The 135,869-nt window shown below is 50.0% G+C and overlaps 1 protein-coding gene and 1 long non-coding RNA gene across 10 annotated transcripts; one reads left to right on the forward strand and one right to left on the reverse strand.

The window, feature by feature from the left end:
* Positions 1–269: 269 nt before the first annotated feature.
* SIRPA (signal regulatory protein alpha) lies at positions 270–46,430 on the reverse strand. 9 transcript variants are annotated; one of them, XM_015149397.3, is made up of 9 exons: positions 46,040–46,430; positions 44,981–45,068; positions 24,965–25,318; positions 18,383–18,700; positions 17,454–17,786; positions 15,263–15,376; positions 12,240–12,264; positions 5,266–5,305; positions 270–2,712 (listed from the first exon to the last, which is right to left on the reverse strand). In XM_015149397.3, the coding sequence occupies exons 2-9, from the start codon at positions 45,057–45,059 to the stop codon at positions 2,464–2,466; spliced, it is 1,512 nt and encodes a 503-aa protein (XP_015004883.3). In that variant the 5' UTR covers positions 45,060–45,068; positions 46,040–46,430; the 3' UTR covers positions 270–2,463. The 9 variants fall into 9 exon arrangements, with proteins under 9 accessions (XP_015004883.3, XP_015004882.3, XP_077807513.1 ...); XM_015149396.3 differs by having other exon boundaries at positions 5,254–5,305; XM_077951387.1 differs by having other exon boundaries at positions 5,254–5,305; positions 45,961–46,143.
* LOC144332055 (uncharacterized) lies at positions 46,040–52,064 on the forward strand. Its single transcript, XR_013399772.1, has 2 exons — positions 46,040–46,436; positions 48,904–52,064. It is a non-coding gene; the product is annotated as an uncharacterized LOC144332055 (long non-coding RNA).
* The last annotated feature ends 83,805 nt before the right edge of the window (positions 52,065–135,869 follow it).

Here is a 135,869-nt window from a genome sequence, read left to right on the forward strand (position 1 = left end):
TTCCCACAGCTACAAAGCAGCAGAGCCGAGATCCAAACTCAGTTGTCTGTATGGAATTTTATCTCAACCTTACACTGGCTCCTTCTGAGCCAGGGGAAACCAAAATCGTATGTCTCTAAAACCTAAGTGAGAAGCTCAAATGCTGTAGGTTGTTTCCAAACCCTGGGGTCCATTCAATCCTCTTCCAGGCCTTGGCAGGAGGGCGGGCAGCCCCTGACGCGGTCCCGGGACACGCTCACAAAGACAAGAATACTGAACACCGGAAGGACTCATTATTACCCAGAAATCTTTATTACAAAAATATTTTGCAAGCCAAAAAGTTTAAGTTGCAACTATATACAAAATGGGGCCTGTTTCCTTCCCAGCAGTCTTAAAATAAACTCCTGAAACCATGCTCCTTCCGCAGGGTCAGTTCGACCTCTTCCTTTTCCTGGGGTTCAATACACAAGGTATGTGGAATCTCCAGGTTGCCAGGCTAAAGCTAAAGCTATACATCTTCCTTGGCCTTATTCCCTTATTTCCCCCTCCAAGAATTAAAATAAAATAAAATGAAAATGGCACCAAGAAAACATTCTTTTAAAATACTGAATGTGTGTGTGTGCATGCATGTGCACACGTATGTGCTATCTCTGGGTAGAAGAGAGGGAGATGAAGGTTTACAAGCCAATCTTTTGGAATTTGGAACTAGCCCGAGCCAGGTGGCTGGGCCACTGTGGCTCCCAGATGCCACATGGGAGCTCTGGCCAAAGCTGTCCACATGGTCTATTGGCTCAGCTAATTCCTGGATGCCATCATTGAAATCACCAAGTGACCAGGCCCCAGAGAGCTGGGTCTGTGCTGAGCTCCTGCAGTTCCACCTGTAGGACCTTCAGGAATGGGCAGGATGGCTCAGCTTCTCACTTTTACAGCCTGAGCCAGAAATCCCTTGGGCATCCCAAGGCCAGGAGTCATGAACATTAGCGTCTCAACTCTTAAGAGTTATAGTGAAGACTGAATACTGGGTCACCCCTCTGGCCAACCTTCTGGGACAGAGTGGGAAATCAGCCCGAGCTTCACAGCTGTACCACCCCCCTGGCTGTCTTCAATTTATTCCAGTTTGATCCCAGTAGGGTTTGAGCACAGAAATGGAAGATTTCTTCTTCAAGGATCAGCTCGGAAAGCCGGGATGGGGGTGGACACTAAAGGGGTAGGACACACAGCCAGAGCCACTCTCCCTACCCTTTACTATGTGTTCCTAAAGTGCTTATGAGAGGTGGTGGGGAGGGGTGTCATCCTCACTATCCCCACTTTACGGATGAGCAGACTGAGGCGTTAGGTCTCGACAAGACTGCACTGTCAAGAGGCAGCCCTCAGCAGGCTGGACTTACCACGGCGGGTCACAGAAGGCTGCAGTACCAGCCGCGTGGCTCGGCTGAGAACTTGGCCAAGTCAGTCCCAGTCAGAAGGCTAAGTGTCTCCAGGGAGCAGCTGACCTGATCCTTCTTGCCCGTTCTTGGGGTTCTGGGACTTGGAGGAACTCAGTCTTTGCTGTAAGAAAATCCCTCCAGGACAACAAACTGTTAAACCTCAGACTTCACAAGACCCAACCATGGACTTCAACACATGACAGAGAGCCAAGATCACGTTGCTGTTGTTTTAAGAAAAAAACAAAACAAAACACCACAGATCAAGTTTTCTAACACCTCAGTTTCAAGATTGCACGTTTCACATTTCTCAGTAATTTACAGGCGTCCACAGCGAGATGTTGCTTAGTGCTAGCTGGAGGGGCAAGCTCAGGTCTAGAAGGGAGAGATGGGTCTGGGTGGAGCAACGCAGTTGGGCCCCAGGGAGTCTTGGAGAGACCCAAGGAAGCGGAGGGTTTTGTCTCCAGTCCTTTGGGAGGGGTCCTCTCCTCCTCCAGGACTCATGGCTCTTTAGCCTAGGGATGGGGGAGGCCAGGACTGTTGGCAGCAACCTCACCAAGTCTGGATATGGGTTCCAGAGATTTTTTTCCAGCTTTTCCATGGAAGGGGCAGTTTGATCTAAAGGGGAAATCTTCCCCCCTTAAGCCCCAGTTGGGTGGGGGGTGGTGGTGGTGGTGGTCAGGGGACCACCCTGGAAGCTCAGGCTTCGGAGCATCGGGGAGGCAGTCAAGGGTCTTCGAGACCCACGTGGTGATGGACGGAGGCACAAGAGTTCTTGGACCCCAGGCAGTTCTGGCCACTTCCCAGGTCGGTTCCCTGGCTGGTTTGGCACCATCAGCCTCCAGGTGTGTGGCAATGTGGGGGGAGGGGGCCGTGGCTGCCCAGGAAGTGCTGGAGAGCCAAGAAGGGGTGGGGAGAGAAGAGCCACCCTGGCCCCTGGGTCCCAGAGCCTGCACCGCCCCAGCCCTCCGGGAACTGGGTTGGCTGTGCTCATCACGGCGGCTCCCTGTGGGACAAGAAAGCACGTGGAGATGGGTGCTAGAGCAAACCACGGTCCCATTCACTTCCTCGGGACCTGGACGCTGGCATACTCTGAGAAGGATGGCTCGGGCTTGGGGGCCGGCTGCTTGGGGGTTCGGTTGAGGTGGACCATGTCCAGGTCAGCGTAGGTGAGGGTGTCCTCCGATGCGGGCTGCGGGCTGGTCTGAATGCTGGCATACTCTGTGTGGTTGTTGGGCTCCGCGGCCCGGGGAGCGGGCTTCTTCCCCTTGGGCAGGTTCAGGTCTGCATATGTGATATCATTTGTGTCCTGGATTTAAAATACCCAAAGAGAAAGTCATGAGAAGGTCATTCTAGAGGCCCTGGCCCACTCACTCAAACTAAATACCAAGTCTGGATGCTTCTGTGTCCTCTCGGCCCATACTGGCTCAGCCGTAAGTCCTGTTCCCCTCATCTCTTGCCAACGTTACTTGCCTCCAGCCTTGCCCCTTCCCATCCACCCTCCTCCTCACCCTGCCTGAAGGGTCTTTCTGACTCACACAGTGTGGTTCCCTCACAGCCCCGCCTCAGTGTCACCTCCTCCCGCTCCTGCCTCCTCCCAGCCTGAACCACCTGCAGTCTTCGCCCATTTCTCATGTTCCTCCCTCTGCCAAGGGTGTCTGTCCTGCTTCTCCTTGTAACAAATCCCCATCCACCCTGTAAATTTCAGATGAAGCACGGCTCATCCTAAGACCCTTCCTGGCCCTCCCCTCTCCTGGCAGGGTCCAGGTTCCTTCTTTGTGCTTCCTCAGCCCATGTTTGTTTTCCATCGCAGGACCCACCACCCAGGACCGTGTCTGTTTGGGGGCCTGAGTAGGTGCTGATGGTGATGTGTGTGGGGACATTCATTAATGTACGCATTTATTCCACAAATATTCACTGGGCATTTGTTATGATTCAGAAACCAAGGCTGGCACAGAAGAAGTCTGATTCATACTGAATAAATAGGATGGCAATAATTTCAGCTTCACTCAGGGCAAAGCTGGAGACAGGGAGACAGAGAACAGGGGCAGTATAAGAATGAGATCGCCAGTTGGCAAAGCGGGAAACATTCTGGAATCAGAAAGTCTGGGTTTGAATCCTGGTTCTAGCTCAGGGATTTTGAGCAACTCACTTAACCTCTCTGGGTCTCAGTTTCTTCATCTGTAAAGAGGGGATGATAATAGTGTCTACTGCCAGGGTTGCTGTGAGAATGGAATGAGATTATCCAGGTAAAGCGTTTAGAAAAGAGCCTGGTACATATTGAGCATCTGTCTTCAATAAATGTTCGCAATCATTAACCACTTAGCAAACCTGGATACCTCCCATGTGCTAATCCTATCAACCTGCCACTGCCACCTCAAAATCGCCCATCATGAATGATAAACTTTGCTTCCTCTGTGACTGGCCCCTGCGTGATAGAACAGAATAAAGCTACCACCAACCGGCACACCTCCTAGCTGGTGCACGGTAATGGCCCATTTCAGTTCTCAGGGCTTACAAGCAGCACACAACCACACAGATCACCCATTCACTCTTACCACAACCTACTTGGGAAGGATTATCTATTCCACTTTACAGCTGAAGACACTGAGACCAAGGGAGGTTAAATAAAGTGGACAAAGTTGTCCAGCTGGCAAAGAACCAAAGTGTGTTGGACTCTGCGGCTGTGCTCTTAGCACACAGCTCCTGTCCTGAGCCCTGTGTGCTCTCATTTACTTCTGTCTGGGAAATCCACGTTGATAGCATGCAACTCCCTCCCTGGCCAGGGCTAGCGCCTGGCACTGGAATCGCAGGCACTCTGCCAGCTGGGCCGTGACTGTCTGGCTGTCCAGTGCGTGGCACATAGTGGGTGCCCGGTAAGTCTCTGCTGATGTGAATTTCGTGCAGGTGTCCATGACCCGTTTTTCCACCATCATTTTTTTCCCCCACAAGATTCCAGGAGGAAGTCCAGAAGTAGAATGACATGGGAGAAGGTCTCCCTCTCTCATGACTGGAAACGGTTTTGTTTTTCCTAATTACTACCTGAGCTCATGTCCGGGGCTGCCGGGGTACCCCATGGGTCACAAGGGCAGGGCCAAGGCATTTTGGTCTACAAATGCTGTGCCTTTCACCAGCCCGACAACAGATTACATCTAAAAAGATGACAACTGCCTTGGAAATGTCAAGGACAGCTGGCGCACTCTCGTTCCGGGTTCAGAGCAGGACCTGTCTTGTTACAAGATGCTGAGGAGCCCTCTGCCTTCAAGGTCTGACAGCGTCAGCCGGTGATAAGCAGGGCTAGGTTTCTCAGAAACGACGTTGCCTGCAAAATCATCTCAGCAATGTTGACCAGAAACCTCCAGCTTGAGCGAGTGTGCCCTTGTGTGAGGTAATTAATGACATGGGGTCTTTCCATCAGCAAAGGCGGGAGAGGCCCTGGCAGGCTGGCTGTGCAGTTACAGCATAGAAAAGCCTGGCTGTGAGGAGGAGTGGGCAGTGAGCTGGGAGTGGCGCTCCTGGTAGAGGGATGGGTCTGGGCAAATGCACAGAGGTGGGAAGGCACAATCCACACTAAGGGAGCTGCAGCCTGACTCCAGGGCACCATTTTATAGGACGGATTGTGAATGGTGCCCCTGGGGAGTTGTGCAATGGGTAGCACTGAGTCAGGAGGCTGCAACAGCCACTGTTGGCTGCAGCAGAGAGAAGGAATATGCACAGGACATGGGGAAAGCTAGGAATGTAAGATCCTCCACCCTGCACCCCACAGGGAGTCTTAATTTAGAACCAGATCTGCAATTCCGGTTGATGTGAAGCAACCACGCCATGGAGTTTCCCAGGAAGGGCATCTCACCAAGGATTGTACCTGGGTTATTTCTCTGGCATTCTTCTCAGGCTCATGCAACCTAAAAAGGAAAGAGACACACAGATAAAAATACCCTCACTATCTAAAGTGCTCATGCAAATTGATAAGAATAACATTTAGGCTCCACTTTCTATATGGGTTGAGGACATGGATGAAGGACTCATAATAGAAACACAACTGCACATCAAATGTTTGGACAAAGGGGTCAATCTCACTAAAAAGGAATTGTACACAATGCACTATCATTTTTTTTTAACCTACTCTATTGGCAAGGATCTTTAAAAATTATAATACTTGGTGTTGGGGAAGCTATGGTGAAATGAACTGGAGCTTGCATACGTCGCTGGTGGGAGAGGCAAACCAGTACAATCCTTTTGGGAAGCAGCTGGCAAAATCAAGAGCTTGGAAGATGTCCTCATCCTTTTGACTCATAATTGCACTTTTTTTGGGGGAATTCAAAATATAGAAAAAGCTTTCAACACAAAGGCATTTGTCAAGGGCGGGATGGGGGAGGTTTATATCTTAGGGTTCTGCCAATTGGGACTGGTTAGGGAAATTAGGATAAATCCACAGATAAAGATTTAAAAGGTTTATGAGGAGGTTTTTTTTTTAAGTTACAAATGCTTACATTAAAATGATAAGTGAAAAAGGAAAATTCTCTGTGGGATTATCTCAATTATGAAAAATGTGTGGATAACACTGGAAGGAAACATAGCAAAATGCAAACTGCAGTGGTCTTTGCATGGTATTTTTTTTCTCCTTTTTAGTTTCCCATATTCTCCAAATGTTCTGTATTATAAACATCTATGTATCATCATTAAAGAAAGAAAAGAAAAAGACCAAGATGTCCAAGTTAATCAAAGAAGTTGTTCGTGCACTTGCTTCTGTAATTGGAGGCCACGGCTTGACTCACTGGAGGGTCACAGTCAAGGTGATGAGCATATCAGAGCCACTGGCTTGGCAGAAGTTGTGTAAATTCTCAAGCCGGCAACCCCAGGGATGTTAGCATGGATAATGTCAGAAATGAGCAGTGGGGCTTGGCAGCAGGGTTATTAATGGATTTGGCATGAGTGCTTGGCTCCGAAAGCAGTTCTGAGACATGACAAGCCCCACGTGGCCACAGAAAGAACCCTCCAGGAGCAGGGCCACGTCCGCTGGGGAAGATCACACAGATCTGTCCCCACCCTACTGGCCTCCAGCCTTCCTGGAGCTCCCCACTGGCTGGCTGGTTCAAGTCCAACTCATCGCCCTGCTCCGTGTCCCACGTGGCCTGGCGTGCTGCCTCCAGGCTAATTCACTGCCCTGTCCTCATGTACCCACTCATCTACCCACCAAATATTTCGGGGGGGTACATTTGATGTTATGTACTTCATGCTTCAATAGCAGCATGAAGGACCCCCTTGATCATTTTTCTTCTTGGCTAACTTTCGTGTCTCCTTCAAGACTCAACTATGGTGTCACCTTGTGATGGCTCTGCCGACGGTGCTGGGCTGGCTGGGCTGCCCCTCCGTGACAATCTCAGATCTCCTGTCTATCTGCATATCTGGTTTCTATTGCTGTCTGCCTGCCTGCCATGCTTCCTCACCACATGTGCTCAAAAACAGTGACTTGGAATGAATGCCAGTCAGGCTGCCCCAGGGCCTTTGCATGCTTTGGGCTGCTGCCTCTTCATCTGCTTCAATCCTTTTCTTCCTTCAGATGCTATTTTAAACAGTCTCGTCTTGGAGAAATCTTAACTGAACCCCCAAACTCCATTCTCAAAACACTGTGTTCTTCTCTTTCAAAGCAATTTCAGACTACAACCAATTACCCATTTCCCCATATTTGTCTCTCCCCTGGATTTTCCTATTTCAGTGAATAGCTCTACCATTGCTCATCTTGTGCTCAGGCTGGAGAAGTAGGAGTCAGCCCTGATTCTTCTCTTCCTTTACAGCTCTCGTCTAATCCAACCTAGGGCTGGTCGGCTCCACCTCCAAATTATCCATCAAAGCCAGCCACCCCATCCTCTCCACCATCCTAACTCCCCTGATTCCTGAAGAACCTCCTCCTTGATCTCCCCACCTCTATTCCTGCTTCCCTGCCCTCCATTCTCCCTATCTCAAATGCATAAATGATGTCATGCTACTTTTCTGCTTCACAATGCTCAAGCCCTCTATAACCACTCCAAGGTGGTCAAGTGACACCAGCTCCAAGGCTCAGCCCGGCCGACTGCTCTAGGCTCCATCCCTCTCCTGCCTCTGCTCCGCTCCAGCTCCTCTGGCCTCCTCTGCGCTCTGTGCATGCATCTGACTGCTCCTGTCTCAGGGTCTTGGCACTGGCTGTTCCCTCTGATTGGTGTAGTCTTGTCCCAGATATTCCCATGGCTGGAGACTCCTCATCCTTCTAAATGTCACCTTGCAGATAAGCCCTCCCTGCTCACCCAAGACCTTACCTCCTTGATCTGCTCTGTCCCTTACCTGGCTTCATTGTATTTAGTCAGCAGCTGCACCACATCCTTTATTAACTTTCCAGCTTGTCTGGTAACCTGTCTCCTCAGCGGACCATCAGTTTCACACAGGGAGGAACTGGGCCAGTCTCATTCACTGCTGAAGCCCCAGCACCAAGAACCGGGCCAGTCTCATTCACTTCTGAAGCCCCAGCACTAAGAACTGGGCTGGCGCATCATTAGCAGTCCATATGTATTTGTTGAATGAATGAATGAATGAGTGAGTGAATGAATGAATGAATCTTTCTCACTGGCTCTTAAGTGCCATGAGACCAGGGGTGGGCCTTTTCTCCTCCCCTTTGCAACTCCCAGCTCAAGGCCTGGCACTGAGTTAGGCTCAGTCCAGATGAATAAATGAAAGACTCAGGGAAGCCCTAAATATTCCAAGAATAAATGCAGTGAATGTCTGACAAGTGAATAAATGGCTGATTGAATGAACCCTAGTGCCCAATTAAGGGAGCAGAGAGACACGTTTTTCTCTCGTCTGAGCTGGGGAAGATTACAGACAATGTTCTGTCTGTACATTCCTAACCCAGGGAGTTAGAGAGAGCCAATCCCTCCACCAGCCCTGCAACCTGAAGAACCCTTTGAGCTCAAAGTGGCAGCCTCCCGGCTTGCAGCCTCCCTGAGGTGCTCGGCTGTTACTCACACCAACGTCCTCTGGAAAGTGTCTGATCCCAGCAAGCCAAAGCCGAAGCCGGCTGAGGCATGGGAAACCACCATTAGCACTCACTAGCTATTGCTTTGGTTTAGAGAGATGAAAGGGAGCAAGTGATCTCATGGCTCCCTTGGTAGGCTCATGCTGGAAAAATAAAAAAACAGGCAGAAAACGGTTGGTTTCTCTGGGGAAGAAGAAATAGACAGCAAGAAGCATGGGAACAGTCATGAAGGCACCAGCTTTCGTGCAAGAGATGTCAAGGCTGAAGTCATCATTCTGGTGCTTCCTAGCCTCAGGACCTTGGGAATGTCATGACTTCTCTGGGCCTCAGTTTCCTCAACCATAGGATAGGGAACAATAAGAACCTGATAGAACAGCGGTTCTCAAAGTGTGGCTTGGGAAGAACAGCATCAGCACCACCTGAGAACTTGTGGAAACAGAGATTCTCCATCAGGGACTTTGAGGGTAGGGCCCAGTAAGCCGTGTTTTAACAAGTCTTTGGGGATTCCGTAACACACTCAAGTTTGAAAACCACTGTTCTATAAAATTGGGATAGTGATAAATCATAGGGTTTCTGCAAGAATTAAAGTCACAATTGGGCTAATATACATAAAGGCATAGACAGTGCCAGGAGCACAATAAGTACTCAATAAATGGTAGCTGCTAATGATGCCATTATTATTGACAATGTCCTATTCTTCCAGAAACTCATTGTCTAATCAGGGAGGTAAGACAAGTAAAAAATAATGACAACAGGGCGGGGCGCAGGGGCTCATGCCTGTAATTCCAGCACTTTGGAAGGCCGAGGTGGGTGGATCACCTGAGGTCGGGAGTTCAAGACCAGTCTGACCAACAAGGAGAAATCCCGTCTCTATTAAAAATACAAAATTAGCTGGGTGTGGTGGTGCATGCCTATAATCCCAGCTACTCAGGAGGCTGAGGCAGGAGAATCATCTGAACCCAGGAAGCAGAGGTTGCAGTGAGCCGAGATTGTACCATTGCACTCCAGCCTGGGCAACAAGAGCAAAACTCTGTCTCAAAAAAAAAATAAAAATAAAATAAAATAATAATAACAACAAAAACAAAAAAGAGAGATCCTTCTAGATGGGGCTGTGTAGTCACTAGGAAGCAGTATTTTAGGGATTCAGAGAAGGCAGAGTGGGAAGTGCTACAGTGGTTTAGGATGGCATTCATTCACTCATTCATTCATCCACTCACTCATTCACCCATTCATTCATTCACTCACTCATCCATTCATTCACTCATTCATTCATTCACTCATTCATTCATTCATTTGTTCATTTGTTCATTCAATAAACCTTTACTAAGCACCTATCCCATTCCAGGCATGGTGCCAAGTTTAGCAGCTATTTGCAGTGAACCTTAGGGACATGGGCCCTGGCTTCAAGGAGTGGGTTATGAAATGGGACAGGTGCAGAGACACCTTGAACACACCAGGTGTCCATGCTGGGGCACCAGGAAGGTTCACAGGAAGCCCCCCATCTCTGGAGGATGTCATGCCCTTGCTGACCTCAGGAGGAGCAGGAGGTGACCAGGTGACAGGAGGGGTCCCACTCTAGCTACCATATTGCATAACTCCAGGGGGTGCCATTCACAGAGCCCAGTGTGCCTGCCACCCCTGGAGCTGGGGGACCCTGGGTAGTGCATGAGCAGGGGCAGGGAGCATACCTCAGCAGACAGGGCAGTGTGCAAGGGGGAGGAGGAGAGTGAGGGCCCAGCCTGTGGGGGAGGGGAGGAGCACAGTGTGGTTGAGCCGTGAAATGTGAGGACAGGGGGTAGAAGGAAGTGAAACTGTTCAAGGCAACTGGACCACAAGGGGCCCAGAAGCCTCAGGGAGGCATGTGGACTTTATCTGGAGGGACAGGGAGAGCCACTGAAGGTTTTTTGGGCAAATGACAGAAATGAGTCTTGCCCTTGGAAGAGTGTCCTAGGTGTGGGAGTGTGACAGGCACAAGCATGACAATAGGAAAACACACGTGCCCGGAAGGCAGTGAAGAGCCTAGTTTTGCTGGAGAGGTGGCTCTGCTTGTTCGGGGGAGGAGAAGGCCAGAAGGTTGGGCAGGGCTGAGACCAGGAGGGCCCCTGTGGAGATCAGAGCAAGAAGCAAGGCTTTATCCCAAGAGTACCTTGGACTCACACTGCTGGGCAGGAGCAGGGCACCCGATGCTTCCCAGAGCCTTCTCTGGCAGAAGAGCTGCTCCTGCTATATGCAACTGCTTTGCCTGGTATTTGCCCCATCACTCCACCCATCACCTGCACCCCCCAACTCAGGATACAGCACTCTATTGCCCCCAACCTTGAGGTGGTCCTTAACCCTACAGTCAATCTATCAGCAAGTCCTCTTGGGTCTACCTTCAAAATATATCTAGAATCTGAGCATTTCTCAGCCTATCCCACCACTTTGGTCCAGTTCACCATCTTTTCCTGCCTGGACCGGGACCGCTACGGTCACCTATACACCCTCACCTCCTGTAGCATGGGCTCCACATGTAGCCAGGTTGACGCTTTTAAAACAAAAGTCAGATCATGTCCATCCTGTGGTTCTTCATCCCACTGGAGATAAAATCCCGAGTCCTTCTAACACCCACAGGCCCCACTCCAGATCATCATTTCCTATTCTGTAATTCTGGAACCCAGAAAGCTCTAAACAATCGAAAGACTGGCACTATGCAGTTGCTGGCAAAACCTGGTCTGAACCAACACAAAGCTATTTATAGCTTTATTTATCACCCTTAGCACGGATGTCTACATGGTTCTATGCAGATAGGTTCACACGGCAGATTACAGTGTGCTGCCTCTGCTCTGCTGGGGATGAAGATCAGAGGCCTTCCAAAAAGCCGATAAAGGCTTTTCACAAAATGGTTCATAATAGCTCTTGCTACAGGGGCATCTGCGAAGGACAACAAGATGCCGAGGACCTGCGTCTTCCTGACCTCATCTTCTTCCTCTCCTTCCCTCTGGCCTAGCACACAGCCCTCCTCTCTGGCCCAGCATGCTCCTCTCCATCGTAGCTCACTAGTTTCAGGCACCTGCTTGCATCCCCTTTTCAGAGGCAGTCCCTTCCTCTGCCTAAGACAGCCCCCCACCATTCACCTCCATCCCCTTGCAGGGTAGGAGTTGTCGCCACCTGATATGACACCACGAATCACTTTATTTCTGCGTTTATGCCTGTTTCTCTCGCCGGCGTCTGAGCCCCATGAAAGCCTGGGCTGATTCTTGTTTACTGCTGTATCACCAGCTGGTCCTAAGCAGGGCTGGCACACAGTAGGGACTCAAGTCACTAAAAATGTGAATCAACAAACTGAAGTGCCATCGGTGACGTAACGTCACCGCCTGAGCCTCTGACCAGGCTGTGAGCTTGCAGAGGGCACAGATTCTATCCAACTCATCCCAGCATTCCAGGGCCACAGCACGCCAAGGTACTCAATAAATATTTACTAAACAAAGGAAAGAGTAAAGTATACAACTTGGATCTGGGAGGATGCATCCGGTGGCGTGTGCAGGATGTCTGTGAGGACAGAAAGCCCGGGAGGTCTCTGCCCCAGTCCACGTGGAATTAGACAAGGGTCTCGTTGTCTGGGGAGAGCAGGCAAGAAATCAGCGCCTCTGTGCACCAAAATAAAACCCCTCATTTGGGACAATAATTAAAAACAGCATGACCCAGTGCAAGGAGATTACAGAGGAGAGAAAGAGACATGTTGACCAACACATCGGTGAGGTCAGTGGACTTGGATTATGCTTTATAGTCTGGGGGGCTGTGAAACAACCAAATAATAACTTCAAGAGGATCTGGACCAATGATACACTTACCTTGTAGAGGAAGTGGAGCCCTGGGCTGAAAGACAAAAGAAACAAAAGCCTGTTGTTTAACTAGAAGCACACTTTTCTTATGTAACTATTTTCTGGCGAAAGGTTTGCCTCCAGGGACATGGAGAGGAAATACTGTAATCACATCCTTGGAACCACAGGAGACCCCCGTGCCCACCCAGTGGGCATCCTCTTCCACCAAGGAAGCCTGTGACGGAGTAAGCTAGATGGTCCTGCTTTTCCACTTGCGGAAGCTGCCAGGGGTCCAAAAGCAGTCTTCAGCCTGGGAGGGGACAACCGCCCCACCTCTGTCTGGGTCTCACCTCCGTTCAACCACAAACCTCAGTGGAGACCCTCCAGTAACCTAGTCCCATTCAGTGCTCTTCGTGGCTTGAAAACAGATTCTAGCAGGGCTGCAAATCGGGGATCAAGTGTGAACCCCAGGTCTGCTACCCATTCACTCACTGTGTGACCCTGGGTGGGTCACTTCCTCTCTCTGAGCTTCTATAACTTGCAGGGTTGGGCTGAGCATCCATTTATTTACATGCCACCACTTTCCAAAAAAAGGATCTTGGAAGGAAAGAAAGTGTCCATCTGGTTTAGAGGTTTTAAACCTGTGATACGGGGTAACCCACAGAGAAGCCTCCAGGGTTCAGCAGCCATTTGACTCCCATTTTGCTGTAAAATTGTAATTAAAAGCAACATGCACACCCAAATGCACTCTGCACCGCACTTTAATAGGCTGGAGGCTGCCACAGCGCAAGAATTCTTGCTGCCGGGTTAACGCTTGGTGCCTGGGCAGGTCCTGGATCTTCAGGTGAGGAGTACCTCAGTTGGAAGCTCTGCTCAGCACCGAACGTCTGAGTGGAGGCTGACAGGTTGCAAAGTGCTGGACACAAGTCATCTCTGGGAATCCAGTGACAGGACACCAGTCACCCCCCTTTTACACCAGAGACTAGGTGACTCCTCAGGGTCACACAGCTGGGTAGTGGTTGAGTTGAAATCAGGACATTTCACTATGGGCATTGAGAGGCTGGGCAGACCCCACCAGGGCCTAATGAGGGAGAAGGGGGATCTAGTTATGGCAGAGGGAGGTAGCGTGCAGGGTGGTCCTAGACGTGGTCCTTGGGTTTAAATTCTGGCCCCACCACCTCCTGGCTGTGAGGCCCTGAACAAGTTTTATAACTTTCCCACGCCTCAGTCTCCTCATCTGTAAAGTGGGGTTAGTAATGTCACCTATGAGGTCTGTGGTGAAGACTGACTGTTACTACAGGGAAAACCCTGTGAGCAGTTCCTGGCACATTGGAATTGCCGGGGGATACTAGCCGTCCCTGTCACTGGAGCCTGTGTTTGAGAGCTAGGCTCTGCACACAGACCCGCCAATTGGGCTGGGTGCCCTTTACCAGAGCTGCAGCTCTGCAAACTCCATTCCTCCTCTGCAACACCTAAGCCCACAGTAATGAGCTCACACGTGTCAGGAGCCTGGCAAGCTGCCTGGGGCTGAGACTCAGAAAGGATGGCCAGGATTTCACTATCGGCCGCTACGAATGCTTCATCCCATGGGATGGGTTGTCACCTTTGGTGGGGAAGGGACCTGCTTCCCCACCCAAGGAGGAGTCCTCCCTGTGTGGGGCTCTCCAGGAACTTTAGGGAACCCATTGGGTAGGCGTCTTGGTGGAACATCTTGCAGATTCTGGAGAAGCAGGGCCTGACTCCAACCCTCCCAGACAGGAGCATGAGGCTTGGCCAGTATCTCAGAGCCAGCCCAGGAGGGAAGGAAACCTGGGAGGTAGAGGTGAAAGAGCTACCGAAGGGATGCGTGATTAGTGTACAGTTTGCCCATCCAAGCTCAGCTGTGCCAGGCCACAGAAAGGCAGCTCGGGACAGCACTTGTCCCTTTGGAGGTGGTGGGTCACAACCAGCATTTTAAACAGAAAAAAGAATATGACAAAAAAGAAAGTATCAGTTTTAATTTTATATACAAAGGGTGTGTGTATGTGTTGGGTTGAGATGTGAAATGTATTTCTATCTCGTAATAAAAAAAGGTTGCAGAAATACCAGCTTAAAATTGTCATCTACAAAAGTGGGAAAAAGAACATGTATTTATGGCGATTCTAGAATGTGTCAGACCCGTTATTTCACATGGGCTTATTTGGATCTTGTAACTTCTCCAAGACAGGCGTTGCTAAACCCATTTTACAGATGGGGAAACTGAGGCTTCTAGCAGCCAAATTGCTTAGAGGATACAACCAGGGTCTGGAGCCCTGGTTTGTCTGACTTCCAAGTCAGAGGCCCTGCCACAGCACCAACCAACCCTCCCAACAACCAACACACACACACAGACACAAGACACACATAACACATGCACACGAACAAGGGGAAGCTGTGCCCTGGGTTTGACCCTGTGCCCTCCTGCTGTGCAGTCAAAGACTATGCACCTTGCCCTGTGAGGGGGCTTTCCAGGGAGGTGGCTCATAGTTCCGGGCTCACATACAATATGGGTAATACTCAGGGCTAACATTTATTGAGCACTTGTGTGCCAGGTTACTTCCCTAACAGTTTCCATGCAATCACTTGTTAAGTCCTCCCAATCAAATGGTGGCGCTATTATCTCCATTCTCTCTGGCCTCCTGTCCAGGGGCTGGTCATGTAACCTAGATTTGTACCAGGAAAGCAGGAGTCTGCCGGGAGGCTCCTGGGAAAGACAATGTCCTCCCTGAGACAGGTAAGAAGAGTCCCTGCCTCCCCTCTTCCCAGGTTGGCAGCTCCCTTGCTCAGTAGTGGCCTCTTGAGGACATGGGGCCTGGGGCAGTGATAAGCATCTTGTAATCATGAGGAAGAAGCCACGGAGTGACTCACCCAGACTCTAATGTGGTGAGGCCACTGCCCCAGCCCCAGCACCACTACCTCTGGACTTCTTGCTACTGGCAGAAGATGATGTCCTTAACCCAAAACACCTAATGGCGTCTCCCTCTGAGGACAGTCCAGGGACAAACCCTTAGGGAGGAAGAGGGGAATGCACCCACCTTTCTTCTGTCTGATTCGGACGAGGTAGAGGGCTGCCATCAGTAGGGCCACCAGCAAGGTGCACACCACGCCCACCACAATATAGATGTTCCGTTCATTAGTTCCAGTATTCTCTAGGGACCACATGGAATAGAGGCTTCACGTATGCAGATTAAAAACAGAGAAAACCAAACCCACCACAGCATTTCACCACTAAGCAGGCATCATTAGCTGAGAACATCTGGCTGGGCCTTCTCAGATGTCTCGAGTCACATGGGCACACTCACGGGTCTGTACACACTTGCCCACGAGGCTCATCCATGAACAGCACAAAAACCATGCTGAGGTGCCAGGGGGGAATATATTTGCCGCTGACAGCTACAGAGGAACCCCTGCTGCAGGATACAGGCAGAAATCTCACTCCTGAGGAACAGAAATGTTCCTTCTCATCTGGAGTGAACCACAGAGCGGTCACGAGGGTATCCCAGATCCACTGGAAACTGAATCAGCAGCTGGAAGAAGGGGCAGTGTGGCTACTAGGGTCTGCACAGCTCAGGGGCTCACCACTGATCTGTGCCCAGCACCTGGGCCATCACATTGGGCTCAGGAGTTAGCACAGGGGCTCTGAAGCAGGACTCCTGAAATGACAATGGAGGCTTGGCTGCCCAGGGCACAGGTAAGGGGGTCGTAGACTAGAACACAGTGGCTCATCAGGAGCAGGGCTCTAAGCCACAGAAAAGTGCTTTCAAATCAATGCCACTAAGTAGCTGTGTGACCCCGGGCAAGTCAGTTAAACCGCCCTCCAAACCCTGGCTGCTGCTTCTGTTATTGGGGCCAACGGTCATCTCTACCTCATTGGCTAAGTAAGGATTATATAACCAACCAACCAACCAACCAACCAACCAACCAACCAACCAGCTAACCAACTAACTCTTTCATCCTGTTTCACTCAAAAAGCATTTATTGAGTGCCTACTGTGGCCAGGCCCTGAAGCTACAATGCTGAGCAAGATAATTATGGCCCCTACCACCTGAGACTCAGAGCTGAGAGGTCATGAAGCTCATCCCCTTCAGCACAGCTACGAGCAAGTGGAGGCCCAAAGAGGCACTGACTTGTCCAAGGTCACACAGCAAGTCTGCGACACAGCTGGCATGGGAAGCCACACATCTTGTCTCCCGATGCCCTATACATCCTAGGAAAACCTGGCACTGGCCGATGCCCTACACGTCCCATGAAAACCCAGCCTTGGCTGATGCCCTACATGTCCTACGAAAACCCGGCATTGGCCGATGCTCTACACGTCCTATGAAAACCCGGCATTGGCCGATGTCCTACACGTCCTATGAAAACCCGGCACTGGTGAAACCAAACGGTCACTTTGACACAGCCCCAAGGCTCTCTTTTAGAGCTTCCCTGAAGGGTGCATGAAGGACATAAATGGCTTCTATTACTAATCCATGCAAGGGTTCTACTGTGTACAGGGCATCAGCCACATTGATAACAGGTGATGAAATATTCCATGGCTGCATTGAAATGCCAACCAGGTGCCACCATTTGCAAACAGAAGAGATGTACACCAACACCACGTTGCAGGGGCTGAGAAAATGATACCTTGACACCCTCACACTCTCTCAGGGGAGTGACAGCATTATCTCCTCCTTACATGAGTATGCCCTTTGGCCTAAAGTGTTCCTTGGGCAATCACACAGAAATAATCACATGTGGGATGGAACATGTACAAGGATGTTCACTGAAGCACTGACTGTACGTGAGACAAGCTGCAAACACCCTGAATGACTCCACCCCGGCTTCCAGTGGGGCAGGCTCCCCGTAGCAGCCAGGCAGATGAGGCAGAGGCTAGAAAGAGTAGGGAAGAGGGGCTGGGCCAGTGAGGAATGGGGAGCGTGACAACTATCAGGTGAAGAAGGCAAGATGCAGGACGCCATGAACAGATGGGCCCCCTCTCTCCCTCTTTCCTCCTGTGATATAAATCTATGTCAAAAGATCTATCAAGATGTGTGTCAAACCCTTACCAGTGGTGACTCTTGGAGTGTGGGATTTGGGGAAATGGAGCTGACATTAAAATTCTACTTTATATTTATAGACTTCTAGATTATTCTATAATAAGCAGGAATTACTACTTTTAACATTTAAAAAACCCACAAAACTAAAAGTTTAAAAGAGCTGGGTCAGCTGAAATAGAGGCCTCACCAGCGGCGGTATTTGAGCCCTGCTCCTTCGGGTGGGCTGAGACCTTCACGGAAAAGCTTTTGTTCACCGCTGGCTGCCCATCATGCTCCACCTGGCAGGTGAGCTTCACATCATCCCTATGGGCAGACACATTCACCAGGAGCCAGCTCGTCCAGTTATAGGTGCCATCCTTGTTCTCTGGAAGGGCTGAGGCCATTTCTGTCCGGGACACGTTTCCGTTCTCCAACCAGGTCAGCTGTAGTCTCTGGGGGTAGAACTTCGTCACCTGGCAGGTGACATTCACCTGGTTGTCTGCCCTCATGGACTGTTGAGTAACCTCCAAGAAGGGTGGAACTGAAACAGCACAGGGCAGAAGCTGTGACCTTGTGGCACAGACAGATCACAGGGAGGGCTCCATAACGTAGCTCCCACCACCACGGTGAGGGCGTCACCAGGACAGTGCTAGGCAGGCAGCACGTGCTCAGACATTGAGGGTGCTCTTTGCATATGAATGAAATTACTAAGTACAATGCCCAGCACACAGTAGGTGCTCAAGGACTGGTAGCTCCTACTAGGCTAAGAATGGGTGAAATCTATAAGCACCACCCCTGGCATGCAGTTGGAATGTTACAACTGTAGCAAAATAAAGAAAACCACCAAGTACATAGAGGCTTAGCTCATAGTAGGTGCTCATTAATTGTAGTTGCTATTGGTGAAATAAATGAAACTGCGAGCGCAGTCCTTGGCACCCGGTGGGTGGTCACCTAGCCACTGCCATTAAAATGTTAGTAAGTGACCGGCACATCTAGGGGCATGGGAGGTGGGCAGTTAGGAATTTAGGTTCCAGGCATTTCAAGCCCTGGAGCGAAAGTAGAGTTGGATGGGTGGAGGGTGGTGGGGAACGGGCTTGGCAGCCAGGTGTGGGCTTGGGCTGGGTAAAGGTCTTCTACCTCGGATGGCCTCAGACAAGTTGGCAGTCCCACGAAGAGGGTCCCCCTGCAAGGTGACGTGGGCCACCTCGCAGATGACTTGAGAGTGAACATCTCTGCGGGTCAGCAACACCCTGGCTGTGCTGCGGATGCTGTAGGACACGCTCTTTCCTGCGGGGTCCACGTTGGTCTGGACGTCTGAGAGCTCGTTCCCATTTTTGAACCATTTCAGGGTGATGTCTCTGGGAGAGAAGCCGTGGGACTCGCAGGTGAAGCTCACTGTGTGCTCAGCTGTGGCCCTCACTGCGGGGCCCGATACCACAGGGGCAGAGGGTTTGGCTACAAAAGGAGCATCGATAAACAGGAGACATGACTGAGATGACCATCACTAACGATAAGCGTGTGACACGTTAAGAACCTTCCGAGACATTATTTTTTATCCTTCCAATAATGTGGAAGGATTAATGAGGGTGGTGTCCCTATTCTCATTTTACAGAGCAGGATGCAAAGGTTGGGAGAGGTGAGGTCAGACAGTGTAGGGGCAGGGCCCAGAGGGAAGTCCAGGCCTGAGTTCAAACTTCTCCACTCCACACAGGGTGATTTCCACCAATTTGGGCACAGGATCAAAATTAACGATCCATCTCATCCTTGGTATTAACTCTTTCTACCCTGCCCCCCCGGAAACAGTGCCAACCCCAGAGAGAGCATTTATAGAGGTCAGTACAGGGAGTAAGCAGCAAAGTGGCACCACCCTGACAGCTGGAACCAGGCCGCTCAGCCCATGAGAGGGGCAGCCCGGCACACCCAGCTCCTTGTCTGTAAAACGGGACAGCAGCATTTCTCCTTCCTGGGATGCAGCGAGGATTAAATGAGGCAACAGAAGCAGTTTTGCTTTGGATAAACAGAAGATGCTTCACAAAAATAAGCAAAAACAGATCTAACTTTAACCCAGACTTTATTCATATCCAAAGCTCTCTCTTCAGGTATTTATGAATTTACTTCATATTTTTCATTTTCTCCACAAATATTCTAGCAGGGGCCAATCTGTGCCAAGCGCTACATTTGGAAGGAAGGAATACTTTTCTGAATCTGGGGTCTTCTTTGGGGTCAGCTTTGGATAGATATTAAAGATCACCAAGTGTGGAGAAAGCCAAAGGGGTTAATTTCTTAATTATCAATAATTGCACAGACACAGGGCGCCCAAGCAGGCAGAAGCACTTCCTGGGTCCTGAAAGCACACAAATGGCTGAACCAGAACATGGGCTGTTTCTCCCTGCAGATGGGCCCTAAACGTGTCTTCAAATTGCTAATTATTACCTTGTGCCTCCTAGCGCAGTCACCAGGAAGCACATATCACACATACTCGCATTTGTAAATATTAACTTGCTCCCTAACACCCGTCAAACATTTTGACGGCACAGTAAGGAGGGTGTCATTTGAAGAAGTCAAGTCATCGAGGCCAGCAGCCTGGATGTCCCCACAGGGCTGAGGGGCTGCAATCAGTTCCCATTTATCCAGGGCTTCTCTGGAGCTGGACACTGGCTGCTCCCTCCATGCTCCTCAGCTCGTTAATCCTCGTTCCATCTCTGTGAGGGGATCCTCGTGTGAGCCCCTTTTAGGACGAAGCTCAGAGAGGCCCAGGGCCAAAAGTGGATACAAACCCCACCCTGGCAAGATGAAGGAGGTTGAATGCAAGCACAGAGCCTGGTATGTAGCAGGTGCTTAATAAATGACCCCTGTGCCTGTTATCAGGAGGTCTGGTCATTACTGCTTCTGAATCTACACATTTATCCTTTAGGCAGCAGAACAAAGCAGAGCGGAAACACCAAGAAAAGGCTCAAACCCTGCTCCCTGCAGCTCATGACAAACCCAAATGATAAAAGGAGCAGAAACCACCAAGTGAGGATTCTCTCCCCTTTTCTAAACAAGCCCCTCAGGAAACAAGTTTGGCGAATTGGCTTTCAAAACACAAACAAGATCACAGGCGCCTCCCTCCGGAGGAGCCATTTACGGAAGCTGGAAGCATTTTAAAGGAGGAGGGAACAGATTCCTCCGTGACAGCTTGGTGTGTCGAGGCAGGGTGGTTCTGGGGCCGAACTGGAAGGATTTGCTGGGATTCCGGCGGTTGTTTAGACACAAACATTTTCAAGATAGAAGGTTCCCCCGCCCTGAGGTTGGATCTGAGCAGGGCTTTGTCTGGGGCCCCTACCTTGGCCCCTGTAGGCCCGTATTATAAGAGGGGGTCTGGCCAGGCCACTGGGGCCTCCAAAGAGCTGTCCCGGGTACATGTTGTTCAGAAGCATCCACAGCCTGAAAAGCTGTTCTCCCATCTGGCACCACAGAAGACCGTCTTTTCCAACTTGTCCTCTGTGACCTCCGGGTGTCTATCCCAGGGGTTCTTAGTCCTGGCTCTGTACTAGAATCTTCTGGATTAATTAAAAACTTTAGATGCCTAGGCCCATGTCAGGCCAATTGAAGAGGCATGTCTGTGGTAGAGCCTGGGATTGATTTCAAAGTTTCCCAGATGATCCTAAAGAGCAGCCAAGATTGAAAGCTACCTGAGCACACCCTAAGCACCGTTTCTACTTGAGGGCTGGAGGAGCACTGACCCATCTGAGGTTGCATGGCTTTGGCATTACAGAGCTCACATCTGTTGAACACTGACTGCAGGCCAAGTGCTGCCCTAAGCACTCTACAGGATTTAACTCATTCGGCCCCAACTCCTGGTCTGTGAGGCTGGTGTTATCACATACAAGTGAAGACACTGAGGCCCATGGTGGTGGAGTGCCTTCTCCCAGGTCACAGAGCCAGGAGGTGGCAGAGCTGGGATGTGGCCCAGGCAGCTGGACTCTGGCCACGCTCTCCTAACCACAGTTCTGCAGGAGTTCAGGGACAACCTGAACACCGCCACCATTCGAGGCTCTGTGTACAACCTCTCCAATCCTCACAGAACCCTTGAGGGTTGGCAATCATCATCACCATTTCACAGACAGGGAAGCTGAGGACTCAAGGGAAGCCAGGATTCGCCCAAGATCACATGATCTTGGGAAAACCCCATTGCTTACTAAGGTCTATCGTCTCCTCAGGCTCACTGCATCCTCATAACATCCTGGAAAGGTTGGTACCATTATCGACATTCTACACATGGGGAAACTGAGGCTCAGCAAGGGGAACTGGGTTGCCCAAGGTAACACATCTTAAAATAACACCTTGATGGCAGGGCGCAGTAGCTCACACTGTAATCCTAGCACTTTGTGAGGCCAAGGTGGGTGGATCACCTGAGTTCAGGAGTTCAGGACTAGCCTGGCCAACATGATGAAACACTGTCTCTATTAAAAATACCAAAAAAAAAAAAATGCTGGTTGTGGTGGTGGGTGCTACTCGGGAAGCTGAAGCAGAATCACTTGAACCCAGGAGGTGGAGGTTGCAGCGAGCCAAGATGGCGCCATTGCACCCCAGCGTAGGCAACAAGAGAACAAGAGTGAAACTTCATCCCATAAAAAATAAAATAACACCTTGATTTGGGGGTGTCTACTCTGCACTGGGTGATTTATACACAGGAACTCAAATCCTTTCCATTCTCCCAAAGGAGTCCCTGATTATCACCAAGGGCAGCAGGGCCAGATCCTCATCCTGGCACTCTCTCCTTTTATAACAAGTACTAGGAAGGAAGAGCCATTTCTTGACCCTTTTACAGATAAGGACTCTGAGGCTCAGAGAGGATACCTGTGTGGTGAGCAAGTCGGGGAGCCAAGGTTTGATCCCCACCAGCCTGACTCACAGCCCCTGTCTCTGTAACACTCAGTTATGCGTGTCAAAGTGTGGAGAAATGCTCCACTCTTCTCATTCCGAACTCTTGCAGTTCTATAGCAATAAGCATAGGCTGAGGAACGAGAATTGCTCGAACCCAGGAGATGCAGATTACAGTGAGCCGAGATCGCGCCACTGCACTCCAGTCTGATTCTACAGATGAGGAAACCGAGGCTGAGAAAAGCAAAGGCACTGTCTCCTCATCCAAGTACCCAACGGGCATTTCCAGCGTTCCCCAAGCTCTCGTGTCTATCAGTTGAGCAAGTGCCTGAACTTCATGAACCCTGACACTGACCACCACCTTCCCTTTTTCCCTTTGAGATCCTTGACTTCATGCAATTCTAGGGAGAAGCCTCCTGCCAGGGCACCCAGATCTGGTTACCCTATAGCCATAAACTGAAGTCAGTGGGCTCCTTACAGCCTGAGGGGAGAATATAAACTCTTGCTCCAGTGAGCCCCAAGCACCCACCAGGAAATGACTCATCTCCTTATCCTTAGTCCTCAGCACCATGAGTAGATGAGCATGTGGTCTGCTGGGCTGCAGGAGGCCCAACTCTGCTCCATGGATGCTGCTCAGTGATGTGCAGAGCCCTGTCTTTCAGGAACAGGTTCCCATATCATGAGACATCTGCAGGACCTTTCTGATGGGGGCCAGTCCCTCCTACTCCCATAGGATTTGTTGTTTTGTTTTTTCTTTCTTTTTTTGAGACAGAATCTTGTTCTGTCATCCAGGCTGGAGTACAGTGGCACAATCTCAGCTCACTGTAATCTCCACCTCCTGGGTTCGAGCAATTCTCCTGCCTCAGCCTATGCTTATTGCTATAGAACTGCAAGAGTTCGGAATGAGAAGGGTGGAGCATTTCTCCACACTTTGACAAGCACAGCTGAGTGTTACAGAGACAGGGGCTGTGAGTCAGGCTGGTGGGGACCAAACTTTGGCTCCCCCACTTGCTCACCACACAGGTCTCCTCTCTGAGCCTCAGAGTCCTTATCTGTAAAAGGGGCAAGAAATGGCTTTTCCTTCATAGTACTTGTTATAAAAGGAGAAAGTGCCAGGATGAGGATCTGGCCCAGTTGCTGCTCCATGGCCTCCTCCCACCTCCCTCCTTTCTCATCCAGGGCATCATTTAGGCTGACAGCATGGCAAAGAGGAGTGAGCACTCTACTAGGAGTCAGCAGATGTGGGTCACACCTAGGTCACTTACTTGCTGTGACTGTCTAGGCACGGGATGCATCATCTGGGAACTTCAATGTCTCTTCCTGTAATATCTGCACAATCAGGATAAAGCCACTCTCCCTGCCTATGTCCAGGGGTTGTGGGGAGACTTGATTGTTATAATGTCGAGGAGGGAAATTAGGCCATCTCCACACACATTAAAACACACACCCCCTCTGATCCAGCAATGGCACTTCCAGTGGGCGTCTCCCACCTGAGTAAGGTCACACATGTATAAGGTCATCCACTGCAGGACTGTTTTAATAGCTCAAGGTTGGGGACAACTTACGTATCCATCAATGGAAGACTGCAAAATAAATCTGACATTTCCATAAGCTGGAGTATTCTGTAGCTATTACACAATGCAGCAGGTCTCCATCCTGATATGAAATCTCATTGAACGCTAAGGCTTACATTTGGGAGAGGTTTTCCAATCACCAATGGGTCTAACGGTCTGAATGTGAGTATTCTGAACCTTTAGGAAACTGATGAAAAGGAGAAGTGCTGGCTCCCTGCTTAGCGGTTCTGTTCAAGGAGCTTTCAGTCAGCACCTGTGATGCACCAGGCTCTTCTGTGGAAACAATGTCTAACACGGGCAGGAACAAGCCTTCCCGGAATCAGATGTGGGCTCTAGTCCAGATCCTGTCACCAACTGGTCCTGTGACTGTGGGCAAGGCCCCTGTCATCTCCTGACTTCAAGTTTCCACCTGTAACTGGGGGTTGGGCTGCATGGTCTGAGGGTCCTTCCTGCACTAATGTCCCAGGATCCGGAGTTTGAACGAGGATTCTGGTGCTCTGGCAGTAAATACAAAATGAACATCTTTGCTGCCTTAACTGAGGAACCCAAAGTCACCTAGAAGGGAGACCTCCTCCCTGGGGTGAGGGACATTCTATGATGACCCAGCTTTGTTCAGAGCCTTTAGTGACTGCATGAATCAGTCCCTAAACGATACAAGGGTTTTTCTAAAAGACCCACAGAAAATGCCCAAACCTCTGGCTTCTCCTCTTCACCAGGGCATTCAGATCAAACAGTAAATCTGTGCCTTTTAGGAATCTTCTTAGTTGATGTTTGGTGATGAAATAAAGGAAAGCACACCCCCGCTGCTCCCTGCCCTGGGTGGATTCTTATTGGAAGGGATGAGAACACAAGCTTGGTGGAGCCTGGCACACAGTAGGTTCTCAGGGAGTGCCTGTCGCATAGAGGAGACTCGGCCACACTGAGGGGGAAGTGCTCTCTGGAGGCAGCAGGTGAGCTCTGGCCCTGTGCCTGGGCAAGTCACTCTGTCAGTTCCCTCATCTGTGGAACCAAAGGGCTGGGCCCGATTTGAAGAGGCCAGGGCTACAGAGCCAGGCAGATGAAGGATGCAGATGTTCCCACCCTTTACCAGCCGTGGAGCCTTGAGCAAATAGCATGACATCTCCAGGCCTCAACTTCCCTTATCTGTAAAAGGGGGAGACATTAATTCATGAAAAGGAGCACCCACCACCACACCTGATTGTTGCTCTAAGAATGGAGGGTGTTATTATTGAGTTATTGTCACACACCAGGGGACGAAGGAGGCCCGCACTGTACTCACCACGCACAGACAGCTCAGTGCCTGCTCCAGACTTCACCTCCACGTCGGGGCTCCCTTTCCGGAACTTCACACAGTAGTAGGTGCCGGCATCTGCTGGGGTGATGTTACTGATGTGGATGGAAAAGTCCATGTTGTTTCTCTTTGTAGACTCTGAAACAGATGTTACCCGGGGAAAGTGGCCTTCCTTTTGATGGTAGATCAATTCCCGGCCTGGTCCAGCTCCTCTGAACCACTGGATGGGCCCCACAGGGATCAGGGAGGTCACAGTGCAGTTCAGAGTGGCCGAGTCTCCAGCTGCGACGGACACGGACTTCTCAGGCTGAATCACCTGCAACTCCTCCTCACCCAACACTCCTGGAAAGGAGCACAAAGCCGTCATTTTTTTTTCCATCCTTACATGATCCTCTGTGTTGCCTCAAGTGTTTATCAATGACTTTCATCGACAGGGTGCACACCAGGAGCAGGCTGTGAGGTCAGTATACTGCGTGTATTATCTCATTTAACCCTCACAACAAACCTGCAACATGAGCCTATATTCTAAGTGGGGACACTGAGGCACAGAAAGCTAAGTGACATGGCAGAGAGTGGGTTTGAATGCTTGGAACCTCTCTGGAAGAGTCACATCTGAGCTGGGCTCTCTAATTCTAATCTGAATGAGCCAGAAGGGAGCCTGGTGTTCCAGAGAGAGGCAACAGGCTGGGCAAAGTCTCAGCGAAGGGGGCCTGGCATGTGTGGGGGCTCTACAAGGCGTTAGATTCTGTTTCCGACCTGGTCCAGGATGCAGGCCCCGAGAAGGGAGGCTGTACTCAGCGGTTTGGACAGTAGGAGAATGTGGTTTGAGTTCTGGATCAGTGGCCTATAGCTGTGTCCTTGGGCCACCACTCAGGTGACTAAGAATATCCAATGTAGACTCATGCCAGTGTGTTTGAGTCCCCGCCTGGAGCCCAGGACTGAGCCTGGCTAGCAAAGTGCCACACAAATGCAAGAGCTGCCCTTAGTTTGCCCTTACTGCTCTCAGCATTGGTTTCTTCGTCTATAAAATAGTTACTATGACCCCACCTCGATGGATCTCTGGGAGGATAAAACAAGCCAAGGCTGGGGACAGTGTCCAAACGCAGCATCTGGTTTTTAGAGTCATCAGACCTGGTTTAAAACCTGGCTCGCCCTTTGTTCTTGTGGGACCTTAGTTTATCCATTGCTTTTGAGTCTCAGTTTTCTTATCTACAGGATGGGTAGAACACCCCCGAGGCCTCTGCTTTGTTCTGAAAAGAAAACAAGATCACACATAGAAGTCACTTAGCCGGGAGCCGGGCACTGAGGAAGATGTTGTTAACATACACTGAATAAACGAGGCGGCGGCTGCAGCTCAAACTTCACTCTCACCAATACCTGCTGATGCCCTGTGACCCAGGCCTCAATGTGATGGGGACACACTGGAGCTGGACCCAGTCCAGGCCTCAAGGGCTCCCAAATGGGTAGCGGGAAGGAATTGTACAGGTCGGCTGCAGGAGCCTGAGCTCCAATCAGAGACACTGGGGCACACAAGACAGGGACCCTGGGTGGAGAGACTGGGGTGCAGGGGAGAGAGCCCAGATAGGAAGAGGAAGGCAGGATGAGGTTGTCATGAGATGCGTTGAAGATGCTTAGGGACCGAGTGAGAACAGTTCAGAGCAAGGCACAGCCTGGGCCTTGATTCTGAACAAGGTGAGGTATAAGAAACAAAAAAAAGAAAGGCCGGGCGCGGTGGCTCACGCCTGTAATCCCAGCACTTTGGGAGGCTGAGGTAGGCAGATCACGAGGCCAAGAGATTGAGACTATCCTGGCTAACACGGTGAAACCCCATCTCTACTAAAAACACAAAATAAATTAGCCGGGCATGGTGGCGGGCGCCTGTAGTCCCAGCTACTCGGGAGGCTAAGGCAGAAGAATGGCATGAACCCGGGAGGCGGAGCTGGCAGTGAGCTGAGACCGCGCCACTGCACTCCAGTCTGGGTGACAGAGTGAGACTCTGTCTCAAAAAAAAGAGACAGATCATGATCATAAAGACCTCAGAGAAACACATGCCTAAGAGCTAGAATGGGGGAGAAGGAGAGAATGAGGTAGACAGAGGAGTGGCAGCTACCTGGTATGCAGGTGACAGGTGACTTGGGGCCCCAGTTGGACTCTCCACTGACCTTGTCCTGCCCTGACCTGGGCCACCTTTGCCTTGTACATCAGACAAGGCTGAGGCAGATGTCCAGAGCAGCCCCTCTGGCTCTGGCTGGGCAGGAGAGAGACCCTGTGAATTTGCCCAGCAACCCATGGCCTGGCACCACCCCACTGGCAGGGGCAGGGCAGCCAGGGAAAGAGGCTTACAGACCCCTGTCTGCCCTCACTGCAGCAAGCCCAGGGCTATCTGCCCATTGTCCTGCCTCTTTCTCCCATTCCCAGCCTCACCCAGTCTTGACTGCAAGGGATCACCCTTGGGGTCCAGTTCTCATGGCAGGTGAGTGGAGTCTCAGAGTACCTAAGACCACTTCACCTGCTCTGGGTGTAAATATGACCATTTCGACTTTATTTTCCTGACCAATCACTTAAGACTTCAACTGCTTTTATTGTCAGGAAGTCCAGCTTCTCATTTCATTTCCATTTGAAGTTGAACATGGCAAGATCTTCATGGCACAGGAGAAAAAAACAGAACCCACAGTGGACAGAGGCCTAGCCAGCATCAGACAGCCTGAGAGGGGTGAGGCTGGTGGCCAGATGTGTGGGAGGCCCGTCCAGGCGGGGACATCAGAGGCAGCACCAGCAGCTGCCAGCAGCACTGAGCTAGAAACTTTCCCAGTAGGTCTGTATTTCAGCCTCGAGACTGGACCAACTGGAAAGGCTGCCTTGAGGAAGCACATCTGCTGGGGCCAGCAGGCCTGGGCAACAGCATGGCTCCCGCCTTAGCCACCTCTGTACCCACCTTCCCTGGACCCCCATTCCATCATCCACAAAGTGGGGTTCTGGCATCCACCCCAGCACAGTCATGAGGACCCCAACACGGTGGTAAGACTGCTGCATAGGTGCTGGGTAAGTTTTAATTCTCATTCCCGTTATCATCACATAGCTGTATTATTCATATATTTGATTTTCTCTGGATTGTCACATTCCCAATAGTAGGATGTAGGATCCACAAGAGACTGTTTCCAACCTCCTGCCTAAAACAGTGTCATCGATAAAAATATGCAGAATGAATACCGTAACGAATGAAGGAAGGATTTCGTCGGCTCCATGACCCTGGGCAAATCTCCTCTCTCTTCCTGTGTTAAATGGAGTTGATACTGGCATATCTAGGAGAGGGTGCAGGCCTGGAGCCCGGGACTGAGCCTGGCTTGCAGTTATTATTATCCTTATCAATAACACCACACGGGGCTGTGAGTCAGCAGTTGGTGAGGGAGCAGGAGGCGCAGGAGAGGCTGCGGAGTCAGGCGTGCAGCATGTTGGAGCAGGGCTATTCTTGTGGTGCAGCCGGAGGCCTGTAATCACACCCCAGGCAGGCGACAATAAAATCTGGAGTTGTGTAGGGTTGGCTCCCCCATTTTTTTTTTTTAGCTCCTCTCAAGCTCTCTCCACCAACTGCAGCCAGATTTAGGCGGCTTAATTAATTAGCTAGTGTTTATAAAGCGTTTGAAGAATTTTAAAAGTGCGACGTAAGTGCCAAATATTATTTTAATCTGTGTATGTGTGTGTTTTTTTCCAGTAGAGAGGTTTTTTATTTTTTTTTTTTCCTTGCTTGCTTTCTTTTTCTCTGCAGGTTCTGTTCTGAGAAATCAGGCTTGTTAAAAATCACTCCTGGTTCTGGGTCTGGGGTCACTTGCTGGCCAAATTATTTCCTGCTCTCTCTTGCCCGCCTGGCAGAGGACGCAACTGTCCAGGGGCCTGAACCGTCTCAGGGAGAGGAGGGCGGCTGGGCAGGCATTCCCACGCACTGCCGGTGGGAGTGGAAATTGGAACATCCTTTCGGGAAAGCAGCTTGGCAGGATGAACTAAAGGTGTGAAATCTGTTCACCAGCCTTTGCTGGGCTGCTCCCTGAGGACGTGACCCCAGATATGGAGTAGGTTTCCTGTATAACGATCTTAAAGAGTTGGAAAAAGCCCAGACGGTCAATGATAGGGGATGGTTAAGTGAATTACGGCCTATCCCCTATGTGGAATTACAGGCAGCCGTAACAAGCCATTACCATGAAAACGGCGGTTATACAGAAATTTTCATGGCATCATTTTAAATAATATTGTGTTTATGCAAATAAAACCTGTTCATTGCAAGGCATTTAGAGAAAATAAAGAAGTATGAAAACAAAGTAATAATCTCACATCACACCACCAAAGATAACTGCAATCAACATTTTGATGTAGTGAAAATACAAGTGAAGAAAAACAATCTAACATCATACCTTTAGGTAACTAAGAATATGTGCAGACCTTTTGCTTTGCATTCACTTAAGTGTTTGCATGAAAATAAAAAATTGAAAATATCCTAATATCCCAGGAAAGGAGACTGGCTGATCCCATTACAGTGAATCCACTTTCACAGCTATAGGCCAAGTCTATAGCCATGAAAATGATGGTACAGAATTACAACAGAAATGTGTTACAAGATCAGAGTCTGTTACCAAGTGGTAGATCCGGTGTGATCCCAAGCTCCCAGTTTTGGGGAAAAAAATGATATTAAAGAGTAGCCATGATTATTTTGAGTGGTAGATTTACATGGAATTTTGCTCTTGTTTACGTTTTCTGTTTGCACTTCTTTCGTAAGAAAAAAAAGATGACGAAAATCTATACTCTCTGTATGATCATGACTTTGTAAAATAAAACTATATATAAACAACTGGAGGGTATTAAACAAAGCTATAAAAATGTAACTCTCTTTGGATCATGAATCTAAACCTCACGAGGTTTTTCTCTTTTTTCCCCTCCTACTTTGGGCATTTTTCAGCTTCTCTAAATTGGATGAACACAAAAGAATATTTATAGCATCTCATTTAGTTTTTTAAAAAACTGTACATGTAATGATGTATGTTACCATATGTGTACTGTTTGAATGAACCTCTCCTCCAGGGATTTAGTCTGTTTTGTTCCCTGCTGTTTCCCCAGCTCCTGCTACTGTGGTTGGCACAGTGTAGATGCTCAATAAATATTTGTTGATTGGTCAATCGCATGTCTAGAGAAAAAGGTTTGCAAGGACGATAGGTTAAACATGGCACTATTGTGGTGTGTTACATCTGGGAAATGGGACTGAGGTAGCATGGGGGTTGGCATGTTTTCTTATCACTTTATAATAAATCATATATTGTATTTTTTTTTTGCAGTGAACATTTATTGGTTTTGGAAAAAAGTTAAAGTAATGAAACAAAACACATGAACACGTTTTCTAAGGGGAGAAGTCAGCACAGTGGGTGGTCACCATGTTTGTTGTAAGAGCAACTCAGTGTCCACAGGAAGGGCAGTCAGTGCTGCATTCTGGATCCTTCCGTGTGCCAGGCCCTGAGCTAAGAGCTGTGAAATGGCTGTGTCCCTGGCCTCATGGAGCTTCCACCCTCGAGGCAAAGATGGATTTCAAAGAAATCACTCAAATGATCACATCCGGAATATACCTAACACCCTTAGGCAAGAGGCTCCTGCTGGCATCTTAGATCCCATCTCCTGACCCCTTGCTGTGACCTGCTTCTCCCGCCACATCTCCTTTCTCTTCTTTGAACTGGCCAAGGATGGTGCGACCACCTGCATCGAATGCCACTGAGAGATGTAGTAAGATGAGGGCTGAGAACTGATCACTGGGACTTAGAAAATATATTTGATTTCTTAAAAAACAATGTTCGTGTGTGACTTTTCAGATTAAAAGACGAAAATAATTTTCATAAAGAGTAAAAAAACTATGCATAGTCACTTTTCTTTTTCTTTTCTTTTCTTTTTTTTTTTTTTGAGACCAAGTCTCACTCTTGTCACCCAGGCTGGAGTGCAGTGGCACGATCTCAGCTCGCTGCAACCTCCACCTCCCGGGTTCAAGTGATTCTCCTGCCTCAGCCTCCCGAGTAGCTGGGGTTACAGGCACCTGCCACCTCGCCCAGCTAATTTTTGTATTTTTAGTAGAGATGGGGTTTCACCATGTTGGCCAGGCTGGTCTCAAACTCCTGACCTCAGGCGATCGCCCGCCTCAGCCTCCCAAAGTGCTGGGATTACAGGCATGAGCCACTGCACCCGGCCCACATAGATGCTTTTCCTAATAGAAAAAATATCAACTTAGAACTGAAGATTGAGGTGGGGGTGGGGAGGGCTGCCTTGCCCGGGGGTGTGAGTCTTCCAGAAGCCTGTCTCATGGGGCAGGGATAATGAAGCTAACAAACACATTTCCCAAGAGCCAGCCTTGCCCAGGTGCTCACTGCCATTGCATGGGAGCTTGCCCATCCCCTGGAAGCAGTGGGCCACCACAGCAGGAGTCACAGGGACAGGCTGGAGGCCACCTGTTTGGATTCTTTGTAGATTGTTTGTTTGTACTCAAGGATGGCCAGGGCCTGGGAGGCTATGGCTGGAGCTCTGGCAGTGCACAGCGCTCAACATTCTAGAGTGGCTGCAGTGATACCCGGCTCCTTTCTTCCCTCACCATTATTGTTATTCAGCATCCTCAGAAGGCTGCGATTTTCCGCCCCACACTTATAGCAGCTCCTCATCAGGGGATGTAATACAGGACCTTGCAATAGCACATGTGAACATAAATGTGCATTAAAACAGATGCATACAGGATGTAATAAAGGGCTATGCAGAGAACATGTGAACATTAAGTGTGCATTAAAGCGGATGTACACAGGATGTAGTACAGGGCTTGCAATAGAACATGTGAATATGAGTATGCTGAGTGTGCATAAGAGTATGCACATGAGAACACATGTGTACATAGACGTATGAGTGTACAGAGCATAAGCATCTGCACACACATGTACACATGGGTGGGCACAAGGAGGAGTGTGAAAGAGACGGTGCCTGTGTGCCGGAATATGTCAGAGTGCAGCACAGGAGTGTGTCTGAATGGGGGGCTAGGGATCATGGGTGTGGGCATGTGAATTGTGTGCAGGAGAGTGTCTGAATCACAGTGGCCTGGGCATGTGTGGGAGGGTGTGCGTGTGTGGGAGGGTGATGCAGGAGCGGCATGCACGTGAGTGTGGTGTGTATGTGTGTGTAGAGGGTGTGCGTGTGGGGGTGGCACGTGTGTGACAGAGTGGTGAATGCGTAAATGTGATTGTGAGGGTATGCGCACTGACAAGCAGGGAGGTATGCACATGCCACTATTTGTGTGCACCCCAGGTGTCCGTGCGCCCGTGTTTGGGAATGTGTCCAGCTGGGAATGTGCCTGGCATAGATGAAGTTGCTGTGTAAGTTTCCACAAGCACAAGGGTGATGGAGGATGTGAGAAGACACACTTCCCTCAAGTCTGCCACGGGCTCCTGGTGGTCAACACCCTGTGTGGTATCTGTCTAGGGTCCTGCCCTTGATAGGAGGTGCTAACCTTTCTAGAGCACCTACTTACTATGTGCTGGCCACAGGGCACAGCAGTGAACAGGCCAGCCCAGAACCATCTGCTGGAGCCCATGACCCCATGCAGGGAGGTGAAAGGTAGCTGGGGCTGCATTCATGGTCGGGGCTGCACCAGTGGATGGCTGCATGGATGCCGCAGTTCCCAAGAAGAGACCTTGGGGATCCAACAGCCATGACTACACAGCGATTTCCTCTGGAGTCAGAATGATTCATTGATGCCCTCTCAAACTTCACTCTGCTGCCAGACCCTGTCCTAGATACCATAGAAAACAGAGCTAAATAAGACAGGCCCTTGCCCTTGAGAATATCTTAGCATGTGGGGCCGTCCTGGACATGAGCAATGACCACGCACATGGCGATCAGTGTTGCAAGAGGAGGTCTGGGGATGGGGTTCTGGAAGAGTGAAACCCAGGAAGACTTCCTGGAGCTGGTGGCCCCTGAGCTAGGTCTTAAAGGCTGAGAGAGGCTGGGGTGAAGGAAGGCATTCCAAGAGGAGGTAACCACATGAGCAAAGATGCAGAGGTGACAGGACTCAGGGTAGAGTCCATGGAACATGCTCACTGGCTATAAGGAAGCTGAGATAGGGAGGACCTGGGACTGGGCTGACCTAGCGCCCTGAAGGATGGTTTCGGTTGCCCATCTGAAGAACAGGCCAGCACTGGGAGCATTCTGCCGGCACCACTGGATACACCCGTTGGGCAGGGACAAAGCAGGTGCTGCGGTAGAAACTGCTACCTGCATTGAAGCCACCAAAAATGGGGATGCATGTGGCCTGGTAAATGAGCTGAGGGCTGGCCCAGGGGCTCAGGGTCCCCACTCCTTCACCCTTGCCCCGGGTAGCTCTGAGAACTCAGTGCTGTGCCATATCCCTGCAAGGAAGGGGCAGACTCTGGTGGCCCCTTCCATGCAGTAGATAAACTAAGGTGGTAAGACCGTCCGGAGCTCGGGCTCTGGGACCGGATGACCTTTATGTCTTGTCTCTAGCAGGGTGATTGGCAAAGTCGCTTTTCTCTAAGCCTCTGTTTCCTCACCTGTAAACAGGAAATGCAGCTCCCTCCCTCCCCAGGTCAGATGCTCTGTGGTTAGAAGTGCTGGACTGAAAATGAGGCATTTCCTTGACTCCCTTTCATCTGCGTCCCACAACCCATCTGTTAGTAGATCCTGCTGGCTCAACTTCTAATACATGGCCAGACCCTGACCTCTTCTTACCACCCTGACTGAACCTCCACGCTGACCTCCCTGCCTCTGCCTCACCTCTCTACCAGCCACGTTCCCCCAGCAGCCAGAGGAGCCTCTAAAACCTAAGTCAAGTGACATTCCTCCTTTGTGCAAAACCCTCCCGCAGTCCCCACTGCACTCAAGTGTGAAATCCAGAATTTTTACAGCGGACCCAGGGGCCTACAGCCTTTTTCTTCCCAATTGTGCCGGATTCTCCACTCACCACATGGCCTTTGCACTCACCATTGCCTCTGCCTGGCACTCTCATCCCTAGATATCTACGTGTCTGGCTCCCTCCCCTCCCTCAGGCCTATCTGAGAGGCCTTCCTTGGCCATTCTGTCTAAAATATTATCCACTTCAATGTCCCTGGCTCTGCTTAATTGTTCTGTATATCATCCCCACTCAAAAAACTACGCGTTTCCTTGTTAATTTTTTTAAAAGTGCTCATCTCCCTATCATAGACTCTTATAAGTCCTTTGAGAGCAGGAACTGAGTTTTCTTCCCTAGGGTTGGAGCAGTGCCTGGCACTGGTTGAAAGTATGTTTTGATTTGGATTCCAACTCTGCTACCCATGAGACTCCGGGAAATGTCTCACCCCCTCTGGACCTCTGGCTCTTTATCTGCAGAATGGGTCTCATGATGATGATGACGATGATGATGATGATGATGATGATGATGATACTAAGGTTGTTCTGAGAATGAAACGGGCTAGCGTGCCTGGCACAGAGTAAGTACTCAATGTAGAGCAGCTGTCACCATGCAGATGGGTGTCTAAAGATGATGGGGGCGACAGATGACCACGTCCTTAAGCCTGAGAGGCTCAGGATCCTCTCCGAGGGAGAGGCAGCTCTGCCTCAACGCATGCATGAGGTGAGCAGGCTGAGCACACTGCTGGCAAGGAGTCAGGGGGGACAGGCAGTGCTGGGAGCCCTATGGAGCATTTGCCGGGTTCAGAAGGAACCTGGAGGTGATGAAGCGATGCTTGCAGTGTGACCGTGTTTGCAAAGTGGCAGGAAAAGAACTGCAAATCTGTGTAAATATCCTTTAGACTTAACAGGCTTCTGGGGGACCAGCAGAGGCTGGAAGAGCAGGTAGAGGACATTGACATCTACTAGGCTTGGTGCCTTGACAACCTAAGGACCTTCTTTCCTTCTCCCTGTTTTGCAGAGGAAGAAACCAAGGTCTGGAGAGGCTGAGAGCTTGGGAGGTTCTCCCAACCTCCAGGCCCCAACCATTGCCCTGAGACAGGCCCTGCTGCTGCACGGCTATACTTTCATGGGGGCAATGCATAGGCTAGGCCAGATAACCAGAAGCCTTCATTTAGCCCTCAGGACATTCCAGCCCAGAGTGGCAGGTGCTATTGTCACTATCCCCTCCTACAGATGAGGAAGCAGAGCCTGGAGAGGCAGGTAAGTGGCAGAGGTGGGATTCCAACACTGGAGCCTGGAGCCACCCCATGCAATCGCTTCTCCCTGCGACAGGTTCCCTCCAGTTCGGGCTTCTGGATTCTCAGGTTGCCAAGGATGCGCACACATTTTCCCAGCCGAGATAAAGGCCCCCTTAAAAGCGACACGCATTTATTAAATGACATTTGCCAGGGTTTCAGCACACTGCCGGCAGCAGTCAGTCTCCGGACTGACGGGATTCTTCCCCAAGCTGACACTATTCACTGATTCCTTTTATAGAGCATTTTGCAGCTTGCAAAAGCACTTTCCACGGCTCTTAATTCCTTAACCCTCAATAGTCACCCATTTGGGAGGAAATAACGTTAGCAGTTCCATTTTGCAGATGGGGAAACGGAGGTTCAGAGCTGGGAAGACACCTGCCCCAGAGTACACAGCCAGTAAGCGGCACATGCTGGACTCCAATTCAGGAATGTGCCCCAAAGCAGAAGCCCCTCCATGGCCTCTCCTGCCAGAGGAGTCTGTGGAGTCACCAGGACAAAGGGCCAGGAGGACATGCAGGCTAGAGCATCAGGGCTGGAAGGGACCTGCAAGAGAGGAGCCGAGCCGAGCCCCCTGGTCACAGAAGGAGAAACTGAGGCTGAGGGGGGCAGAAGAGTGGGTTTCAGGTCTCCCTGCTGGCAAAAGATGGAGCGGGGACTCCACCAGCTTTCAAAATTCCCAAACCATAAAATGATGACAATCACATAACAGCAGTAACAATAGCTAATAAGCGCCAACGCTGCCCAGAGCAAGACAGGCCTCATGGAACCTCTGCAGGAACCCAGTAAGACAGGGCTGTTACCACCTCCATTTCACAGAGGACCAGATGTGAAGCTTTGGGAGGTACAACCATTTGGCCAAGGTCACAGGGCTGCCAAGCAGTCTGATTCCACCTCCCTCTGTCCTAACCCCTACCCCGCACCAGATTGCCTCATGCAGTGACCCTCTAGGGGAAGCTAACCTCAAGGTGGGGCCTCCAAGCCAACCCCCAGCCTAGAGTGCAGCACTAATTACGTCACGTTTCATGGTTTGCAGCACCTGATCATTCATCATGGTATCTAAAGGGGGGCAAGCAGTTTGTATATCCAGAATTTTAAGTACGAATTCTGGGGTTTCTTGCCTGCCTCCTCCTATCCCTCCTGGCATTGATATCTTTGTGCTTCCTGATATCTTAGGGTTCTTTATGACAGCTTGATGGGCAGGGAATTGTGGTATGATCCTGGCCCTGGCCGCAGAGGTGGGACTGTGTGGTAGTTAGGGAATAAGCTTTGCTTGTACAACCTCATAACTCCAAGCCTGCTCTTTAAAAGGGGGCTTTTAGTACCCACCTTGTTCTTTCATTCAATCAGTATCTTTTAACCCACCTACTCTGTGTCAGGCCTGGTACTGAGGTCCTGGGAGGCCCAACGGTGAGTAAGAGACACAGCCCATCTCTCATGCAACTTATATCCTAGTGGGGGAGACAGGGCTGAAATAATGTAATGAATTAATATAGAAATGGCTAGGAGCGCTAGGCAACAGGCAGATTTGGCCCAGTGATAGAAAATCACAAGCGAGAACCTCTTTTGGAATGGGATGGTTGGGAAAGCATCCGAGGAAGGGAGGTGGCACCTGAGACCCAAAGGAAGCGAAGACCAGGGAAGATGTTCCTGTAGAAGAGACAGCCGGTGCAAAGGTCCTGGGGTGGGAAAGAACCTGGTGAAGGGTCAGAAAGGAGGCTGCCAAGGCTGAAGCCCAGGGAGGAAGGAGAGTGGTAAGAGGTAAGGATGAAGAGACAGACATGGTCCAGAAATGCCATGCAGTAAGGACTTTGATTTTCTACTAAGGGTGGTGGGAACCACCGAAAAAGGTTTCAGCAGAACCAAAGATGACTTGATTCACTCCAGCTGCTATGGGTGAAGAGCCTGAAGGGTGTAAGGGTGGCCGTCGAAAGCAGCCAATGGGGATGCTGCAGCATTCAGGGGCCTAAATCCTAGCTCTGCACATAAAAGCTGTGTGACCTTGGGCAAGTCACTTTACCTCTCTGAGTCTTAGTTTCTTCATCTGTCCAATAGGTTAATGGTATTTCCTATCTTACAGAACTGTGGTGAGAATTAAATGAGAGAATGCATAATGATCCTGTCACAAGCCAGACATGCTCCATGTCAGGTGCTCAATGAGCCACATCCTGCTGGTCTGGCCCTGACCCCTGCTCATTCCCCCACCTCTTCTCCTTTCACTCCAGCCCCACTGGCCTCTTTGCAACTCCTGGAACATACAAGCTCCTTCCTGCCTCAGGGCCTTTGCACCTGCCATTCCTCCCACATGGAGGGCTCTTTTCCTGCTATCCCCGTGGCTACTGGCTACTCCTCCATTTTCTTTTCTTTTCTTTTCTTTTCTTTTTTAGACAGAGTCTTGCTCTGTCACCCAGGCTGGAGTGCAATCTCGGCTCACTGCAACCTCTGCCTCCTGGGGTCAAGCAATTCACCTGTCATAGCCTCCAGAGTAGCTGGGATTACAGGCACACGCCACCATGCCCGGCTAATTTTTGTATTTTTAGTGGAGATAGGGTTTCGCCATGTTGGCCTGGCTGGTCTCAAACTCCTGACCTCAGGTGATCTGCCCAGCTCAGCCTCCCAAAGTGCTGGGATTATAGGTGTGAGCCACCGTGCCTGGCCTTACTTCTCCATTTTCTTGAGGCCTGTGCTCTTTAGAGCAGCCCTCTCTCTGTCCTAACCTTCTCTCTTCCCTCCTCCTGCTTTTCTCCCCAGCTACCTGGCATCATTTGTTTACCTGGGTGTGTTTTTTTCTTCCTCACTAGAATGTCCGCTGCACGAGAGCAGGTGTTTTTGTCTGTCTTGTTCACATTTGTATCCTCCAAGCACCTAGAGCCCCCCTGGCACATAGTAGATGCTCAAAAATATTTGTTGAATGAATATTTACAATTAAAATGACCCTAATAATGACTGCAAAGTGGTTAAGGGTAAAGTGAGGAGTGGAGCCTGGCTTTACCTCTCACTGGCTGTGTGGCCTAAGGATGAGCCCCACTTGGCCTTGGGAAGCCTCAGTTTCCTTATCTGTAAAGTGGGGATGAAGGACCATACTGTTTGGCTCGTGGTGAGGGTCAGACAACAGCTCACAGGAAGGGATGTGGAGAGAGTATGGGTGGGTGAAATGACACCCCATGTCTAGCACTCGCTTTATGATACTCCCCGATTCTCCTCTCCCCAGCAAAAATAGGGGCAGGGGACAAGCACGGTAGAGAGTTGATCAGTGTCAAAGCTGAGGCTCATTACATCATTCCTTCTCATTTTGCATATGTTTGAAATTTTCCAAAATAAAAAGATAAGGAAGAGCTAACACATGTTCAAGGCTCAGCCTGTGCCGAGCACATCGTGTACCGAGTATTTCCTTCCACCACGGGCTTCCATTTCTGGAGAACACCGATGGTCGGCCTGAAGAATGGAACTGTAGAAACGGCGCTGGTATCACCGCCCACCTGCTCCAGCCGTCCCTCCTGGCTAGGAGGCCCATCGCTCACTCCCAGCTTCCAATCTCCCTCCTGATCCGAGCACCTGATCTCCTTGGGCTCTTGGCGCTAATCTGCAGCCATCTAACACCCTGCGCCCCCGAATGAATGTGCCAGGAAATCTTACAGACACAAAGAACCAATTCTGCAGCGTTTCCGACTTCCACCTCAGCTGTTTTGCATCTCTCTGGACCGAGGGCCTGGCAAGACACCTGGCAGGGAAAATCTATCTCATGGAGGGCTTCATCAGAATAACCACCCCAGGAACACCCAAAGTTAACAGGAAAGCAGATTCAGCTGTGAAAATAGATGCTTCCTTCTCTAGTACGGTAACAGGGACACACCTTGGGGACACACACTGCCCCCACCTCATAGGAAGGTGCACTGATAGAAATACGAGAGGAGGCCGGGTGCGGTGGCTCATGCCTGTAATCGCAGCAGTTTGGGAGGCCGAGGTGGGTGGATCACTTGAGGTCAGGAGTTCAAGACCAGCCTGACCAATATGGTGAAACCCAGTCTCTACTAAAAATACAAAAATTAGCCGGGCGTGGTGGTGTGTGTCTGTAGTCCTAGCTCCTGGGGAGGCTGAGATAGGAGAATTGCTTGGACCCAGGAGGCAGAGGCTGTAGTGAGCCTAGATTGCACCACTGCACTCCAGCCTGGGCGACGAAGTGACTCCATCTCAGAAAAAAAAAAAACAAAAGACAAAAAACAAACCAAAAAAACAAAACAAAAACAAAACGAGAGGAGCACTAAGGGAGCAAGGTGCCATCACACCTGGGCCTCAGTTTCCCTACCTGTCAAGCAAGCCTCAGTGACGGCTAAGGAATGGCACAACAGTTAACCACATAGGCTCTGTGATGAGGCTGTCGGTGGTTATCCAAATCCGGTGCTTACTGTGTGGCCTTGGGCAAGCTGCTTCACGGTTCAGAGCCTCAGTTTCCTCGCCGATTGAATGGGTCCGAAGATACCGATGCATATCACCAGGTGGCTGTGAGCACCACCAGGGTCGCACACACCAAGTGCTGAGCCCAGGAAGCAGAGAACCCAGATGGTTCCTATAAGTATTACTGTAGCGTTTTCCCACGGAATTCGGGATCCTGTCAGATTTCTGGCTGAAACAGTGGAAAGTTCCAGCACAGCCCAGTTTTTAAAAGCCTTGGCCTGGACCACAGGAGGCTTGGCATTCCAGCCAGGCCTTGCCATGGATCTCCTGCGTGGGCCCAGCCAGTTTTTTTCTCTCTGTTCTTTTGGCCACACAGTAAGGCACTGGATGAAAGCACAGAGGGCTCTCTCAGGCCCCCTAGGGCTTTGCAGGTACGGGAATCCACAACTGCAGACCTGTGGATCCAGACAGAGACACCTAGAGGCAGGCTGTGCCCACAGCGCTCAGTCCCTAGTAACAGGCAATTAAATCACTCTAGCCTGGGTTTCTACTCAACTTGTCCATCCCCCAACAGCATAAAAGCTGGGCAGTGCGGTGGCTCACGCCTGTAATCCCAGCACTTTGGGAGGCAGATCACCTGGGGTCGGGAGTTCGAGACCAGCCTGACCAACATGAAGAAACCTCATCTCTACTAAAAATACAAAATTAGCCAGGCGTGGTGGTGCATCCCTGTAATCCCAGCTACTCGGGAGGCTGAGGCAGGAGAATCGCTTGAACCCGGGAGGCAGAGGTTGCGGTTGAGCTGAGATTGCACCATTGCACCCCAGCCTGGGCAACAACAGCAAAACTCCGTCCAAAAAAAGGAAAAAGCTACAAGGAAGATATCAAGCTGAAGGACATTTGTGCACAGAACAGCCTTTGCTGTTTTTTAAGTACCCCCTATGTGTAAGCAACTGTGCTAGATGCTTTATGAAAATCCATCCCAATGTTATAAATGAGGAATCAAAACAGAATAAAGCCATGCTAATTACAACACTGGTTAATATGTACTGAGTGCTTACTACATACAAGGCATGGCTTCCAGCATTATACATGCATTAATTAACTTAATCTTTGCAATAGAGTGGCTAATACCATTCCTCTTTTACAGATGAGCAAAATAAAACACAGATTTCTGCAAACTGTCCAAGTCAGTAGCAAGGTTCAGATCAATACCCAGGGGTCTTAGCACTACACTAGGTTTTGTGTCTGCGAGGAGAGGCTCCTCTGACCTCCCCGCAGGAGGCACATTAAGTTGAACCTCTAAGGATGAGTAGGATTCGGACATAGGAAGACAAGGAGGTACAGGAAGGGCATTTCTGACGGCAGGAACAGCACGGGCCGAGGCCCAGAGCTGAGAGTTCAGCTGAGGGCATGGATCCGTACAAAAGCATTTACCAAACGGAGTGAGGCCGCATGCTAATGGCTGTTCTACAAATCAAATGCCTCTTGTTCGTATGTTTAGGGAACACTGGAGTAAATGTGACCCAGCTCGAGATTCTACAATGCAGGGCTTCTCAGGGTCTTCGGGGTGCTCGCATGGCTGAGTAGCCAGCAAAGCTCCGGTCTGCAGGGAGGAAGCCTTGTTATCCTGCAGCATCTCAACAGGTCAGCTTGTTGGAAAACATGTGGCTGGAAATCAGGCCTGGCAGGGAGGAAGCCCAGGCCTCACGGCAGCTTTGTGGGTTTTTTTTAAGAAAACTTGGACCCACTCAACAGTTTTGAGCTGGGGAGTGACATGATCTGAGCTGTGTTGACAGGCCAGAAATCTGAGCACATTTAAAAAGAGAGAGAGAGGGGGGAAACCTTCCGTCAGTCCAAGACTACAAATAAGAAAATAACCTGTCGCACGGAGCCATTGGAAGCAGCAAGCGAGCGCGTGTGGGATCCGTACAACACTTTTAGACTCCCTTCCTCTCGCACACCCCCTCTCCATCTGTCGCAAAGGGCACCAGGAAGATGCAAGGAGGAATATTCCAGCTCTGGGGGCTCCAGAGCTCAGCAGCCCAGATGGGGGGCGCTTACGGGAGCCACATCACCCCTCATGTGTTGTTACTGGTGAGGACCAAGGGACTGTCAGTATTTCCACCCTCAGCAGGCTTTCAGAGAAATGCTTGTGACTTCATCGAAACCTCTGCCCAGAGAAAGAACTCTTCCACAATCCTCCGCCCAAGCCCAGAGAGGGGCCTCTCTCACTCCCTCTCCAGCTTGGACTAAATCATCCTGATTAAGTCACTGAACTTATTCCTTAGAAGCCACCCAGCAGGAAGGCCAGTATCCAAAATCCTGGCTCCTCTCTATCACTTGTAAGTTACTTCCCCAGTTTGGGACTCAATTTTCCACATCTGCAAAATGGGGATAAGAGCCAATTCATGTTTTGTGGATGAGATGATGCAGGTGCAGCATCTAGCTTGGAATGCCGTTAACTGTTTAATGAACGTTGGTTCTCCTCCCTTCTCTCAACACATGGTTCACACCAGCACTTCATAGGTGCTGCATGACTGCAAGTACAGACATGAATTATGGTGAGTTCCCGAGGGGTTGGTAAAGGCCAGAAAGTACTCAGAGAAAACTATAGCTTTAAAGGAGCTTCCAACGGCCTGAGCGTGTCGAGCCAAAGCACTCCCGCCCCGTTGTCTCTTCTTATGAAAGAGGAAGTGAGATTAACTTTACCATTTAGGAAAGTACAGAGGAGTCCCCGAGTGTCACCCTCTACCAAAGAGTCAGAGGTTCACTGGGGGGCTCTGCTTCTCCCCAGAACCTGAACTGCAACTTGGCTTGGCCTCCTCCAGGCCAGAGAGAAGAAATGAATGGGAGTTTATCTGAGGTCGGCCTGGGGAGTGACTTAGAGGTCTCAGGGCCTCGCTAGGGCCAAGCAGGCATCCTGTGGGTTCAGCGTCAGGCCCTGCTGACACAAAATCAGGTGCCAGGTGTCCCCAGGCCCCAGTCCCTTGCCCTTCTCCCAGCCTCAGAATCTCCCTCAGTGCAGTTGTTTTAGGAAACAGGCCTCACATTGGGTCCAAAAACATAGGTTGGTGACTTCACTGGGATCTTTTTAGAATTTCCCTTTGGCAGCGTTTGTGCTAAAAGCAATCTTTAGAAACTTCTTCCCTTGCCTCCCCCAACCAAGATAATTCACATGATTGGCCCCACCCCCCCCCAAAACAGTGATCATGTGAAGACACAGCAATCATGTGACACCTCCCAGGCTGACAGTTCTGCCTGAGACACTAGTAGTCATTCAATCCAAAGCTGCCTTCCTAAACCTGACATTTCAGTTTCTCACTCGAACAAATCCATTTTCTTAGAAAATTGGACAACTGCCTCCTTGTACCTTCCTACCCTCATATCCTGTCTACTTCTTTGTTGTAAATTCCATGTCTGGAGCAACAGGAGGAGGGGCCTGAGGCCCCATCCTTCAGCCAAACCAGGTGACTTCCCTACCCAGGCCCATGGTGTGACCAGGACCCCGAAGAACAGAGACTGAAGGATGCTGGGAGGCTTGAGCTATGACGGTCGCACCCCATCCCTTCCCCACCACCCTCGACCAAGAAATTCATTCTTACCTCCTAAGATTTATTTATTTCAGAGCTAATCTTGGCCCCTCTGCTGCTCCCACTTTTTCAGGCTATTGATGCTGAATGGATTGGAACGGAAGTTTTATGGCCCAATCTTTACCATTTTATAGATTGTTTTTATAGGCAAAAGGGGGAGATGTGCTCACAAGAAAGGTGTTGGTGTTCCCAGCCAGTGCCCCAGGAAAGGCAGGCTGCCCATCTGAACACTTGCTAATCAGCGTCACTGCTCATTTGCCAGGGACTGAACCACAGGCTCCTGGTCGGAGAAGGGTCTGGAATAGACATTTAGAAATTAACTGGGGCCCAATTCCCTTCTTCAGGAAAATTAAGCACTTGTGATTGACACTTGTGCATTTCCAGGCCAGGAAGGATGGCAGGGCAGGAACTCAGACTTTTGCAGGGTACAAATGGCCGGCTCAGGCAGGAAGGAGCAGATAGGAGATGCCACTCACTGGAGAGACGTGAACTGTATCAGTGCTCCCTTCCACCCAGCAAGGACCCAACTATAACTGAAAACAACTGGGGGTGGGGTTGGGGGGGAGTGGGGTGGGGTGATACCTATGTGAATTCCTGGGTTTCAGGGGAAACTGCAGGGCAGGGAGAAGCAGCTGTCCACCCCCCACTTCTTCTTCCACCCACTCTTTGCTAGTTCTCCCTTTCTCCCTGCTATCAGATGGTTACCATCTCTAGGCAAATGCAAAAGGGGGTGTTGGACACTGAGCTCATCTTTACTTCCCTCCTCAAGGGTGGGAGGTACAGAGAGACCCCTCTGCCTACAACACAGCTTCAAGAGAACAAAAAACAGGATCCCCATTCTCTCCCTCCCAACTCCCTTAACGCCATTTCTCTGCTCCCCCCGCCCCCAAGCCAGTGCCCTCCCAGGAGACCCATGGTTTTGCAAAACCCATTTAAGAAGAAGGACTCCTGAATGGTGACCTCACCCTTTGGTGAACATACACAGTAGCCTTCAGAGCCCGCCTGCCGGCGACAGCCAGGTGTTTGATGTAGGCCAACAGAAAGACATGCTCAGAGCCACAGGTAACATCCCCGCGGAGCACCTGAACTGCAGGGAGCTGCCTGGAAGCTCGGGGAAGGCAGGAGGAAGTGGGAGCTGGGAGCGCCTCGAGGAGCAAGACCACCAGGGAGAGGCTTTGGCAACCACAGGGACAATTCACCGTGTTTTTACATAAGGATCTGTTGCTTGCAGCAGCTCGCTGTGGGGTTACCGTGGCCTCCCGGTTCCCTCTCTCCCAGGCACACACTAACACTGGTTTACTTGGCGCACCAGAGGGAGGGCTCACTCTTCCCTAATTGCAACAGCTTGTCTCTGTTCCATTCCAGGCAGCATTGGGGGAACCTCTGCCCTCACCTCCTCCCCTCACACCCTGAAGTCAAACGTGGAAAGCCGTATGTCCATGGGGAGAGATTCTGGGGAAGGAGGACCGCCCTACTCTGAAAGCCACTGTCAGTCAGCCTTCCCCATTGGACTGGGCAGGGGCTGAGTGAAGCAACTCAGCTCTTTTGTCTCAGTGCCCAGCACAGTGCACACAGTCAGAGTCCACAGAGACAAACTCTCAGAGAAGAGACTTGGATTCTACCCTTGGCTGTGTGACCTTGGACATGTCGCTGGCCCTCTCTGGGCCTCAGTTTCCGCATCTATAACGCTGGTTACAGGCGTCTCTCTCCCTATTACTGCTCAGCATTAGCCGAATGGGTCCCAGTGCTAGTCTGAGAGGCCTGAGCCCGCAGTTTGGGGAGGGCAGCGGTGGGGAGCGGGGGGTGCTTACCTGACCAGGCGCAGGACGCGGTGAGCAGCAGGCAGAGCAGCGGCCCGAGGCGGCCGGGGGCCGGGCCGGCGGGCTCCATGGGCCGCGGCTGCGGAGCGAGGAGGGAGAGCGGCCGTGAGTGCGCGCTCGGGCGGGAGCAGGCTGGAGCGGGGAAATGACTAAGACTCCCCCCCTTCCCCCCTCCCGGCTGGGCCTCCCCCCGACTCCGGAACGGGCGCCTGGAGCGGCTCAGGAGCCGCCGTCGCCGCCGCGGTTTTTGGAGACCCCCCTCCCCGCCCCCCAGGAGAAATCGAGAGACGGAGACGGGGAGAGACCCCAAGCGCGCGAGAAATAAAGCCAGGGGCGGCCAGAGAGAGGCGGCAGGAGAGAGAAACAGACCCAAGGGAGCCAGGCAGAGAGCCAGAGACACAGAGAGGCGAGAGGGGGAGAAAGAGGGGGAGAGCGAGCGAGCGAGGAGTGAGCGAGGCGGCGCGCAGACCGAGACAGACAGCGCGGGAGAGAGGACCGCGCGAGCAGGGGCGAGGGGCAGCACGGCCGAGCCCGGCCGCGCGGAGCCGCCCCCGCCGCTGCCCACCTGCCCCGCCCGGGCTCCACACGGCGCGGGCGGCTGAGCTCGCTCCCGGCCCGCAGTCCCGGCCGCTGCCCCCGCCCTCCCGGCAGCCCGGCCCCCTCCCTCCTTCCCTTCCCCCCTCCTCCCGTCTTCCCGCCGCCCGGGGAGGCTTCGGGGCTCCGGCCCCGCCGGCACCTTCTCGGCGAGCGAGCGCCCGCCTGCGCGCCAGCCAGCAGCGCGCCCCGGGGGAGGGAGCGAGGGCTGCGAGCAGCGCGCCCGGCCGGGGAGGGCAGCGTCGCCCCCCGCGCCGGCGCCCGAGCCCCGGCACCCCCGCGCGGGCCCCCGGCTGCTGCCCGTGAAGGCGGCCCCGCGAGCCGCCGCAGCCCGCTCGGGCTCGGGACTAGACGAGCCTCCGGCTCCGACGATGTACCAGTTCAGAAGCCCGCGCGGTTCGTCCCCAGCCCCGACCCGTCCCGCTCTGCCCCTCCCCGTCCCTGCCAGGCTCGGACCTGCGCCGCCCGCTAGGGCTGGAAGGCACTAGAAGCGCCGCCGGGGCTACCCAGAGGCCGGGTCCCCGCTCCACTTTGCGCAAACTTGTTTTTCTAAGGTCAGCGCCGCGAGCTGGCTACATCGTCCTCTTAAGGTGGACTGGGGAAGTTGCGGCCGACCTCCCCTCGCCTCCGGATTCTGGCCGCGCGTCTACTCCCCGCTTCCCACTGGCGAGAGGCTGGAGGCGGCGAAGGAGTCGGGGAGTGGAGGCGCGGGGGTCGGGGGGTGTCTGCCTTTAACCCTCCCCAAGAGGTCGTGCCTCTGAGCCCCAAAGCTGAAGGCCCCTCTTGGGGATGGGTGCGGGCCGGAGGGGCCCGATCCTTTCAGAGCCGGGCCGAGGTGAAGGAAAAGAAGGAAGTAAGTGAACGCAGGGGGAAGGGGAGAGGAAGAAGAGAGTGATGGTACAAAAATAGCGTGTGTGTAGGAAGGACTTCGGTGCCGCCTGGAAAAGAGGAGCGGGGAGGAGAGGGAGCGAGAAGGGGGCTGTGGCGGGGAACCAGAGGGGAAGGGCCGGGGCCTTCCCAGGGAGGTGGGAGCCCCCTGGCCAGGTGTCTCGGTGGTGGAGGGCAGATTGAGGGGGTGGGGAGGCCCAGGAGGGGGCGTGTGTGGGAGAGCGGGGCCCTGAAGGCATGGGTTCCAGGAGAAGGACAGGCCCGGAAGAAGATGAGGGGTGGGAGCCGGAGCCAGAGGCTTGGAGTTGGAGAGGACAGAATCTCGGTTTTCCTGGAGGGAACGCCGTTCCTGTAGCAGCCAGGTCAGTGATGGGGAGTGTCAGTGTCCTGGTCACCTGGCAGAAGTAGGCTCCGCATTGTGGGAGGAACACGAGTTCAAGACCCGCTGCTAATGGGAGAGAATTTTGCTTCACGCAGTGGCAGTTAAGAGGGTAGGAATAACACAAGGTGAGAGAGGGCCCAGCCCTGTAAATGGACAGAACGTTGAGGCCCAGAGAGGGAATAGGTTTGCTTAAGGCCACACAGCAAAGCTTGGGGTAGCAACAAGATTTGAATTCCTGATTCCCAGGTTAAAGACCTATGCAAAGTAGCACCACCACCTCCCCTCCTGCCCCAAGCCTCCTGGTTAAATGCCTGGTCCTGCTGTTGTGCAGGGGGGCAGGGAGGGTGCCACACTTGAGAACATGGGCTGAACTCCCTGGGTTCAAATCCCCTGGTTACTGTTATGAGCTGGGTAGACTGGAAAGTACCTTACCTCTTCTGTGCCTCAGCTTCTTCATCTGAAGTGAGGCCAGCGTGAGTCTCAATTGTGAGGATTAGATGAGTTAATATTTGTAAGACGTGTTAAAAAGAGCCTAGCATATACCAAGTGCAGCATAAGCATTTGATAAATAAGTGAAGTGTTTGACAGCAGTCCTTGAGAACCCACAGGGTTTTGGGCAGCATTTGAAGTGCAAGGGAATTTTCATTTCTTTGGGTGTGGGAGAGCACGAGGTCCCTGTCCATGAGGAATTTATATTCTAGTAGGGGAGACAGATAAGTGGACAAGTAGAAATAATTAATGAAGAACGGAAGACTGAACTTAGAGAAGGAGAGGGGTGAGCGTATTTTGATAAGGGGGCCAGTAGGACCTCCCTGAGACATGGGTTGCTGAATCACAAGTAGGATCAACAAGGGGAAGATTTGGGGAGAAAGATGTTCCAGGAAGAGGGCCCAGCACAAGGAGGGGAAGGCCCCTGGCGGCTAGGCTGGAGGAGAGAGAGCACAGCATGCAGGAGTGGGGAGGGTGGGATGGTCTCCAAGACCTGGGTAAAGAGCCTGCATTTATTCTGCAGTTGGGAGACCCCTAGAGGGTTTTCAACATGGGAGGGCCATGTCTGATTTGTGTGTCCAAAAGGCCACTCTCCAAACGTAGGGTGGACTGGAGAGAGGAGCGTGGAATTGGGCACCAATGAGAAAGGATATTGTTCTGGGATTATCCTGGTATCTGATGTGGGGGCAGGGAAGGTCTCCATCTCTTCAGGCCACATCTGGTCTAGACCGTGAAGGTGACCAGGGAGGCTCCTGGGAAAATTTGTCACCAGACTCTATCTGGGGTGGGAGTGGAGATCGAGGCTGCTGATGAAGTCAGAGAAGAGGCAGCCTCCTGCCCTGGACTTCCAGAAGGCTCTGCTGTTCAATTCCCCAAGACACACACACACTCACAAACCCGCCCAGGGATTAGGAAACTGGGGATTAGGGAAAGATAATAATTGAACCACCTGCTATTTATATATAGCACCTTTGGCAAAGGCGCTCAGCAGGGCTTCCCTCACCTCTCCCTCAGGAGGGGGACCTGACCCTTGTTCTCTGTCCACATAAAAATCATCCTTGGCCAATCTCAAGGCTGAGAAGCCACTGAGACCCACGGGCCATGGGTAAACTGAGGTGAGGGGCAACTTGTCTGAGGCCACACAGAGAGATTATGGCAGATAATTGACGTGAATCAGCCACTGCCACAGCAAGAGGTCTGGGCTGCCCTACTTTAAAATCTAACTGCCTTCACACATATTCATTCATGCACTCAACAATGTTTATCAAGCATCTGCTGGGTGCCAGGCACTGGGAATGCAACAGTTGGAAAACAGATAAAAATCCCTGCCCTCAAGGAGCTGACATTCTAGTGGGAGGAAATGAACTGATAAGTTCGTCAAATGGGATGGGTGCTACGGGGTGGGGGAATTAGCCAGGGAAGTGGCCCAAGAGCGCTGATGAGAGGGATAGATTGCAATTTTGAAAAGGGATCAAGGAAGGTCTCACCGAGGAGGTGAGATGGGAAGCCAGGGGTGGTTGCATCCCTGCATTTTCTGTTTGACTCTTCCTCTTACTCCTAGAGGGCACAATCTGTCAGCAAATCCTGCCTGCTGGGCCTTCTCATCACAACCAGAGCCAAACCACTTCTCAGCACCTCCGCTGCTTCCGCCCTCGTCTGAGCCTCCACCGCTCTCACCTGGGCGCCCTATTTCCACCTTGTGCCTTCTGTCGATTCCTCGACTCAGCAGCCTGAGGAATCCTTGCACAGAAGTCAGATCACATTCCTTCCCTGTTGTCAAGGGAAGAAGACAAATGGGCATGAGGAGGAGAGGATCAGGGGCTTGGAAGCCAAGATTTTGCCGATTTGACTTATGCAACTTGGGCAAAACAAAATGTTGAGCCTCAGTCTTTTCATCTGTGAAATGGGGATAACAAACTCTGATATGATGGGGTCAATAGTGACAAAGAAGTGAAAGCAGCCATGATAGCATGGCAGGGCCTATCTGGAGTTTGGCCATTGCAGGGGGGTGGATGACATCCTTGTGTGTTCTAGGCCTTTTGAAATACGTTATCTGAAGCCTCAGCAACTCCACGGGGTTCCCAGAGGTGAGGAAACATGCCCAGAGACAGAACACGACTTCACCAGGGCCACCCTGTGGGGCACGCTGGCACCTGCACAGCCCAACTTCACCTGGTTCCAGCCCTGCCCGCGCTCTGCTCCCCACTTCCCGTAACCCTGGGCTGGCGTCAGCAGGCAGGCCTGCCAGGAGGCTGGAGCTGCCAACGACCTATTTTTCTGGGCAAGAAGAGCCATTTGGAGTTAGAGGTCTCAGCTGTGGAGCCAGAACAATAAAAATAAAAACAGCGTGGACTCCTGGGCAGCCTGGACCAGGGAACCAACTGCCCCAAGAGTTGCTTGCTGCTCACCAGGCTGAGGAACAAGTGGGGTGGGGGGATGGGAGATGGGAGTGACCTTACTGAGCCCCTGCTGTGTCCTCTGGCCCTTGCAGAGTAAGGATAATCTCCAAGGCTCACAACAGCCCCTTTCTCTGGGTTGCCAAACCAGTCAGGATTTGAACTCAGTTTTCCAAACAATTCCCATCTGTTCGGCATCTACTATGCTTTACAGACTGTGACATTCATACCACACCTGGGAGGGTGAGCTAATCATTCCCTCATTTTACAAATGAGGCAGCTCTGCTCACACGCCACCTCCTTGAGAGGTCTTGCCAGACCACCCTGTTAAAGTAGTCACCCCCACCCCTGCCCAATATGCCCTACCCTCTTCCCTACTTTATTTTATCTTCATAGCATGCATCACGACCTGCTAATATTGTGTGTCTCCATTGCATTTTTTCTGTCTCCCTAACTAGCTCCAGGTCAGTTTATCCTAGTGGCTTGCACTCCAGTGGTCTCTCAGACTAGCCCCGTAGGGCAAGTTATTTTGATGATCTGTGCTTCCTTTGGGGTAATGATAGGACCTTACCTGAAAGGGTTCTTGTGAGGGTTAAATGAGTTAATATAGGTTAAGTGTTGGCCACTGCCATTGTTTTGTCCCAGAGCTGCAGCCCCAGGCCCTTCAACAGTAAACAGTAGGTTGTCAATAAATATGTATTAAATTTTAAAACTGAGCTGGGCATGGTGGCTTACACCTGTAATCCCAGCACTTTGGGAGGCAGAGGTGGGAGGATTGCTTGAGCCCAGGAATTCTAGGCTGTAGTGACCTATGATTGCTCCACTGCACTCCAGCCTGGGCAACAGAGCGAGACCCTATCTAAAAAAGTAAAAATAATAAGTAAATAAATGAAGTGCTCTGCCCACGATCCAATCTGAGGGCAAGGAATTGGCACAACCTGGATTTGAAGGTGGGTCTCTATGAGCCTGTGCTTCAATCCATCCCACTTCATAATCACCTCTCCACAGGCCTCCCTCCAACCACAGCTGTACAGGAATCAGAGCTTTGGTTCTACAATGTGAGCTGATACCAACAGCCCCTGGAGGGAATGTTAAAACACTGATTCCAGGGCCCCAGCCATGGAGTGTCTGATTCAGTAGGTCTTAGGTAAGGTCTGAAAATTTGCATTTCTAACACGGTCCCAGGTGATACTGATGCTACTGATTCAGGGATCACACTTTGAGAACCGCTGAATAGACTGCCATTCAAGCCAAGGTGAGACTCCTTTGTAAGCCAAGCCCCAGTTTCCCTGTTGGTTAGTCTGTCCATCCCTCTGGTTTCTGTCTTCCCCTTAGCATGAAGGCAGAGAGCAGGACAGTGCTTGGCTTGCTGTAGAGACTGTAGCCAGTGCTCTGAAGCCTAGGGGCTGTGACAGATTGCCAAGCCAGGGCCCAGGGGAGCTTTGCCGTAATTAGTGCTTTCCTGGGGAAGTCAGCAGTTGAGCAACGCAGCAGGCAGGCAGCTCATAGGAGCCCATCAAGGGTGGGACCACACTGTCAGACCCTAAACATTGTTCTCAGGCTCTGGGGACCTGGCTCCACCCAGAGCCGAGCCCAGCTGTGCTGAGCTGAGCCCTCCCCAAAACCTCTGGGTGGGCATCCCTGTACTGGTGGTGTTGCAGGGGCAGAGAGCTGATTGCCTCAGCCATCACTGAGAGACCTGGGCTTGATGATTTCCAGGTTCTTCTCTGGTGCCCAGCACCGGGCCTGCTGAAAGGTCTTAGACAAACAAGGATCTGGTGGATGAAATAAGGAATGAACAGATGACGCTAACTCCAGTTCTGATGGGACAGCATAGCTCGGTGGCTAAGAGATATGCATGCAATTCCAGACTCTGCCCCTCACTATCTGTGTGATCTCAAATGGGTCTCAGCCTCAGTTTTCTCATCTGAAAATATGTAAGGGCAGGATTAATGCATAAAGAGGAGATCGAGAGACAGAGATAGAGAGAGACAGAGAAAATATGCACCAATGCATGGCAGCTGAGAATGATGTTTGTTGCCTACTCCATCTCGTTCTGTTCATGCAGTTTCTCAGGCAAAATACCTTGGTGCCCTCCTTGACTCATCTCTTTCTCTTTCTTCCCTGCCAGCCAATCCTCTTGGCTCTACCTTCAAAATAAACCCAGAATCCAACCACTCCTTCCCAACTGCATCACACTCTGGTCCCAGCACCTTCATTTCTCACCTGGATTAGTGCAGCCACTTCCTCACTGGCTCCCTACTTCCTGGACTTCACCCCTTGTTGCTTCTTCAATAAAAGCCCCCCAGTGGCCTTCCATTCCTTCTCTTGGAGTAAAACCTGAAGTTCTCGATGCAGCTCAAAAGGCCCCCTGTGATACCCTGCTTCACTGACCTGGTCTCCCCACACTCTCTCCCTTGCTCACTCCACTGCAGTTAATTCATCTCAATATTCCTTGAACATGCCCAGCAGGTGCCTACCTCAGGACCTTTGCACAGGCTGTTCCCTGTGCCTAGAACCCTCTTCCTCAGCTAGCTGCCTAGTTTGCCCCTGACTCTTCCTTAGGGTCTCTGGTCAAATGTCACCTCTGCCGAGAAGCATGTCCTGACCACTCAGCTAAAACTGTCCCATCACTTCCTATTCCCTACTCCACTTTATTTTTTGATAGCATTTCCATTTCTTGACAGCATATCAATGTTATACATTTGATTGGTTGCGTGGCTCTCTCCCACTGATGTTTGAACTCCATAAGAGCTCTTTGCCTTTGTTCCCCAGCACCTGGAGCTGAGCCCACACAGAGCAGGGCCTCATGCAAAACTACTGATAGAGTGAAAGAAGGAGCAGGAAGCAGGATGCAGCTCTGTCCATGAGGGCACTGGTGGCTGGATCCAGGGGCTCAGGCTCTGCCACCCTGAGGGCCTGGCGTGGCCTGGGCTTCCTGAAGGAACAGGTGTCCTCGTTGAACTCCCGGCTGCTTTCCTGGGCAGGGAAGCCAAGACTCTAGTTGGCCTCATTCCTGTACCCAAGAGAGGAAGTGTCTGTCCCTGGGTAGGAACTGGTTTGGCGCTCAGGGAAAGCCTAAATGACACATACCACTTTCTCTGCTGCTGCAGCTTCTGATTGGGACGATGGCCTCTGGGTAGCAGTTGGCCACACCAGCCTTCATGCTGCCGCTGCTGCTGGAGCAAGGATGGAAGTGGATTGGGAAGTCTCCCGGAGCTCTTTGGTCTGTACCTGATGGGAGCCTCATAGCTGTACAAATGAGGAAACAGAGGCTCTACCTGACCAACATACTGGGTTAGTGGCACAGCAAGGCCATAAACCCAGATCTTTTGATAGCAGATCCCTTAGTCTCCCTCGTTACTCCCAACTCACACCCTGCTGCCCCAATGCCTACAACCCTGGGCTGGTTCATACTTGAAATTCCACCATTATAGTTTTCTTTCTCACTGTGTCTCCTTCCCTCTTCAGCAAAAAAGGTGGTAACTATCCCTATGAATCTCTGGGAATAGATGAGGAGACTGAGGTGCAGAGAGGGAAATGGGTGGCCTGAGCTCTCATGGCCTGTAGGCATGACAGGCCACGTTAGAAAATATTAGTCTGTTTGTCCTCTTTATGTTTCTTCTCTTCGGCTTCAAGCAAATAGTTGGGCTTAGTAAACAGGTGCTGCAGGGATTTAGGCAGAAAAATGAAGGCCCCTTAGTCTTTAGTGAGGTCTAAAACCAAAGAGATTCCCAGGAAAGACTGGGAGAGGTTGGGGGCAAGCACATTGGAGAAGCTGGAGGGGGTCAGGCTGACAGGGGGTGCTGCCCCCACCCCAGCAGGATTGGGGAGGGGACAAGGCCTCCAGGGCAGGCCTCATGGTGGCTCCAGGTAGCCATACCTGTGTCTCAAGGCCTCTGCCCTCATGGAAGACCCCACAACCTCACAGGGTGGCTGAGATGAGGGTCCCTCAGCATGGAACAATGGGCACAGCCTCCGTCAGTCAACAGATATTTATTGAGCACCTACTATGGCCAGGGGCTCAGCTGGATGCTGGAAATGAGATAGTCACAGTTCCTGCACTCAAGGCATTCGCATTCTAGTGAGGGAGATGGAAAGATAAACACGTGAGTTAGGGGGAGGGGATGTTGTTCTATGCATGGAGGTCTCACTCAGGGAGTGGTTTCCTAAGGAAAGTACGAAGGAGAGCCACAGGAACACCAGGTGAAAGGAATGGCCAGTGCGAAGACCCTGGGAAGACCCCGGGATGACAAGTTCAAGCGCAGCTGGGCAGCCAGGCAACGGGAAACTTGTCAGGAGTGAGGCAGGTGATGAGGTTAGAGAGGAAGCAGGGCCCAGTCTGCTGGGCCGTGCAGGCCAAGGTGAGGCCTTCAGCTTTTACTCAGAGCCAGATGGGAGCCACTGTGGGATTAGGAGCCTAGGAGCTGCAGGCAAGCAGTGTGGACAGATTTGTGGAAGCCACCTCAAATGTCCAGAGACTCTCTTAAGACCCTGGATCTGAGCAGGCTCTGGAGAGGAGAGAGCCCCAAGAATGACCAAGGTTGGGCTTGCTTCACGTCACCCCCATGGGATGCATTCACAGACCAGATGAATTTAAGTAATTTGGGGCTTCTCAAACTTTATTCTTGTTAAATGCAGATTCTGACTTAGTAGGTTTGTAGCGGGGCCAAGATTCTGCATTTCTGGTAAACTTCCCGGCGAGGTTGAAGCTGCTGGTCCCTGGACTGCCCTTTGAGCAGTGAGGATTTAAAGGAAAGAAATGGCCACGTCTGGCCCAGCTGTGTCTGTGGTTTGAGAATCATACCTGTTGCTCGGCTTCAAGGCCGTCATTCAGGGCTCTTGACAAATTGTGCAGGCCCTCCACTCAGCCTGTTGCCTCCAAAACCAAATGGGTCTTTCCCCAGCTCCCTGCTTCCTGTATGACACGGGAGCGGTCAGCGTGGGCAGTGGGCTCCGGAGCCAGCTTACTTGGGTCCAGATTCCAGCCGTGGCAGCTACAGGTGGCAAGACTGTGGGGAAATGATTTTATTTGTCTTATTTAGTTTCTCATCTACAAAATGGAAAATTCATGATAGCTTCTTTACAGAGCTATTTGAAGATTCAAAGGAATAATATATAACAAAAGTCTGGCACACAGGAGGGACTTAATAAATGTTATATCACTTTCCCTTCAGTTTCACCTGTCCTTTAAAGTAGTAATCTATATACCTTTATCCATTATTTCAAATTTTTATATCTTTGTGTGTGTTCTATGAAGTACACAACAAAGAAATATATAAAAATTTGTAACAAGTATCAAATATACATACATTGAGGAATACATGTTTAAAACATTTTTGCTAATAGAGAATATGATACAAAAAATTTTGAAGATCACTGTTTTGAAGCCCAATGGAATTGATAGAAATAGAGACTCTCAGGGCTGGAATCGATTTTAAAGGCCTTCAATTCCCCTGGCACCCACTCTCCCATCTGATGCCCAAAACCCTAGATTGCCTCCAGTGGTGGGGAGCTCACTACCTTTCCAGGCAATCTATTTTGTAGAGCTCTGGGAAGTTTCCTGAGCCCAGTGCCTATCTGTATTCTAGCTGCCTCTGAGTTCCCAGGAACTGACTGAACTGCTCCTCCTCTTACACTCCTGTGTCAGAGCCCTGGGATCTCCCAGGGGCTCAGTGCCAGGTTGTGTGCAGAGTGGGTCCTAAATAATGTCCTATGAATGAGAGGGAGTGGAAGATGAGGATGAGAAGGGTGATTCTGACAACTGTCATTTGGAGGTGTGTTAACAACTCAGTGCTGTTGTCCCCCCTGGAAGTGTGTTGATCTGTGTAACTCTGAATCTGTATCTATTTGTTTGGATTTATTTGCATGTGTTTGTACATATGTGTGTGTATGCATGCATCATGTGTTCTGCTGTGTGGCTGTATATGAGTGTGTGTGTATGTGTTGCACTGCAAATATGCACGTGCGCTGTGCATGTCTTTCTCTGTGTTTCTGCATGTGTGCCCAGGTGTATGTCACTGTGGGGTGTCTGTCTCTGGTTTGTTTGCATGTGTGTGAGTGCTGCACACGTGTGGGCGTGTGCTGTTTGCACTGTCTGTGTGTGCGTGCACATCTCTCTCTGTTTCTTTGTGTGTCTGTGTGCCTGGGGCCCTCCTTTGTGTGTGTCTGTGTGTGTGTGTGTCTGAATCTGCAGGAGTGTGCTTCCCTTCCCTGCTCAGCCCTTTCAGGGAGCTGGGGTGACTCGCTGCAGCCTGGTCGACTTAAGGCCGTCTGACTGGCAGGCAGCATGGGTTCCACACCCTCCTCTCCTGCTCTGCTGTGCTAATCACTGGGTTATATGCAGATGGCAAATGTGTGGCTGCCAGGCTTGGAGGAGGGACTGTGGAGTGGGGGTGTGCAGATGAGCAGACACCAAAGAGCGAAAAGACAATTTAAAGGCAGAAAGGGGGAAAACAAGCCTGCTTGGCTTTGGAGTTATGGGTGTGGGGTTCTTTCCAGAGGCGTGAATTGTATTAAGAGGATGTGATGACTACGATGTCTTCCTTCCCCTAATCAAGTAAGAGTCTTGGAATCACAGGATTCTAAACTCTCGGAATTTTCGAACTATAGAATACTAGAATCTCAGCCGAATGCAACTCTAGACTCATAGAACCTCTTCAAGGACCCTAATCCTCCTGGGATTTTAGCATCTTCACATGCACGTGCAGTTCTTCTTGTCCCTCTTCTCTTTGTATAGAATCATGGCCAGGAAATGACCTTGAAAGTTCATCCAGTCCACCCCACCCTGGCTCCGGGCAGGGCAGTGGAAACTGAGGTCCAGCCAGTGAGGACATTCTTGGAAGTGTTGCACTGGAATCTTCCCTGGCTCCCTTGCTGGACAAGGACTTGTTGCCTGAAGGGTCTGGGGTCTCATATTACTCTCCCCACCGCCACCTTCTGCAGGGACTGAGTTCCTGGCAAAGACAAAGGCACCTGTGTTCCCAGGATATGTTCTCAGCAGTTCAGGAGCTGGCACAGGCTGCAGGTGTGGGCAGAGTAAAGGGGCGGGGCTCGGTTCCCCTGAGATCCTCCCTTGGTGGAGGTTCAGTAACCCAGTCTGGGGTGGGGGTGGGTGGCTAACCAGGCAGCCACATGCATGCCCCAGGATATTCAGTGAGGTGTCTCCTTCCTCTTATTGCTTCCTCTTACTGCTTAAAAGAGTAGACTATGTCCAGTCGGGCACGGTGGCTCATGCCTGTAATCCCAGCACTTTGGGAGGCCGAAGCAGCCGGATCACCTGAGGTCAGGAGTTCAAGACCAGCCTGACCAACATGGTGAAACTCCGTCTCTACCAAAAATACAAAATTTAGCCGGGTTCGGTGGCAGGCACCCGTAATCCTGTAATCCCAGCTACTTGGGAGGCTGAGGCAGGAGAATCGCTTGAACCCGAGAGGCAGTGAGCCGAGATCACGCCATTGCACTCCAGCCTGGGGGACAAGAGCGGGACTTTGTCTCAAAAAAAAAAAAAAAAAAAAAAAAAACAGGCTATGTCCTATCTCAGGAACCCCGGGAGCCATGGACTGTCCCTGAGGGAGGGCATTGCACTGTACTTTGAAATCCTCCAGGACTCACCTACACTCTTTAATGTGGCAGCTTTTCAGGCTCTGGCTACTAGCCATCCCCTCCCTCGCTTCCTCCTTCACTCCCTCCGTTTCACACATGTCCAGCCGCAGTGAACTCCCCTTTTCACCTTGAATCTACTTGACTTCATGCTTCTGAATGTTTGCACAGGCTCTCTTTCCTTTTTATCTCTTCTTCTTGGTGCAAACCCTTGTTCATCCATGGAATACACGCTCTCACTCAATTGTAAGCACCATGAGAAAGTTTGGTTTATTTAATACTTTATTTCCTAGAATCTACATTTTGCACACATTAGGTATTGAACCAATGTTTGTTAAATGACTAACTGACTGAACGTATGGTTCAAAGTCAGCTCATTTCCACTCTAAAGCCTCAATTCTCCAACCCCTTCTAGCTATTTCCCTGGGGCCCACACTACACCCGAGATTACCTGTGGTTGTGAGCCCTTGCTTACTTCTTCACTAGACAGGGAACCTCTTGAAGCTGGAGCCATGTCTGATTAATCTTTTTACCTGTAGCATCCAGTTCAGGGCCTGGTACCCAGCAGGTGCCCAGCAAATGTGGGGCCCTTGCCAGCAGCCTGGCTTGGTGGTACTTGAAATCCCCTGTTGGTCCCAACTGCATGCACCGGTCCAAGCTGTTGGCAACATCTGCCTCAGAGTCTCATTTGCAATTATACGTTCTCAGGCTCTTGCCACTTAATATTTAATAACCAGGCGGCTGCCCTTCTCTGGCAGCCAGTTAAGTCCCTGATTGCCTCTTGTCTGAACTTGGCCCGAAGTGAGGCAGGGACTGCTTTGGGGTTAAGTGTAAAGTCTGTCCTGAGTCGGGGGCTAGCATAAGGCCAGACCCTTGGAGATGGAGGAAGGAACGGCTGCTGGCTCAAGGCTCCTGGGTGACCTTACCAGGCAAGAGGCATAATGGGCATTTGCTCCAACTGGCTCCACCTCTCCTCCCCTGCCATGCAGGTCGATGCCTGCTCCTGGCCTCATAACAGGGGAGGAGGAAGGAAGGAAAATTGTTAATGAGAGAGTCCCTGACTCACATCTGATTGGTCCACGAGAAAGAAAGGGGGATTCCACCTGGGCTGTGTCCCAGCAGGAAAGGTGGTTCTATCCTGTGTGGCTTGGCCACCAGGAGCCAGGGCAGTCCCTGTGAGGGCCTATGGTGCCACAGAATGGGGCTCTGGCAGCCGTGCCAGCCTCTCCTGGCACAAGGCTGGGGAATCCTTCCAAGCTGGCTGTGGAAGGAAATGAGGCAATGGTGATGACCTGACCCTAGGGGTAACCCAAGCTGCTGCCCAGCTCTGTGAAACCCTGCAGGCCCAGGGAGGCGTGGGTCAGTTTTGAAGGCTGACTTCTGCAGCACTGCCAGGGTGAGAGGGCACAGAGAGGCCAAATGACATCCAAAGGTCATGGGAGGCTCCAGAAAGGGGAACAGCAAACACAAAGTCCCTAAGGTTGGACACTGCTACTGAAGCCCGAGGTCCAGAGAAGGACTTGCACCTGGGAATCTCAGACTTTGGATCCCAGAGGGCATTTTACAGGGTCAAGAGACTTGCTTTCCGGGTCTCACTCTGCCCCTAATAAGCCCAGTGACCTGGACAAGTCACCCTGGTGTTTATACTGTCATCGCACATGTTGGGCAACGTGACTGGCCGACCTGTTCCTGCGTGGAGTCCTCTGTTATCCCCTCAGAGGTCATGTGGCCCAGTCCAGGAATCTGAGACCAGAAATGCCGCTCTGTTGATCGACAGGGCTGGTCCCTTTAGAAGGTGGTGCTTAGTATAGAACACTATGCTTTCCCAATGGGCAGTGTTTACCAGCATTTACTGTGTGCAAGGGGCCATGCTCAATAAAACCCTCTGCCAACATACACAGTCTCAATCACCTGTGCCATCCTTGTCCCTTCCCTTTCCCTCTCCTGTTCATCATCCTCAGGTCCTGTGACAGTATCTTTAAAACCCAGCCCAGCCCTGATCCACCATCTTGTCCCATGTTCCCCCGCACTGCCCTCGTAGACCACAGCTGCTCTCACACCCATGGCTGTACCAGCCTCTTTTCAGCTCCCCTGCACCACCCTGGCCCCTGCAATCCATCCCCTACCGGCAGCCAGGAGGCCTTTGAACCATCAAAATCAGATCACGTCCCTCCCCTGCTCTGAACCTCCAGGGACTGCCATGGTGCTTCCAGTCAAACTGAATCCTACAGCCACGCTGCTCTATGTGGCCAGTCCCCACTCTTCTCCATCCTGAGATTGTCCGTCTTTGCTGCCCACTCTGCTTCAGCCACGCTGGCCTCCATCCTCTCCTCAAATGTGCCTCTCAACGTGTCCTCAAATGTGTCCAACCTGGGGCCCTTCAAGGCTGTTGATGTCACCTGTGCCTTAGTTCAAATGCCTCCTCCCAGAGTATCCTTCCTTCGTTCTCTAAACCCCTCCTCCTTACACCTGGCCCCTTGTTATCCCATTTCCAAGTTTTATAGCACTTATCACTTTCTCGTATTTCTTTTATTTATTTATGTGCACCCTCCCCCACCTGGAATGCAAACTTCGTCAGAACAAGACTCAGTCCCTGTTGTTTCCTGCTGGTCCCCAGGGCCTAGACGGCACCAGCACGTGACAGGGACTCCATGGGATTTGTCAGAGGAGTGATGACATGGCCTCGAGGGATGAGTGTAGTAGTAGTATCCCATTTAATAGAAAGCCCAGCAATGCTAGGTGCCTGTGCAACTTATCAAACTTGTAAGGGTGGAGTCGAGATTCAAACTCCCAGCTGGGTGGCTCCAGCATCTGTGCTTTTGTTCAGGAGGCTGCATGCTGTGGTCATGGTCAGAGCCCCTGAGCCCCAGGGACTCAGAGGTCAATTAGGGGTGGGGGAGGGTGAGGCACTGTTGCTGGTGGTGCCTGGGATGTGCTTCTTGATTTTGCCCCCAGCTGGGGCCCTACCTTAAGGTTAGGGTTCTGGAACAAGTGGCAGCCTCACCCACACCCCTCTGCCCAAAAGCCACCCCTATAACTCCTGTTGAGGCTGATGAGCCTCCCTGGAAGTCCTGGCTTAGCTGTGGGTCAGCGAGCTCATCCCCTGCCTACCCTGTGGGTTTCCAATGCTCCCTCCCTCTGCCGCAGTCGTTGCTACACAAGTTAATGGAATAACAAGACACTTTACCCATTATCTGATGCAAATACCTTTCCTCGCCGGCACCAGCTCTACAGCTCAGATCTTCCTATAACCCAGCAAACAGGCCTCCCGCTCCAGGCTCCAGCTGAGGAGGCCTGAGCACCAGCCAGGCACATACAACCCCCTAGCTCGAGCCCTGGAAGGAGGGGTCAGAGATGTTCTGCTGACGGGGTTGTGGCATCAATCTTAGTATGTTTCACCAGTGACATACTACAGGGAGGCCCACTGTGCACAGGCAGTTTGCATATTTCACCTTCACATGATTACATACAATTCTGATCCTCACTAGGCAGACATGAGGATGAAAGGCACAGGCAAGGCTGTGTAGCGCGCAAGTGGTGGATCCAGGTGGGTTTCATACCCACATCCCAAAACTTGACCCCTCTCCTATCCACTTCCTAAGGCTTTGTCTGAGTGGCCCCATTTAGACCCGATTTCTCTAATACCTCCATAGTAGGAGTTCTGCTTATAGACAAAGAAGACGAAGGGGGTGGCACCTTGCTCTGTCACGCTAGGGTAAGTGGGACTCTATGCCTAGGAAGGTGGATGTGTGTGTGGGGATGCAGTTGGGACAGGAGTGCTCCCAAAGCTTGCCCCTTGGGATGCTCTAGTTCATATTCAGTGCTGCAGGCATGTACAGGGCACCTAGCAGGTGCTGGATCACCCAGATGGAAGATAGACCTCCTCCAAACAATTGCACGCATCTCACAGGATGGCAGGACACACTTAAGCTCCCTGTGCCTCAGTTTTCTCATCTCTAAAATGGAGAAGATAATACTATTACTTCTTCTATAGAGTTGTGCTGAGGATGAAATAAGAATGAAGCACTTAAAAGAGCACCTAGCACATACTCAATGACCGATCCACAGCCATTTTTATTGTCACCTCCAGATCCCACACGGGCAGCTCTGCTCAAGGTCTATTGTCCTGACAAATAAATCGCTAGTTCCGTCTAGGTCAGAATTGTCCCTAAGCCAGTGGTTCTTAAACTCCAGTGTGCTTCGGAATCCAGTAGCATCATGTGAAAAATGTAGCCCCAGCAGGTCTGAATGGGCCTGGGAACAGGCTTTCTAGGAAGCTCCGTGCATCCCATTCTGACACAGGTGGTTTGCAGCAGGACCCAGACCCGCTGCTCTGGGGGGTACCAATGAGACTTTTTCGTGGGAATGTGACTCCTGGTGACCAGCCCCTCCTCATCCCCATCAAGGGAGGTTTAGGATGTAGCACAGTGGTCAAGGCCTTGCCAGGAGATCTGGGTTCAAATCCCGGCTTCCCTCTTCTGGGCAAATGGCTTCCCTCATTTCCTTTTCTGAGATGTGAAGGGCCCACAGTTCCCATCTCCCTGTCTGAGGGTTGGATGAATGCCTATCCAGAGTGGGCCTGAGACATGTTGCACACCCAGCAAGCAGGGGGGGCTGCCACCTTCGCCCTGCAGCAGTTTGTCTTCTGAGGCTTCTGTCCCTGAGTGTTTTATTTTCTGTTGATAGATTCCAGCTCATGTTCATGGGCCTGCACCTGCATACAAATGCCAGGAGGACTGGCCCGCCCCCGGGATCTGTCCTCGCCCGCTCCTCACCAAGCACCCAGCTGCGAGTTCCCATCAGGGCTCGGAAGTCCCGGGGCCTCCTGTGAAGCAGGGACCACCATGCTGGTCCATCCTCCTTGGTTGTGGTCGTGGCCGGAAGCAGCCAGACTGCTGGCCCCTTTGAGAACGGGTGTCTCTGTGAGAGAGTGGCCGCTGGGAGGTCTTCAGGGAACTTGGGCGCCGCTGGGACAATTGGTTGCTGTTTGGGGGAGTGAGGTTGGCAGGCCCTTGGCCCTCGGCACTGAGCTTCTGCCAGGCCCCTGCCAAGCCTGGGGCGGGTTTCCCATTGCCTGCCAGTTTCAGGGCCATTTGGGGAGGGGTCCCAGGGGAATTCATTGCCCCTCTCTTCAGCATCTTTGCTGTGGTCCAGGAAGCCTAGGCAGTGTCCGCTTTCAGACAGCAGGTCAGCAAAGCCTCAGACATGTTCTGACAATGCCCGCTGTCTGCCAGGCTAGGGGTGGGATGCTTAGAACCAGCCTCCCAGATGCCTTAGAGACCCCTCCAATGGGCTGCCAGGGGCCTCACAGGCCATGGCAATGCAAAAGGCCTGGCTGGCTTGAGCCCTTGCATGCTTGTTAACTCTGGGTGGCCCTAGTCAAGAGCCTTGACTGGGGAAACAACTGAACAAAACAAAGCCTCTACCCCCCTGCAACTTACGTTCTCACGCAGGGAGGTGGGGGTCAAAGCTGTGACAGTGTGGGGAAGAAAAATAAAGTGGGGATGGATAGAGGGGGATGGATGCAGGGGGATGGATGCAGGGGGATGGATACAGGGGGATGGATACAGGGGGATGGATACAGGGGGGTGGCTACAGAGGAGTGAATACAGGAGGATGGATACAGGGGGGTGGATGCAGGGGGATGGATGCAGGGGGGTGGCTACAGAGGGGTGAATACAGGAGGATGGATACAGGGGGGTGGATGCAGGGGGATGGATGCAGGGGGATGGATGCAGGGGGATGGATACAGGGGGATGGTGGTGTGGGGGTGATTTCTGCCAAGAGGTCAGGGAGGGTCTCTCTGAAAATGTGACATATGAACGGAGACATGTAGCTATGTGGAGGAAGAGCGTTCAGGCAGAAGGAACAGCATATGCAAAGCTGCTGAGCAGGGACAGGGCCTGGCATGTTTGAGAAAGGCTGGGAGGCTGGTGTGAATGGAGCAGAGGGAGGGAGAGGGTGAGGGGAGGCAAGGAAGCCTAAGCAGAGAAACTCCTCACCACCACCATTGTCTCCATTTTACAGACAGGAAACTGAGCCCAGAGAGGTTAAGCAACTTGCCTGAGGCCACACACCTGGTCAGTGGAGGTATCTGGCTGGATGCCCACTATGATATCAGAGCCACTTAGCACCATGTGACTAACATGCTCTATTGGGAAGCACAAGTGGCACCTTGTTTTCGGTGACCTGGGGTCACTGAGTGCTAGCTGTTTCCCTTTTAACTATAAGCCCATTTGGCAGGGTTGTGTACTGGGCACCCAAGAGCCAGTGCCCTTTTTTAAGGACCTTCTTTAAGGACCTTCCTGAGATCTGGAGTCTGACAGGCCTGGGTTCGAGTCCCCCATTTACACTCACTAATCACTGGGGTTTTCTAGGCCTTGGTTCGCTTCTCTGTAAAATGGGGCTAATGCTGCCTACTTCAGTGGCCTGGCAGGAGGTGATTCAGCCCAAGACGTGGTAGATACTTAGAAAACATTTACCGCCTTCGGCCCCCCTCACCCAGGCTTCTAAAGCTGTGGTCCTCAAATCTCACAGTGTCCTTCCCTGGGAAGAAACAGCCCTCCCCAAAAGTGCTGGGTCTGCATGCCTGGGGGCTTTAAATGGGACTCTGATGCGAGGTGCTGCAGGACCACCACTGCAGTAAGGTTTCTGCAAACCTTGTACAAATGGGAGATGTTGGCATCCCCCACTGTCCCCTCCCAGGGCCCTTGCTGCTTTTCCTTTGTGGCATCCATCACACTTGTAATTACTTGTTTAGCATCTGTCTGCTTCTCTGGGCTGCTTGTGCTGGCCTTGTTCATGGCTGGGTCCCCAGCACTGAACAGCCTGCCTGGGGCGTAATAAGTGTGTGTTGGGAAAACAAACAAACAGACGCCTGGCTGGCTGAATCAATGCACGGATGCTCTTCGGAGCAGCTGGACTCAGTATCCCCCCCAAGGCCTGGGTTCTGACACAGGCTCTGTGGCCACACACTTCTTGTATGATCTTGGGCAAGTCACCCTGTTCTCTGAAAAATTACATTGATTACCGAGGAGGAGTCAGGTGCAGAGGATCCCTGAGAGCTCTGGAAGAACTTGTTGGAAGTGGGTTTTTGGAAGACGAAACTGCGTGAGCAAAGGTAAGGAGGGAGGGAAGTGCACAGCTTGTTCAGGGGACAGCCAGATGGCTAGGGGGTCCGATGCTCTTCGTATACCATGGTGTGTGTGTCTGTGTTTGGGGGAGTGTGGGATGTGTGCTTATGTTGCTGTGTGTGTGTGAGTTTGAGAGTGTATATGTGTGTGGTGTGTTATTGTGTGTTGTGAGGAGTGTGTGAGAATCTGAGGCACAAGGAGGGTAAGGGTCTTACTTGATGCCCCCAGGGTGGGTGGCATGTAGTAGCCACCCCCTCATGCATGCCCTTATCCTCTGCTCCCCTGGCCTCAGGATGTACCAGGCACTGACCCAGGCACTGGGGTTCCAGCGGCTACAATAGCAAACAGAATCCCTGCCTTCACAGGGGCTGCTGTTGCACATAGAGGGGTGACATTGTGGAGCAAGGGCACAGGTGGCTCTGGGGGCCTCGAAGGTCAGGCTGTTGAGCTTAGACTTAGGCCTGGAGGCACACGGAACTGTGGGAGGGATCTCGGAGGGGAGGTGCCCTGGGAGACATTGAGGAAGGAAAAGGCACCATGAGATAAGTTCTGCAGCTGCAGAGCATTGGGCGCTGCTGATGGAGTAATCAGGAGACATTGTGTTCACTTCTTCCCTTCCTAGAAGAGGAATCGCAGCGCAACCGGGGTGAGGCAAGTGTATGGGCAACTTAGCTCAGTAGCTAGTGTGTGTGTGTGCGGTGTGTGTGTGCATGTGTGGTGTGTGTGTGTGTGTGTTGTAGAGTGACTCAGAGTGGACTCTGCACCTCTGCGAGAGGGAATTCTATCATGGAAATCGTTTGGTGGCCCTCAGAGGCACGGGGTCATGCAGCAAGCTGGCACTAGAATATTTCGAGCTCGCAGTAATGAAAGCAAATGGCAATTTGGCGTGTCTTCAGGCTTGAAAGCCGCAGAGCAGCGTTCAGTCATCAGCGGCGGTTATCACCCACCGATAATGGGGGCTGCTGTTTGGGGCCTGGTGAGCGAGAGGAGGGCTCAGAGAGGTTAAGTGACTTGCCCAGCATCACATGGCCAGTAATGGGAGGGCAAAGTGCAAGGTGTAGAGTTTGGCCTTTCCCCCTCCCCCAAGGCCAGGCCGCTCCCCAGAATGGATCATCTCTGAGCGTTTCCTGAGCGCTGGTTTCCATAGCAGCAGGGCCATTCCTGCACACTGGATCCCCATCTTTCCCCAGCTTTGCTGCTGTGGGGGCTGCAGGGTTGGGGATGCTTGGTCTTGGGGACTGCTGGGGCGCCAGTAGGAGGGAGCTGGACAGGTCATTTGGATGGTCTTGGGGCCTCCAGGCCTTACAGAAGGGCCACATTTGTTCAATTTTTTTTCATTTCGGCTCTGGAGTTGGGTCCACTTCCAGGTAGGGGGTAGGGAGAGAGAGGACAGAGAATGAAATAGGAAAAACACCAGAAATAGGGAATGGGAAAGTCAGAGACAAAATAAATTTTACAAAAGCCAAGACAGAGAAGAGGTGTTTGCTTTCCAGAAAAATTATTTCATTTCATCTTTACAACCTTGGGAGGCCAAGACGGGTGGATCACGAGGTCAGGAGATCGAGACCATCCTGGCTAACCCGGTGAAACCCCGTCTCTACTAAAAAATACAAAAAACTAGCCGGGCGAGGCGGCGGGCGCCTGTAGTCCCAGCTACTTGGGAGGCTGAGGCAGGAGAATGGCATGAACCCGGGAGGCGGAGCTTGCAGTGAGCTGAGATCCGGCCACTGCACTCCAGCCTGGGCGACGGAGCGAGACTCCGTCTCAAAAAAAACAAAAAACAAAACAACCTTGGGAAGTAGTTTCTGTTTACTCCAAATTGACAGATGAGGAAACTGAGGGCAAATGCAGCGCTTCTCCAAGGAGCTAAGGCTGTCCTCAAGAGCCAGCCTGGGTGGTCCCAGGGTGAAAGGTTGTGGAGAGGATAGTGGTTAAAATGCAGACTCTCTCACCCCCTCCCAGACCTATAGAATCTGATTCTCTCCAGTGGAACCAGGACTCTGCATTTAGCCAGTTCCCCGGGAGAAATTTCTATTAAGTTTGAGAGTATTCACAGTCAGGAGGGTTGCCCTGTCTATGCTGAAGTTTATGCAGCACAGAAACTCAGAGCCAGGATTTAGGACCCAGAAGGGAATAAGATAGAGAGGAAAGTGACAAAGGGAAGCTTTTCAAAGCAAGACAGATATGCCTCAGAAGAGATGGCAGAGAGCAAGAGAGAGGAATAAGACAGAAAGAGACACATGGGGAGAAGTCCTCTGAGCTAAGAGAAGGAGGAATCTGGTAGGGCTAGCGTGCGCTTTTATTGATTATGGATTGCCTGTCACTGTAAACAGAGCCCTCACTTAATCCTCAGAACAGTCTGATAAGGTAGGTCCTATTGCTCCCATTTTCTGGATAAGGAAACTGAGGCGAGGAGAACAAAGGGGAAGAGCATAGCTTTGACCCCTGGTGGCCTGGCTTTGGAAGGGGTCACAACTTAACCACCAGGCTAGGCTGCCTCCCAAGCAGAAAGCTCAGGGACTCAGACTTAGACTCCAATTTTTTCTCCATCACCCTACCTGTGTGACTCTGGGAAGCTTTCTGTGTCTCAGTTTCCTCACCTGCAAGATGGTGATAACAATACCTGTCTCAAGGAGTTCCTGTGGGGCCTTGTCTGAGATGGTACAAGAGCACAGAGCAGTACCTAGTGCTGGAAGTGCTCCATCACAGTTAACTGTCGGTAAATACCTAGAAAGTCCAGGAAATATGTAAAAGGTTCTCACAAATGGTGGGTTTCTTGGGGCCTCTTTGCCCTGAACTGGGGCAAAGGATGGTGTCTTAGTCCATGTTATGCTGCTATAACAGGATACTGCAGACTGGGTAATTTATAATGAATAGAAATTTATTTGGCTATGATTCTAGAGACTGGGAAATCCAAGAGCATGGAGCTGGCATCTGGAGAGGGCCCTTGGGCTGCATCATCCCATAGTGGAAGGCAAAAGGGTAAGAGATTGTGCAAGAGAGAACAAGAGGGAAGGGGGTTGAGCTCGTCCTTTTACCAAGAACCCAATCCCACAATAACCAACCCACTCCCATGATAATGGCATTAATCATCCCTTAAAGGTCCTACATGTCACCACTCTTGCTGTGGGGATTACATGTCCAATATGTGAACTCTGGGGGACACATTCAAAACTTAGCAGAGGGGAAGAGGCTCCCAGTGAGTCTTGCTCTTCTCTGAGTCTAGAGTAAACCTACCAAACACAGAATCATTGATGACACAGAGACAATGGCCCGACTCATGGCCCTATCGGCCACTCTAAGCCATTGGGCTCCTGTGAGCCTCACCAGGTCATACAGGGAAGCCCCAACCTGTGACTCACAAGAGCTCACTCCCAAGTCTGCTTTTCCAGATGCTACGGTGGCTCTGGTTGTCACTATTATGTGGACTATTATGTCCACTGTGCACCTGCCAGATATCCTCTGGGTGCGCTGGTGCCATCCCTTTACCCTGTGACTGAGGCACAGGAGCCCTGGGGGTGCCCCACTCACCCTTCCAGGGAGGAATGAGTCCTCCCATTTTACAGATGAGGTAACAGAGGCTTAGAGAGGCAAAGTGATGGGCCGTGGGACACACATCTGGAAAATGGTACAGTCAGAAAACACACACACACACACATCTGGCTGTGCTCTGGTTGCCTCTAACAAGCATTTATTGAGCCCCTGCTGTATACTGGGCATTTGTGATATTCGTGAGCATAGTCATTACCTACATCCTCTGATAGGCTGGGGGCAGCATCAGAGGAAGGAGATCCTCCTACATGGTGTGATGGGTGCAGCAGCAGCAGGTGACATTCATGCAAAGTGCCAGGCACACACCCAAAGACGTCTCATCACTCCATGCCACAGCCCTGTGGTCACATGGTGACCATAACTTGGGTGGTGGTGAGCAGCCAGCCTTGGTCCAGCCACTGTTCTCAAGTGTGGGCGGTCTTGGGTTGACTGGGGTGGGAGGAGGTTAGGAAACAAGCCTTGTGACCATTGGGCCTTTCTCTGCTGGTGGCGGGCAGTGTGAGCTTTGTGTCTTTGCTCTCAGGACAACACAGACCAGCTGCTAATGCTGATGTTCATTGACCCTGTGATGGTACTGTGGTGCAGTTTATACAATTGAATCTTTGGATTTCACTTACTACCTGAGGGTGGATTTTTCATGGTCTGTTATTATCTCCGTTTTACAAATGAAGAAAACTGAGGTTCAGAGATTCTAAGTAGGGAGGATTTGAATCCAGCACTTGAATGCCAAGGCCTGTCCCCTAACTGCCTCTTGGTTCCCTGGGAAGGGAGGGATGAGGCAGGTCAGGCGCTCTGGGCTGGCTTCCGAAAGGAGGAGGGGAAGGCTAGACTGAGACTTGAAGGACAAGCAGGCGTGGGACTGATGGAGCGCGTGTGTGGAGAGGGGGTGGTGGCTTGGGCAGGGCTTACTGGGTGGGGCCTAGCGGGGCTGGAAGGTGGGAGCAGGGCCTCAGCGAGGAGCTGGCTGCAATCTCATCTTGTCACCTGGGTTACCCTGTATTAGTAAAATCACAGTGAGGTCACACCCCCTCCTGCACTCAGAAGGCTCCTGTGGTTTCACATTGAGTGCAGACGAAAAGCCGAAGTTCTGACAGAGGCCTGCAAAGCCCTGCCCTGGCTGACAATGGCCATTCCTCTGACCTCATGTCCAGTCCAGGTCCCCCTTGCTCACTGAGCTCAGGCCATGCATTTATGGAGCATGTCGGGCACGCTCACGGCCCTTCTGCCTGCAAAGCTCTGCTCGGAGATATCTAGAGGGCCCCCTTACCTTGCCAAATCTTTTCGTAGACAGACCTTCCCTGACCATCTTATTTAAAATTGTGACATCCCCCTTTCCGCACCCCTGCCTCTCACACTCTCCCTTCCCCTTTCTTGGTTTAATTGCTACTTTTTCACAGCACTTAATCAGCATCTGACATGCTATGTATTTTACTTGCTTATTTTTTTAGTGCCTGGCTGTCCCTATAATGACGGCAGCTTTAACTGAGATTTTGTCCATGTTATTCACTGCTATATCCCCAGAGCCTAGAACAATGCCTGGCACATAGTAGGTACTCACTAAAATAAATTGTTGCCTAAATAAAAATACCAGCAATGACCCCGTTTCATCATGATCCCTCTGCAAGTCACTTTATTTTTTTCCAGTTTTCAAAGTTGAGGCTCAGAGAAAGTAAGGAGCTTACCCATGGTCATGTAGCAAGTAAAGGGGCAGGGTGGGTGCCCAGCTCTCCTCAGGAAAGAAGGACTTACTGCCCAGCTGTTGGTGGTGCAGCAAAGTCCCTGTTGGAGATTGCCCAGTTAAGGAGAGCAGCCTTGCCTGAGGTCATGTCCCTTCCCTGGGCAGCTCATATCTCATGACCGATTTATGCAGGGTCTAAAGGCCTAGCCCAAGCCACTGACCACGCCCCTAGGCTCTGGTGGCAGTGAAGAGAGAAGCACAGCTCACTTACAGCTGAAAGCCCTAGGCAGAATGTTTTAGATGCCATATAAGCTGAATTATGTCTCCTCCCACCCGCACCAAATTCATATGTCGAAGCTCTAACCCCCAACACCTTAGAATGTGACTGTATTTGGAGACAGGGTCTTTAAAGAGGTAATTAAGTTAAATGAGGTCGTTAAGGGTGGATCTTAATTCAATATGACTGGTGTCCTTTATAAGGACACCTTTATAAGAAGAGGAGATTAGGACGCAGACACACACAGAGGGAAGACCAGGTAAAGACACAGAAAGAAACAGCCATCTACAAGCCAAGGAGAGAGGCCTCAGAAGAAACCAGCCTTGCTGACACCTTGATCTTGGACTTCTAGCTCCCAGAATTGTGAGACAATAAACTGCTGTTGTTGAAGCACCGGAATATCCTGCAGCTCCGCATTGTGTGCAGAGGAAAAGTGAAAGTCCTTAGAGTGACCGGCGAGACCCTGCCCTATCTTCTCTCTCTAGACCATAAATTCCTTGAGAGATGGGTCCTTGTCTGTCTTCTTCTATACTGTGTCTCTGGTATCTACTGTAGTGTCAGAAACACAGCAAGTACTCAGTAAGTATTGATTGATTGGATTTGCAAAATGACCAGATGCACGGAGTCATTGTGAGGCTTAAGTGAGGTTTTCATTGTGAAGCATCATGGCGCAAAACAACAGAAATTTATTGTCTCACAATTCAGGGGGCTAGAAGTCCATGACCAAGGTATCAGCAGGGTTGGTTTCTTTTGAAACACCAGTATCACAGCTAACTATGACACTTCATTTTTTGTTTGTTTGTTTGTTTGTTTTTGTTTTGAGATGGAATCTCACTCTGTCACCCAGGCTGGAGTGCAGTGGCACAATCTTGGCTCACTGCAACCTCCGCCTCTTGGGTTCAAGTGATTCTCCTGCCTCAGCCTCCCAAGTAGCTGGGATTACAGGCACCTGCCACCATGCCCTGCTAATTTTTGTATTTTTAATAGAGATGGGGTTTTACCATGTTGGCCAGGCTAGTCTCGAATTCCTGACCTCAGGTGATCTGCCCACCTCAGCCTCCCAAAGTGCTGGGATTACAGGCATGAGCCACCGCGGTCGGCGGAGTGTGACACTTCATTATGGCAGCACTAGCAAATTAATCCAGTGCATTTGCTCATCCAACCCTTAGAAAATCTGCACAGTAAGTGTAGGAATTACCCCATTCTGCAGATAAGGAAACAGGCTCAGAGAGGGGCAGTGACTTGCCCAAGATGACACAGTTCAGTTCCGTTCTGACCCCAAAGTCAGAGGCAGCATACAGTCTAGTGAGAAGATGGGCTTTCACAAGCAAAACTGATGAAGCCGCCTTGGCCGTCTGCCCTCATGACTGGGCAGTGCTGTGTGAGCTCAGAGGAACAAGGGCTCCATTTAGGGCAGTCAGCCAGGATTCCTGCAGGAGGCAGAAGCCGCTGGGCCTTGCAGAGTAAGTACAATTTATTTAAGGGTAGTGAAATCACAGAATTCAAGGTAGACAGCCGCTGTTCAAGGGTGTGGAGGGAGGAATCCTCATGGCCTCCTTGGGTAGGTACCTCAGTTGCTCAGTTGGACAGAGCACCGGGTCCAAACTAGGAGGAGAGAAGTGAAGAATTGACACCGGGTGAATCATCTGGCATGTGTAGTGTGAAGTTATCACAGGAGACTGGATTTTAATGTTTTGGTTTTTGGACCCCTTTATACTCTTAAAAATTACTGTGAACCCCAAAGAATTTTGTTTATGTTAGTTTATCTATTGATAGTTACCCCGTTAGGAATTACAACATTTAAGAAACACACTCGGCCGGGTGTGGTGGCTCATGCCTATAATCCCATCACTTCAGGAGGCTGAGGCAGGCAGATCACTTGAGGTCAGGAGTTCGAGACCGACCTGGCCAACATGGTGAAACCCCATCTCTACTAAAAAAACCCACAAAAACTAGCTGGGTGTGGTGGTGTGCACTGGTAGTCCCAGCTACTCAGGAGGCTGAGGCAGGAGAACTGCTTGAACCTGGGAGGCAGAGGTTGCAGTGAGCTGAGATCACACCACTGCACTTCAGCCTGGGCACAGAGTGAGATCTGAAAAAAAAAAAAAAAGAAGAGAGAAGGAAAGAAAGGAAAGAAAGGGGAGAAAGGAAGAAAGGAAGGAAGGAAGGAAGGAAGAAAGAAAGAAGAAAGAGAGAGAAAGAAAGAAAGAAGGAAAGAAAGAAAGAAAGAAGAAAAAGAAAGAAAGAAGGAAAGAACACTCCATTAGTTGTCAAAGTGAGGTCATCTTCCTAACAGTCTTCTAGTGTGTTACTATTGTAATCCCATTTTACAGATGAGAAAACTGAGGTCCAAATAAGCTGGGTCATCCAAAGTCTCACAGCTACCGAGCGAACAGAGCCAGGATTTGAACCCAGGCATTCTGCTTCCAGAGCCCAAGCTGTTAACTGCTACATTACGCTGCTTGGACATGCTGCACGTGCCCCCGTTCCTACCCCGGGTATGGGGTCTGGACATTATCCTAGGAGTCTTGGGCTAAATCCCTGGAGCCTGTCTAAAGCTAGTAGAATGGGGTGCAAGGAGTTAAGCTTTCCTGAGATGAAATTTCATACTGTGAAAGGGATGCTTTACCCCAGAGGCACACCAGGCATCCCACACCCACCTCCACACAAGGCAGGGGTGAGAAGTCTGCTCTCACAGCCAAAGCCTTTGAAATGTTATTTCCTGAAGTGTTGCCTCACCCCTACCACAGCTCAAAGCCTCTGGGACTGGGGCTCCCTCCAGGAAGCAGCTGGTCCCCATCCTTCCTCCTGCATAGAGCCTGGGACCAGCCAGGGACCAGAGATAACTTAGCTCTCTGTAGGGTATGGGGCAGGATAAGTCCTGGCTAAAATCTGTCCTCCCACTGAAAGCCTTGCCTAGCCCACGTGCACCTTGATTTAGCTCATTTTTACTGTATTTGCAGAAGACCTCCTGTGTGCCATGACGCTTCACAATCAGAACCTTGCTTAAGCCTCATACAACTTTGTGCATCTGGTCATTTTGCAAATCCGATCAATTAATACTTACTGAGCATTTGTTATGTTCCTGACGCTAAACTAGATACCAGGGACACGGTGCAGAGAATGAAGACGGGTAAGGACCCGTCTCTTGGGGACGGGTCTAGAGAGAGAAGACAGCCAGACAATTGTGGGCAGCACAGGATAACAGGAAACACAGGGGGCTTTGCAAGCACAGAATACTCAGTAAATATTCGTGGTTGAATGGAAAGCTCTCAGGATAATGGCTCTCAGGTAACTCTCCAATGTGCCAGTCTATTGTGTTCGTTAGGGCAGGATAACTGCTGTTACAGACAACCCCCAAATCTCAATGACTCACAATCTGTTTATTTGTCACTCAGATCACAGTCCAGTGTAGGTCAACTCCTCATTGTCACTCAGAGATCCAGGCCCTTGCATCCAGGGGAGGGGGTCTTGATTTCTTTTTTGATCTTCTGCATCCCCCAGCAGAGGAGAGGAAAAGGCAGGGTGTGGAGGAGCATGGGGGAGGCTTTATGGGCAGGTCTGGAAGGGACTCATGGCCAACTCACCTGGTCTTGTGTGGGGATGTAGGCAGTGACCTAGGAGTGAAGGAAAGAGCGGTGTCATGCCCAGCACTTCCCCGAGGTGAATTCAGTGGAGGAGAGGTGATTTTCCTAAACAATGAGGGCTACTTAGGAAGGGGGCATGGGTTCTGGGTGGCCACAGCCTTCTTATCAGTATATATTAACTGCAGTATGCTAGTCAGGATTCTTTTAGCTTCAACTGATAAAAAACCCAACTCAAACTACTTAAGGAAAAGAGGGAATGTATTGATTCTGCTCTAGGAAGGTGATTTCAGGAATGGCTGCATACAGGAACTCAACAGGGCCATCTTCTCTGGTTGGCTTTAGCCTCCCAGGCAGCCTGTCAATGTGTGGTAGGGAAGCTGGCCACCAGCAGGTGCACCCAAACATGTATGCAACAAGCCTAGCAAGCCTGGCAGGAGTGAGGCATATATATCATGTATCTATGTACATATATAGTAAGTATGTCATATATCATATATCCTCTCTATATATCATATATCCATGTACATATCACATATGTCATATATTGTATATCCTATATATATCATATATATGTCATATATCATCTATACACATCATATATCCATGTGTATATATCTATCATATATATGTCATATATCTACATATATTATATATCCATATCTATGCCAAATACTCATCCCAGAAAAACACTTTGGTCCTGAATGCGACCCATGACCACTCTTGTTTTGATGATCTTGATGGAAACCCCAAGTTCACATGGCGTGGAAGAGGGACCATTTTCCCAAAAAGGGATTCAGACAATACCATCAAGTTCACTGCAGGAGACATTACTAGATCTTTCCAAGAACATTGGGCCTATCTCACAGTCCTAGATGTCCAAAGGGAGAGGAAACGTGAGAAAAATAGATGTCTAATCTCTTTGTTAGTAGCCAATTTCTAGGAGCCAGGTATGGACCATGTGATTTTTATGGCATCAACATATAACGTTGTTTTCTCCCTCACTTAAGTTCAGAAGCAGTAGGAGACCCAGGAGTCAAGAGCTGAGGAACAAAATGTCAGCTTATTACACAGATAAAGCTGTTTCGAGAACGTGGCTTGGGCATGCAGGCAAATGGAACTGCTAACACTGATCCTCAGAGTTGGACAGCCTTACCTTTGCAGTCACAGGTAGATGGATATACACAGATCTGTCCCCTCTGACTCCTGGTACAGAACATGTCTTCGCAGGTAGCTGACCCTAGGTTGAGACAGGGCTCACCTCTTCATACTCACCAATCATTCAGTCCAGGTTTGTTGCTCTGATGGAGGCCGCCCCAACCCCCAACCCGTTTTCAAATGTGCACCATAGTAGGGAATGAGGCCAAGACCTGAGACCTGGCTGTCTGGTGGGTAGACCCTGGAAAGTACAAGTAAATATCCCCTAATGCCCGGAAGCTCCTGGTTCCCGAGGAAACAGATGAAATTTGTGATGGGCAGAGAGTCAGAGAAAGAAGCATTTTTGTTTTCCTTTATTTTTTCAAAAATGACTATTCGAATAATACAATCCACTGTGAAAATTTTAAAAGGAAAAGAAAGCCAGGAAAGAATTGTAAAACTGCAAGCCACCTTCAATTCCATCATCTGGTGTTAACTATCGTTACATGTTGGTGTATATCCCTCGGGCCTTTGTGAGTGTGTGTGTGTGTTTAAACAAAATTAGAATCATGCTCTATGCATAATTTTTTTATCCGTCTCTCTTTAACATTCTATATAAAGCATTTCAGCGTGTCCACGAGGCTGGAGGCAGCACGAGGGCAGGAACCAAGTCTGCTTGATGATTGCTGTCTCCCCGGGGCCTCCCATGTGCATCATGCTAAAAAAAAATATTGCAGAAAAGAATGGTATTCACAGGTAATATTGATTAGGTGACTTCTAGGCATCATCATGCATCATTGAATTACATTCTTACAAGATAATACAATGGGCACCTCTATGAACCACACCTTGTAGAAGAGGCAACTGAAGCCAGGGGAGGTGAAGTAGCTCACACAAGGTCACCATCAATGTTACATCCTGCACGAACACATCCTGTATGTGCATCTTCCTACTTGACACATTTCCTTCTTGCCACTTTCCACTTTTAATCAGGGATAGAGGGAAGCTGTTTGCTTGAGACAGGACTCTTTATTTGGAAAGAAGGTCTGTCCCATTCTGGGAGGGGGATGTGCTGAGGACTGTCACCCAGCCTTTGAGCCCTGCTGGGATTCTTTTTTTTGTTTGTTTTTTAAATTTTTCTTAAGACAAGGTTTTGCTCTGTCACCCAGGGAGGAGTGCAGTGGTGGGATCATAGCTTACTGCAACCTCAAACTCCTGGCCTTAAGTGATTCTCCTCCCTCAGCCTCCTGAGAGTGTGAGCCATGGCATCCCACTGGGAACCGTGAGCAGCCTGGGCACAGGATGATGATGGGTCTGTCCTCACTTGGGCCCTGTTGCCCATGACCCGCCTGTCCCAGCTGTGTGTGTCAGTGCATCTGCCTCTCTGCCAGATGTTGGGGGTCTCCCAGTATGCCCACTGACTATCTCCCAGAATTCCACAGGGGCAGATGCTCTTAATGCCCCACCTGAGTCCCCTTGGCCTTTCCTTTCTGTTTCAGGGCACACGGGCCCTGTGTCCGGCTGCTGGCACGTGAGTCTCTGCTTGAGGGTTTATCAGGCCACTGGAGCCTGCTCACCAGGAATTGATGCCTCCTGGGAGCAGCCTCCGACCAAATACTCTAGGAATTGGCATTGAGATCCTCCAGCCTCCTACCCTTGAAGTGGGCAACTCTGAGGCACGCGCAGTGCCGCCTCGCAGAACTCCCAGCAGGACTGAGCTCCCGTGGCCCACGGTGCTGCCTGGCTTTCTAATAAACATTTTATCAGCCTTCCCTTCCCTGTCTCACTTCCCTCTTCCTCCTCCTCACAGCAGTGCTTCCTGGGGTCACATCTCAAATAAAATCGCATCCTTGGCTCAAGGTTGGCTTCTTAGGGAACCCAAACCAAGACTTTTTCACTCTTTTCTTCCCTGCAGCCACCACCCACCTGAATTCCCCCACAGGCTTTGTCTGCACTCTTTCCCCTCTAATCCGCTGGCCACAGAGTCACCTTTTACGTTTTCCCTCCCTCCCTACGTGGCTGATTTCCCCTGGCCTCCAAGCTGAAGCCAGCCCAGCATTCAAGGCTCTGTATGTTTCTCTCTTGTCAACCTCTCCAGTATCTTTTTGAAGTCTGACTCTCATCCTATGCTTGGGCCATACTGACCTATCTCATCTGTCTCTGCCTTTGCACGTGTTGTTCCACCTGCCTGATGTGCCCTTCCCTATACTGGTCATTCAGGAAACTTCCACTCATCCAGCAAGACCCATCTCAGAAGTCACCTTGTCTGTGAAACCTTTCTAGATCACCCTAGATACTGACAACCTCTCCCTTCTTTTGTGCCCCATTTGTATATTGTTTTTCCCTTGTATCCAAGACTTATCTTACTTTTTTGTAATTATGTGTTTGTATTCTGTCTCCCCAACATGACTGTGAGCTCCTTAAGGGCAGGATCAGTCCTCTTCTCTCTCACCTCAGGGCCTGCCTAGCACTGACTCTGGGACAAATTAGGTCCCCAGTGAATACAGATGTCCCTTGCTATCCAAATTTTCCTATATACTCAAAACCTACAAACAAAATAGGTTAGGACAACATGGCATCCCACATGATTCTGAGTCCATTGTCCAATACCCACTACCAGAATTTAGGAGTTCTGTGGATTTGGAGGGCAAGAGATACTTGGGTATGAATGAATTAATTACTTAATGAATGAGGGCATTCAAAGCTGAGAGCGTTCATTAACTCTGGGCACAGACCTGCGTGAAGTTGGTGGAGAGGAGGGAAGGAGGGAACATGGAGATGCCAAGCCAGAGCCAAGAAAGTTGTTTTGCTTTGGAATATATTATTTTTGCAGGTTGCTATAGTTACCGCTGTGAAATTAAAAATTAAAACCTTGTGAAAGAGAGAGGGTTGACTGAGATGAGGCAGTTCCTTGACAGGCTGAGTTATTTATCTTTTCCCCATGTAACATCTGGTTATGTGCTTGCAAATTTATTTTTAATTCAGAGCTCTAAAAAGGATTTCGTGGCGGTGCGAGGTGCCCGGATGATCGGCTTGGGAGGGAAAGGTTAGAGGCTGGTATTCGGGGCCTGCCGGTGACCCCCAGCTTCGCTCCTGGCCCTTGCTCCTGCTTCTCACACAACCTCTAGGAATCAGGGGTAGCTCGAATGTGTCTGGACCCCCTGCCAATCAAGCAGCAGCCGTAACCATGGTTCCCAGATGCAGAGCCAGGATGGAGGCTGCTGTCTGGTTCCTGTGGTTCTTTGAGTGCGAAGACAAGCATGGCTGGGAGTGGGGCAGGTTTCGAGTTCCTATCTCTCCAGTCCGTCTCCCAACTTGTGTGTCTCTAAGTGTCTCCAGGGATCTTTCTGGACCCCTCACTCTGCCATCCAGAAAGGCAACAACTGTGGTTTAGGGGAGGCAACACTGGCCGGAGTTAAGAGATGTGGGATCTGGGTCCAGCCCAGCCACTGCTGGCTGTGTGACCTGGGAAAATCACCTTCCCTCTCTGGTCCCTGTTCTCTCCATTCTTCAGAGATGGGTTGGAGGCTGCAGTAACCCACTGGATCCCTACTGTAGGAATCTGAGTGAGCCTAAGGAGGTGCCAGGCATCACTGGAGCCTATTTTTGTGCTTTCGCCTGACTGCCCAAGGTGACAAGTTGGGAACACAGGACAGGCTGCCCCATGGGTTCCTTTTCCCTGCCAAGCTTCTTCCTGCCTTGTACCTTTGCACTCCGTGTTTTCTGCCTGGAGCTTTCTTCCCCTAGATGTTCACAGGACTCCCTTCTCCGTCCTACCCAGTCTTATGCGTCACTTCCTCAGCAGGGACTTTCTGCCCAGCCGGTCTGGAATGGCCTCGTCCTCCCTCCCCCACTTTGAAGCCTCTGCTTTTCTCTTCCAGCATCTTCACTGCCTGTGAGCATAGTATATTTTCTGTCCATCTGTCTGCCTTCCTGTTGTCTGTCTTCCTTTCTGTCAATCCCATGAGAGCAGAGACATTACCTGATATTGTCTGTTTGGGTCACAGCTGCTTCTCCAGCTCCCAGACTGGGGCCTGGCATGTTGGAGGAAGTACTCCATGTTTGTCAAGTAAATGAATGAATGAAGGAAGGAATGAAGAAAACATTTATTGGTCTCTGCTATATGCTGGATTAGGTTAGGACAAGCTACGATGGGTTAGGACTCAGGGGAAATGAATGAGATTAAAAACTCCCAGACTAGGAAAAATGAATGCCAAAGACAACTTGAGAGGAGGAAATAAATGGTCTCATAATGGCTGAGGTGTGGGTTGCATATGTGTGTATATGTGTGTGGGGTGGGCAGAGGGGGCGTTTTCTGCCATGGTAATAGTAATCATATAGGTAGGTAACAGAAAATAATTATATGTGTAAAACCTAAATCCTCTGACAATAACAAAAGTCATAATAATGACTATGAATCGAGTACTTATTACATGTGGGACACAGTACTTTAGATACATTAACTCTTTACACAAGCCCCTGTGAGAACAGGACTTGGCTGTTCTTTTCACTGCTGTATCCACAGTACCTGGGACATAGCAGGGGTCCAATATACATTTATGCAATGAATGAATCTCCATTTTATATTCAATCAGAAAGGGCAAGTGAGTTGTCCAAGGACACACAGCTGGAAAATGACAGAGCCAGTTGAAGCCAGGTCCGTTTGGCTCTGTCCATCTTGCACAGAGAGATCTTCTGTCTATGTTCATTGGCTTCTTTGAGTCACTGCCGACCACCACCACCACTCCCCTGACGAAATGCCTCCCCACCCCCATCCCTCACTGACCGTCACAACATGCCTAAAACTCTGCTTAGCTCAAAGTCTGAAAGACCTTGTGCTGGATAGAATGGAAATCAGGCTGAGCTGTTTTAGCTACCAACATTGCAAACACAGCCTGGGCCCTGGTGTCTCTGAAACCTCCTGGCTCATTGTCATCTTTCACTATGCCTGACAAGGCTGGTGTGGGAGGACCAGGGAACATTTTGTGGGCAGACACACACATTCCAAACTTCTTAACAGGTCTGGGCTCATCACCGAGGCTCCCCTATGGGTGAGCTCCAAAAAGCATGGCTGAAGGCCTGGGCCTGCATGTTCAGCAGGGATGAATAATTAAGCAGCCATCAGGCGCCAACAGCTTGATGAGGGGGGTTTTGTGTAGCTGACAATGCTGTATCCCAGCCCAACACTGATTTTGGGTAGAGGCTGTTGTTTCTGATGGCTGTCTCAGTGGTGCCCAGAGCAACAGAGCAAGCAGAGGGACATATTTGATTGTTCTAGTGGACAGAGGATGTGCCGTGGGGAAGGCAATTGCAGCCAGACTGACCCTCCTGGACATAGCTGGGTGATCTTGGGGGAGCCTCTTCTTGGTTCCTGTTTTGTGCCTTCATTTCTTTGGCAAAATGGAAAACTGAGGAGTTATTGAGGAGGCAAAGTTAGGTCTCCTTAAAAAGCCCTTCCCTTTATGTTTATCCCTTTCCCTTCTTCCTACATGGAACAGGGATGTGATGCCTAAGACCTGGCAGTCATCTTGCAACCATGAGGCACTAGGAATGAGGATAAAGGACAGGTAGATGCTTAAAAGTAAACTGCAAAGCATCTTGTAAAGGTGAGAGAACTCTCTGCTGACTTGGTTATGCTTTGCTTCCCCCACTAGGATATGAGTTCTGATGACAGGGACTTTGCTAATTTTGTTCACCTATGAGCACCTGAAACTGGGCATCCTCTCAATAAACATTTGTTTAGAATGATGGATACATTTGGTTATTACAGATCAAATCAAATATGTTTCCTGGAAGTCCAATCTGTTGGATACTTGGGACCCTGGAATTTTCATGGTAGGTGGGTTCAGGGCAAGACTATACCCCCACTTCTCATGGGTTCACATGGATAGGTCTAGTGGCTGCGTGGCCTGAGAAGCAACTCAGGACCCTTTTCTGAGCCCTGAGTCAGGAAAACGCCTAATGCTGGTGCATTTTGGAAGAGAGAGAAAGGGGGAAGCTACATCCCCTGGGAGGCAGTGTGATTCCATAGAGGGAACAAGGGCTTGGTGTCAGGCAGTCCCCGGGTCCTATCCTGACCCCACTCTTGGGAAAGTTAGGAACGAACTCAGCTAGAAATAATAGAAACCCTTCTACAGAGGCATAATCCAATTGGTGTTTATTGTCTTATAAGTCCTGGGCAGGCTACCTGGGACCAGTGTGGCTCTCACTGATGCCACTGGAGACTCAGGCTCTGCTTGCTATTCATCTTTGCCATCTTTAGCCTGTAGCTGTTTATCCTCATTCCTAGTGCCTCATGGTTGCAAGATGACTGCTAGGTCTTGGGCATTGCATCCTCGTTCCATGTAGGAAGAAGGGAAAGGGATAAGCACAAAGGAAATGGCTTTTTAACTGTGGAGGAACCCTATTTCTGAGACTTTTACCTGCATCTCGTTGATTAGATCAGCGAGTGTCACATGCCACTCTTAGTTAAAAAGGAAGCTGGGAAAGTTAGTGTTCTGGCCTTTTTTGCAGTTAGCATGAGAGGAACTATTAGCTGTGTAGCAGGAGGCTGTCCACACATAGTTTCCACAGCCACAGGCTGATTTCCCAAACCCTGAAGCCCCCTTCACCCATGCTCACTGAGTGATGCTGGAACTTCCGGAAAGAAGGTGCTCTTCCTGCTGTCAGTGTAGTGATCAAGATGGGTTGTGAAGTCAGGCTGTCGGGTCTGAATCCCTACTGTACCGAGTACCACCAGCTGTGTGAGCCCAGGCAGATTCTGTAACTTCAGTGTGCCTCATTTTCCTCATCTGTAAAATGGGGATGCTGATCCTTCCCCACGGAGTTCCTTTGTGAGGGTGGAAAATGTTCCGTCATGGGAAGGACCTAGAATAGTGCCTGCCTGATTGTAGGCATCCAAAAAAATAAAGCTCTTAACAACCTAAATGCCCACTGGTGGCAGACCGGATAAGGAAAATGTACATATACACTGTGGAATACAATGCAGCCATAAAAAAGAACAAGATGGTGTCCTTTGCAGGAACATGGATGGAACTGGAGGCCATTATCCTCAGCAAACTAACGCAGGAACAGAAAATCAAATTCTGCATGTTCTCACTTATTAGTGGGAGGTAAATAATGAGAACTCATGGACAGAAAGAGAGGAACAATAGACACTGGGGCCTACTTGAGGGAGGAGGGTGGGAAGAGGAAGAGGATCAGGAAAAATAACTATTAGATACTATGCTTAGTACCTGGGTAACAAAATGGTCTGTACACCAAACCCCCATGACACGAGTTTGCCTGTATTAACGAACCTGCACTTGTACCCCTGAACCTGAAAGTTAAAAAAAAGTTTAAAAAATTAGGAAATTATTTTTCTCTCAAAAAACAAATCTATCTATCTATCTGTCTGTCTGTCTGTCTATCTATCTATTTATCTTATGATTGTTGTTACTATTATCGTGACTATGGTTACTAAGATAAGACTTTGATATCAGTGAAAACAGTAAGGCCTCAAATGCCTGGGGATGGTCCCAGCTGTGTCACAAACCGCCTGTGTAACTTTAGATGACCCCCTATCTGGGCCAGTGTCCCCTTTGTACTTCAGGAGACTGGATCCCAATGGTTGGGTGTCAGAGGCCTTCCCGGAGAGGACTCAGATGGAATCCTCCTATCAGACACTCACAGGGAGAGTGGCCTGTGATCACGTCTTCCCGGAAAATGGGTCTTATCACAGAAGCAGCAGAGTCCAGGAGCGGGGGACATTTTGGTAAGTTTGGGGGCTCTCCCAGGATTGCTGATCCCAGGCTTGGTGTCTGGAGCTGGGCCAGGGCCGATCAAGCTTCTCTGTGTCTCTGAGAGGGCTGGGCTGCCCCCACCCCCCACCTCCAGCCTCATCCTGCCCCGCTTCTGCTAGGCTTAGCTCTTGTTCCTGCTACCTTTCTTTCCTTTCTGTAAGTATTACTTCCTCTTGCTGACTTCTCAGCAGAAGCTGGTTTCCCTCCCTCAAAACCAGCTTCCTGCAGTGGGAGGTCCTGCACCAGGGAGAGGCATTAAGGAGGCTCCCTGAGTCCCTCTGTGGCAACGTTGAGATGGGCAGTGGAGTTTGCCCTGGGACTGTGACTTTGTTGTGGTGGTTGTTTGTTTTTCTGGGAAGGCGGCAGAGAAGCTCCTCTGCTCTCCGGAGGGAACTTGGCTCTTAACTGGTTGGTAACCTTGGCAGTCCTCTCTAGGCCTCAGTTTCCCCATCTGTGAAGTGTGGCAGCTGAATGCATAGTTTTGAGAGGCCCGAGCAGACTGGATTTTGACAGCAGGACACAGCTACTGAGGTGGAGGCGCCTGTGCTGGTAGTGGGCCATGGTAGTGTTGAGGCTACTGCAGGAGGTGGTCAGACGTCACAGTGCTCCCAGCCCCTGACTTCTTCAGGTCAGGCAGCTTTTCTTTGTTTTATTTGTTGTAACATCAGTATCCACTGAAGTTCTGAATGGAAGACAGGTCTCCAAAGTCAATATAAAATGTTTGAAAGTAATAGCTAACACTTTATAGACTTACCATGTGCCGGGCACTCTTCTAACTGTTCCACACATAGTACTTTATGTAATCTTACAGTAATGCCGTCAGGTAGGTACTATTATTAGTTCTGTTTTAAAGGTAAGGAAATTGAACAAAGAGAAGTTCAAGAACTTGCCCAAAGTCACTCAGAAAAGTAAGAGGGATTTGAATCCAGGCAGTTTGGCTCTTAACAAGTATTTGTTTGTTTTTTTCTAAAAAGCCACTGATGTAGCTCATCCTCTTCACCTCCCATCTGGTGTTGGAATCCCTGCTACAACATTCCACCAAATGTACCGCCTGGTCTCAGCTTGCACACCTGCAGGGATGGGGTGCTTGCTACCTCCCTGGGGATCTGTGGCCAGCTGTACCAGTTTTAAAACTCTCCCCCAAATTTATGAATTCCTTAATAAGTCCTCAAGGCTCCAAATGGTTTCCTGGGAAACAGAGCAGCTTGCTCAGCCCCCAGGGACCTGTTATGGTCTGGATTCCAGATGGAGAAATCTAGAAGGAGCCAACAAACCTCACATTTCGTGGATGTAAGAGAGGGCGCAGGGTGGACACCAGAGTGGGGGCTCTGCGTGTCTGCTCTGGAGTCATTTTTCTGCCTGAGCCTCAGTCTCATCTTCTGTGAAATGGCATTTACGAAGACCACCTTCTTCATAGGGTTGGTGTAAGGATTAAAAGAGATAATCCACACGCAGCGCCTGGCACTTAGGTAGCATTAAAAATTGTTAACTAGTATCTTGGTATCGTTTTTATCATCATCATCATTATCACCTATGAAGTCTGTGTTCTCACTCTGGAGTTTAGGAATGACTTGGTTAGTGGCTTGACCATAGAATGAATAAGGCCAGCAGCTTGATCCCTGGGTCCAGACAGTCCTCTTTGGCATATGGAGAAACTGAGTCTCAGAGAAGGCTGGGGACTTGCTTAAGGCTTCCCAGCTAGTCAGTGGCAGAAAAAAATAGAGTTCCATGGAGCAAAGGGAGATGTGACTGGTTAATTCCACTAGATTCTCTTGGAAACAAATGTGAGATCAAAGGTCAGAAGCAGGACCACCGGGAGGGTGGGGCCAGCTCCTTGACACCCAAGCTTCTGGGAGGAGCACAGTGTGGGTATTAGGATGGTCAGGTGCTCAAATTCACACATCCATGCATGTTGCCTGACTGGGAGTTTTTATGTTACATCTGGGTGTGATCCTGTTGCAGAAATGTAGCTTGGATTGGGCAATAGTCATAAACTTTTTGGAATTTGTTTGGGTGGCTTCGGAACACCAGGGGCAGGACACCTCAATATACCTGAGTGATTCAGTAGAGAAAGCAGAGGTTGCCGGGCGCGGTGGCTCAAGCCTGTAATCCCAGCACTTTGGGAGGCCGAGACGGGCGGATCACGAGGTCAGGAGATCGAGACCATCCTGGCTAACACGGTGAAACCCCGTCTCTACTAAAAAATACAAAAAACTAGCCGGGCGAGGTGGCGGGCGCCTGTAGTCCCAGCTACTCGGGAGGCTGAGGCAGGAGAATGGTCTAAACCTGGGAGGCGGAGCTTGCAGTGAGCTGAGATCCGGCCACTGCACCCCAGCCTAGGCGACAGAGCAAGACTCTGTCTCAAAAAAAAAAAAAAAAAAAAAAAGAGAAAGCAGAGGTTCAGGAAGCACATGTAGGCTTGAATCCCAGCTGCTCCACTGACTTGCTATATGAGTACACTTGCTATATGCTACACTTCGAGGCTCAGTGTCATCATCTAGAAGATAAAGACGGAGTTGTTGGAAGGATTAAATGTGATGAGGGCAGCTGAGTAGCTACAGAAGTTGCCAATCCAGAATCTGTCTTAACCATATTTAAAAATTAGGAGAATTGATATCCAAATCCAGATTGCCTCTTTCTTTCAAAAAATCAGAAAGATCCTGCCACCTTAAACTGCTTTTTCAAGAGCCCAGGTTGGGCATCTCTGGCCCCCTGGAGCTGCGCTCTCTGACCTGTCAACCCGACACCTGCAGATGGGTCAGAGGTCAGCTTCTCCACCTCCCTAGCTCAACAAGTCTGTCCCAGGCCATGGAGGCAGCTGCCCCCGCTCCAGAAGGAAAGATCACTGGGAGAGGAAAATTCCCCGTCCCTGGAGGTGTTTGCTCAGGGCCGCTACAGGATGAATATTTCCTTTCATAATGTTGCTAATCATTTTCCCCTCCAGGCAGGAGCAGAGGCTCTCCCGAGCTCCTCACAGCTGTGGTGCCCTGTGGGCTCTTAATCAATGTTACATGGTAATTAATAATAGATCCTCCTGCTCCAGCTCCATCACTCCCGGCTTCCCGCTCTCTCTGACAAGCTGGCATCTTCCTGGCCAGATGAGGCCGAAATCAAAGGCCTGAAATTAGAGCTGAAAATTTGTCCTCCAATTGCTTGTGGGAAGGAATCAGGAGAGCTCGAACCCTTGGCAGGTCTGGCGCTGGCTGAAGTTCTCATTTTACCCTCTCAACCCGTGAGTGCTCAGCCTTGCTTTATGGATGGGACATCAGGCTTGGGGACGTTCGCCCATTTGTCCCAGTGGTTCTCACACTCTAGCGTGCATCGGTGTGATTCAGTAGGTCTGCAATGGGAACCAAGAATCAACATTTCTAACAAGTTCCCAAGTGCTGCTGCTGCTGCTGGTCCTGGGGCTACACTTCCAGGACCACTGATTTCTCTCATCCTTTTCCAAGGGCAATTCACCTGGTGCCAGGCACCAGGAATATGGCGATGAATAAGGCAGATGTAGTGCCTGCCCTCTTGTTGGGTGGAATTGACCTGGGCATCACATGATGGGTAGGCAAGTAGGTTTTAGAATCAGACATGCTTGATTCAAGTCCTGACTCTGCTAGCGACGCTCTCTGATCTGGGCAGCACCTGCCTTCCCAGTGCCTTCATCCCTGCAGCTGTCTAATGGGGATAATTATGTTCTCTGCTTCAGATGATTGATGTGAAGATCAAATGAGGAAAGGAATGTACAAATATATGCTCAGAACTGGGTGCCTGGCTCATGCCGGTAATCTCAGCACGTTGGCTGTCCAAGGCAGGAGGATTGCTTGAGACCAGGAGTTCGGGACCAGCCTGAACAACATGGTGAGACCCTGTCTCTAAAAAAAAAATTAAAAAATTAAAACATTAGCTGGATGTGGTGGTGTGTGCCTATAGTCCAAGCTACTTGGAGGCTGAGGTGGGAGAATCACTTGAACCCAAGACAAAGGCTGCAGTGAGCTACGGATTATGCCACTGCTCTTCAGCCTGGGGAACAGAATGAGATGCTGTCTCAAAAAACAAAAAACAAAACAAAACAAAAAAAAAACAGTGCTCAGAAATGTTAGTTATAAAGAGTGATGTATCATTAATATCTATGTTATTATTGTTGCTGGGTCATTGTCCAAGATTGTGTAACTAGGCTCTGGGGAAGTTGAAATTCACTTATTTATTCATTAATTCATTTGACACATATGTCTTAAACAACCAAGTATGTACCAGGTATTGGAAGCACAGAGCTGAACCCAAAAGTTAACTCCCTACTTTCATGGAGCAGACTTTCTTGTCAATAAGCAAATACATATGTAATAAGTCGAAAGGTGTCAAGCACGACGTTGCGAAACCAAGCAGGGCGGGGATAGAGATGTTGGAGCAGGGAGAGGTGAGCAGGTGATGCTCTTTTAGGTAGAGTCGTCAGCTGAGGCCCCTCTGATAAGGTAACCTTTTAGCAGAGAGCTGACAGGGGAATTATAGTGATCCAGTAGGTGTCTACAGGGGGTGTGTTCCGGGCCCAGTGAGTGTAAAGGCCCAGTGGGGACCAGTCTGTCTGGGACTTACAAGCATTCCACCTGGATGTCTAACATTGCATCCAGGAGTTCCAGACCTTCGGGCTTTGTGGTCCCAGCAGCCTATACATCTCTTCTGTCCTCCACACTGAGGACTGACTCTAGATCCCACCAGAGGCACCATATGCACTTGTACCCCAGGGCTGCGTAGCCTGGTCATCAGATACCACTGGCTTTGGAGTTGGCTGGTCCCACTGTGACATTGCATAGGCCACTTCCCTCTCTGAGCTCCATTTGACTTGCCTGCAAACAGTGGATGATAATATTACCTTCATCATGAGTGGTGATGAGTGGCAGACGAGCTCCAGGCCATGAACATGCTTTGCAAGTGGGACACTTAGTAGGTGCTCAATGAATGGGGTCATCACTATGCCCTCCTCTCACTCCTTCCTTCCCCCTTCAGTGAGACCCAGGATCCAGGTGGGAGCTTTGACCTGGAATTCTTGCTTAGCCAGAGAGTGTGTTCCATTTGCATAGATTTGCATAAGGCCGGGAATGGTGTGTACCTCTTTTTGACTTTAGTTCCTGCAAGCTCACGTCACCATTTAAAAATAGGGTGTTGATCTTCCCCTTTCCTTACCATTCATTTTGCCTCTTGAAAGAATTTCAATCTGTTAATCAAATATGCTGGAATTGGAAGCTGTTTTTATTTTGGCCTGGTGCAGAATGGGGTCACCAGCTCCGGGCAGCCCTTGATTACCTGCTTTATTGGAGGAGAGACAACAGCAATGATCTCAAAAATTGGAGGGTCCTAGAAGCTTTTAAAAGAAGAGCCAATTTTATTTTTTATGCTTACAAAAGTAGAACATATAGGTAACATGGAAACTAGAAAACAGCAGAAAAAATTCCCCAACAAATTACCCATAATAACTGTAACCAAGCATAATCACTATTAACATGTTACTGTCGTTATTTCATGGATGATTTTTCCCCCATGCAATTTTTCTATCATTGAGATTATATATAATATACATAATGCTACAGCCAGCTTTTTCCCCATGCTATAATATTATAAACTTGCAAACATCATTTTTATGATCGTGTAATATTCCACTGAACAGATAGTTTTAAAATCCTTCCCCTGTTATAGGACATTTAGATTTGTCCAGTTTTTTTGGTGGGGCTGGGGCAGGATGAGGAGGATATTGTAAATGTAGCTGTCATGAAAATTATGTTCCTGGCTTTTCCTCTGCTTATTGTGGATTATTTTCTCAGAAGAGAGCTCAGAAGTAAGATTACTAGGATATAAGAAGAGTGAGATAAGCTTAAGACTGTGGATAGATTTTGCTGCATCTCAGTCAGTATCTGAATTCAAGAATGTGCTTTTGAGTTGGCATTGTTATGGCTTCCTCTATAAACCTCAAAGCAACATGGGACACTCTACCATGGGATTTGATGGGCTCCCAGCCTGCTGCTCCTAGTGACCCTCTCACACAGGGAACACTCAACTCTTTGCTTGGATGAAAAGCTTGGACAATCTGCTTTCTTATAACATCCTTGGGCAGAACTTGTTTATGAAAGTATCTGGAATTCAAGGATACTCAAGCTGTGTCTTCAAGGCTGTGTCTCAAGGCTCTCACAAGTCCTATTTTACAGAAAATGACTTGGTTTTGTGTCAGTTAGGAATGAATGTCTTTGACTCAAACAAATATGCATTTCCAATCCAATTTTTCATAATAAGATGTCAAGAGATAGCATTCCAGACTATGCACAGCTGCCCAACAATGTTGTCTAGCCTTTAGGCTCTATTTTTCTGTGCTGCAGTCTCTGGGACTGTGGCATTTATTCCGGCAATTTTTGCCTCATGGTCCCACAATGGCTGCCACACCTCCAGGTATCAAATCCTCATTCCAGGTATGAAGAAGAAGGAAAGGTAAAGGAGCAAAGGAACATGCCATCTAAGTCTATTTTTTTGCACCAGGAAGGCAAAAGCATTTCTGGAAGCCCCACCCAGGAGATGCTTGCATCTCATTAGCTAGAACCAAGTCCTATGACCATCCCTGAACCAATCGTTGGTGAAGAGAAACAAGGTTACCATGATCTTTGGACCAATCAAGATTCACCCCCAGAGCTCATGTTAGGGGCCTACCCTCTTTGAGATCAGTGGCTCACCAGTGCTGTGGGCACAAATCAGTTTCCTTAGCAAAGAATGGAATGGGATAGCTGAGATGATTGGGATATGTGTTGCTAGAAAGAGGACATTGTCATAGGCTTTGTGGAAGATGTTATGATTTCATCCCAGGAGTAAGCTCTCATTGACTGATGCCCATTTCTCTTGCCCAGTGACTGGCTCAGGGATGAGCACATGGTCTAAATAGAGCCAGGACATCCAGTCCATAATGAAAAGAGAAAGCTCCTCTTCTCTGTGCAGTGGGATACTTGAATATGATGCCCAGAACTGCTACAGCCATTTTGTTCCTATGGGTAAACCAGGCTGAGGATGATGCTTACAAGTGTACAGAAGGGGGAATAGAGACACAAGGGAATCCTCAAGAGATGGAGCCAAGGCCTTGATCAAGCTCTACCTGAGGCCCTTATGTTTTCTAGACTTTCAGTCACAAAAGCTAACGTACTCTTCCAGTTGCATAAACCAGCTCGACTGAGGTTTCTGATGCAAGTAAAAGAATGATAACTGACAGAGATGCGAACAGGAACTTTGAGAAAAAGAGTTATGTGGTTAAATAAGCTTGAAGAACTAGATTAAGCAAAGTTTGACGAACTTTTTCTTTCTTTTTCCTTCCCTTAGATTCTTCTATATGCAAATGTGTAATGTGAAACTTTAAGGGGGGAGATTTCGTGTAGTATTTCCAGAACATATTGTCCCCAGAATTGTGTAGTCATGGGACGGGATATCATTGGGAAATGCTGACAAGCCTAGGTCCTACCCTATAAACCTTAAATTTTTGACTTGAGATTAGACATATGGTTAATGTAGACAGAGTTAGGAGGCGAGTCCAAAGGGAAGGCAAAGGTTTCGGTTCCTGGAACATCTCCCCAGTGGTCTCTGCGTTTCCTCCTGAGGGACATATTGCATCAACTAGACCAGGAAAGAATGCTAATTACAATTAGACACAAAGGAAATTCCAGGAAGCTCCAAGTAGCCTGGAGAGCCTCAGCTGGGTGACAGGTTAAAACTGATTTTTTCATCCCCAGTTGCCTACATGCAGCACACACATACACACACACACACTCCCCTTGCCTTTAGTCCGTGGCTTCCTGGATGGCAGGGTTAAGTGTCTTTTATTTTTTTTGAGATGGAGTCTCACTGTCGCCCAGGGTGGAGTGCTCGGCTCACTGCAATCTCCACCTCCCGGATTCTCCTGCCTCAGCTTCCCGAGTAGCTGGGACTACAGGCGCCCGCCACCATGCCCAGATAGTTTTTTATGTTTTTAGTAGAGACGGAGCTTCACCATGTTGGCCAGGCTGGTCTTGAACTCCTGGCCTCAGGTGATCCGCCTGCTTCAGCCTCCCAGAGTGCTGGGATTACAGGTGTGAGCCACCGTGCCGGGCCAGACATAGTCTACTCTTTTTACAGAGTCTTGCTCTGTCACCCAGGCTGGAGTGCAGTGGCACAATCTCCACTCACTGCAATGTCTGACTCCCAGATTAAAGCAGTTCTCCTGCCTCAGCCTCCTGAGTAGCTGGGACTACAGGTGTGTGCCACCACATCCAGCTAATTTTTTGTATTTTTAGTAGAAACGGGGTTTCACTGTTTTAGCCAGGATGGTCTCGATCTCCTGACCTCATGATCCACCCGCTTCGGCCTCCCAAAGTGCTGGGATTACAGGCATGAGCCACCGCGCCCGGTCTACTGTCTTATTCATCTCTTTCTCCAGGACAACACAGAGGGCCTGGCACTGAGTAGGTGCTTATAAATCCAGCCCTGACACTTGGAAGACATCTGGGAAGAATGTTACTGACAACTTGGCCCTGTTGCCACATTTCACAGATGTGAAAACTGAGGTCCCGAGAGAAGGCATCTGCCCAAGCTACAGGGAAAGCCAGAGGCAGAGCCATTCAGGACGAGAACCTGATAACCCCATCCTCCTTCCCCACCTCCCCACCCCCTACCCCACCCCGCCAACCCGGCTGCCACCACCTCCTGCCTTTCCTATACCCCCTCCCAGCCTCCTGGTCAGGAGTTCGAGACCAGCCTAGCCAACATGGCGAAACCCTGTCTCTACTAAAAAAATAAAATAAAAACTTAGCTAGGTGTGGTAGGGGGTGCCTACAATCCCAGCTACTCAGGAGGCTTTCTAATTATTTTATTTATTTATTTATTTATTTATTTATTTATTTATTTATTTATTTATTTTGAGATGGAGTCTTGCTCTGTCACCCAGGCTAGAGTGCAGTGGCACAATCTCTGCTTACTACAACCTCTGCCTCCCAGGTTCAAGCAATTCTCCTGCCTCAGCCTCCTGAGTAGCTGGGATTACAGGCGCCCACCACCACGCCTAGCTAATTTTTTATTTTATTTGTTTTAGTAGAGACAGAGTTTCGTCATGTTGGCTAGGCTGGTCTCGAACTCCTGACCTCAGGCGATCCTCCCACTTTGGCCTCCCAAGCGCTGGCATTACAGGTGTGAGCCACTGCACCCGACCTCTTTTTGATTATCATGAGCTCTAGAATGCTGCATTCCTGAGGCTGTATCCAGTCTTAGTGGGGAAGAACACCCTGATCATTTAGTGATGTCTGCCATGGACAGAGGGAGCAGAGCATGCCTGCCAATGTGTCATCATTATCCTTGTAATATAGTGCAGTTGAATAAGGAGGGAGAGCAGAGGGAGCTGTGGGAGCCACCAGGGAGCCCAGCCTGGGGTGAGTTCCAGCCATCTGGAGAAGAGGGCAGTGACCCTGGAGGTGACAGAGAAGTGGGAGTTTGCCAGGTAGAGAAGGGCAGGAAGAGGATTCCATGCTACAGCAACCTGGAGGAGCAACTGTGCACAGCTCTGCAGGGGTGCTTTAGGTACAGCTTCTTACAGCTGGCAGGTACTGTGGTGGTGGGGGGGTGGGACAAGAAGGCCATGAAGAGTGGCACCAGATCACACAGGGTCTTGAAGGCCACTATTAACGTTCTAGATGTTATCCCAGGGCAGGGGGAGCTATGGTGGAGTTTTAAGCACTCGCTGAGTGACACTGTCACCCTCTTCAGAAAGGCCCCTCCTGCTCTTAGTGGGGTGGATGGGAAAGGGTTGGATGGATGCAGGGGTACCAGCAGGACCCCATAACAGCCGTCAGGTGGAAGGCAGGGGCCAGATGGCACAGTGCTGTGGAGAAGTAGTGGCAGGAATCAGGTATTTGAGTCGAGGTGTCTTGAGGAGGTTGCCCGCCTCCCCTCTCCATGAATGTTTAGGGAGTGAGATGAGGGCACCTGGGGCTGCAGGGACCAGCTTCTCCAGATGAATCTGCTGCCTCTGAGTAAACCAACAACTAGAACCTTGCAGCTGTGGAGGTGGGGGCTGCTCAGAACAACCTTGAGCCTGCAGCTGCTCTGGGCTGCCTGCGGGGTGAGGAGCCTACAGGGCTGGGCTCCGGGGAGATGGACCTTGGCCACCAGCTACCCAACAAGGGCAACAAGATTCCCCTGGCAGGAGGGGCCAGGTGAGCAGTTTCACTCCTGCTTGTCTGGGTGGGGGCTCCTTGAAAAAAGTTTGTGGGAGCCTGGCTAGCCCTAATACCAGCAACACATATAATAACAATAAGGGCTCTCCTAACAACACAGCCATCGTAATGCACCGTAATGCAAATCTAAAAGCTGCCATAATCTCCATGGCTACCACCTTCATCCCAGGTGCCATATCTCACCTGGATCGTCACCACAGACTCTCCACTGGCTTCCCTGCTTCCACCCTGGGCCCCTCCAGTCCATTCTCCGGGTAGCAGCTAGAGGAATCCTGTTAAAACAGAATTCAGGTCCTATGGGTTTTTTTGAAGGAAATCCTCCAAAGGCCTCCATCTCACAGTTGAAGCCAAAATCCCTACATGGTAATCTGCTTCCCTCCTGGGGTGGTGGGGGGCCACCTCCCATTTACCTTCCTCTCTGACCTTGTTTTCCATCATTCAAGATCATTCCTCTCTGGCCACCTCGGCCTCTGGCTTTCCCTGGGGCATAACTGACTGTGAACATTTATGTCCCAGGACCTTTGCACCAGCTGTTCATTTTGCCTGGAAGGCTCTTCCTCCAAATATTTGCCTGCTTCCTCTATTACCTCCCTTGGGTCTTTGCTCAAATGTCACCTTCTTATTGAGGCCCTCCCTGGCCCACCACCTTATTTAAAATTGCATCCCCTGAATCTACTCTTCTTGGCCTGCTCCTGTGCTCTTTCTCCATAGGACACATCACCACCTGATATGGTTTGGCTGTGTCCCCACCCAAACCTCATCTTGAACTGTAGCTCCCATAATTCCCATGTGTCATGGGAGGGACCCAGTGGGAGGTAATTGAATCATGGGGATAGGTCTTTCCTGTGCTGTTCTCATGATGATGGTAAGTCTCATGAGATCTGATGGTTTTATAAAGGGGAGTTCCCTTTATGTGTCTTGCATGCACCATGTAACACGTGACTTTGCTCCTCATTCACCTTCCACCATGACTGTGAGGCCTCCTCAGCCATGTGGAACTGTGAGCCAATTAAACCTCTTTTCTTTATAAATTGCCCAGTCTCAAGTATGTCTTTATTAACAGCATTAGAACAGACTAATACACCATCTAACATACTATGTATGTATTTTACTTATTTAGGAGTCTCATCCTTCCCTTAGGTTGTGTGCTCCCTGAGGGCAGGGACCTTGTCCTTTTGATCACTGTTGAGATTCCAGCACTGTGAACACTGTCTGGTGCATAATAGGAGCTCGATGCACTTCTGTTAAATGGTTGAAGGAATGGTACTACTTCCCTGGCCTTCACCTTCTTAACAAATCTAGGAAAGCTACATTGTAAATTTTTATTCTTTTCTCTTTTCAGTTTGGAGAATTTCTGTTGACCCATCACCAAGTTTCACTTTCCTCCCCTGTGTCCCGTCTGTTGCTAATCCCATCAACAGAATTCTTCCTTTTTGACATCATATATTTCTTGCTGGTTCCAGCATTTCCAGATAGCTCTCTCTCTCTTTTCTTTTTCATAGTTTCCTTCTCTCTTCCTAAACTTCCCATCTGTTTATGCATGTTGTCCACCTTTTCTACTAGATCCTTTAATCTATTTATTACCATTATTTGAAAGTCCCTGTTTGATAGTGGATGATCATTTATTGAGTACTATATATCAGACGTTGGGATAATGGCTGACTTTAACCCTTTTAACAAATTGAATTGGATGAGAAAATGGAGGTTTAATAGTAGGAAGTGACCAGGGGGTGAGGGCACTGGGATTCCAACCACAGACTGACAGCAGAGCTTTTGTTCTAACCAACTCTGTTAGTCTGCCTTTAGCTACCAGCTCTCCCAGAGACCTAGGCTCAGTTCACCAGTTTATTCACAATGAAGGATCCAGGTGGCCAGTCCCCATGGCACCTCACTGTGGCCAGGTCTCTGAAGAGTAGAGCCAGCTCAGATGCAAGCTTCCCCACTTGGCCTTCCAGACCCCTACCATCTGGCCCCATCCACTTTTTCCTTCCCATTCCCAGGGCTCCCCTGCAGGGAGCCAAGCTGGCCCCTTCCTCTGCCAGAACCACTCTCCACCTTGTTCTCCATCTCTCCACTCAACCTGAACATGGCTCTTCTGTGTCTCATTCAATGATTTGGGTCACTTAACATGTATTTAATCAGCCTGGATTCTGATCTCTTCACTTACCAGCTATGTGACTTAAATAAATAATTCGCTTCTCTGTGCCTCAGTTTCCAAACCCATAAAGTGGGGACAATGGAAGGACCTATCTCAGGGAACTGGCACAAGGATTGGACCGTGTATCAATACAGAACCAATACAGTGCCTGTCTCTCAGCCAGTCCTTAGTAAGTGTTAGCCATCATTAACAGTGACAGCTATGCTGTGGGGACACAGAGGTGGCTCAGGCCTGACCCTGCTGTCTTGGATCCCCCAATCCCGAAGGGCATCAGGCATGTAAACCCAATCCCTGTGATCAGGGATGGAGATGGCACAGGCCAGGGACAGCCTGGAAGAGGGGCGCTTCCTTTGCCTGCCTGTCTAGCCACTTGGCCGATCAGAGGGACAAAGTCACTGGGCTGTGAAAAGTCCAGCTGGCCAGGCCATGGCAGAAGCCCCCTCCTGCTGGCCCTTCTTCCAGTCCCCACCCCAGCCAGCCACATTTGCTCTTGTCAGGCAGAGAGGAGGCTGGGCACTGCAAATGCAGGGCTAAGACTGAGGTTGTACACACAGAGGCACAGGTAAGGCGTGAACTCAGGCATGCCAACTTGCATGCTACGAGGCGTATCAGCTGGAGTAAGTGTGCTCAGTCAGCCAGATAGACACAGACAGACACATGCATGCAGACTGTGTTAGAGCCCTAACATCACAACAGCTCACACATGGCTTCTAGTATGTGCCAGACAACAATCCAAGCATTTCACATATATTCATTTATTTGATCCTCACAACAGTCTTATAAGGTATGTTTTATTAATATGCCCATTTTACTGATAAGGAAAGTGAAGCAGAGAGGGGGTTGAGTAATTTTCTCAAGGTCGTACCCAGTAAGTGGCAGACCTAGATTCCAACCCAGGGAGTCAGGCTACAGAGACAGAACTCTTAACGGCAGATCTGCGAAACACATGTGCAATGACACACACTCATTTTGGACATGCAGACATGGATACATGCCCCCTGATGAACATGGATACCTTCCCAGGGATGCATAAACACAAAGACAAGACGAAGATGCCCATGCAACTTGCATTCACACAGATGGGGAGGGCTAAGTAAACCACTGTTTAACTTGTGGGCAGCAGACTCAAGACCCCTACGCAGCCATAAACACTCAGGCAGACACACACTCAGAGGTAGGAATGCACGCGCTGTGTCACCACGTGCTTAGACTCCCTCCACAACCAACACACACAGAGAAACGGAAAACAGCAATCACGATGGATTCTTATAGTATCTGCTCAGGCTCTTAGCTGACTTCTCAGTTTCCCTTCCTCTCTCTGCGGCAGCAGCAGCCCCAGAAGGATGGGGGCTTCCCCCATGTGATTCCCCAGCGTGTCTGGCGCAATGCCTGGTAATAACATACGCTCACCCTTTCTGGCTTTCCTCACTAGAAAGAGTGTCAGGCCCTTTGCAGTTAAAAGCTTCACTTTACAGTCAGACAGGCCCAAGATAATGCTCTCAGCTGCCCTATGTGTGAGGCGAGGGATTTCGCCATTCCAAGCCCACCACTCTCCCCCAGAACATGTCCTAGCCACGGTGGCCATTGCTTCTGTACACCAGGGATGTGCCCACCTCAGGGCCTTTGCACTTGCTTTGCCTGGATAAATCCCTGGCTAGGTCTGTTTTGTGTTGCTATAGCAGTATAGCACAGAATGGGTAATTTATAAAGAATGGAAATTCTCTTCGGCTCATGGGTTGGAGGCTGCAAAGTCCAAAATCCAGGGGCTGCTTCTGGTAAGGGCCTTCTTGCTGCATCATCCCATGGCAGAAGGTGGAAGGGCAAAGGGGTTGGGAAAGAAAGAGAAGAAGGGAGTCATACTTACCCTTTGATTAGGAACATGGAGTCTCACTCTGTCACCCAGGCTGTAATGCAGTGGTGCAGTCTCGCTCACTGCAGCCTCCACCTCCCAGGTTCAAGTGATTCTCCTGCCTCAGCCTCCTGTGTAGCTGGGATTACAGGCACCTGCCACCACGTCCAGCTAATTTTTGTATTTTTAGTAGAGACAGAGTTTTGCCATGTTGGAAGGGCTGGTCTTAAACTCCTGACCTCAGGTGATCTGCCTGCCTCGGCCTCCCAAAGTGCTGAGATTACAGGTGTGAGCCACCACACCTGGCCTAGGAACGCACTCTGTCAGTAACTCACTCCTGTGATAACAGCGTCAATTCATTCATGAAGGCAGAGTACTCATGACCTGATCATGTCTTTAAGGCCCCCCCTCTTAACACTGTTGCATTGAGGATTGTGTTTCCAACACATGAGCTTTAGGGGACACAGTCAAATCAGAGCACCCCTTCACCTCCTTTAGGTCTTAAATATCACCTTCCCAGTGAGGGCTTTCCTGGTGTCACTGTTAAATTGCAAACCTCCTCCACTCACTCCCTTGCTCTCTCTACTCCCACCCCTTCACTCTGTACACTTCTCCATTCTGTTCCCTGCCCTGAAGATTTGTTTTAATTATTTGTTTATTGTTCATCTGCCCCACTAAAGTGTAAGCTCCATGAAGGCAGGATTGCTTCTTCACTCTGGTGTCTCCTGAGCCCAGAACCACGCCTAGTGTGTAGCAGGAGCTCAGTGACTCTGGGGAATGGAGAATGTGCTTCGCTTCATAGGAGGGTAGGAGTAACAATGCCCTCACAGGGTAGTTGGGAGGCTGGGGAGAATCACTCATAGACACCACATGGGACATAGCATCATATCTCAGAGCTCTTTTTAAAAAATCACATACCTATGCTCTGCATGGTAAGAGTTTCATGCAACAGCTGAGTGAACTGAGTGAACCCTGAAAGGGCCCCTTGGCAGCCACTCCTCCATCCTCTTTGCCTACCCTCCTCCTCGGTTCACCACTGTAGGCTGTTGGACATGTTTCCAGGCCTTTCCCATATATTTACGTCTGCTCAGATATAACATGTGTGTCATAGATATGCATCATACATCAATAAGCTCATCCTTCATTTATTCGATAACCATTCATTGAGCACCTACTATGTGCCAGGCATTGTTGTGAGGCATGAAAAACTGAGATTCCCACCCTCCAGAGCGGACACTCTAACAGAGTAGCCAGCAGACAAAGCTAAAGTATTCTTCCAGGTGGTGATATTAAGAGATGCTATGAAAGACATACATTTAGGTCAAGGGATAGAGAAAGATAGGAGTGGGGTTGTGGGGGGTGCTTTCAATCCAGGGGGTCAAGGAGGAGACATTTGACTTGAGCTTGGAGGTTGGAGAGGAACAAGCCCTGCAGATATCCAGGGCAGATTCTTGGTAGAGAGGACATTGGGTGCCAAGGCCCCAAGCATGGCATGAAATTAGTGGGTTGGAAAGAGAGTGAACAAGCCAGCAGGGCTGGAGCAAAGTGAGCGAGGGGAGGGGCAGGAGATGGGTCAGGGAGGTGGGGTGCAGAACACGTGGGGTGGCATGGGGAATGCAGGTTGGGGCGTACAACCGGAGTCTCAGGAAGATGGAGCACAGGAGAAGACTGAGCTAGGATTCGTTTCATTGGGGGTTTTTTGGTGCAATAGTTTTTTATTGTGGTAAAATATACACAGCATAAAACTGGCCATTTTAACTATTTTTAAGTGTACAGTTCAGTGGCATTAAGCACATTCATATCATTGCGCAATCGTTACCATCATCCACATACAGAGCTGTTTTATCTTTCAAAACCGAAACTCTGCACCCATTCAACACGAATTCCCACATCCCCCAGCCCCATTCTGCTTTCTGTTGCTACGGATTTGACTACTCTAGATGCCTCGTATAAGTGGAATCAGGCAGTATTTATCTTTTTGTGTCTGACTTACTTCCTTTAGCATAATATCCTCGCGTTTCATCCATGCTGTACCATGTGACAAAATTTCTTTCCTTTTTAAGGCTGGATAATATTCCATGATATGTATATACCACACTTTGTTTATCCATTTATTCATCTGCCAATGGCCACTTGGGCTGCTTCCTCCTTTCCGCTGTTGTGAAAAATGCTGCTATGAAGATGGGTGTGCAGATGCTTATTTGAGACGCTGCTTTCAGTTCTTTTGGGTATAGAGCCAAAAGTGGAATTGCTGGGTCCCATGGGAATTCTTCGACCTGGTATTTTATGTAACAGAATCCAGGGGCTACCAGGGGAGAACAGCCACCACGGAAGGGCAGAAGCTGGGAGACCAGCCAGGCAGCAGTTGTGGCAAGGCGCCTTGTCTTATGTAACAGCCTATCCAGCAGATCCCTCCAGGGTGGCACAGGGAGTTCTGCCTGTCTCTTTAATGATTCAGGCCACTTTCGCTTTCATCCTTTATTCGGGTTCATCCCAGCTCTGGAGGTCAGGTGGGAAAAGGCCTATGATCCCCTTGGAGAGACAGGGACAATGGGGCTCAGGGAGGGACGGTGTCTCAGCCAAGGTCACTGGGCTGTGACGCTGGTAGAGCCTCTAGGACGTCCTTCAACCCTGGGCCTGCCTTGGGGCTGACTCTGGGGGTAGATGACTGCACTGTGAGCCTCCCTTCTGTTCCCTACTCCTGCCAGGCAAGGCTGGGCAGCTGGAGAGAGCTCACAGCCAGAGCATCTGTGCCAAGACATTAATGAGCCTGAAATCCAACTCAGGGTATCCCTGGGACCTGAAGAGTGAGAGGGAGGCAGCACCCTAATTAGCCCCCATTCTTCTCACCTGCAGCTTAGGAAGCCCACCCCGGCAGCCCTGCCTGAGGCCGGGGGTGTCTCCAGCAGGGTTAGGAGCCCTGAAACTGCTGCTATTGGCTGTGCATCCTTTTTCTGTGCCTCAGGCCCAGGAATGCATCCTGAGGAGGACAGTGAGAATTCCATCAGAGCCACCAGAAGTCACACCCCACCTGGGCTGGGGTCTGACCTGGGGGCAGGCAAATCTTAGCGCCCTTCCTCTCCTGGGATCAGTTCCTCCCTTTTTAAGTTTTCACTTTTAGGCTGATGAAGCTCTGTGGGATGAAAGGAGGAATGGGAGATGCTGCTTCCTTGGGTCAGGGGAGCAGGCCTTCCTCCTATAGGCATCCAGGTCCCAGTCTCTTCTAGCCATTCAGCCCCTTCCTTCCTCCCTTCCTTCCCTGCATGATCTGTCCCGCCCCCACCAGCTTAGTCAGCTCAGCCATAGGGACCTCCTTGCTTTCTTCAAACAAACCAGGAGCGGACCTGCCTCTGGGCCTTTGCACTCGCTGTTTCCTCTGCCCGGAACTCTCTGTCCCAGATTCTATCTCATGCTTCCTTTACATCTTCACCGAAATGTGGCCTTTTCAATGAGGCTTTTCCTGACTTTCCTGTTTAAAACTACAAATTGCCCCACCCTTCCCTGGTGGATCGCCACACCCTTCCCTGCTTTGATTTTTTTCCACAGCACCTGTCATCACTTACCACTGGCATATATTACATCCAGCTACCATTCTCTTTCCTCTAGATTGCATGCCCTGTGAAGGCAGGAATTTCTGTCTTGTCAGCTTCTGCATCCCCAATGCCTGGCACAGAATAGGAGCTCAGTAAAGATGTGCTGAATGCACAGTTTCAAGGACCATCCGCAGCCATTGCCATCACCCTGGTCCATCCTGCAGCCACCCTTTCCCTGAATGCTGCAACAGCCCCCAACGCTGGACTTCCCCACGTCTTGTTTTGCCCCATCCAGGCAATTTCCTGCCAGCAGCCAAAGTGAGCTACTTAAAATGTGATTCTGACCAGATCATCCCTGATAGAAGCCCTTTCGTGGGTTCCATTTTATGGAGAATGAACCCCACAGTCCGTCACTCAGTCTTCAAGGCCCTGCCTGCTCCGGCCTCCAGTTACTTTCAGACTTATCGTCTGTCTCCTCCCTCCGTTGCAGCCACACTGATCTCCTTGGAGCTTCTTGGCCACATGGAGCCCTGCTCTGGCCTCAGTGCCTTTGCACCTTCTGTTCCCGCTAACAGGGACACTCTTCTCTCTACCCTTTCTGGTCAGTTCCATCACATTCCTTCTGTCTCAGGCGAATGTTACCTCCTCAGAGAAGTGTTCCCTGACTACCCTAACTGGTTCCTCCACCGAGTCACTCTTATCTGTTTTATTATCTCCACAGTAAGTCTCATTATTCAAATTTGCTTTGGTCCCATATTTATTTGTCTCCTGAAGGAGACTGTGAGCTTCCTGACAGTAGGTCCTTGTTAGCTTACTTTTCTCAGCTCGGAGGAGGAGGCACGTGGCACATAGTAGGTGCTCAATAATGTTGTCTGGTTGGATGAATGAAGGTGTCTGAGCACACACAGCCATTTTTCTCACTATTCCTCCCTGTCCTCACAAGCTAGGATTGCAATGCTCTTTTGACAGATGATGAGATTGAGTCTCAGAGAGGTTGGGCAAGCTGCCTGGACCACAGAGGCGGTGAGCAGTGTGTGTCTGTACGTCCAATGTGTGTCTGGATGTATCTCTGGGTGTCTAAGTGTCCTCTGTGTGTGTCTTTGGATGTCTGTGTGTCTGTGAGTCTCTGGGCACCCAAGCATTCCTATGGATTTGTGTGTGTCTGTGTGTTTGCAGGTATCTTTCTTTGCTCTGCGCATGTGGCTGCCGTGTGCATATCTCTGTTTCTCTGTGGGAGTCTGTATGTCCATATCATTGTGAGACCCTTCATGTCAGCTGTCCTAGTGTCTCTGTGTGTCCCCGAGTGTGTGTGTCCACAGTCCAGCTCTGTCAGCTCTCCCAGCCCCCACTTGGTGGCCCATCTCATTTCCCTGCTGCCCCAGGCTCCTCCAGGGCTCTAACAGCCTGTCGTCTTCCAGCTGCGGGGTCCTTGAGTTCTTTGGGCACCGGGGGAGCTGAAGCAGAGGAGAGAGGCAGGCAGGCACTGCGCATCTCTGGGGCCCACAGACCCCAACCCGTGGAAACCCTCGCTAGCCCCGGGATTGGCTCCTGACTTAAAATTGCCAATCCCTGATCGAGCTGCCAGGAGCCCGCACTGGGCTGGTTCCCATGGCAACGTGGAAGCTGCCAGGCCTCCTGCTCATAAAACAGGTCATAAAGCAGGGGGATGGGAGGAGGATCAGGGGCTGCCCAGCTGAGGGAGGGGCTGGCTGCCTGGGGGCTGCTGGGGCCACTTCCCTTGGAGACCTGGCCATGCACCTGCTGGCAGCCAGGCCAGGTTCTGCTCTGCTCCTCGCACTGAGCAGCCGCTTTGTGAATGGGAGTAGTCATGGCCCTCTAGTTCTGCCTCTAGGTATGATGTTGCATGGATCCAGGAATGCTGTGGGTGAAAGGGCCCAGCAGGACTGAGGCCTGGGAGTGAGCTCTGTAACCCTCTGTACCCGCATCAGCAAAACAGAGAGCTAAGGGAAAGCAGCGTGGTGAGTGGAAAGAACCAGGCTTGAGAGTGCACTGGGTTCAAACCCAGCTCCACCTGCAAGCTGTGTGACCCCGGGCAAATGGCTTCAGTCTCTGAGCCAAACTTGTTCACCTCTCAAGTGGAGACAAAAATGGCATAGAGTATTTGTGAAAATTAAATCAAAGTTTATAAAAACTTCTTATGGTGCCTGGTCCAGAGACCAGCTGTGGTTGTTAGAAATAATAGCAGTTATTATAATAATAGTGATAATTCTGTGCCAAGCACTCGTCTAAACACTTTACACGTAGCGGTTTATTTTATCCTCACAAGTGATAATTATTCCCATTTTACAGATGAGAATGCTAAGGCACAAGAGGTTAAGTGACTCACTCAAATCACAGAAACCAGAGGGAGAACTCCGGTTTAGACGTGGAGTTGGGGTGCTTTCAGCCACAATCCAGTAGTGCCTCTCTTCCCTCCCTGCAGAATCAGTGAGGCTAGGGGAGGAGTCAGCATGAGCCCCAGCCAGGCTCCTCAGCCCCAGGGCCTCCCCAGTGCAGCCATGAAGAGGAGAGGGCTTGGTGAGCGTGGGCTTGGTCCTCCAGAAGGACTTGGGGAGGCAAGTTGCAGGGATCACAAAACAACCTCCTTCAATACCCCTTTCCCATTGCTCAGAGGGAGAAATTGAGGCCCAGAGAGGGCTGGTGACTTGTACAAAGTCATATAGCAAGATGGTAGGTGCAAGGATTCAAACCCAGGTCCCTTTCCTTGGAGCCAGTTACACTCTCAATAAGCCCTACAGCTGCCCAAGTACCCCAGGCCATTGGCAAAATTGAGAAGAAAGCAAAACAATAGTGGCAGCAGTAATTCCTGTGTATTGTGGGCTTAGCAGGTGTTTGGTATCATGCTGCAGCCCTTCACGTGCACCTTGTTTAGTCTGCGTTGCAGTCCTATAAGGTTAAGGCACGTGATACACATGATCAGCATCATCCCCATTTTAGAGATAAGAAAATTGAGGATCAGAGAGGTTATGTGATTTCCTCCAGGTCAATTCAAGAGACTTGAACCCAGACCTGCTGATCCCAGAGCGGCATACAAGGACCAAGCCCTCAATCCTGGGGTCTGTCTGTAGTGTAACTCTTGGGGAGTGCCCATGGGGGCTGCCTTGTGCTGACCACAGCAAGGCCCAGGGAATGAGCATTTCTCTGTCCATCCATCTGTCTACCTACCTATTTGTACACTCGACAGATATTTACCCAGGGCTTTCTCCATGCCAGGCAATATTCGGGCATTGGGAGGCACACAGCGGTGAACAAAGAAGGCAGTGCCTGGCTTCGTGGCCCTCATACCCTCGTGGGGAGAGGCAGACTATAAACAGAGAAACAACAAAGATGTGTGTCAGGTGGTGGTGAGGGCTATGGAGAAAAACAAAGCCAGAAGAGGGGGCAGCGCAGGATGGCGGGGTTGGAGAAGGCTTCTCTTAGGAGGTGACATTTGAACGGTGATCTGAAGGAGGTGAGGGCTTGGGCCATGTGGGGATGGCTAGAGAAGTGTTTCTGGCAGAGGAAAGAGCGGGAGCAAAGGCCCTGAGGTGGGAGCGTGCCTGGCATGTTGGAGGAACAGAGAACAGGTCAGTGCAGCTGGAGACAGCGAGCGAGCGGGAGGGCATTGGGGAGGTGGAGGGGTCAGTGGGAATCTGACCAAGGGCGGCCCTGTCGGGTTTTCTTCTGAGTGAGATGGAAGCCGTTGGAGGTTCTGAGCAGAGGCGTGGAATCATCTGATTTAGTTTTTAAGAGCATCCTCTGGCTGCTGGAGTGAGGATGTACTACAGGGCTCAAAGGAAGAGGGAGAGGGGGTTAGAAAGGCAACGTACTATGTGGGTGTCAGATGGCAGAGGTTAGGGCCACGCAGAGTGGAGGAGGTGGGGACGGAGGCCTAGATTTGAATATATTCTAAAGGCTAAGCCACAGGATTAGGGTCTGAGAACCCTCTAGGATGACTCTAGGTTTTTGGCTTAAACCAGAATGAAGTTGTCATTTATGCAGGTGGGGAGGACTGCTGGAAAAGCAGCGCGGGCTCGGGCTTTGCACGTCTCAATTCGTTTGTGCCTTATATTCCTCAAGCATCAGAATCACCGGAGATACTTGTCAAAGTTCAGATTTCTGGGGTCCTCCACCAGAGTTTCCCATTCAATAGAGCTGGGTGGGACCTGAGAATGTGGATTCCTAATCAGTTTCCAGGTGATGGTGATGCTGCCGGTCACAGGACCTCACCTTGAGACCTACAGATTGTCGCAGCTGGGGAAGTGGAGGCTCACAGCTAGAAGGCGACTGGTCATAAAGTCGTAAATTGAGCCAAAGCCTCTTTAGTCCTTGGCCAGCTTCTGGACCCTGATGGAGAGAGAAGGGAGTCCTCAGATGTCTGTCCCCAGAGGATGGGAGGTGGGTGTGGCTGGAGCTTCTAGGGATCCTCTGGTTTCTGCCTGTTTCCACGGAGGCCATAAAAAAGGGTGGTGGCTGAGCGTGCGCGTGACATGCATTCTCTCCAGTTCCTCCACCCCCGGGTGTAATCCTGTCTGGCTTCCCTGAGCCCTGTGCACAGGAGGGATACTGGAGAAACTCACTGCAAGACCTAGCAGCGTCCTCATTCCTTTGTTTTACAACCGTTTGCCGTGTTCATATGCCGCAGTTGTCAGGAGTGCTGTCCACCATCTGGGTCCATTTCTGGGTCTCCTCATGTGGGGTGTGTGGAGAGGCTGTACTTTCCAGCCCTCTTGAAGTTAGGCAGGGCCTTGGCACTTGACTTCTGCCAAGATCTGTGAGCAGAAGTGAGGTGCGCCTCTTTCTGGTGGGAGCCTCAAGAGCTGGTGAGCAATTTGCTGTCTGCATCCCCTGCCAGGGAGACGGGTGGGTTCTTCAAGGGAGGGCTTGCCAGCCTGGGTCCCTGACTGTGGACATTATGGAGGAGAGGCCTTGCCAGCTGGAGATGGACATGGAAGGGGAGTAAGAAGCAAACCTGTGTTTTTTTAAGCCAAGGGTTGGCAAATTTTCTTGGCCAGAGAATGAATATTTTAGGCTTGTCGCAGCTACTCAACTCTGCTGTTGGAGCAAGAAAGCGGGCACAGACAGTGCGTAAATGGGTGGTTGTGGCTGTGTCTCGATGAAACTTTGTTTACAAGATGAGTGACCAGCTTGCAGGCTATAGTTTGCCAACCTGTTTGGAGTCTTGAGAATTGGGAGTTGTTTGTTCCTGCAGCACGAACTAGCCATAGTGACAATTGTACCTTCCATAGTGACCTTGCTGGCATAGACAGCAGAACCTACTGTGCCTATGCAAGTGCAAGGCAGTAGATAAGAAAAGCATATTTGACTTTGGCTGGAGATCTTGTGGTTCTCCTCCCAGATCCTCTTCCCACCCTTTTCATTGCTCTCTGTCCTGAGTGGTTGGCCTGTAGGGATTGTGTCAATCAAGGGAACCCTTGTTGTCTGGCTTTCCATTGGGTCTGGCCCATTGGGAGCTCTGGTAGGATCTGGGAAGAGAGAGGATAGTGAGGCTGGGGTATTTATTCCCCAGTTCTCTGCCTTCGAGATCCCCTCAAGCTGCCTGTGTCCTCCAACTGAAGGCCACATCTCCTATTGGGGGCTCTCTGTTTGTCTCCTGGTGACAGCAACTTCTCCCTTCTCCCTCCTGTCATCCTTTGGACCCATAACAGTTCGACTTGCACCAGCTCTGAGGTACTACCTTATCCTTTGTGGTTTGCTGTACTCTTCTCATCCCTCCTAAGTGATCCCTTTATTAAAATCAAATCAAATGACCCACCTGGAGGGCGCCATCTGCTCCTGCTGAGGCCCTGGCTGCTACTGCTTTGAGGCACACGTGTCTGGGCTTCAATTCTGATAGAGTCACTGCCTTAGGTGAATCATGTCACCTCTGAGACCCCGGGTTTTCTCTTCTGCAGACTGAAGCAAAACTAACCTCTAGGAAAGGAGGAGGGGTTTCCTAAACTATGGTATCTGTACAATGTCAGGAGGCATCTCAATTAGTGTTAAGAAAGAAGGAAGGAATCCTCCTGACAGCTTGGAGAGGGTGGGGCCTGAGTGCCACTTGCCATTTGGGAAATGAGGCTAAGGCTGCATGGGATGGAGTGTTCTGGGGCTCTGAATGGGCCTGAACCCTGGACAGACATCAGTGCATCCATCTCTGGTTCAGTCCCTTCTGGGGATATTGCTGGAAAAGGGTCCCTCATGACAGAAAACGAGGCATCAGCTAGGCCCAGATTCAAATGTGGGCTTTGCACTCCTTGCTGTGTGACCTTGGGCAAGTGACACTGCCTCTCTGTGCTTCATCTAAAAATAGATATACAAATACCTACCCCAATTGAGAAACAGAACATAAGGCAGGCATCCTGACTCTCTTTTTGACTGCTGTATGCATGGTATCTAAAGCAGTACCTGGTGTATAGTAGGTGCTTAATGCTTGTTACATGAATGAATGAGTGAACAAATGCATTTGTGTAGAACACTTAGCACAGTGCTCACCTGGCTGAATTCAGCTTCTGATGCTACCAGTTTCCAGCTCTGTGGCCTTGGGTACCTCATTTACATTTCTTTATGTGGAAGATGAGATTCAAAAATACCTACTTTGTGGGATTGTTGAGGACTAAACGAATCTTCACATGTGCCAGGCAGAAACAGCACTCACTCATGTTAACCATAAGTGGTCACACTTTTGTTGGGGGTCAGGCTTTTTAAGCTGTTTAAGCTCTTTTGACCATGCATACAGCAGTCAAAAAGAGATTCTGGATGCCTGCCTTATGTTCTAATCCTCACTCGAGGTAGGTATTTTTATCCCTATTTTTAGATGAAGCACAGATAGGCGGTGCCACTTGCCCAAGGTCACACAGCAAGCAATGCAAAGCCCACATTTGAACCTGGGTGCCTGACCAGTTGGCTTACTGGAATTACCCCTGGGCTGGGGACAGAAACCTGGGCAACTTGCCGCATGATATTGGATGGTTGCTGCCCTCCAAGAGCCTCAGTGTTACTATCTGTGAAGGAGGTGGTGGCTGAAGTGGGAGCCCTCTGAGCCCCCTTGTAGCTTGCCCCTGCACATGGGTCACTTTCAGACCAGTTTGTTGCAGGGGATGGCCTATACATGGTCCCAGAGACAGCGCATCTGGATGTGAATGGACCCACGGCAAGTTCAGGGTCAGTGCCCTCCTCACATGCCTGGGCCGGTGGCAAGCATGTGCCAACACTACTACTACACTACATTACAAACACTACTACTAATGGTGTTGCTGACCTTATTATTGTCATCATCATGAGGTGGGAGCTGGGAGGAAGCCCTCGTTGGTGTAGGGGTCCCAGATTCTGGGCCCTCTGCCCTGTTCCCGATTCCTCTATCCTTGCCCAGTGGTGCAGCAGGGAGGTGGCAGCCCATTGGTGCTCAAAGCTGGAAGAGACGTTCCTCACAAGTGCCATCGAGCTTTCTTTTTTTAACCACCACGAGCTGACTAATGCCTGAGAGTGTCGGTCCCTCCCGCTCCGGGTGGCCGTGCAGGGGTGTGAAATGCCAAGAGGAGAGGAAGCTGCTGCCTTCCAGAGCTGCCGGGCTGCCTAGGGCACTGTAGGCCCTCAGAGCCTGAGCCCAACCCTTGAACATACGTCTCCGAGCCCCTGTCCCTCTGTCAGTGCTCCCGTATGCTCTCCAAGCTCTCATGCCCCTCTCAGACCTCAGCCTCCTTTCTGAGTCTCCCCATCCTTTTCTCCCCTCCGAGCCCCACCTCCCTCTCTGGAAATCAGTCTCTTTTTTGCCCTCTTCCCGCTTCCCTGTAGTAGTCCCTTCACAGGTGCTGGCAGGGTTGCCCACAGAGGGCCCAGCCCTGGCCCGGGTGCTGGGAATCCTGGCTGGAGCCTCAATTCAGCCAGTGGCTCTTAGGGGACTTTGTGCAGCTCCTGTTCTCATTCGGGTCTCGCTTTCCCTATCTGTGTAATGAGAGGGTTGGACTGGATGGGTGAGAAGTTCCCTTCCCACACTGAGTCGAGAAGATTCCACAGAAACCCAAACACCTTCCAGTAGGGGATTGGGGTCCAGCGCCCCAGCACGGTTCCTTGCATGGTGCTGAAGCCCCTTTCCCCTTTCCTCGGGGGAAAGTTCATTGCCTCTGAACAGCACAGGCTCTTGGCAGCTATCTCCTGAGTAGATTTTTGGATGTGCCTTACTGTTAGAACCGTAGTTCCAACTCCTCGCTTCTTGGCGTCAGCAGTGCCTGGTCCAAGTGGGCCCCCAGTGGTCTGAATTCCATCATATTTTCCACCTTGCACAATCTAAAACTTGACCAAGGTGTGCACCTCTTGATGCTGGCCAAGTATTCTCCCCATAGATGCCCTGGCTGGTTAATTTATCACACTGAGGGCACAGGACGCTGCATGAACTCGTTTTGACAGGCTGTGCAGGGTTTCGGAACTCTCTGGCTCCAGGGCCAAGTCTGGTTACCGCGGCAGCCGTGAACGTGCACTGCTCAGATCTCCTGCCGTGGGGAGCATGATTGACTGACGGCCCCAGCTGCTGCCCCTTGGGATGTGCTGCCGTGTCTATGCTGAGCCCACATTTCCTGTGGGCTGCTCTCAGCCAACCACCGAGCATGGCAGGAATACTAAAGGCGGGCCCACTCTAGAGAGATGCAGAACTCTTCCAGTAAGTGACTTTGGCTCAAGGACTCTCCATTGGCATGGCTTAACCTTTTTTGAATTGTACTGCGGTTCAAGACTCTTCCTACACAATCTGCCTTCCTTTTCCCTCTCCTTTCCCAGGTGCCAGACCTGCCTTCTCCTGCTCCCTCTCTCAATAAATCTCTTGTATGTTGAATTCAATCTTGACGTCTGCTTTTCAGTGGACCATCCTAACACGGTTATTACCTACTAGGCTACTGAAGTTATGTTATACACAGGAATTGATAACAGCAACAACTAGTATTTAATGAGCACATGTTGTGGGCCAGGCAATATCTCATCAATTGTTTACTTCAACCCCATGAGGGAGGAACTCTAACCATCCCATTTTATAATGAGGAAACTGAAGCTCAGAGAAGGAAGGAGCTTACTCAAAGCAGAATTTAAAATGACTGTAGAGTTTCCAAATTTTTTGTTAATATCTCTCTCACCCTCTATACAATATAAGCCGGTGAGTGTAGATATGAAGTCACTTTTTGCTAATCATCGTGTCTCCCTCCTCAGAGCCTCATGTAGTCTCTGGCGTGTAGAAGACTCTTGATAAATATTTGCTGCAATTGCCAATGAATAAATGAGCAGTAAAAGATCTGTGAACAATGGCCAAGCGGCTTAGCCACATTGCAAAAAGGCTGCAAAAAGAAGAAGCTTTTGTTTGAAAGTCGTCGGCCCTGGTAAAACACGAGGGTGTGAGTTTCTATATTTATTAAAACATATTTAGCTTCTCTTCCTTTCTCTTTCACACCCGTCTGCTTCATACTGGGGAGGCAGAGCAGAACAATGGAAAGAACTAGTCAAACGTAGTAAAATTCTCCTGGCTCGGCCACCTACAACTTTCTGTGCCTCGGTTTCCCCATCAGTAAGATGGGAGTAATAATGTCTACTTCATCAAGTGCCTGGCACACAGAAGACGGAGTGGGCACACAGTGGGTCCTGTGCTCCTGTGAGTGCCTCCTGGTAGCCTACAGAGGTTGGGCACAGGCCCATGCCAAGCTTGGGCCAACTGGGAAGGTATGGTGGCTGCAGTGGCTGCAGTGGCTGTCACATCAGTCCCCAGAGGGGCTCAGGAAGCCCAGTGCTGGCAGCCTGCTCCCTTCCCCAGCTGCGTAGAGGCATCCTGCCAACCTTTCCCAGCCTGCGGGTGAGTCTCAGGCCCCTGGCTGTCCCAGTTTCTGCTGATAGCAGAGGGATCACGCGTGAGTCAACGCGTCACCCCCAGGTTTCTGCAGCTGCCCTTGGATGAGCCAGGCCTGACTGGATTAGTAACTGGATCACGGCCTCCGCCCCTGCGAGCATCAGAGGCTCAGGAATGCTGCAGGAGACCTTGGCATCAGCTGTCCCAGGCTCCTTGTGCCTTGCATTACAGATGGGGAAACTGAGGCCCAGAGAGGGGAAGGGATCTGCCCAGGGTCACACTGAAACTCAGTGGCATTACAGGAACTAGAGCCTAAATTTTCTCCCTCAGGGGCTCATTCATTCATTCATTCATTCATTCATTCATTCTGGGTCCTGGCTCTAAAAAACAGATCTCAACTCTGCCCACTCTCCCCTGCTCCACTGTCACGCCTGTGGCCTAGCTGCTGACAGCTTCACCTGGATGGCTGAAGTAGCCTCCTCCATCCAGTCCATTTTCCACACAGCAGCCAGGCGGGGCCTTTTTAAAAGTAAAAATTAGATTGTGTTACCTTCTTGCACACTCCTATAGTTTCCCATCTTATTCAGAATAAAAACCTGAGATATGACCAGGAACCGCCAGGCCTTATGGGTCCAGCCCCTGCCACTCTGAACCACTCCTCTTGCTGTCGCCCCTCCACACACTTGGCGGGAATCCAATCCCATTGGCCTCAGCGTATCTGGTAGGCTCCACCCTGGCCCTGCCCTGGAGCCCTTGTAGGTACTGTTCCCTCTGCCTACAACACTTGTACTTAGCATCCCCATGGCTGGTCCCTTCCACCCCTCCTGTCTCAGCACGATCCCCTTCTCAGGGAGCCCAGCCAACCCAGTCCTTCCACCGCACCCCAGGTGTTCTGCCCCACCACCCTGCCCCATCATGCCCTCACAGCACATACCTCCGCCAGAATGTTCGCTAGTCATGCACTTAATTGTTTATTGCCTAGAGCTCCAGGAAGAGTGGACAGTCCCTGAAGATAGGCCTCTGAGATTCCATTATGGCCTCAGTGCCTAAAAGAGTCCTTGGCACAGAGTATGTACTCAATAAATATTCCTCTCTCTCTTTTAACAGCGTAGTGTGGGGATCATATTTTCTCTTTTTTGTTTATTATTACATTATAAATATATTTTATTTTATTACTGTATATTTTATTTTATTTTAGACAAGGTCTTGCATTGTCAGCCAGCCTGGAGTGCAGTGGCGCAATCATAGCTCACTGCAGCCTCAAACTCCTGGGCTCAAAGGATCCTTATGCTTCAGCCTCCTAAGTAGCTGGGACTACAGGTGCACGCCACTGCCCCTCGCTTTTTAAAAATTGTTATTTTTTTTGTTGGGACAGGGTCTTGCAATGTTGCTCAGGCTGGTCTTGCACTCCTGGGCTCAAGTGATCCTCTTGCCTTGGCCTCCCAAAGTGCTGAAATTACAGGCATGAGCCACTGTGCCTGGCCAGAAATATTTCTTGAATGGAGTAAAGAAGAAAGAAGGAAGAAAGAAAGGAAAGAAAGGAGAAAGGGAGGGAGGAAGGAGGGAGGAAGAGAGGGAGGAAGGAGGGAAAGAGGGAAGAAAGAGAGATGGAGGGAAAGAGGGAGAGGGGAAGGAAGGAAGGAGGGAGGGAGGGAGGGAAGGAAGGAAGGCAGGAAGGAAAGGAAGGGAAGGAAAGGAAGGAAGGGAAGGAGGAAGGAAGGAAGGAAGGAAGGAAGGAAGGAAGGAAGGAAGAAGACTAAGCAATGGTGTTGCTGGATGTGGAGGGAGAAGGCCTGATCTTGAGGAAAAATTACCAAAGGGAAGTCTGCTTTTGTTTCCTCCCTCAGGTAATCTCACTTGCTCTGTGAGTAGTCCCTCCTTATTCTCCTAGCTCCCCTTCTGGGCTCCTGGTGCCTGCCCCCCCACCCCCCTCCCCCCCCCGCCCCCTGCCTGCTGCCTGTTCTCTTCTGACTCACCTCTCAGAAAAACTAATTCTCACTCACTTGTGACAATAGGGCATTCCCATTCAAAGGGAGTTATTATTTTTAGCTGCCTTCAAAGGGTAAAGCCAAAGAAATGAATACCTAATGGTGAAATCTCTGCTACTAATGAGGTTGGAGGACTGTACTAATCCCCTGAAATTACATTCAGGATGTGGCTATCCCTCTGTCCCAGGTAAGGGCTGGGTGCCCACCCCCAAGTCAGGCCAGGATACACGGCCTTCTGGACTGTGCCTGTCTCTGTCACCTCTCTCCCCTCCCTCATTCACCACTTTCCCAAGATAAATCAACCAGGTCAGTCAACACGTTTTGGTGAAAAAGAAACAAGTTAGTCTTTTGACTCGACAAAGTGGGCCTTTCTCGTGGCAGAGGGGCTGGGGCAGTCAGGAGCATGTGGAATCAGCACTGCTGGGCCAAGACAAGGCCCCTTTTGTGTTCAGGGACAAAGATAGAGTGTCCCGGCAAGATGGGGCCAGGGCCTTTCCAACGCCAGCTCCGGCAGCCTGGATTGGCTGGCAGGCAGACAAGTCTACCCTGTGACTGGGCGGCCCAGGCTCCCAGCCACTGGCCGCCCCACCCCTCCCTTTGGCAAACAGTTGGGTGGGGGTGAAATAAATTGTGAAACCAGACTGTCTGCCCTGTCCTGGCCACCGGTGCTCTTGGGGCTGGGAATCCTCAAACCTAACAGACCTGGTACTTGGGGGCTGAGAGTCCTTAAATCTGCTATTTCTGTGGCCTTTGGAGATGAAAAAAACTTGGCTTTGGTTCCAGGTTGGGTGACCTTGGGCAAGTCACCCCACTTCTCTGAGCCTCTGTTTCCCAGTCTGCACAATAGTACAATAATAGTTCACCTCCAGCTGTGGTATAGGTTCAACAAAATGGCAACTCTAAGGAACAGGGCACATGCCTGGCACAGAGAGGGCACACAACTGCCAAGTGCACCGCTCTTTACAGTTTACCACTTCGTATCTACTATCTCATTTGATGCTCAGAAAACTACCCCTACCTGTGGAGGCGGGATAATCATCCCCATGGACTGAAGAGGAAACTGAGGCTTGAAGGAAATTTAGAGAATCTGAATTTCCAGGGATGTGGGCATTCTGGAAGGGCACCTGGTAAGGTTATGTGCGGCCCAGGCTGATAGATCCTGAGGAAGATGGTGAGAGAGAGAATCTCCAAGGTGTAAAAACTTGAGAGGGTCAGATACTGACGTAGTCATACCCCCAGGTCGTTGCACTGGCTGTGCCCTCTGCAGGGAATGCCCTTTTCCTCCCCTCCCCGCTCCCCGCCAGGTCAATGCTGCTTGACTTTTTAAGACAACTTAGCCTAGGAAAGGAGGAAGCCCACCTTTCACTGGAACTCTCCTGTGCTTAAAATTTTTGCTATGTGGAAAAATGTTTAAATGGAAATATTTTGTTGAATGGTTTTTTCATTCAACAGATATTTGTGGAGGACCTACTCTTCATCAGACACTGATGCCAGATAGGGCTAAGCGAGATAGAAGAGGTCCTGGCCTCAGGGAGCCAACATTCTAGCTCAGGGGCTCTCAGCTTTCGCCACATGGGGATCACTTGGGGAGCCTTAAAAATTATTGATGCCTGGGCCTCACCCCAGCTATCTTGACTCAGTTGGTCTGCAATGGGGCATTTTCTTCTTCTCCATCTTCTTCTCCTTCTCCTCCATCTTCTTCTCCTTCTCCTCCTCTTTCTTCTCCCCTCCCCCTCCCCCTTCCCCTCCCCCTCCCCTTCCCCTTCCCCTTCCCCTTCCCCTTCCCCTTCCCCTTCCCCTTCCCCTTCTCCTTCTCCTTCTCCTTCTCCTTCTCCTTCTTCTTCTTCTTCTTCTTTCTTCTTCTTCTTCTTCTTCGACAGGGTCTCCATTTGTTGCCCAGGCTGGAGTGACTGCATTGGCCCTATCTTGGCTCACTGCAGCCTCGACCTCCCAGGCTCAAGCGATCCTCCCACCTCAGCCTCCTGAGTAGCTGGGACGACAGGGACACGCCATCATGCCTGGCTAATTTTTATCTTTTGTAGAGACAGGGTTTCGCCACGTTGTCCAGGATGGTTTCAAACTCCTGGACTCAAGTGATCCATCTGCCTCAGCCTCCCAAAGTTCTGCTGTTACAGGTGTGAGCCATTGCCGCACCAGGCTCTGCAATGGGGCACTGGGATTTTAAATAGCCAATCAGGTGATCCCAGAGCCTAACAGCATGGAGAACCATGGTTTTGGGGAAAGGAGACAAATGAACAAATCACCAAAATGCACAGACCATGATACGTGCATACGGTGAAGGAAATCTATACCAGGAAGAGGGACCAGCGTGATAGGGTTGCTGTTTAAGATGGCCCTACCCTAGAGGGCCCCTTGGGGTAGGGGGATACTGCAGCAGGGAGTGGGGCAAAGAAAGCGAGGAGATGGATCATTGGAAACCTGGGGGAAAGCAGTCCAGACACAGGGAAACAGCAAGCATGAAGGCCCAGGGATGGGAAATGGTGAATGTGGTGAACAGCAAGGCAGCTGGTGTGGCTGGAAGGCTGCAGATGGGTGGCAAGGGAGAGAACAAAAGGAGGCAAGGTTGAGAGGAGTCCTGTGGTTCCCCCAGGCCTGAAGGAGTTAGCGCTGCCTCAGGACCTGACTATCTTCTTATTCTTAGCGCTAGTAACCCAAATAGAAACTGGCAAGAAGTGCCTGGTCTGAATATTGGGATCATTCTTGCCTGTCCCAGCAGGCTCAAAGTGAGCCCAGAATGGGTGGCCTCTTCCTCCTTCTCCCTTACCCCAAGCCCAGAGCCCACAGAAGCATGTGGCTTGGAGGAGACAGGTAGCTACCACAGGTCAAGGAGTCCCTGCCCTGTGCCTTGGGAAGGACCTGCCCTCCCTCTACAAGGTTAGACAGCTGGACCTGCCTGACCTGGTCCCGGGGGGCCCTGGAACTAGGAAGGGCTCTGGCCTCACGAATCACAAACTGGCACGACATCACCTTGTCCAATGGACATTCCAGAGGGTGAAAATTCCAGAATTCTTAATATTAGAGTAATAACTTAGAAAGCTATTTTAGAGTGTTGTATTAGAATTGCATTCAAATAATACAGAAATGTCATATTGCGTTAGCAGCCTAGATTGGAATGTTGTGGTACAATGTCTTATAATACTGCATTAGGACATTATGTAATGTTATGTGTTAGAATGGTATGTTGCTCCAGAGTGTGGGATTAGAATATTGGTTAGAATTGTGCTGAAATGTTGAATTAGAATATTAATCTGTGTTAGAACATTATATTTGAATGCAACGTTATAATAGTATATTAGTGTTACATTAAAATATTATATTGTGTTGAAATGTTTTCTTAGCAAGTTTTCTTAGAATTGCATGTTGAATCTTAAAATCAAAAGGGAGTGCGTGAAATTGTGTGGTGCTTTGATGGCATGCAGAACACTGCCTGACCTAGGAAGGGTGGAGTAGGGGTGGCAGGGCCTGGATTTGGGCTCAGTACTGACACTGAGCCTTCCCCTGCTCTTCCTCTCTCTGGACCTCAGTTTCCCCATTTTTACATCAGGAGCTGTTGGGCAGTGTGGCCTCTAGGGCCTCTCTCATGCCGACTGTTATGGGGCTCTGAATGCTGGACATTCACCCTACGCCAACTCCCGGGCAGGAAGTGAAAATTCTGCTTAACAATGAGATTGATCTTATCAGGGAATGAATGACTTTCTGGGAGTAAACAGCTTCCTCACTGACAGGAAAAGTAAGAGGATCAAGTGACCAGGGTGAGAGAAACTCCAGACCAAGCAGGCAGGAGTATAGACCTCCAGCCAGCTGCTCACTCTTCCCTAAAGGCACAATGACTCCATCCTGCACACTGGGGGTGAACCAGAGTCTCCTTCTTCCTTCTAGAAACATTGCCCATCCATCCCACCCAGCCTTCTCCAGACCCCCTGGCTGACCACAGTTTTAGGCTGCTATCCCTGACTGATGGGCCTAATGCTGAGTTCTGAGCCCCTCGTCTTTGCCCCTTGACTTTGACTGGACCCTTGACCATCTCTGTTTTCCCCCTCCCCTGTGTGTATCAGGGCACTTCAGAAGTAGGCCTGGAACAGGTGGTTTCGGCAAAAATATCCTGGGCTTTCCCACCTCAACTCTCCCTGCCCCTCACTCCCTAGAAGAAAAAACAAGTGATGCCAAGGCAACCTGGAAAAATCCTTCTGTACGTCTTCAGGACTTGCATGCACCACCACCCATAGACCCTGTGGTCCATGATCCAAGACAAGGGGTTAAGAGCAAGGCCCAGCAGACCGTCAGTGCTCTTGTACAACCCACTTCCCCGTCTGAACCTGTGTCTTCCACTGCAAAATGAAGTAAGGGTTTTGACCTTATTAAGCATGATGAGCATGAACTTGAGGTAACACCTGCAAACCATTCAGCTCAGCACTTATCAAGTGGCAAATGCACTGAGCTTGTTGAGGTTGAAGTTGTCTAGAACTGGGCACACCCCACACCCACCCTAATGCCTTCAGCTTGAGGTCTGGGCCCCAGCCTTCCTGCATACTACAGCTTGGAGGGTAACATTCATACCTCGTGGTCATCCTGAAATGAAAGGGGAAATCCACAGGAGAAAGACAGCCAGGGGTCTTGGTGATTGGAAGAAGGCTTCCTTAAGAAGCTCGTAGTGGACATGATGTTTTTTGCTTAAATAAATCTCATGATACTTTTGAGGGCAGACAAGGCCCAGAGGCTGGGCAGGGTTCTAGGCCCACATGGCATCACTGGCTGACCTCTTTCTATCTCAGAGATTCAGTTATCTCATCTAGAAAATGGGGCTTTAAAAGGTACTTCTTTCACAGGGTCATTGTGGGGGTCAAATGAGATGGTCTAACTCATAAATCTAGGAAAGGCCGTGAGAGGCCTGGTGTGGTATAGGGATGGAGAACAAAAAATAACATGAAGAAAAGGAGAAATGAAAGGGGAAATGGAGGGGCGGAAGAGATAACTTAGAGAAATTGCATGCTATGGGCAGTCCCTGAGGCAGTTGCCAAGGCAACTTAGAGAAACAGGAGGTGGTGGGCAGTCAGTAGCTCTGCCATTAGCTTGTTGTGTGACTTTCAGCTTGTTCCCTGCCCTCTCTGGGCTTCAGGGTGCTCATGGGTAACACTGGCCTGGACAACTCCAATGGTATACCCACCCACCTCCCTTGGTCCCCTGGATTCCCTGATATGCAGCCACAAGCCCTGAAGTGCTTGGCTGGGGAGACTAGAGTTGATCACAATTCTTAAGCACCTTCACTCCTATCTTCATGGTTGGACCATGGATGGCAAGGAAAGGATCTCAAATTTTTGGAGGTGACAGCTGGGACAGCTGAAGATGGTCAGGTTCAATCTCCTGTCTGAAGCTTCAAGATTCAAGCTCCTGCCTGAAGCTTGGTGACAATTCCCAGACCCTACCCGTCCACTTTCACTGTGGTTACCTAGTGGGGATAGTGGAAATTGAGCAAATGTGTGTTAGTAATAAATGGCTGGTGTGAGAGCAAAGCAGTGAGCAAGCCAGATCCAGTTCTTGCTCTTATGGAATAACATTTGGGGAGTAGGGTGAATAATACGTTAGAACTCTGCTATTTGGTGCATATATGTATGTAATTGTTATATCTTCTTGATGAATTGACACTTTTGTCAGTATATAATGTTCTTTGCCTCTTGTAAACATATTTGACTTAAAGTCTATTTTGTGTGGCATTAGGATAGCCATCTCAGATCTCATTTGATTACTGTTTGTATGCAATATATTTTTTCGTTTTCACATTCGATCTATGTATATCTAAAATGAGTCTTTTGTGGACAGCATATAGTTGGATATTTAAAAAAATTCATCCTGTCAATTTATGCCTTTTGACTAGTTAGTTTAATCCATTTCCATTTAAAGTAATTACTGGTAATTAGGAACTTACTTTTGCAATTTTGTTATTTGTTTTCTCTCAATGTACTGCTGAACTCTTCTAGTGAATTTTTCATTTTGGTTACTGTATTTTTCAGCTCCATAATTTATATTTGGTTCCTTTTTATAATTTCTATCTCTTTGTTGATATTATAATTCAGTTCACATATCATTTTTCTGATTTCCTTTAGTTATTTTTCCATGGTTTTCTTTAGCTCTTTGAGCATTTTTAAGATGGTTGTTTCAAAGTCTTTATCTAGTAAGTCCAATGTCTGGGCTTCCTTAGGGATAGTTCCCATCAATTTATTTTATTTCTTTGAATGAGCCATGTTTTCTACTTCTATGTTATGTTTTGTTGTTACTGTTGTTGAAAACTGGACATGTGAAAAAACAGCTTCCTCTCCCAGGCTTTGCAAACTGTCTTTGTGTTACACAGTCCTTCACCAAGGTGAAAGCTTCAGGTCTTCTCAGGGCTTTTCTGAGAATGAATCTTGCCTGCTCCTAAATGTGGTTTACTCAATTTTTCCATATGTACAGCTGCTTTTGAATGTCTTACTTTTTCAAAGAATCTTACCCCAGCACTCAGCTTCTCCTTAGGGCCACAGATGGTCTATTTTGTGTGTCCACCCATAATCTCTTACCCCAGTCATCTATGGGTCTATAGTGTCCCTGCAGCTTCCACCAACAGTGCCTTTAGCTTCCCTCTACCTGACATTTTAGTTAGATAAAACAGAGAGCTGTCCTCCAGGCAGGCCTCAGACCAGTTAGAGTGTTGCCAGTAAGGCAGGCTTGCTCCCTCTGGCTCAAGGAAGGGAAATGCGCTGCTCTGCCAGGGAGGGGATTGGGCAAAAGGGAGTAAAAATGCCACAAAACTTTTTCTACTGTTTGAAGGTGGCTTTTTCTTGATTAGGTGTTCACCTGGATGCTGTAAACCTTTGACTGTTTTCCAGAGCTCCTATATTAGTTCTAAGCCAGTCTCTGGTTGTTTTCTTGATGCTTCCATGGGGTGAATGACAGCTTGGAGCTTCCTAGTCTGCAATTTTGCAGCTGTCACTCCTCCAGTGGACGGTACATTAGAAGCACTCAAATATCTAACTGCACATTACAGGGAAATGAAGAGCATCACTGGTGTGAATGTCTGCAGGGAGGAAGGTACCAGGGATAATTGGGATCAGAAAAGGCCTTGGGGAAGGTATGATTTTTGAACTGAAAGAGAGGAAGGAAAAAGCCAGGAAAGCAATTCAGGAAAGCACAAAAGCAAAGACCTTGAGGTGAAGAGGAACCTGGTTTGTTCTAGGCCCTATTGGAAGGATGGTGTGGCCAGAGCCCAGGGAGGCCTGGGGATCACAGCACAAAGGGCCTGGGGGCTGGGATGAGCAGCTCGACCTGTATTCTGTGATGAGAGCCCACGGAGGGCTTTAAGAACTAAAGAGACCTTGTGATTTTTGTTTAAAATGACAAGGCTGCATTGCAGGTAAGGCCTAGAGTGGGAGCAGGGAGACCAGTGATGAGGCTGGTGTAGACGCCCTGGCGAGAGATGAAGCTACAGTCTGGGAACTAAGGGTCAGTTCTTAGCAGCGGTCAGAGGAAGCAGAATTTAGTGGGAACAGCTGGCAGCATCCCTGCAGACTTTCAGAGGTGGACCAGGGAACATTCTTGGCCAAGTCAAACCAAGACTGGTGCTGGGACAAGAGGCAGGAGGGACATTTTTGTCCCTGTGGCTTCCTTTGAAGTTCTAAGCTCTGCTTCTCCCAGATGAGCCTTTCCCCGGGAAAAGGAAGACAAACTGTGTCTCTGGGATTTCAGAACCAGCCTCTGAAAGGTTTTTCAGACAGGAACTGGACCTTGAGAAGATGGGGAAGCTGGGCCCAAGGAAGGGCTGTGGTCATTGCCTCACAGCGTGTGGTCCTCCTTTGGGGGAGATGAGTCAGGGACTGCATCACCCAGTTCCTGCTAATACTCAGATGTCAGCATTTTCAGTGTGTTTGAGGTTAAACTCAAGGATTCCATAGTTGGGCTGGCCTGGTTAGAGTCCTGAGCTTTCTGGCTCACAGAGTGATGCTGTGCTGGCCACTCCCCCTCTCTGAGTCTCAGTTTCCTCATCGGTACCACTGGGGTGATGATAGTCCTCACCACACTGGTTATTGTGAACTGTGTGAGATAACACGTGAAGAGCGCTTAGCAAGGCGCCTGGCTCACAGTGAGTAATCAATCACTGATTTTTGCAATGACATTTCTATTTACTGTGATAAGAGTAAGTATTATCTGGGGACCCTGGTGACAATTTTAGGCACCCAGCAGAACCACAGAATCTCACTTAGTTTGGTTTGGGAGGATGTCAGAGAGTGATCTCCACTTCCTGTTCCTTATTTAGCCACGGACCTCACCTGTTCTCAGGCCACACAGCCTACCTCTTGTCTAAAGTGAAATGTCATGGGTCAAAGAGAAGGAAAGATAACCTGTGACGAGGAGGACCACAAGGACCATTTGAGCTGGACCTTAAGGTTGGGTGGGAGCAACACAGGCCAAGACATTCCAGGAGAAGAGAGGAGCCACAGCCAGGGCTTAGAAGTCGAAAAATGATTCTTATTCCTTTCGGGTAGGCAGAAGAGAGTGACTCATTTTGGCCACAGTGGAGAACTTGTGATGGGATGGTGGGTACAAGGAAATGAGGTTGTAGCTAGATCACGGATGCCAGGGTGGGGGAAACTGGCCTTCACCTTGAGGTGACAGGGGCAGGGGGCTATGACTGTTTCTGAGAAAGAGAGGGCCATCCTCAGAGCTGGACGATGTGAAGGTCACTCCATCAGCTTGAACATAGGCAAGAGGCCCAGAGACCTGCTGGAGCCTCTCTGTGGTCTAGGCCAGGGGTGTGGAGGCCCACTTTGGGCAGTGAAAATGCAGATGTAAGGAGATCCCACAGGTATGAAGGGGGTAGAATCAACAGGACTTGGCAACTAACTAGAAGGGGCAGGGGTGAGGGAGGACCCAAGCGTGACTCCCAGATGCCAGCTTGGGCAATGGGGTGGTTGAAAAGAGGTCAAGGATGGAGGCGGTTTGGGGAGGAAGATGGCGGGGGTGGGGACAGCTCTGAACACACCTTGCCTGAAGAACCCATGGGCCACCTGCACCGGCACTTGGCTCTATAGGTCTGGACCTGGAGAGAGGTCTCAGGATTGGGAACAGGTATTTGACAGCGTGTATTGCCCTGAGTTTGGCTGGCTTGTTGAGAAGACAGGTGAAGGAGGGGAGGCGGGGCAGGTATGCCAGTTGCTGCTCTCTCTTTGGCCTCAGCCCTGGGACAAGCTTGTCCCTCTCCTCTGCTACCCTCCCCCTCTTCTTCTCATCTCACTTCCTTCTGGCTCTTACTTAGCTGCGTCATTTTAGGGAACTTGGAAACCAGGCCCGGTGTCTTTAACTTACAAAATTATACACTCCAATGAGCCGGAAAGGGGCTTTTGGAATAATTCTATTGAAAATATGTGGGTTTTCGCCTTGAAATGATCTTCCTGAAATTATCCCCTTTCTCTCTTTATAAATATTAAAAAGAAGGAATCTGAGCTTACTGCTTCAAATCTCTATTCAGGGACTTTTTCTTCTGCCTCCCAGGAAAGCAACCAGTCATTTCTGAGGAAGAAAAGGACGAGGCTGGCGCAGTTTCCTTTAACATAACAACCCCCACCCCCTTCTGAAATCCACTTTTTGGAATACCCCTGACCAATCCCTCCTTGCTCCCCACTACAGCTAAGCTGGGATTTGCTGGAATATTGTGTGTCAGTGTGGGGGTGTGACAGAGGAGCTACTCCAGGAAAGGTGGCAAGGGGAAGGTGAAGAAGGCTAGAGAGACAGGCAGAGAGAGACGGGGAGAAGCAGGGACAGGGATGAAGGGGAGACAGAGACAGTGGCAGTGACAGAGATACAGAGATGAGAGATATACAGAGAGATACGAAGAGACAGAGAAAGAGAGACAGAGGGACAGAGAGAGAGACAAAAAACAGAGAGGAAGACAGAAAGAGACAGAGAAGGAGAAAGAGACAGAGACAAGGACAAAAGAAGGAGATAGAGTGACAGAGGGATGGAGAGGGGCAGGGAGAAAGACAGAGAGAGAGAGAAAGAGGGAAAGAGAGAGACAAGGCATATACACATCCACACACACCCAGAAAGAGAGGCAGGAGGGAAAGCAAGGGAGGATAGAGCAGAGACAGAGAGAGAGCAAGAGGGAGAGGGAGATAATGCTAGGGAGAAAGGGAGAGATGCGTAAGAATAGAGAGGGAGAGATGAGCTGCGGGAAGAGACAGGGAGACACTGAAACCCTGGATACTGAGGATTAAAGGAGAGACAGAATATGGGCGGGGGGAGGTGGGGAGAAGAGAGAAAGAGAGAGAAAGAAGAAGCACGCTGAGGAGAGAGAAAGTAGCACACAGATGCAGAGAGACAAAAAGGGAAGACATAGGAATAGAGTAATGGGGAGGGCTGGGGATGAGACAGAGCTAGAGGCAGAAAATGATAAAGAGAGAGAGAGGCCCACAGAATGGAGACAACGCAGATTGACAGATGGGGTAGAAAAGAGCCAGAGAAATTGCAAGTCAGGAAGGAGGCAGGGGAGAGAGGCTGACACGGAGGGGTGGATGAGGAGACCTGATGGGCTCTGCAGCCTGCATGCAGGTGCAAGTGTGTGGCTTGTGAGCACGATGCCCTCTGATGGAGGGAAGCCCCTTGTTCCCAGCCCGGCCCCTCTGGTGCCTTCCTCAGTGCCTGAGAGTGGGGTGAAGCATTGCCTGCCTTTGATGCACAGAGGGAGGGGCAGAGCAGACCAGTTAATAGGAGTGTGGTTTAGAAGACAGGCAACCCCAAGTTCAAGCATCAGCTCTGCCAATCTCTGCCAACCCCCTTGGGGACTTTACTCAGTCTTTTGGAGCCTTGGCTTTCTTGTCTGGAAAATGGGGACAACCATACCTATCTGCCTTGTAGGGTGGCTACGGTGCCTACAGGAGGCCTTGCTGTAAAGGGCTTGGCACAGCACCTGAGTCAGCTGCTATTGTCCAGCCTGGAGTGTAGTGTGGGCTGCAGTCCTTCTGCGATCTCATAGTCCACTAGCAGACCCCTGCTGTGTACCCCTCCAGGGGTATGGTTTGACCCCTGGAGACCTGGGGGTCAAACCATACCCCACAGGCAACTTGGAAGAAATCCACAGGAGAGAAAAAAAGTAGGAAGTCTTGGTGGCTGGGAGAGTTCCAAGAGGGCATTTCAGGCAGCTGTGATGGGTTCAAGAGGAAACAGAGGCTTGGGTGCACTTCCCTGGTCTCCACCTCCTTGAAAGAGAACCCGGGGAGGACGAAAGTGTGACCTTGAGCCTGTCCAGGGCTTCTGCCTGCCTGGCTGACCCAGAGCGGGTTGGACTCCATGCTCTGTGAGGGCCTTTGAGGTCCTAACAGTCAGGGGTTCTCGAAGTCCATGACTGTAAGCAGCCCAACTGGGGCTGGGGGGTGATGGGGAAGGGTGTCCCCTACTCCTCCGCCTCCTCCTGCCAAGGCTGCGGAGGGAACAGAGGCTGCTGCCTTCTGAAGGATTTGTCACAAAGCGCGGTGGTCGGTTACCGGTTACCACATAAGCCAAGCCCTTGATCTGCTGTGTTTGAGGAAACCCTTTGTTCCTTTCAAGTCTCTATTCTCTCAGCCAGGGCTGGTGCGGAGACTGAAGCAGTGAGCTTTCTCTTTCTTCCTTTTCTTTTTGGATTTTTAAAAATAACTGGCTTGTGCATTCAGGCAGTGTTCCAGAATTGGGTTCCCAGGCTGGGGTTCAGGGCCAGGGACTCCAGCAGCCCCTTCATCCCAGGAAGGCGTCAGGGGAGGGAGAGCCTAAGGGCTGATGGGGAAGGAAGGGCACACACAGGTGCTTGAGAGAGGCTTGGGCTCAGGAACCAACACTGAGGGGAGACTGAAGATGGGGTTCTAACTCTGGCTATGCATCCCACGCATGTCCACTGTATCTTCTTCTGGACCTCAGTTTTTTTCAGTGCAGGGTTGGAGGCCAGAGCGGAGATGGCCACTTTTTCCCATGGCTGAGTCCATGCCAGACATTGCTCATCAATTGCCCTTCCCCACAGAGCTTGGATGAACCCCAAGAAGTCTTTTCAACACCGTGCTCTGGGTATCTACTGCCAATTGCATTTGGCATGCAAAATGAGACCTGCTTCCCGTCCTGACAGAAGATCATCTCTGAGGCACCAACATGAAGTAGGGATGCAATAAATATTTGTTGGATGAATGGGCACTTCTTTTTTTAGCCCTTACTTCATGCCAGGCGTTGTTCTGAGTACTGTTCTAAACGGTGAACAAAGCAAAGTTCCTGACCTCAATCTCACATGTGAGGGAGACAGGCAATAAGCAAATAAGCAGAGAAATAGATCAAATATCAGGTGGTGATCAGTGCCATAAAGAAAAGTTAAAACAATAGAGAGTGACAGGCTGTGGGTCAGTGTGGGGGCACGTTGTGGATAAGGTACCCAGAGATCTTCTGGGAAAGAGATATGGAGCCGACAAAGTGAGAGTCTCCTCAGAGTCCATCACTCTAGGACTTTGAGTCTAAATTTGTCTGACTCTAAGATTCTAATTTCGTTGAGTAAGATTCTAGAATCTCGTGAATCTAGGAACCTATAACTAAAATTATAGATTTTCACTGCTCTCATATTCCATGACAATGATGCTAGAATTCTGTGACTCTGAAATTCTAGGCTTCACTGATGCATCTTTTTGCTTGAATAGAACAGGATTCATTGCCTACCCTCTCCCCACTACCCCTAGGAAATAGAGCTGAAAATAGAAACAGTCAAAACAACAAGCCATTCCAGCTCTAAGTGCCATAGTAAACAAATGGTCCAATGTTGCTCTGATAGTTTAATTGCGGCAGTTCCAGACAAGCCCATTCATGAAAGATCTTTAGTTGATGGAGAGGAGGAGTGAGCACCCAGGGAAGGGAGGCTTGTAGGTGGGCACTTGGGGGAGGTCTGCGTCACCACCCCAGCTGAGGATGACGCTCTGGGGAGCCTGTTGGGTTTCAGCAGCCAAAGCATTGGTGTTTGGATCAGGCCCCTTTGCCTTTAAGGATCACAATGGTGGCTATTGTAACTGGCACAGTAAAGAAGGGTCTCTTTGAGGATGTGGCATCAGAGCTAGACTGGAAGACTTAAGAAGATACTAGGTTGACAGAAATCCAGGAAAGTGAGTCCCAGGCAAAGGGGAAGAGCAGATTCAAAGGTCCTGAGGTGAGAGAGAGCTTGGCAGGTTCCCCAAGTATTCAGAGCATAGGACAGAGAGGAGACGGTATCAGAGGGATAAGCAGGGGCTGTGTCCTATAGGGGTTTGGAGGTCAGGGTTAGGAATATGGAAGCCACTGGAAAGATTTTAACAGGGGAGTGACATGATATAACTCCATATTCAAAAGATTCCTAAGTGCTTTGAGTAGAAGAGACTACTGGTGGCAAGAGTGGAAACTGAAAGACCAGTGAGAGTCCCCAGTGTTTCAGTGAGAAATGATGGTGGTTGGATTTAGATGGTGGCAGTGGGTCCATCTGTTTGTCTACCACTTTGTTCTTCCCTCTTTTCTTCCATTCTTCTATCTCTTCATCCATCCATCCATTCACCCACCTGCCCATCCATCCACCCATTCATCCATCCATTCATCCATCCATCAATCCACACACCCACCCACCCATCCACCCACCCATCCATCCACCCACTCACCCATCCATCCACCCACTCACCCATCCACCCACCCACCCATCCACCCATCCATCCATCCATTAACTAAACACATTGTGTCTATAGGGAGTCAGGTACAATGCTGAACAAGAATGAAATAAACATGGTTCCCAGCCTAAGGGGCTTACAAAACAGCAGGGCACGCAAAATTGCAATGTAATGTTATGAATGCTCCAGTTGAGGAATGCATAAGCACTGAGAAAGCTCATGGGAGGTAATTCCCTATGCTTTGTCCTGGAGGAGATGCTGATATTTGAGTTGGGCCTTTTGAAGGACACAGGAGTTGGACAGGCAGCAGAAGAGTGTTCCTGGCAGGGGCACACAGCTTGAGTAGAAAGCAAGGAGGGAGCATGAGTGAGCATGGCCTGTTCTGGAAATGTATAGATGTCTATGTTGGTTGAATCAACAGTTGTGAGTGGGGATGCTGATGGGAGAGGAGTTTGGGTCAACTTGGGAAGACACAGAGCAGCATATGCCCATGAGTGGGCCTGCCCCTTCCTGCTCGGCTCGGCCTGCCCCTATCAGAGCTGAATAATTGAATTAAGTACCAGCTCTTAAACAAGATGCAGCTGTTTAGCAGATGTTGCTTACACCCCAGATGGAGGTGCATCTTGGCGACGGGCACAACATTTCCAAGGCATCTAATTTGTGAGGCTGTGGAGAGGAAAGAACTTCAAGATGCTGGCATTATTATTTAATAACCATCATTAATTACACACCCCCTCCCTCCAGCACCACTGCATGTCAAACATTTCTGCTGGATTCAGACTGGAGGCACAGAGGCGGGCTGGCAGGTGGGCTTGGGGGTTGGACTTGCTGGTTCTTATTCAGAAAAATGAATAAGGGAATAAAAAAATCATCAATCCACAAAGACTTCAAGAACTTTTATAATAATGGAAAATGACTTCTCTTGCATTTTTCATAAAATGGGTACAAATAATAACTGCTATTGATTGAACCCCCACTCAGAGCCAGGGGCTATGCTGGGTGCATCTTAGACTTTGCCTCCAATTCCCTAATCCTCCCAACAGCCACGCACTGTCCTACCTCAGGGCCTTTGCCCTTGATGTCTCCTCCAACTGGGAACGTTCTTCCTCCAGACACCCACATGGCTAACTCCCCAGCATCCTTCAGAGCTTCACTTAACTGTCAGCTCCCTAGAAAGGCCTTCCCTGACCACCACTCCCTGAAATAATGTCCTCCACATTCTGACCTCCTTCTCTTGCTTTTTTTTTTTTATCACCTGATACACGTATATTTGTTAATTGTCTGTTTCTTTCTTTTAGATTTTACTTTCAAGGGCAAGGATTTTCGTTTCATTCATTGTGGCCTCCCCAGCAGTCAAAACAATGCTTGACACAGGACAGAGTTCCTTTTTTCTTTTTTGAGACGGAGTCTGGCTCGGTTGCCCAAGCTGGAGTGCAGTGGCACAATCTCGGCTCAGTACAACCTCTGTCTCCTGGGTTCAAGCGATTGTCCTGTCGCAGCCTCTGGAATAGCTGGGATTACGGGTGCGTGCCATCATGCCCAGCTATTTCTTTTCTTTTCTTTCTTTCTTTCTTGTTTTTTTTTTTTGGTTATTTTCAGTAGAGATGGGATTTCACCATGTTGGCCAGGCTGGAATCCAACTCCTGACCTCAGTGACCCACCTGCATCAGCCTCCCGAAGGGCTGGGATTACAGGCATGAGCCACCGTGCCCGGCCCAGAGTTCTATAAATATTTGTTCAATGGGTGGGTGAATCATCAGTGGGTCTCACAAAAAAATGTAGCAGAAGAGTGTCAGGAAGATAAAATCTCTTTCCCAGGCATTACACAGCCAGCAAAGAGCAAGCTGGGATTTGAATTCAGCTCTAATTCTAAAGCTCTGCTCTTTTCATTAAGGACTTTGTTTTTCCTCTCCATAGCACTTATTTCTCCTTCTCCTTCTCGTTCTCCTTCTTCTTCTGACAGAGTCTTGATCTGTCACCAGGCTAGAGTGCAGTAGTGTGATCTCAGCTCACTGCAACCTCCGCCTCCCAGGTTCAGGCGATTCTCACGCCTCAGCCTCTCGAGTAGCTGGTGGCATGTGCCACCACGCCCTTGTATTTTTAGTAGAGATGGGGTTTCACCATGTTGATTAGGCTGGTCTCGAACTGCTGACCTCAGGTGATCCACCCCCCTCAGCCTCCCAAAGTGTCAGGATTACAGGCAGGATTACAGGCATGAGCCACCACGGCCGGCCCACTTACTTATTTACCTATTCATGTGTTTAATGTCTGTGCTTCCCACTACAATGGCAGCTCCACTGAAGGCTGAGTTCATCTGTTTTGTTCACAGCTGAATCCCCAGCCCCAAAACAGTACCTGGCACCCAGGAAATGCTTCGTAAATATACGCTGAATGAAGGAAAGAGGGTCTGGGATATGAGAGGCTGGAGGTGTTCACACCCTTGCTGGGTCTCCGACTGGGTGAGACGGTGAGGAGCTCCAAGATGTTTTCCACTTCCCTAACCCCTCCCACATACAGACTTATTTACTCTTGGAAGCAATGCTGCAAGGGAAGTATTATCCAAACCATTTTACAGATGGAGAAATTGAGGCTCAATCAGAGAAATGATTTGCCGTTCTCAAGGTCACCCAGCTAGTAAGTGTCAGAGCTGGGATTTAAACCCAGGCCTCCAGAGCTCACTTGTCATGCAAAAGGGACCCTTAGTGCTTGCTAGCTCTGCCCACCCAAAGGCAACAGCTAGAAGGTCCAGAAGGTCCATTCACAATCTGTGTGTTTCCCCTTCAAGGTCGGGGGTGTCAGCACCAAGGTGAAACTCACACTTAATTCACAACTCCCAGTTTTGTCCATTTCAGTGAAAACTTTCATGTTATTTTAACCCAAATCCCCTGTCGACTTCAATGAAAGCTTTGAATCCATGAGGAAGGTCAGAAAGGGTTTTTTGGAGGTAGCACAGGCGCCCAGTGGAAATCATATTAGCATATTCATTATCATCAGGGCCCTTTGAATGTGTTTTTGAGCTGTTCCCTTCAAGTGACTGGAAACAATGGCTCCTTTCTGTTCACAAATTCCTGGGCTTGAAGTGGGCTGTGGCCAGCTCCTGTGTGCTTCTCTGCACTTTCCAAATGGTCACAGTGAACCCGCGTTGCATAAGGTAACGGGGAGGATGTCATCCACTAGGAGTGCTGGTGGTGAATGAGGCGCTTTGTCTGGGTTTGGAAGAAATATCTCCTCAAGTCACTTAGGCAGCTGTGGTGGACCCCAAAGATGGGCTCAGGTAACAAAATATGTTGTTAAACTGTCTTCTAAGGAGGCTGGACCCTATTAACAGGAGGTTCCTAAGTGTGGCAAAGAGTCGGGGCTGGGGCTGGGGTAACAAGGTAGTTGCTCAACTCTGGCAAGTGCCAGGATCACCCAGGGAGCATTTAGCATCAATCAGTGCCCAGCACCACCTCACCAGGCCATCTGGACGCAAATCTTGGGAAGTGGGGGAACAAACAGGCATCAAAGGTTTGTAAGTGTCCCCAGATGCAAATAGGCAGCTAGTAAGCAGAGCAGAACGTCTCTCTCCTCCAATCAGAGGGAAGGAGAAAAGAGAAGTTGGGGGTGGGGTATAGTGGGGAGGGAGGGCTACGGGAAATCCTCTGGGCATGTGTTGGGAAAAGAGAACTTCAGGGAAAATTGCTTTTTTTCTCTCTCTCTAAAGAAAATTCTCAAACTGCAGAAAGTGGAGAGAACAGTACAGCGACCCTACATGCTTGTTACCAGCCTCACCTGTCACCCACATGGAGTCCTTCCCATTTGTGGGGTTTCCAGGTGTGTGCCTGTCCCAGGGAGGCCATGTGGCCCGCTGTCCCAGAACCTTCCTTCTGTGAAGCCCACGCCACTCCCCAGTGATTCTGACAGTAGATCCTTGGTGGGAACACAGAGCCCCAGCTCTCAGCCTGGACAAGCTTTGACAGAAAAGCCAGCAACTGGGACACAAGTCCTTTTGTATTAAGGGAAAAAAAAATAGTTCTAATTAAAAAGAAATCCCCACCTATTTGGACTAATTCCTCCATGACTAGTTTCTCCTTAGTTCTCCTGTTTTTGGACAGGGCCTGAGGCTGATTTCCCCTGAATAGGATCAAAGAAGTGAGGGGACTAGTCGAGGGCTTGGAACACTCAGAGGGTGGCTGCTGGGGGTGTGAGAACTGAGTAGGGATGGCTCCAGGAAGTCCTCTTATGTGTGCTTCTTTGTTCTTTTGACAAAGGTTTGCTGAGCACCTACTATGCGTCAGACGTCGTGTTCTAGGTAAGGGGGATACATCTGATGGAAGAAGGTGCTTCCCTAGACGTAGCTTACATCCCAGTGTGGGAGATGACAAGAAACAGTAAGTCAAATCTACCGCATGTCAATAGATGGTGTTAAGTGCTACAGAGAAAGTTAAAGCAGGGAAAGAGACTGGGGAGGGTGGTAATTTTTAATGAGGTACCCAGGAAAGGCGTCTCTGCAGACCCACACAAGTGAGAGAGGGAGCCGTGCCGGAGGGGCACTCCAGGCAGAGGGCACAGCAGACGCAAAGGCCCATGGGTGGGAGTTCTCCTTCCAGGAGCGGTGAGCACCCTTGAGTGGTTGGAATAGAGGAAGGGCTGGGGAGAGTGCAGGGAGGTGAGGTCGGGGAGGCAGGTCTGTAGGGGAAACTGAGGAGGTCGGACTGTGTGACTTAGGAAGCCTTTGTTTTTCCTTTGAGTGAGAAGGGCAGTGATGGGTGATGGGTTTTGAGCAAGAGGATTGCAAGCTCTAGCTTAGGTTTTAACAGGACATCTCTGCTGAGTTCAGAACAAGTTGTAGAAGGCAGGCCAGAGGCAAGAGGAGGCTGTTGTGTTACCCCAGGTGACAGACAATAGTGGGTCAGACTAGGGTGGTCATGGAGGGCATGGATACGTTTAGAAGGAAGAGCCAATGGAATTTGTGGACTGCAAGAATGTTGGAATATGACTCAGGACAATCAGGGCTGACTCCAAGGTATTTGATCTAAGCAACTAGAATTATAGAGTTGGCATTTCCTGATATGAAAATCCTGCAGAAGGGGTGGGTTTTGGAGGCACAATCAGGAGTTCCATTTTGGACGGGTGAGATGTGACATGCCTGCGTAACACAGATGGAGCTGTGGAGTTAGTAGCTGGGCATGAGGCTGGAGTGCAGGGGAGACGCCTGGCCCAGAGTCACCCCAGACACTGAGTGAGATCACTAAGGGTGTGATTGTAGACGGTGAGATGTGGACTAAGGTTCTGATATAATAGGAACTGGGCCAGGCCATGTCTTCTGGGCCCCGTCACCTGGGGTTGATGGAGGGATGTCCTGATCCTACCTCCCTCTCCATTCACCACTTCCAATTCTTAGCATTTACCCTAAAGATAAATGGGAGAGCTGAGCTAGCCTAATTTTGGTTGAAAAGAGCAGAGCCTCTCTCCTAACTTGAGCCATGGGGGGTTGTTGTAAAGCTACATGCAGGGACTGGAAGGCAGGAATTTTGACCACACATCACAGAATACAATTTAGCTACTGGAACATCATTCAGGACCCAGTGCTCTGGGACTGAGTTAGTTCATAGTCATCTCAGGAGCAGAGGTTTGTCAAACTTCTCCTCCCCCTTGTCTGTCTTGGAATTTTGGCTTACTCATTGCCCCTGTGCCTTTACATTTGTTTGAATTATGTCATCTTTTAGGGTCTTTCAGCTTGTAGGCATTATCCCAGCTCTTTGTGGTCCAATTCAAACTGGCAGCCACCATCACTGCTGATGAGTTTAGTTAATTGGGCTCAGCCCTGCTGGGTGGAACTTCTGTCCCAGGCTGTATCATAGGCTGCTCAGCCTCTATTTTGGCAGTCTTTGGGTCAAGTGGCTCTTCCTGCCCCCATCAGGTGTTGTGGAAGTGTGGAGATATCGGGTAAGAATTCAAGGTCAACAACAGTAATGTCAACAGTAATAATAACAGCATGGCTATGTAGACTGCATCAGACAGACTGGGTTCTGGTTCAAGCCCAGCCTCCACCACTTACTATGACCTTGGGCAGCTTGTTCAGCCTAACCGCATCGCCATCTCTACATCTACAAGTGGGAAATAATAATGTTAACTACATCTTAGCATTGTGGTGAGCAGTATATAAACTAATCAAGAAGACTCTTATGGCATATAATTTAATCAGGGCTCAAAAAATACCAGTCACTCTTACGACTATTGGCTGAACAGTTCTTCTGCGCTAAATGAGGTGCTTTAAAGGTGCGCATTCTCATTTGATTCCTTATAAAATCCCAATGAGATAGGTTCTTTTTTCAGCCCCACCTTATAGCTGTGAAAGTGGAGGCAGAAGTGATGTGACTTATCCATAGGTCCTTCAGCTAGTACAAGATGAAGCTGGGACACTCAAACACAGGTTTGTCTGGTTTCAGAACCGGTGGTCTCACTGTGCCCTCCCCCCTACCCCAGCAGGGCATCTATATGTAAACGCTCACCCTGGGCCACTTCCTCTGCAAGACTGTGGGCAGGAGGCCCCCCAGAAGGTGTAGGGCACTCCCTGATATCCCACAACCCCACCCCCTACGCCAGATCTTTCTGCCTTCCAAGGAGATAATGCCTAGTCTTCTAAATACCACTCTGCTCCAGTGGGACTGTGCCCCTCACCTGCTCTGGCCTACAAAGGCCATTCCTGTTCCTTGTCCCGTGTGGTCCTCAACATTTCAATTACTTAGCAAAGCAGGGATTATTTCTTCCCATGTGACAGATGCAGAAACTGAAATTCACCAAAAGGATGGAACTGTCTCTTCCCCAGTCCTTACAAGGAGCATTTGGAGAAAGGCAAAACTGAACTTGAGAGGAACAGGGAGTCACTGCATGTCCTCGAAGAGGGGTGAGAAGAAGGCACGAAAGACTGGGGTCAGAACAGAGCAGCTTGGAACTGGAGCGGAAAGGTGCCTCATTTACCTGGACCTATGCCCTGCTTAGCAATGTAGCCAGTTCTGCAAAGCCTCCTCCAGACTTGGGGTCCAGTCAGGGTGTAAAGGAAATAGAATGATATGAATTCCTGGTGCCAGTTTAATTTCATGAAATATGCCAGCATAGCCTTGGGGCTTGATGCAGGCTTCCCTGCTGAAGGATCACAGCGGGAAGGGAGCATCTGCAGGCTCTTGGCTCACACTTGTCGCCTGTAACCTTCACATACCAGGCACAAGTCTTGCCCATGCGCTGGCACTGTCATCAGTAAACAGTCCCTGAGCTTCATATGTATGGGTTTCGCAGCACAGCTCTGGAATCTGACAGTCGAGAGTTTGAATCTCAGCCTTGCACCTACGCACTGTGTGGCCCGGAGCAAGTCGTTTAACCTGTCTGGGTTTCTGCTTCCTCATCTGTGATCCTCCCTCAGTGGGATACTGTGGAGATCAAGTGAGATATGTTCGTTTAGTGCTTGACACAGTGCCTGGTGTGTGGCCATTATTGTTCCACACAACACAAAACAATTCGGACACTTGCTGTTGGCATAGGAATGATTAAAAGATATACGGTATAGGAACATAACAAATAATAAAAAAGGAAAGATTATTTTGATGACAGAGTGGAGGATGTGTTAGGAAGGAGAAGACTAGTATTGAAACATCTCTGCTAGGAATAGTGTTTGGCTGTTGGTAGCAAAGAAAAAAAAAAAAAACCACCTAACCATGGAACAGATTTTAGTTGTCCTCAATACCTATGCTCCCCTTCTTCCTTAGTCAACAAAATCCCTAATTTTCATCGGAGTACATGGCATGCCTCCTGAAATAAAGATTACAGTTTCCAGTTTCCCTTCCATATCCTAGGTATGCCCATGTAAGTTCTGGCCAGTGGAAAATGTTGTGTGTGACTTCTAGAAAATGTCTTAAAAGGGAGGGTAAACACCTTCCTCCACCCGTCCTCCACACTGTCTGGAATTTGAGACATGATGACTACATCTCAAGTAGCTCGGACCATGTGATGAGTTAAAGATGGCTGTGGATTCTTTGATCCTCCTCCCTTTGAGAGGAGGAGTCAGTTTCCCCTGTACTTAAATCTGGGCTGACCTGTGACTTCTTTGACCAATAGAGTATGGTGGAAATAATGCCACACCCATTCCAGGCCTAACCTCTAGGAGGACTGGCAGTTTCTGCTATGGCCTCTGGGAGCCATGAGCTGCCATGAAAAAGGTCAAACTACCCTGCTGGAGACAGCCACCTGGAGAAGCCCTGGGATTCCATGGAGAGGCAGAGGGACCCAGCTGAGCTCAGTGTTCCAGCCATCCCCACGAAAGCATCAGGCATCTAAGTGAAACCATCTTGATTCTCCAGCGTAGCCCAATCAGCACCTGAGTATCACTGAATGACTCTAGTCAGTGCTCCATGGATCACTGAAGGATCACCCAGCTGAGCCCTGCCCAAATTTCTGACTCACAAAACTATAGACAATACAATGGTGGTTGTTTGGGGGCCGTTTGTTATGCTGCAGCAATAAATAGCCAGAACAGACCAAGAGGTAGAAGTTGTTTGCTGAAAATGTTGCAAAAATTACACCAGCCCTTTCCTAGCTACCTCCAGATTTCTTGCTACATTAAAAAAAAAAAAAAAATTCCCTATTTAAGCCTTGTTAACACCTCGGGCTATTGCTCAGTCCTCAGTTTTCCATTTGTTAAATGGAGTGTTAGCTCCTGTCTTATTACTTCCCAAAGGTGCCTGAGAGGTAGAGTAAGAATGAAGAAGAGAAGGCCTTTTTCATGTAATATAAACAGTGCTCATGTCCCCGAAGATCAGTGAGTGACATAATCAAACAGTTATAATATATTTAATGTGGTCATAATGGGTGTGAACTTATCATGAACCAATTGCAATGGATTTTGGAATCAGACACGTTAGGGCTTGAGGCTCTCAGCTCTGCAAGACAAATTTCTAACTTGACAAATAGGGTCAGTCATTAAATCTCTAAGCCTTAGTTTCCTCATCAATAAAATACAGACGACGTGATTTCCCTCCATTGAGTCTGTGTGAGCATTAAATTAAATGAGATTAATCCATCTATTTGATAAATATTGAATATCTCCTAGGGTCTAGGCCAAACACACTCCTGATATTGGTGGAGGCTGGTGGCCACTCACCCTTAAATCTAAATATTTAAAAGTTATAAATCAAACCAATACCTTCTCTTAAATGTTCTATCCTTCTCCTCAATAAGTATAACTTCTCAGCAGCCTGAAAGGCCAGGATCGATTTGGAAACAGACTTCTTAGATACTTGCACTGACATGTGGTGGTGCTGGGGAGAGCCAGCCCCATCCCCTGGTTGCTCATTTCCCAGCCTATAACCTGCCACCTTCCCTTCTCATCCCCAGCTCCATCCTGTACCGTGCACACCTCACCTGCATGTGTGTAGACATACCAGGCTGCAGGTCCAAGCTCCATCCACACCCCATACTCAGCAGTGCCCCTTGGCTACACCCTGGGTTTAGTGTTCTGCCTCCAGACAATAGACCAGGAAGAGGCCTGGCAGCAGGTTTGGGACTTTTAGGTATCCTAGGAATCTGTAGTACTCTAGACAAGGAGCAAAGACTTGGATGGGTATATCCCCTTGGCACTGCAGACTCTCTAGCCTATGGGGACGTACGCAGCTGGAGGCTGGCCAGGGCACAGCTCTGCTTGCCTGGGTCCAAGGATGGGCTGGTCAGCCTGTGCTAGGTGCTGCAGGTACATGAGTAGATGAAGCAGATACCACCCTTGCTTCTCCTACTCAAAGGTGAAGACACATCCCTGAAGTCGGGGCCTCAGTCTCAGCCCTATCTGTAAGATGAGGGCTTACCTGATCTGACATCAGGTAATGTTGGAGACTTGGTGAATGTCCTCAGGAATCTCCTAGAAGCCAGGAGGCCAGATGAGGAGGGGCATGCTTAAGGCCTGAGTAATCAACTTCCTCCTTGAACTCAAGGCTGGTAGGGCAGGAAGGGTATCCACCCTCTAGTCGAACTCCATCCACCCAATTCCTTCAGTGGCCATAACAACAAAACTTCCCATCACACCTAGAATGAAAGTCCAGCTCCTTGCTGAGACCTGCAAAGCCTGCTACCCTCAGCTCCTGACCATCTCCTCTCCTTCTTATTGCTGCTCAC

The sequence above is a fragment of the Macaca mulatta genome, chromosome 10 (genome assembly GCF_049350105.2).
Source record: "Macaca mulatta isolate MMU2019108-1 chromosome 10, T2T-MMU8v2.0, whole genome shotgun sequence".
NCBI classification, from domain to species: domain Eukaryota; kingdom Metazoa; phylum Chordata; class Mammalia; order Primates; family Cercopithecidae; genus Macaca; species Macaca mulatta.

What these genes read in the sequence shown, in the direction of transcription:
- SIRPA (XM_015149396.3), bottom strand. Translation starts at nt 45,059, where the DNA reads ATGGAGCCCGCCGGCCCGGCCCCCGGCCGCCTCGGGCCGCTGCTCTGC. An exon ending in CACTGAGCTGTCTGTGCGTG is followed by an intron (nt 18,701 to 24,964) that starts GTGAGTACAGTG and finishes CTCCTTTTGTAG; the next exon opens with CCAAACCCTCTGCCCCTGTG. An exon ending in CCGAATCAGACAGAAGAAAG is followed by an intron (nt 12,265 to 15,262) that starts GTGGGTGCATTC and finishes TTTGTCTTTCAG; the next exon opens with CCCAGGGCTCCACTTCCTCT.